Source organism: Pinus tabuliformis, chromosome 4_2 (assembly GCF_031772625.1).
Source record: "Pinus tabuliformis cultivar Carrire ecotype Pingquan chromosome 4_2, CPIR1, whole genome shotgun sequence".
Lineage (NCBI taxonomy): Eukaryota > Viridiplantae > Streptophyta > Pinopsida > Pinales > Pinaceae > Pinus > Pinus tabuliformis.
The window spans coordinates 378,823,632-378,967,810 of NC_142304.1; the positions used below are offsets into that span (position 1 = coordinate 378,823,632).

General features: G+C 38.6%; 1 protein-coding gene across 1 annotated transcript; it reads left to right on the plus strand.

Annotated features, from left to right (window-relative positions):
• Window positions 1-45,377: 45,377 nt before the first annotated feature.
• LSM2 (Small nuclear ribonucleoprotein family protein) lies at window positions 45,378-120,718 on the plus strand. Its single transcript, XM_089428720.1, has 3 exons — window positions 45,378-45,559; window positions 45,752-45,910; window positions 120,323-120,718. Exons 1-3 carry the CDS (start codon window positions 45,557-45,559, stop codon window positions 120,440-120,442), a joined length of 282 nt encoding a protein of 93 aa, XP_089284846.1. The 5' UTR covers window positions 45,378-45,556; the 3' UTR covers window positions 120,443-120,718.
• Window positions 120,719-144,179: the final 23,461 nt, after the last annotated feature.

Here is a 144,179-nt window from a genome sequence, read left to right on the forward strand (position 1 = left end):
AATGTGATCCCCTGCAGTAATAAACACAATGCTGCCTATCTGTAACACTGGCACAAACTTGCTGAGCACGCGCTTCGGTAATGGTGGGGGGGTAATTTGAAAGTTCCACATCAACTCCAGGAAATGCGCTCTCTAACATTTTCTTTGACTGGAATCAATAGGCTGGCCCTTCCATAAAGGAAAGCTGAAACTTTTTCAAGATTGAGAAGTTCAAATGACAAATATAATGACTGTATAAAAATCAATCTTTCAACATGAAGTCTTGCTCCTGTGAAGTAGTTATCAACAATTTTGCAAATGTCTTGATCTAGCTTTGCTATATCTACCGGAATTGCAAGGTCAATCTCCTTGAGACCGAAGTAAAGAGCATTCACCGAAGTATTGGGTAAAACATCACCAGGATTTACCATAATGCCCTCAGCCACAAAAGAAGTAATTATTAAACATGTTTCCTCTTGAAGATTAATCTTAATAAGCTGCAACTGAACAACTGTTTGTGATGGACCAAGAAGGCTCTGGTGTGGCTCTAAACACTGCAGTGTCAATAGTAGTAAGCACCATTCGGGCAGGAACCTTATCATCAAAATTTAATATATGAACCTTCTGCTGAAAGCTCGAGCCAATCCCCAATTTCGTAGCGCGCTACGAAACCGCCTAAACATGTAGCGCTGCGAAACTGCTAAAAAGGATTCATGCGCTGCGAAAACGCCTTGTCCTTTAAGCTAGGCTAAAAAAATTTGGCAACAGAATTTTCAGTGATAACAGTGGCTCCACTTGGGATAGTGCGCCCTTGTGGTACACTAAGAACATGCAGCTCCAGTGCCTTATCCATTTGTGACAAACAGAAATTTGCTTGACAAGCATGACTGTAGGAGAAAGAAAACTACATCTACTAAAAAAAATTGCTCAGTTGACCTTGAGCTTATTTGCATTTACCTCTACCTACCTACCCTAACCATTTCAACTTCTTTTCTGCTCAATCAATATGAAATTTGCAATGTAGCCAATCCTCTATCTTATCTGACATTTGAGTCCTTTGGCTGTGCTTGAAACAAAAATAAATCAGATACTGAAGTAACCGAGGCAGCATGAGGTGTAACTGTTCTTCAACATGAAAATATAACTGGAAGCCGCCTGAACAGTAAATCTTTTCCATGTATTCAGCTATAGGGTCAAAAAACACATGGTTAGTTTGCTGATTCTCAAGACTTTCTGTATCTTTAGACAACTTACCTTCAGCCACACCAAATTTATTTGATATGCTATCCAACTGCCTTTCTGAATGATGCTCACAAACAATGTAATTTTCCTCACTACTATGATCATTATTTGAAGTAAGCTGCTGCAAGGAATTACAAAATTGAGCAAGCTTTTCCTCTGCCTGAGGGTCATAGAAAATTTCCTCCAATATTTCTTCTTGCTGGGTGCAATCAATTTCATCTTCATCGTGATCTGAAGCCGGACCGATCTGCTGCGTCTCTACATCAATATCAAAGGATGAAACATGGGTTTCATAACTAAACCCCTGCTGCTCCTCATGTTGCGTTTCATAAGATGTTATACCCTCTCCTTGGTGCTGGAATGCATTGTTATGGAGAGCCTCTAAAATTTCTTCATCCATAAATTCATCGTCACCATAACAATCCTCCAAGTACTGAATAAGATTTAAAGAATGCCCACAGCAATCTTTGAGCAACAACAAAGAAGGATAACATTCTTTATACATTTCACAGAACACATCATGAAAACTAGCAAGCGAATAGATTGAACCATTTTCCAGACTTTTATACCAAGACCATGCTTTTCCTTCTAAAGTGGCCATAAACATCCTCATGAGACAATCTTCAGGGAAACGAACCTTAAGACTGCGTACATGCATGTGAAACCTAACCAAATGAAGAGCAGCATTGTCCTTCTTTTCATCTTTGAATATTGGAAGATCATCTAACCAATCAACCTTTGGCATAGGATTTGGAAAACCAGGGATATGAGACCGATCCATAGGAGCATACCTGGCATTCATTCTTGCAGTAGAATCCATCTTGAGACTTCATCAAGCTATTGATCTTCTAGCAATGGAGTCACCTTCTAATTTGTTATTTGCTGTGTGGAGTCGCCAAGGTAGTTTGCAGCCTCAAAAAGTTGTCTGAGCTCCTACTACCTTCAGAAGTTCAACCATTGATTTCGGGAATGAATAATCTTCAGGCTCCCGACAGACGCACCAAAATGTTATCACAAAATCGTGTACTAAGGGCTGCTACTTAGCAAGATCTCATGTAACTATTTCAATCCAGGCTTTAGACTAAGGCTTAGCCTCCTTAGTCAGAGAGGGCTCTCTCACAGATTTTTGATATGAATTAAGAACAAGGAAAGATGGCTAACTCTTCAAACAGTACATGAAAATAAGCTGGTTGGAAATACAAAACAACACTTCTTCCATTGGGCTCATGGAGTCATACACTTCTGCAGTAAACTATTGATCACTTAATCATAGAAGCCAAGGCATATAACGTTTAACACTCAAAACATCTCTCCAAAAACTCAACTCATAAATAAGCACAGGAAGTCTAAGCACTAGGTGAATTCAGAGTGATTGCATATTTAGTGAGCTGTAAAATACATAAAAGATAATGACAAAACCACACATGTTCTGAGCCATAAACATATAATGAATCTTGGGAAGAAAAAGTAACTCTTGTATTACTGTCAAAGTCTTCTTACACAAGCTGATAAAAACTCTGTTTTTTTATAAAATCTCCAACCCTACATACATCAGAGTTTTCACTATATATAGGAAAAACCAAAACTAAAACTATCTTGAGTCTCCTCAACAAGCATGAGGGGAGAGCTCGATGATCTACCATTAATTAACCTTATCTATTTCTAAACAAACTTATTAAATACACAAGGTATTGTGCTGTAAATACATAGAGTCCTAATTACATTGAAAATCCAACTCTATCTCCTCGTATGCCTGATTCTTCTTGGATCCTTGACAGCTGTACATTTTCTGTTGTGGCTGAGATATGTTTGAGGAACATTCACTGAACGAGCTGGTCTCGAGTGCTAGCTGTGCAGATGGCTCATTAATTAGTAAAGATGAGCACCCTATTTTCACGGTCCCTGTCTTCCATTCTCCGAAAATGTAGCAGGCATGTTCCCAAATCTTTAATAACTCAAAGTATGGAACGCTGCTACCAAACACCATGTCTCCAGATGAGCTGTAGGCTGTATTGATGTACAGGTGTCTCTCTTCTAACATTCCCGGTCAAACTGTTTATTCTGCATTGAAAACATCACCTACAGCAGTTTCGTAGCGCGCTACGAAACTGCTGTGTGATTTAAAAAACACAGTCTTGTAATATGCATAATAAATTCTACTGTATCTTTAATGATCCCTGGTCCTCATCTACTTCTCTTATTTGATAAGAGATGTGCATGATCTGGAAATGAAAGCAATCAACATCAAGAACTTGTCAGCTCAATATCACTAGGGGCATAATCAGCTATCTGAAATATCTTTGAAGAACCTGAGAGTTGAGATAACTACAGTATTGGAATGAGTGTTGTGTTTTGATATAAATATAAATCCAAAACTTAGGTACCATCTGTAACATCTAAATTTATGTTCCTCTCAGAATGGCTCTGCTCACATATCTCTGCAATTCAAGTCCATGTCAACAAACATTGAATTATTGTTGCTAATCCAATCTTGCTGTCACAGAGCACTATGAATCTCTTTGTGAAAGAAGAAGCTTTTTCAACAAGAAGTGTACTCCCATCTAGTCTTCTGATTGGATCAGATATTTGACCCCCGAGAGATGAGGAAAAACGAATGTTTGTGCTCAAAACACTAAAAGTAGTCCCAACAGATTCTCATACCTTTTAGCCATCATGCGAATTGGAACTGTACTAGGTAATGGTTCAGCAAGGCAATGCATAATTTTTTGCTGCAACAATGGTACAGTTTTCCCATCCCTTCCTTTTCCAGTAATCCTTCTAAAGGGCTCTGCAAGGATTGGAGTACTGTTTCTCCACACTCTTTATCAAGACATTTAAATAACTTGGCAAAACCAGGTACAAATGCTTCTCCTTTTAAGAGGTCAATCCAGTTTCTTGAGCGCGGCCATGGAGCATAACAAAAAACTTCCAACCATCCATTCACTGATTTATCTCGAAAACTTTGGGACATATCCATTGCCTGGCTGTTTGCGTATCAGAAAAAACATGATCATAAGATAAACCATTCAGCATGCATTGACAAAACCTTCTACCTGAATGACTGGATTCAAAACACCCTTAAAAGGAGAACTAGCAATTGCATTTGAGGTTGGTAAGCACTGCTGAACTTTCTGAAAGCAACTCGGGACGATCTGTGCCAGTCAATTCGATGGCTGTGTGTTCTCCTATAGACTGAACTCTTACAGTGCGTCCTAAGCAGGTCTTCACTTCGGTTGTGGAACCACCCTGTTTCGCTCCCAAAGCCTGGTGTATGTAATCAATGATTCTCCAGTTGATCCGTTACATGGAACACATCCATAAACCATCGGCCATCTGAAGAAATATAGGCTTTTGAAATGATTAAATCAAGATCCGTCAAAACTTGGACTACTTTTAGTAAGATACCGTGCCTGTTAGCACTATCAACCTTCACCAAAAAACAGTCCTCGCAGGTATCATTGTCTATACAGACCATGGAAGGATGGATTCTTTGACTTAGACTCTCATATCCCAGATCAAAATAGGGCCAACATACACTCTCCATGATTAGCCAGTTGCTAATCGGTGCTCGCTTACAAAAGTTAATGGTCCAAGCCCCTGTAGGTTTCAAAAAGTACTCGCGAGGCAGCGTGCTCGAGGCTTCTCTGCCACCCGTTTGCGTGGAAAAAGAGCTCTTGTGAAGCTAGGCCACGAAGATAATGCACTACATCTCTCTCTGGCACTTCGTCAAACACTTGCGCACAAGACATAAATGCTATTCCATGAATTTGCCACCTGCCAATAATTGGTTTCACCTACAGCGGAAAGAAATATCTATCGGCCCATTTGATAGACCTCAGCCATGATTTGAAAGCGGTGCTCCCACATAAACCTGTGTGTTGACACATATTGCTTTATAGTGTTTTGACACCTGAACGAAAAACTAAATTATCCACATTTGCCTTACGTTTACATTTCTAGATCTCATACCGTTACTAGCTCATTTTCCCGCAATCACTGAGAATGATAACTGCGCCAGGCCACAGATATCGAACCAGATAACACTAGTACACAGGTTTTGCAATGATAGATCATCACATACCACTCTGACATCTACTCTCTGGTTCCAAAATCCATGTTACTAACTAACACCAATTAAAATTCCCTTCATACTAGTGCAGATATTCCCTTACAATTCACTTTCATGTCTTCAATATGTGCATTAATAATGAACCAACGTGCTTGATAAGATTCACGACATTTTCATCTATATCAGTCATCTGTAAAGCAAATGCAGAGTTAGAGCAGGCTAATATTTTGCTCCCAACGAGCTGCCAACACTTGGAAACCTATTCTCTCTTAGCTTAGAAAACACAAGATCACCATTACACATTACTTCAAAAGCCCCTGTGCCTTGAAAAAACGACTGCAATGCATTTCCAAGAAGCCAGGTAGTTGCGATAACTCCAAAGCGTTTCTGTTTTAGAGAGTAGTACCAAGGAGGAGGTGCTGTGTATCCCAGTCTAGGAAAAATGTGATCCCCTGCAGTAATAAACACAATGCTGCCTATCTGTAACACTGGCACAAACTTGCTGAGCACGCGCTTCGGTAATGGTGGGGGGGTAATTTGAAAGTTCCACATCAACTCCAGGAAATGCGCTCTCTAACATTTTCTTTGACTGGAATCAATAGGCTGGCCCTTCCATAAAGGAAAGCTGAAACTTTTTCAAGATTGAGAAGTTCAAATGACAAATATAATGATTGTATAAAAATCAATCTTTCAACATGAAGTCTTGCTCCTGTGAAGTAGTTATCAACAATTTTGCAAATGTCTTGATCTAGCTTTGCTATATCTACCGGAATTGCAAGGTCAATCTCCTTGAGACCGAAGTAAAGAGCATTCACCGAAGTATTGGGTAAAACATCACCAGGATTTACCATAATGCCCTCAACCACAAAAGAAGTAATTATTAAACATGTTTCCTCTTGAAGATTAATCTTAATAAGCTGCAACTGAACAACTGTTTGTGATGGACCAAGAAGGCTCTGGTGTGGCTCTAAACACTGCAGTGTCAATAGTAGTAAGCACCATTTGGGCAGGAACCTTATCATCAAAATTTAATATATGAACCTTCTGCTGAAAGCTCGAGCCAATCCCCAATTTCGTAGCGCGCTACGAAACCGCCTAAACATGTAGCGCTGCGAAACTGCTAAAAAGGATTCATGCGCTGCGAAAACGCCTTGTCCTTTAAGCTAGGCTAAAAAATTTTGGCAACAGAATTTTCAGTGATAACAGACAGTCTCAAACTAAAGAGATCTCATAAGAAGAGTCGGATTGGTAAGCCATCTCTTTGCATCGAATCAACCAACATTGTCACATAGCATGGCCTTTACTAACATCTTATCTCTCCACAAGATCAGAGCACAATGTTGGCAAGACTAATGACTGATAGACACCATCATCATTGTCTCTCAAGGCACATACCCCACCTGGGTGTTCACAGGGTATGTCCTTCCAGGACAATTCCTATCTTGGAATACCACATCCTCAAGGAATTTCCTCTATGACTACTCTTATCTTGGATGCCCTACCTCATCCTCAAAGAGTATCAGATGTTAGATGCTTACCCAATCCTCCATTCTTTCTTCACGAAGTGAAGACAAGAATGATGTGTCTATCTCTCCCTCTCAACCAGGGAGGATATATCAACTAGTCCAAGATTGTATCTTAAATACACAAACTCATTATTAGGAAGATATTTTTTCAAGATGTCGGCTACCTGTTCATCAGTGGAGATATACCGTAGCTGCAACACTCCATCCTACACCATCTTTCAAATATAATGATACTTGTTATTTATGTGCTTTGTCTTTCCATGAAACATTGGGTCTTCAAACAACCTTATACAACTGGTGTTGTCACAATGTATCACCATAGGGTCCACTGGTCCTTCAAAAAAGTTGGACAGTAGCTTCCTCAACCATACAACTTCACTACTTACTTCACCGGTTGCAATGTATCCAGCCTCAACATTACTCAAAGAAATTAATTCTTGCTTTCTACTCATCCAGGATATCATGGAGGATGCCAAACTAAAACATCCTCCAGTAGTGCTTCTCCCATACATCTCACTGCCTCCCTAGTCAGAATATGTATATCCAATCAATTGGACATCACTCCTCTTCTCATACTTCATGGAGTAATGTATTATTCCTTACAAATAACTCAATATATGCTTGGTTGTTGTCCAATGAACATGCTTGGGATCTACCTAGAACTAACTGAGAACATTCACTGCAAAACAAATGTTTGGTCAAGTATTTACCAAATAAATCAACGAGTCAATCAATTGTCTATACCTGATCGGATCCACGGGGCTTGATTCGAAACTTCTTGGCCTTTTCAAGTTTGTGATCATAGGGGTTTTCATAGGTTTGAAATCCGTCATGTCAAACCTCTTCAAGATGATCACATACTTTCCTTAACCTACATAAATCTCATCAGGTCCTTTCCAAAATCCCAGCCCCAAATGATAATGCATTAGCCCTAGGTCCTTCATATCGAATTATGTTGCTAGTTACTTCTTGCACTCTTGAATACAACCTTCCACACCTATCATGAGAAGATCATCCACATATAGAAGAATGATTACGGGCTCATCCTTCACAACCTTGATATAAATATTTAGATCAACATAACTCTTCAAGAAGCCCAATATTTGTAGGTATGCATCCATCCTTGCATACCATGCCCTTGGTGCTTGCTTGAGGCCATACAATGCCTTCTTCAACCTGCAGACATAAGTCTCTCTATCTTTTACTTCGAATCCCAAGGGTTGTTCTATGTAGACTTCTTCATCAATAGTTCCATTTAGGAATGTTGTCTTGACATCCATTTGATGGATGTTCCATCCCATCGATGTTGCCAAAGAGACCAATAAACATATAGTTGTATACCTTTATGTAGGTGCAAATGCCTCTTCATAATCGATGCCTTCTTATTGAGAGAAGCCCCTAGCCACAAATATTGCCTTATATTTATCAATACTTTCGTCTGCTACATGTTTAATCTTGTAGAGCCACTTGGAAGTTACCACATATTTGTCTTCAGGCTTAGGTACGATCTCCCAAACTCCATTTTTAATTATAGATTGATACTCTTCATTCACAGCATCTTTCCATTCTTGATGTTTGATAATATTTTCAAAGGTGGATGGTTATGCTTCTATTAACTTCGTCATATAGGCTGCATAACTTGAATATATTTTGGGCTTCTTACTTTCCATAAACATGCCTTTAGCTGCTCCATGTCCTTCTGCATCTAGAAGAGTAGACTTCAAGCAAGTAGGTCTTTTTCTACTTTCAAGAATGATCACACGTTGCACAGGTTCACTAGGACCTTCATCTTCATGATTTGAGTTATCTTCCTCCCTAGTGCATTGTTCCTCAAATATTGGAATTTATTCACGATCAAAGTCCATCGGGAGGTTGTTTGATTTCTTGACTGCAATACTTTCGTCAAATATTACATCTCGACTTACTTCTATTCGGTGTCCTTCCTTTATGTAGATCATATATGCATTTGAAGTATTACTGTAGCCAAAAAATATTCCCTTCATGCTTGTAGGATCCAACTTCTTTCTCTTATCCTTTAGAATGTGAATATAGACAAGATAACCAAATATTCAGAGATGGTCCACACTTGGTTTCTTTCGAGTGAATGCTTCTTCAAGATTCATGTTGTCTAATGATCTATGAAGACTTTGATTTTGAGTATATACAATAGTCTTTGTCGCTTCACCCCACTATTTTTTTGGCAAATCTTGATCCTGTAACATGGTTCTTACACTTTCTTCAATAGATTGATTATTTCGTTCAACAACTCCATTTTGTCCAGGATTGTATGTGACTATCAACTCCCTCTTAATCCCAGCCTCCTTGTAGAAAGCTATGAGTTCCTTTAAAGTGTATTCTCCTCCACTGTCGGATCTTAAATTATTTATCCTTCTTTCTGTAAGGTTCTCCATTTCAACTTTGAATTCTTGAAATTTGTTGAATTCTTCATCCTTGGTCTCCAACAAATAAATCCAAGTTTTCCTTGATGGTCATCAATTAATGTTACATAATATAGATGACCTCCAAGAGACTTTGTAGACATAGGACCACAAACATCAGAATGAATGAGATCCAAAATTTATTTTGACCTTGAAGCACTGCTTCTAAATGGTCTCTTGACATTTTTACCTAATGCACATCCCTTGTATACTCTTGGTCAAAAAATCCATGTAATAAAGTTAATAGAAGAAAATAATAACCAAGGTCATGGGACACGTATTCCAAATTGAATATTGGCAAAAAACATAGTGATGGGGATCATTTGTGATTAATTAATGGCTATGGAATTTGGCAAAGGCAATGGCAAAGGCTTTGGAAAAGCATGAGGCATTAATTGACATTTTATTTATGAAAATAAAGAAAAATAGGAGAAAAGGAAGGTGAAAGGTCACATATTTTCATGAGGAGGAAATTGAATGAAAAATGAAGAAAACAGAGGCCTCAATGATAAAAAGGCTTCTAAGGATCAGTTTACAGGATTTTGTCAGTTTTAGCTTGGAGCTCTATAATCTATTATCTCTCTCATACTCCTGCAAACTTAGAGTTTTCTTGGAGCACTCTTGGAGGAGTGTGGCATACTTGGAATTTCGAGCAATAAGGCAAAGGAAAAGAGGGAAAGCACGAGGGGACAATAGGATCAACAACTACAACTGGATTGATTTGTAGGTATCGAATTGCATGTATGATTTCCTGACTGGTTTTGACATGCATGGCACGTGCATGTGGTTTCTTGGTTATAATATATCATTGACATGGAGGATTGCCATGATTGATAATGGTTATACCTAGCCTTGCCATTTCCTGGATAACCATGGTGTTGTGGGTTTATGTTCTTCTTCTTCTTTTTTTTCTTTTTTTCTTTTTTCTTTTTTACTCATGTTCCTTATAGTTGTGGTTTGATTTACTAGTTCTTGGAGCCTTGGTTGAACAAATGCTCTCAAAGCCCTATAACAGCTTGGGTTGAGTTACTATTCCTGGAAGCCTTGGTTGGAAAAATGCTTTGAAGCCCTTGGTGGGTTGAGTTACTAGTCCTAAAATTCTTAGTTGGACAAACACTCTGGAGCTCGATGACCATTGTGGGTTGAGTTACTAGTCTTGGAAGTCGGGTTGGAACAAATGCTCTGGAGCCCTGGACAACTTGGATGGAGACCGATCTGGTGATGGTTAGTGATGTCCAACCGTGAGGTGGAATCACTGGTTGAGGGTTGAGGCAGTTTGGCCTCTGGAAGCCCTAGTTTTGTTTGGTTTTAGTTATTCCAAAGAGCCCAAATTCATGCTTGGAATATGGCACAGGGGTGACTGGCTAAAAGAAAGATTTGGTTCAGCCCAGTCTATGGTCGGGTGGTATGTGGAAGTCCCTGACTTGGTTGGAATTTTCATATGTTAATAAGAGGTATTTTCTATTGTGATCTATGAGCATATGTATTGATTATGATGGTGACATTATGGCTAAGTTTCCATGGGTTATATGTTGGTTATTGTTGGGTTATATGTTGGTTATATGATGTATATTATCTATGGCTCTTGACATGTTTGATGAATATAAGAATGGTTGATGAATCCATGGACTAACAAATGTTATTGCAGTTAATATGAGATGGCATTAGACTTCCTTGGCGATTCTCAGATAGTATGAGACCCGTATGTTTAGATGTGTATTTAGGACCTGTAGATTTCATGTTCATCATGTGTTTGATGGAATGTCTGTCATGGTTAGGCTTGGTTAGGCTACGTCATTGATCAATTTTTGTGTTAGAGGCTTTGTCTTGGTGTCATGTATTGTCATGTAAAGTCTCATCAAGTTCTAGGTAGTGGTCTAAAGACTAGCCCTAAAAAGGTGGCACAAATTTCGTGGTCTCAAGCATAGAACTTGCTGAAAAAGACTGCAGTCACAGCCTTGAAGTGATTATGCATGCCACTAGAGGCCTACATTTGCATGGATGCAGGATTGTGCATGCGAATGGGAGTCCAAATCAGTGAAAAGGCAAGTTAACTCATGTTTTGGACATCTGGAAGGGTGGTTTGTCCCTTGGGGGTCCTATAGCACATGAGGAAGGCTAGTAAGGTTTTGTTTTGTCGATTCCACTTCCTAAGGTGATCTATGAGGTTGAATCATATCATAGTAACTCTTCGTCACATATTTACCCCGGTGGACCTGTAAACTTGGATAAGTGTGGGAGGAGGGTGTTACAGAGTGGTATCACAACATGGTTCAACACTTGGATTGGATGGGCAGAATTTGTTTGTCTTGCATGCATGTAGGTTGTATATTTTCTTGTTATGTATGCATGGTAGTGGTCATTGTTGCAATTGTATTGACATGTAGAAGTTGAAGATGTTGTTGTTGGGATGCATTTGTCATGAATGCATGTTGGTTGTATATGCATTTGTTATCCATGTCAATGTCTATATGTTGTTATGCATGCATTGTCATGGTTATAGTTATGCATGTATGGTAGGTCAGACTTGCATTGTGAAGTCATTGTATGTAGTTTGTGTCATCATGATTATGTTGGTTGTTATTACGCTAATGTGTTGGTTGAGATAAAGCAGGATATGGAGATCATCAAAGCGAGGTTGTAGCACTCAACCTCGGGGTAAGAGCAGATCGTCATACAGGTTTGTATGGTGGGTATGCAGGTATGTTGGTTAATGGTTGTTATAAGCATTAGGATTATGTGCATGTTTGTATGTCTATGGTTGTTGTGGTTATATGTATGATAAATGTTAGTTAATCAATGTGATCATGTGTACATGCATCAGTTAGTCATGAAGGATAGTAACTTGTTGTTATATGCATTGTGATCATATGCATGATGGTTACGGTCATTGTACTTAAGATATTGATGTTATATGTATTGTGTTAATCTGGATTGGTTTGTGCAGATGGTTATGGTTATGATATTCAAGTATGAGTTGATATATTTGTGATATTGTGTTGTGTTAATCTGGACTAACTTGTGCAAATGTGATAGCCTCCCTTGAGATACATTGAGGTATGAGTTGGATTATGTCGTCTATTTGGTTTGGCTAACATGGTATGTTTATATGTTGTTTGATTAAGTGCATTATATGAATATGTGTCTATAAGATTGCATGAAGAAATGATATTGTTCTAAGATGGTTGTACTAACACATTATGTGCAGAGACAGTTGATATGTACTTGAGGGCAAATAGGTGCTAGTTGTAGTATTATGACTAATAACTGTGAGTTGACTATTGGTTATGACATGATTGTTAGCCTTGGTAAAGATTGATTTCAAATTAATAGACATGATGTCTTAATCATTGGAACGTGTGAATGACATGTGTGAGCAATTGTAGGCAAACATGCTTGGTATTAGCATGACAAGGTAACAATTAATTTGTTTATATAACCAAGAGTGAGGTGGAAGTTAAAAGAAAGAAAGGAATTGGGTGAGAATTACTTTGGCTATATTTGGTGATCTGTTTTTGTATGATTAGTTTTGTTGTGCTAATAACAATTACATATTTCTAAACATATGCTTGCTTATTGCTTCTTGTGCTGAGGTTTCCTTAGTTGTTTGTGCATACAATCAGGTAAATTTCCTTAAGTTTTAAAATGACATTCATGAGAAAAATAGCTTCAAAACAAATATTGAACAATAGACATTCAAAGTACAACAAACCATCAAAGAGACACTTTAACACAGTGTTTTGATGAAGGAGTTCACCCCTCCTAGGCTACATCTCCTTGGTCCAACTTCCATGGCTTGGGCCTCTATATTAGCTCAATGTGGAAAAATGTTGTTTTACAAAGCTCTATGGCTCCTGATACCTACACCAATGTGTTCAGAATGTCCAAATTAGCCAAGAACACCTCTTTCTGAGCTCAATTTGGTAAAAAATTGACTTCTCTATGGCTCAGTTAGTTTTTTCCTACATTTTCTCCTCTAATTCTGGAACATCTCCAGTTAGCCCCGCTAAATTTGGAGGTAGGCTTGAATTTGGGGGCACCACCAAATTAACTCATAGTTAATTAAGGTTTAAACTATGCTTAATTAGTTTTAAAACAGGATTAGCGCTAATATAAATCGTAACATCTGGCGGTTTAATAGATTGTTCACATGCGATGTTTATGTCACATTAACTGTTGTGGTTATGGTCCATCGGAACCGTCGGAGCTGACTGTTAGAGTTATGGTGAACGTTCACATGGTAACCATTACAGTGCTGGTTTGGATAGCCGTTGGGGTTAACAAAAAATGTTGCGGATTATATGTTTGCGTTCACATGGGGGGAGGGATGGCCTACGGGCTGGCCCTCCCCTAACCGCCATCCTCCAAACCATTAACTTTAAAATAGCACGGAGAACTATTATGGTAAGAACTGCCCGGTGGCGAAGGTGGTTAAGGCGTTTGGTTGGTGTGCGGTAGGTCATGGGTTCGACCCCGACTTCCGCCAATATATTTTGTTCCACTGTGTAGACCTCCAACCCAACCTTTGGGAGGTGCCACGTGGCGACCTTAGGCCTTGCCATGTGGCATTCTTCCATTGGTTCAAAATAAACCAATAATAATGCGTGAGCACACCACTGTACAACCCAACCAGATAATGCCACTTGTCCATCCCTGATTCGTCGTTGACCTGTGCTGACCATGCCTAGTCACCTGCCATGTCAGCAGTACAGACTACTGACTATGCAGTGACTGGGCATTTTTTCGCAAATTTTGCTTATTTAGAAAAGCGATTAGAACATAATAAATTTCTCATATGAACTCAGTTTTCGACGAAACGAGTTGCATTAGGATCATTTTTCCGATATGGACGCGGTCGTTCAGGTTTCAAGCCATTTTGAGAACTTTTATTTTTGAGATAAATAATAAGCACCTAATCATTCCTTCCCACTATAAGCCTTTTGGACCCCAAAAGATACTACCAATTGTTCAGCAAGTGAGGGTACAACTCCCTCACCTTCTCGGTCTACAACCATTTGGCTTGAGAAGGATTTTGTCCCTTGAGTTCCACTCTAAGGTATTCGACATCCCCTCTCTTCGAAGTCCTGGTTCTTTTGTCAGGAATGAGATCTTGTTGAAGATATTCTAGTGAGAAATCATCTATTGATGGCAGTTGAACATGCTCTCCTTGATCATCAATCAAAGGAGGCTCAAACAATCTCAAATTCTCAACATTAACAACATAGTATATTTGCATATAAGGAGGCAAATCAAGCTTAAATGCAATTACCAATCTTTTCCAAAATTTGAAAAGGACCATAACGGATTGGTTTAAGATTTTTACCTTCCCCTTGAAGTCTCCCATTGATAATATATAACCAAACTTCGTCGCCAACTTGAAATTTATGATCAACCCGATGTTTTTCATGCCTTGCCTTGTAGCTGATTTGACTTTTCTCAAGTTGTTCCTGCACTGTATGATGTATCAACTAAATTTGCTCTATGAACTTCCTTGCCTTATCGATGTCACTATGACCTTCGATGGCGACAACTTTCTCAAAGATGAAGTCGAATGGTGATCTTGGCAAGTACCCATAACATGCCTCAAATAGCAATGTGTTTGTGGAAGAATGCTTTGCCGTATTGTATGCATGTTGTATGTAATGCAATTGTTCATCCCACAACTTGGGATGTTTGCTGCAATATCCTCTAAGAAGATGAATAATTGTTTGATTGACCACCTCGATTTGTCCATCTGTTTGTGGATGAAAGGTTTTACTCTTCTTCAACTTTGTGTCCATCATGTCCCACAAATTTGACCAAAAATTCCCAACAAATCGAGAATCTCAATCACTTACAATAGAAGTAGGAAGACCAAAATGAACCCAAATGTTTTGGAAGAAAAGATGAGTTGTTTGTTCAGCTGTAATTTGTTTTTACATGGTGTTAATATGCACATCTTGCTGAACCTGTCTACAACTACATACAAGTAATCATGACCTTTCCTTGACGATGGCAAACCTCCTACAAAATCCATTGAGATACTCTCCCATGGATGTGAAGGTACCAAAAGTAGAGTGTATAAACCAAGTTTCCTATTGCTAGGCTTACTTATAGTACATAAAGAACATCCTCTTATGAAACGAGAAACATTATCCAACATGCATGGCCAATAACAATACCTTTGAAGATTCACTATTGTCTTGCCTACACCAAAGTGTCCAACAATCAATGAAGTGTGCACCTCCTTATGATACTGTTTCTTTCTCCCTGTGGAATACACAACTTGCCCAAGTGATACAACAAACTGTTATGTACATGATAATCCAACTCTTCAATTTGGTTTCCTTGACTCAAGCTTGCATATACTTCTTGAAAGTCACTATCATTTGCATATTGTTCTATGTAACTTTCATGCAAAACAGAATTATGCTTGAGTATAATAGATGAATTTACAATAGGCCTTGAAAGCATATCAACTACCTTATTGTAGATTCCCTTTTTATACCTGATAACCAAATGAAATTGTTGTAGAAAACCCATCCATCTGAAATGTCGTGACTGCTGCAACTTTGACTGTGATTGTAAATATTGTAATGGTTGATGGTTGGTATGGATGATGGTCTCCTTCCCCATCAAATAGTGCTTCCATTTCTTAACACTTTGTACCAATGCATAAAGTTCTTTGTCATATGTGGGATAGTTAGTTACAACTCCATTAAATATTTCAGAATGAAATGAAATGGGCTTACCATGCTGCAATAGAACTGCTCCCATGGCATAATCACTTGCATCCATTTGAATATTGAATGACTGTCTAAGATCCGGAAGTGCCAATACCGGTGCTAAACTTATCTTTTGCTTCAAAGCATCAAATGCTTTCTGTTGTACATCTCCCCAATGGAAGACTTTCTTGACACTTGTCAATGCATGTAATGGAGCTGCAATGGAAGAAAAATTAGCAATAAACTTTCTCCAATATTGTGTTGCCCCTAAAAAGCTTCTTACCTCTGTAACTGTATTGGGCTTGGGCCAATTCAGAATGACCTCAACCTTAGAGGGGTCTATCTTCAGCTCACCTCCTCCAACAATGTGTCCCAAATACACTAAATAAGTCTTGCCAAATTCACACTTCGACATCTTTAAAAACAATTGTTATTTTCTCAAGACATCAAGTACTTTGTTTACATGCATGACATGTTCATCTCTTGACTTGTTGAATATGAGAATATCATCTAAGTAAACAATGACAAAATCATCTAGGAATGGTCTCAACACATAATTCATTATCCTCATGAAAGTAGCTGGAGCATTTGTAAGACCGAAAAGCATAACAAGCCACTCAAACAATCCTTGTTTAGTTTTAAATGCAGTTTTCCAAATGTCTTCTTCAGCTATCCTAACTTGATGATAACCACTTCGTAAATCTAACTTAGTGAAATACTTTTCATACCTCAACTAATCAAGCAAATAATCAATTCTTGGGAGTGGATAATGATTCTTTACCGTGATTTTATTCAGTGCACGGAAATCCACACACATGCGCCAAGTTCCATCCTTCTTTGGAACTAAGACAATGGGCGAACCACATGGCGAAGTAGATGGGCGTATGATACCTTTGTTCAACAATTCTTGAATTTGCTTTTTGATTTCCAAGCTTTCCATAATCGACATGCGATACATGCCTATGTTTGGAAGTGGAACATCTTGTTGCACTGAATCTCATTCTGAATTCCCCTCTTGGAAGGTAATCCCTTTGGTTACTGAAACATCTCGCCATGCTTGCTTACCACATCAAACAAATCATATTTCAATTTATCATCACAACCTTCAAAAGAGTCATAATCAATATCATTCTTTTTCTTGATCATGAGAAGCACAAAATTTTTAATTGCATTTGCTAGTCTCTTCATCTGCCCTGCATTAACCAAATAAATGTTCAGCTTTTTGCGATGGGCTCTCACTATGTACTCCACCCCATTCTTGAGCAATATGTATTTGTTGTCATGGCAATAAAATACTGCTTTTATATCATACAAATAAGGACTACCCAAAATTATTCCTGAGATGTCAAGTGGAACTACATTTAACTCAACTTCATCAATGAACTTTTCAATAATGGCGAACTTGAATAAACACTTCCTTGTAACCTATAAGTTTGCATTGTTAACTATACAACCCAATGCATATGGCTTATGATGAGGTGCAGTTTCAAGGTTTAGTTTTTTAACCAAGTCTTCTGAAATCAAGTTTGATTGTGACCCACTATCAAATAATGCATCAATCTTTGTATGATTTGAAACCACTCTAACATGAAACAACTCTATTATTTACTCTTCATTTGGAGCGTTTTTTAAACTATGTGATGAACTAGTGCTTGCAACAGTCTCTTTTCCTTTTGTAACCATGGCTGAAATCTTGGTCTCATCACTAGAGTCTGAACCAAGGTCATGTTGTGTGGTAGCGATCATCTTTTGTTTTCCCTTATTGTTTTGTTTCTTAGGCCTTAATTCGAGATGCAGTTTCCACCAGTGGGCTTCATCATGCCCCTCTTTGGAATAGTGTTTGCATGTGATTTTCTCCCCTTCTTTCTTCACACTTGCATTTTTTTTTCCCTTCCATTTTCCACCCTTCTCTTTCTCCTCTCTGCAACTTTAACCTTGTAAGCATCACAATTTTGCAACCATTAAAACCCTAATTACACAAACTCAAGCAATTCAACCTTTCCTCTGATACCAACTTGATCTGTTTTTGTATGATTAGTTTTTCCGTGCTAATAAAAATTACATATTTCTAAACATATGCTTTCTTATTGCTTCTTGTGCTGAGGTTTCCTTAGTTGTTTATGCATACAATTAGATAAATTTCCTTAAGTTTTAAAATGATATTCATGAGAAAAATAGCTTCAAAACAAATACTGAACAACAGACATTCAAAGTACAGTGAACCATCAAAGAGACACTTTAACACAGTGTTTTGATGAAGGAGTTCACCCCTCCTGGACTACATCTCCTTGGTCTAGCTTCTATGGCTTGGGCCTCTATATTATCTCAATGTGGCAAAATGTTGTTTTACAAAGCTCTATGGCTCTTGATACCTGCACCAATTTGTTCATAATGTCCAAATTAGCCATGAACACCTCTTTCTGAGCTCAATTTGGTCGAAAATTGACTTCTCTATGTCTCAGTGAGTGTTTTCCTACATTTTCTCCTCTAATTCTAGAACATCTCCAGTTAGCCCCGCTAAATCTGGAGGCAGGCTTGAATTTGGGGGCATCGCCAAACTTACCACCAGATTAACTCGTAGTTAATTAAGGCTTAAATTGCGCTTAATTAATTTTAAAATAGGATTAGCGCTAATATAAACCGTAACATTCGGCGCTTTAATAGACTGTTCACATGCGATGTTTATGTTGCATTAACTGTCATGGTTATGGTTCGTCGGTATCGTCGAAGCTAACTGCTAGAGTTATGGTGAACGTTCACATGGTAACCGTTGCAGTGCTTGTTTGGATCGCCACTGAGGTTAACAAAAAATGTTGTGGTTTATATATTTGCGTTCACATGGGGGAAGGGCTAGCCTGCAGGCTGGCCCTCCCCTAACTGCCATTCTCCAAACCATTAAACTTTAAAATAGTGCGAAGAACTATTATGGTAAGAACTACCCGGTGGCAAAGGCAGTTAAGGCATTTTGTTGGTGTGCAGTAGGTCGTGGGTTTGACCTCGACTTCTGCCAATATATTTTGTTCCATTGTGTAAACCTCCATCCCGACCTTTGGGAGGTGCCACGTGGCAGCCTCCGGGCTTGCCATGTGGCATTCTTCCATTGGTTCAAAATAAACCAATAAGAATGCGCCAACACACCACTGTACAACCCAACTAGATAATGCCACTTGTCCATCCTTGATTCACCGTTGACCTGCGTTGACCATGCCTAGTCACCTACCATGTCAACAGTACGAACTGCTGACTGTGCAGTGACTGGGCATTTTTTTGTTGCAAATTTCGCCTGTTTAGCAAAGTGATCAGAACACAATAACTTTCTCATACGAACTTGGTTTTCAACGAAACGAGTTGCGTTAGGATCATTTTTCTGAGACGGACGTGGTCGTTTAGGTTTTGAGCCATTCTGAGAACTTTGATTTTTGAGCTAAATACTGAGCACCTGATCATTTGGAAACCATAATTCCAAATGAATGGGTGCTTTGCATGAATACAAGAAGTTTTCTTAACCTTGATTTTATCTTACACTATGTGGATATGTATTATATTCATGAACATGTATTTGACAGGTATATTAGCTAGTTTCTAGTTATAGCTGGATCCGTCAAGGAACTTGGAGTCCCTTCAGAGATGGCATGGATGTGTTCAGTTACAAGGAAACATGTTTGGCGCAACGAGGTAAGGTAACTGGTATATTTTTATATTTATTTATCCACTAACAGTTATGTGTTTATGGCAATATGATGTAGGGGGTTGCATGGCAAAGAAACTGCTATGAAATCTTGAAGAAGGTTCGGGTTGAGTTTTCCCTTGGAAGCATTGGGAACCCATGGGGATTGAGTCGTGGTGTTTCTTGCTAGTTTTGTGTTTTTGGTGCTTTGTGATTTGTTTATGCTTGATTTTCAATTTTTTTTATGTCTACTGTATGTCCATACCACTTTGTTTGTGGTGTCGTATTTCTATTGGTTTTCCATGGTTTTTTTCTTGTTTGTTTCTTGTTCTTGCCTTTTATGTTTTTAGTCTTGGGATTAGTTTGGGAAATAGGAAAGTTAATGGAGTTTAGGAAGGGATGAATGGAACCTGACAGGTAATGTAAGACCCAGATGAAGCTCGGTGCATGTATAAGGGAAATTGAAGGCAAGAGTATGACAACTAGTTGGATTGGTTGGGTCCATTGAGGTAAATGGACGGTGGTAGGACAATCATGAGAAAGGTAATCATGAAAGGTAAAGTAAATGGATTTGAGGTATCAGATGCCTTGCCTAAGTTGGGAACTGTTGTTCTCAATGTTGTGCATGTTGTGCATGGATAAAGGGGGTTCTCTTAACCTTGACCTTATGATATATGGTAATTATGTTGTGATCATGATTATTCTAAGGCCTCTATATGTATACATGTGTGTATGTATGTTGTTGTCTCATAGGGTCGTCAAAGATCGTGATTTTTTATGTTGATATTTATATGTATGTATGTCATTGTCTGACAAGGTCGTTAGGGATCATGCTTGTGGAGGAATGATTGCTTATGTAGGTGAATGGCATGAAGAGGTTCTTGGTCTTATGAGGAATCAAGTGGGAAGAGTAGCCCTGAAAAATCTATGAGGTCAATATCATGTGGATATGAATTGATATTATGTGATTATACTATGTCTATGTTATGGTAGGTAATGTTGAGGGGTACATCAGCAGAATGAAAGCAGTGTGATATGTGGCATGCTAGGGCAAGCATGGATGGTGGAAAGACACTAGAAGCAAGGTTTCCTGGTAGAGACAATGTAGTCTTTGGATGTGTAGTACTACTATTGTGTATATGTTGTACATATTGTACATGTTGTACCTGTGATGTTGTATACATGCGGTGTTGTGTACATGTCGTTTATGCAGTGCTGTGTACAGATGGTGTTGTGCACATGTTGGATATGTGGTGTTGTGTACAGATGGTGTTGTGCGCATGTTGGATATGTGGTGTTGTGTACATATGGTGCTTTGTGCATGTTGCATATGCGGTGTTGTGTACATATGGCGTTGCGTGCATGTTGTATATGTGGTGCTATGTACATGTGGTGTTGTGTGCATGATTGTACATGTGGTGTTGTGTGCATGTGGTGTTGTGTACATGTTGTACATGGGGTGTTGTGTGCAGGTGGTGTTGTGTACATGTCGTGCATATGGTGTTGTGTACATTTGGTGTTGTGTACATGTCGTGCATGTGGTGTTGTGTACATGTTGTGCAGGTGGTGTTGTGTACATGTGGTGTTGTGCACACGTTGTGCAGGTGGCACTATGTACATGTGGTATTGTGTACACATTGTGTTATGCACATGTGGTATTGTGTTGTTGTGTTATAGGGATTGTGTAGTCGTTTTATTGTGACATGTGTATTGATGAGCACCAGTATTGTAGCAAGAATGGTGCAACTCCTAGGGCTACCAACTTTACTTTATCAACCCGGGGTTCATACAAACTTGGAGGTGACAGTGTTGTATACACTATTAAATGTGATGGGTCCACTCTTTATCACTGCTAAGCTGCCGATAGACCACTAAGTTTTTTCAAACTAGAATTCTATTGATTCAGAAGAATCTTGATTACCAATGAGGAAAAGGGAAATCTACACTAAAAGAAATCTTGTCTACTGTAGTAAGGAAAAGACTGAAAATCAAATGCTTAAACACACCATTCATCTAATCTAATTGCTAAGAGGCTTTGCTTCATGAGAATACTAAGTTATCATATGTGCAATCCTATTGTCCTAGGCATGCAATTTGAAACATCAAACATTCTACTATTGTGCATGTAAATGAACAAAATGACTTCTTTTCCTTTTTGTCTTTTTTTGTGTGCAAGTGTGAAAGTGTGAAAGCTAACTTCTTTTGGTGATGTGGTAGGTGGATTAGGGATGATGGTGGATGGTCAGATGGCTTGGGAGGAAAGTAGGGGTCCTTTTCTAGCTTCCTAGGTGCTTTTTCCATAATTCAGCCTCAAAACAGGCCACTACAGGTCAACCTACAGGATGTCCTAATGCGTCCTACAGGATGTCCCGTATTCCTACAAGATACAGCCGAGAGCAAGAGGAGGGATTTGGAAGGTGATGTAAGGCTTAGGGAAGGTGGATGGTGGGTGAAATGAAGCAAGGGAGTGCCTAGGACTCCTTTAGAACTCAAAAATAGAGTTGTGAGATGGTTGGATTTGCTCAACAAGCTTGGAGAAGTATTCTTGTGGAATGATGAATTCAGTGAGGGATCTAGTGAAAGAAAGTGATAACCATGGATGGATGAGGTTAGGATGGGGTTGTTGATCATGAAATCTCTCTGTACTGGTAAAACTCCTCGACTACATCAATCATTCATATTTATCCACAAATCATGTAAACAAGAAGCTTTTCAATTAACTAAGGAAAACAAAATTTCATGAGCTAGCTGCCTATTTCATGCATGGGAAAACTTGCAGAATAATATGAAACCTTGATGAGATCTAATGTAAGACTGAAGATAGCATAAATGAAAATTAAATCCTATTCTTGAAAACTAGTAAAATGCTGACCTAAGTAATAGAAAACCCTAAATTCCATGAGAAATCATAATTCTGTCTTTTTGGGGCTGCATAGGAGTTCTTTCCTCAAACCATGGTCCCTGAAGGGAGGAGTGAGGCCAAATCCACCTACTAACAACTTTTTGATATTCCTTTATATTCCTAAGCTAATGTTGAAGCAATGCACAAATGGAAGCAAACTAATCAAATCCACAACTACTTGCAATGAAATGATGCTAAAGACAATTCAACCATTAATCTATAAAATCAACTAAACATACAAATACAAGAAGAGGAGCCTTTGCTGCTAGGGTTGGGCCCTAACCCAAGAGATTCATTCCTCTGAGTCAAATCAATGTTGGATCAAGGAAATGCTCATTCTCATTATCAAATCATAAAATTACATAACAATGTCTTCCACAAGTCTTGAACTTGAAAATGCCTAGTATTTTTACATCAAAATTTGAATCCTAATGAGGATCTAGGCCTCCTTATTTATACCACTGAAGTCTCCAATGACTTCCTTAAATCTAGGGAGGCTCAACTCCCAAACTCGAGATGAATTGGCTCTTTAACTGTCACTGGGTCGACTACCTTTTGATCTTCATGACTTTGTTGCTTGTAACTCCGAGCTAGTGTGATTTGCTGGAGGAATATTCGAATGAGTGAGGAGTAACTGAGGAGGACCTATCCCCTACTGTCTCTCCTCCTTGTCTCATTCGAGTTTTAGCCCTTAATTAGCTAAAATTTCCATGAATTGCTCTCAAAAACCTGCAATTAATGCACATTAGTCCACTAGGCATAATATCTCACTTTGACTCATCTCATTAAGCAAAATATAATCAAAACTTGTAAGAAATTATGAGAAGAGTTGATTTCAATAAGTTAGGAGGTGTATTAAGGTCCATATACTTACCCAATGATGAGGCTCATCATCACCCCTTACTGAAAGTGTTGCTCATCCTCTGAGCAACTCAATATATATCCATGTCTTTCATTGCTCTAGTGGCCTCCCTGACATCCCATGCTTTTGTTGTAGTTTCCTCTTCCTATGCATAGAATCCTGCCTTCCTCTCTATCTCCTCCCACTGCTTTCTTTCTTCCTCTTCCTTCCTTCCTTCCAACATTCCTAAGAGCAGTGGTGGACTGAGTCTCAAGCCAATCCAATTGACTTTGAGTCTTTGGAGAGCTTGCTTGTACATGGGTGTTATATTCAGTGCCTCTCTCATTCTCTGAGGAGAATGGTACTCTCTGATTTTCAAGCTGTAGGGAAAAGTGTTCCATCTCCTTTGGCAAGCTTGCATGTTGTCATCCCCTAACAGCTTGAACATGTCCTCAAAGTGTGTGATTGCTTGCTCTTGGGCAGCAAGGTACCTAGGTGCAAGTTTAGGGTCATTTGCAATCAAGTTATGGGTGTTGATGACAGCCATTGGATTTGATTGCTCAGCTCTTATCATGAGGGGTTTTGTTTCTTCTCTTGCCATTAATTTCTTCATTTCTGTAGCCCTTGCTTCCTCATGATTCATCCATGATGCCAAAGCCATCAACTGTAAGTCCCCTAGTTTTGAATTTGGATCCCACACGTTCAGATTAGTCAAGGCCAAGTTGTGGAGGTAAAACTCAGACATTTTAGCTCTATCCTCCAAGGTGCTTTGATCACAGAGATCAATGAATTGTCTATAATCTTGGAAGGGCATAGTGCCTCTCTGTGCTAAAGTTTTGATTTGGAACTGTAGCCATTGTTCCTTAAGATACAATGCATAGGACTTTGCTGGCATCCTACATTGGATTGCCTCTAAGGATAGACTGGCCATGGATGCCAATTGACTCTCTTTTTCTTGTAGTTGTCCCCTTAACCATGCATTCTCTACTTCCAACTAAGCTTTCATCATTGCCTCTCTATCCCTCAGGCTGCTCAGTTCTCTACCCATCTCCTTTACTTTCTCCTCCATGTGACCTATGTCCTCCACTCCTTTAGATTTGGCAATTTGCATCCACCTATGTGTTCTTGCCCTTTCTTTCTCAAGCTCAAAGAATAAGGGGATGGAAAATTTCTGTGGAATGACCCTACCCCCTTCAATGAACCTGTAGTAGGAGTCAAGGTTGGGTTGAGGACTAGGTTCCCTCAGTTCTGGATCCTCCTTCTTTGTTTCTTGCTGCATGATCCCTTCTTTGTCCAATTTCTGAGTTTCTTGTAGGTTTAGCAGAGTTTCTTGTAGGATGGCCTCTGCTTCTTATAGGTCCTTTTGTGTCTCCTATAGGAGACCTTTTCCTTTGGATGAGGTAGATCTAGTGACATGCCTCCTAACATAAGTGATAGGAGACTTGGGAGAGGCTTGTCCTGATGATCCTTCCCCTTGATTTTTCACAAGAGGAGCTATCTTTTCCTATTGTTTTGGTGAGTCTTCAATGACAATAGGAACTTTGGTGGGTGTTTGAGGTTTTCCTTGCCTGATCCTTGTACTTTTTCTTGTCCTAAAGTACAATGGAGTTTGTCTTTGTCTCTTCCCTTTTTGCTTGATAGGGGTACTTAGGGTAGTGAGGGCAGCTGCTGCCTCTTTCTCAATGGGTTCTGGAGATACCCTAGGTGAGTCCTCCCATTCTTTGCCTTGCATTGTAGACCTCTGTTCTTTCTTGTCTTCTATCTCCCCTTTTCCATTCTCCTTCTCACTCTTGTCTTTTTCCTCTTCTTCTACCTCTAGTTCCCCACTTTGTTCATCAGTTTCTCCCTTTGAATCTTCTTTTGTCTCTTCACCACTTTCCTTCTCCTTTTCTTCCTCTTCTTCCTCCTCTATTTCTTCTTCACACCACTCTATTTCTTCTTCATCCCTTTCACTGGTAGTGGGGCTTTTATCATATTCAAGGGTTTTTATGTCTTCCTCTGTCTACATGTCTCTGAAAGTTTCCCATGTGATAGGGAGTCTTAGGTTTTAGAGGGCATCTTCTATGATAAGTCTAATTAACCCATGATGGGCTAGTTGTTGATGGTTTCCTCCTACACCTTAATGCTCATATCTATAACTGATTGAAGAAGAAATTAGGGTATGCTTAGTCTGTTTTGAGGAGGTGTGTCTACTCCAAACCTTGGCTCTTGTAGAAGCCTAAAATGGTACCCATATACCACACTGTACCTAACTTCACATGATATATACTTGAAGAGGTGGTAGCTAATTTCATTCCAAGGATATGGCATGCTTGCTCTTTTGACCCCATTTTTGTCTTCCATTGCCTCCTCTCCTTCCAAAAAGAATTTCTTCTTTGCAATTTTGATGCTACCCTTATCCTCCTTTCTCCAAGGTAGCCCTAAAGGAAGTGTGGTGATTCTGCCTATGATTTCAGGGGTGAGTTCTACAGAGAGGCCTTTCACCACAACAGTGACATGGGTCCTAGTCAGTGGTATGAGGGAGAGAGCAAAGTCTCTAGCCACTTCATCATCATATCCCCTCAATTTTTCAAAGAAACCCATCTAATTGTGCCTTGTGAATATCTCTAGTACAAGAGGGTGTTGATGAATTCTCGTTGAGTTTGTGGGTTCCCTCTTGTTAAATCCCCCTGTCATTTCTAATGGATGTGGAGGGTTGTATATGTCTGATACCAAATTCTTAATGGATGAGGAATTTTAAATGAAAATTATGTGTATAATTCCCCTAGACTGCAATCTTTTCAACAAAATAGAAGGCTTTTCTATATATTTTTTCTTGGAAAAGGTGGGAAGGTATAGCTCCTACCTCCTTGTCACTGCCTGATGAAGCCAACCTTTGGTTTTTCCCTGCCAATCCTGTAGGTGATTGTTTTGTATACTGTAGGATCTCCTGTAGGATCCTGTAGGTGCTCCTGCGCTGGAAAAACCGCTCACTGTCTTTCTTGTAGACTGCTTAAGGGGTTGAGAGCAACTTTGCTTTGGTGTAGCCTCAAGATTGCGAATGCCTCCTATGCATGGGAATCAACGTTTTATTTCCTCATATGGGTGATTTGAGTGGGATGGTGTGCTAGCAATTGAAGTACGAGTATCCATTTTTGGACTGTTGGTCCCACTACCACATCATCATTCTCCTTACCTCGTAATCAACTCCCACTTCGAGCATCCGTAACTTAACCACTTTCGACCTCATCTCTCCTTTCTCCTAACTTGACTGCTGCCACGTGTGTAATGAACTAACTATATTCTCCTCGTTGACTAACCGAAGGTGGCCAAGTTAACTGGCCACCTTTTGCTTATAAAACCAACTCTTTCACAAATCTACATGTTTGATCATATTATGCTAACGAGAGAGTGGAAGCGAGATACATACCTGTGGTAAGATGCCTTGATGCTGCTTGTTGGAGAGTGAAGTCCTTGCTGTGTATTGGCTGCATGTGTTTTTCTCTTCTTTTTTTATTGTCCTCCTTTGATGTTTTTCCTTGATGTGCAGGTACTGGATGGTGATGTTGATGCTACTGTTGCTAAGCTCTGGAGGAGCTTCTTTGATCTCTAGATCTCCATGTTGAAGCTAACTGCAACCTGTGATTTTTTGTTTTGTGGGATAGGCTGCTACATGATTTCCTATGTCGAGATGTCCTGTAGCTGCCTCTCCCTCAAAAAAATTTAATCAATCCTTCACTTCTGGAGCATGAGGATGGTTGGTATGGGTAGAGAAGGGGTCTAGGGATTGGTGAATGAGAGGTATAGCTTTTAGGTGTTGTCTCCTTGTTCTCTAGCTTTATCCTCTTTTATTTGTTTTTTTTTAACTGTATTTTTTTTTTTGAAACTGACTTTATTGGATGAATGCAGGGGTGATCATGGTGGAGAGAGACATGGTGATGAGATGGTGAAGTAGACACTTATTTTTTTGACATAAGCAGGTCATCCCCTTGCTCTAGGGTTACTTTCCTTGGGATTCCCAAGCCACTGTAATTCCTACAGGATCATCCTGTAGGTTTTTAGGGAATCCTGTAGGTTTACAGGGAATCCTGTAGAAAACACAGAACCCTTGCAAACTGAGCTAGATGAGTTCAAAAATGGAGGGAATGATGGAATGATGAAGGATATGGAATGGAGGAATGAAAACATGAACTGTATAGGTCCTTTTGATCCTCTCTTATTGCTATGATCCTCCTCCTGCTGACCTGCAAACAACATTTTGAAAGTTTTTCTTTTTTTCTCTCTTTTTTTTTAAAACAACTAGTCTGCCTCCAAGAGGTTTTCATCCTCGCTGCTTACCCTGGGTGCCTCAAAAGAGGTTTTTTTTTTTGTTTTTTGTTTTTGTTTTTTTTTTTAGTGACTTGATGGGGTAGAAGCTGAGATTTGCTCCACCACCATTACTGTCTTGCTGATGCCATTAATGAATTCTTGGCCTCTGCATCAATGGTTCTTATCTGCACTAAACCATTATCATGACATTTCTCTATGAAATAAGGCCCTAACTATCTAGTCCTTAACTTGCCTTTAAAATCTTTGTATACGGAATCATACAACAAAGCCTAATCACCTTCTTGAATTTGTTTGTCCTTTATGTTCTTGTCATGCTAGATCTTCCTTTGAACTTGAGTCACCTCTGTGTGCAGGAGGGCCTGCATTCTAAACTCACCTAGCCCATTCAGCTGAAGCAACCTCTCTTGTTGTGCACTGGTGAGTTCTAGATCTAGTTGTGTTGCCATTCTCAATGTATTGTACTCAAATTCAATGGATAGCAGGGCCTTTTTACCATAGACCAACTCATAGGGAGTGAATCCAGTGGTGGTCTTCCAGGTGGTATTATAGGCCCAAGTGGCCTCCACTAATCTATCTGCCCAATCTTTTCTGCTGCTGCTAATCACTTTGGTTAGTATGCCCTCCAGTGCTCTATTGGTCACCTCCACTTGCCCATTAGCTTGTGGGTGGTAAGGAGTGGATGTTCTATGCTTGATCTTGTGTTGGCTTAACAAATTTTCAATCATGTGAGATGTAAACTGGCTGCCTTGATCAATGACCAATTCTCTAGGGTACCCAAACTTATAAAATACATTTTCCCTTAAGAACTCAGCCACTTTCTCCTCTGTTGCTGCCTTGATTGCCTTGGTTTCAGCCCACTTGGTCAAATAGTTAGTGCACATAATGATGTACTACTTTTTCCTGGATGGAGGGTCAATAGGTCCAATGAAATCCATGCCCCACTTGTCAAATGGCCCGAAAGACTTGAGGTTGTAGAGGTATTTCATCCATTGAAGTAGGCTTTCCCATCCTCTGGCACCGATCACACTTACTAGTATACCTTCTCACGTCTTGATGAAGAGTGGGCCAATAATACCCAGCTTGTAGCACCTTGAATGATATCCTCTTGGTTGCGAAGTGACCTCCACAAGGCCCATCATGACAGGTCAGAAGGATGTCAAAGACTTCCTCCTCCCTGACACATCTTCTCAGAATTTGATCCAAGCCTAGTTTGAAGAGGTTGCCCCCAATCCAAGTGAATGGGGCGCTCTTCCTCACAATCTTTCTTTTCTCTTTGGAGGACAAATTCGGTGGGAACTGTGTAGACACCAAGTAGTTTTCTATGTCAGCAAACCATGGAGAGAGAACTGAAATGGCAAATAAGTGTTCATCTGGTAACTGATCATCAACCATTTCTTCCTCCCCTGTAGGCAAAGTTAATCTAGATAAAAGCAACAACATTCTCCTTGCCAGGCTTATCAATAATAGTTAGATCAAACTGTTGTAATAAAAGTAACCATCTAATAATCTGGGCATTCACATCAGGTTTATTCATCAAGTATTTAATTGCAACATGGTCAGTATGTACAAATGTTTGGTAACCTGTAATGTAATGCCTAAATTTGTTCAATGAATGCACAACAACTAGGAGCTCCTTTTCAGTCACTGTGTAGTTCAGTTCGACCTTTGACATATTCTTACTGATGAAGTAAATGGAATAAGGTAACTTGTCATCTATTTGGCCTAGAGCTGCTCCTATGGCTTTGTGAGAGGCATCAACATGTATATGGAAAGGAAGGGCCCAATTTGGGCCTCAGAGAATAGGTGCAGTGGTCAACTTGTCCTTCAGGGTGTCGAAGGCCTCTTGATAGCTTTTTGACCATAAAAATTCAGAGTCTTTGGCCAATAACCCAAATAAAGGAGAATCTAACTTGTTGAAGTCTTTTATAAACCTCCGATAGTATCCAGCTAAACCTAGAAAACTTCTGACATCTCTCTATTTTTGCGGAGTTGGGATCCTTTGGATGATGGCTATTTTATTTGCGTCCACCTGCAATCCTTTCTGGGATGTTGAATGACCTAGAACATTTGCTGCAGTCCTCCAAAACTCACATTTTTCGGGACTAAGGGACATGTTCATTTCAATGCATTTTTTCAACACCTTACCTAAGTTGGACAAAGCCTCATGGAAATCACACCCATAGGGTGTAAAATCATCCATATAAATTTCTACTACATCATGGACTAGTTCGACAAAGATATTCAAGACTGCTCTCTAGAAAGTGGCAAGGGCATTGCATAGGCCAAAAGGAAGGACCCTATAGGCAAAAGTACCCCAAGGACAAGTGAAGGTGGTTTTATCCTGGTCTTCCAGGCTGATCTGGATTTGATTGTACCTGCTGAACCCATCTAGGAAAGAGAAAAACTTTTTCCTTACCAGGCCATCTAGCACTTGGTCAATTAAAGGTAGAGGGAAATGGTCATTCTTTGTTGCTTTGTTTAACTCTCTATAATCGACACAAATCCTCCACTTCCCATTTTTCTTTGGAACCAACACCAAAGGAGAGACCCACTCACTATCCGAGATAGGGTAAATGAATCCTGCATCTAGCAGCTTTTGTAGTTCTTCTTTGACTATATCCTTGAGAGTTGGATTCATTCTCCTTTGGGGTTGTCGGACTGGTTTGCAACCTTCTTTGATATAAATGTGGTGAGTACACACCGAGGGGTGCACTCCATTCATTTCCTTGTAACTCCAAGCAAAGGCATCCAGATGTTCCTTTAGCATGTTGCACAACTTTTCTTCTTGGTGTACAGAAAGAGATGGGTTGATTTTCAAAGTTCTCTTAGGGCCGAATTCTATGGTTTTGACACGGGTAGTGTTTGAATCAACTAAGCATAGATCAATCTAATGGTTGTTCTTGGTTTCCCTTACTACTTCCTCTAAGGACAAGGTGCTCGGAGTTGGACTTTGGAGTATGTGTTCAATCAAATCATCTTCATCCAATTGTCCTCCTCCCATGGATGTTTCTAAGGTTAAAAGTTGGGCTGAGTAGACTTCATCTTCTTCCTCCTCTTCCGACCATAAAGGTAAGTCATGTTCTAGAGATGGCTGAGCAAGAGGGTACATGACTAACTGCTGTGACATATGCCCATTTTTTATAGTCATATTTCCAGCCCTACAGCTGATGTAGGCATCGATAATGGCTAACCAAGTTCTCCCAAGGATGAGAGGATAACTAGTAAGCTTGGCCTTAGGTTGGAGAACTAAGAAGCCTGTAGGGTACTCCCAAGAGTCAATGGAGACCATCACATCCTCCATAATCCCTTCAGTGGTCACTGTGGAACGGTCTGCAAGTTGCAAGACTGTTGTGGTCTTTCTCAATGAACCATGGAGATTGAGCTTGAGCATGGTGTCCTTAGTCATTGCATTAATGGCAGCCCCAAGATCAATAAAAGTGTGTGGGACAATGGTGCCATTGATGTGCACATCTACTACAGGGTTTATACGGTCCAAATACTTCGGGCAAATTACCTGCGCCAACATTAAGTCGGACAGTTGTCCAATGACATTAATGGTAGGGGTGTCTCTTTTTCGCCTCCCTAGATGTTTGAAGCACTTCTCCTTAATCAAATTGTTGTAAATAGGTACATCCTTTATGGCTTGGAGAAGAGGAATTTTGACACATAGATTTTTCAATTCACTCAGAAGTTCATTCTCTTCTGGGATAGGCTAGATTGGATGAGTTAATCTCTCAGGAAAGGGTGGTGGATTTACTCTAGCCATGTTTTCCTCTCTTTCCTCCTCACTCTCCCTAGGTGGAGGTGGAGGTTGGTTGTCCAGGAGTACTCTCCCAGATCTCAGGTTGATTTCCTAAATCTCCACAGCATAAGCACGATAGGATGTTTCTCCAATGTACACTTGTTGTGCTTGTCTATTGTTTAGGTTCGGATTTGGCTGGGCAGGCATCTGAGGTTGTTTAGGTGGAGCACGGTGTAAAATTTGTGGTTGAGTAGGTGGTGAAGGAAATAAATCTGGAGCATTGTTGTATGGGGGCTTCCACCCCTGGGGTGGTGCATTCCACTGAGGTTGTGGCAGAGCATATGGCTGAAATGACTGGCTGGTCGGCTGGGAATGGTACTGAGGTGCAAAAGACCAAGGAGGAGGTGTAGACCAGGAGGGATGAGCAGGGGGCCCCAAGAGGGAATGGATGTGGTCTGGTTAGGGTTGTAATATGCATGGGATGACCCTTGCATGCCCTGTTGGTATGGCCAAGGCCCATGAGGTGTCCTTTGATTTATGTAGCAGAGTTGTTCAGTGACCCCTTGAGTTCCCTAATACACAAATTTTAGTCCAGGTAGAAAAGGGCACTTGTCTGTGGAGTGGTTTTCTTCACAGACCGAGTAGACTTCAATCAGATTCAATGGACATTCATTCCTAGGGTGCCTCCTTGTGCATCTAGGGCAGAAAATGGCTAAGGCTCTCTCTGCCTTCTCCTACTTTCTCTTGATGTGCATAGTGTTCATTTGTAGGGAAAGGGTTTGCATCATTTCAATCTTGAAATATTCTAGCATATTTCCAATTTCACCTTTGATGGATGTATTGGAAGAGAATGGACTGGCCATTGGTTGACTACCCCTACCCTTTTTCCTAGCTGCCCTAGAATGGACAGTCTTGATATCTTCATAGGGTAGCTGGTAGATGTCCCCTCCTGCTAGCAGGTTGAGGGTATCCAAAAGATCTTCCCTTACCCCTCTGAGCATGACTAGCTTCAGTGACTCAGGATTAATTGTGCACTTGACCCTTTTGTAGCTAAGTTGGAATCTTTCTTCATAATCCTCTAGGGATTCATCATGCCCTAAGGTCATCCTGAAAAATTCCTCTTTAGTATCTTTGGCCCTACAGTAGTCTCGATACTTTTTGTTGAAGGCTTGCTGCATCTGAGCCCAGGTTGTGATGTTATCCCCAGGTAAACCCATGAACTAACGCAAAACTGCATCCTTGAGAGTGGATGGGAATAGTTTCAACTTCTTCTCATCATTGGTGTAATCATAAGTTCTGCATATGACAACAAACTCAAACAAGAAAGTGTCTGGATCTTCTGAGGTCAGGCCATGGAAATGAGGAAGAGAAGAGGGGCTTATGTTTTTCATCTTGGTATCCCCATTAGTTTCTCTGATGGGAAAGGCACCCTCAATTCTTTCTCTATCTCCTCTGTCATTTCTATTTTCAGCCATTAGGTCAGTTGGAATGGGTTCTCCTTCTTCTCCCCATGTAGGATCTTCAAATATCTTTGGTTTTTCACCTAAGAGGTCCTCCAATTCATAGCCACCGAAGAAGAGGGAAGGTTGGTTGTTTAAAGCGGTGGGGGTATTTGGTAGAAATCTTCCTAAGTTATCCCTATTCCTATGAGGCATGAAAGAATTGTTTTTGTTTTGTCTCGTTTTCTTTCAAGCTTTGAGAATAATTGCAAAATTGAAATCATAAACTGAATGAAAACTAACTACTTGAATGAAATATCACTTGCAGAATGAAAAGAAATCAAACTAAATTACTTTTACAGAAATGAAGCTAATAGCAGAATGTCAGAGATAAGAAATGGAACAAAGAAAGAATAAATCACATATTACTTAGACACCTCCCTGGCATCGACGCCAAAAATTGATGAGCACCAGTATTGCAACAAGAACGCTGCAACTACCGAGGCTACCAACTTTACTTTATCAACCCGGGGTTCGTACAAACTTGGAGGTGACAATGTTGTATACACAAGTAAATGTGATGGGTCTGCTCTTTGTCACTACTAAGCTGGCAATAGACCACTAAGGTTTTTCAAACCAGACTTCTATTGATTCAAAAGAAGCTTGATTACCAATGAGGAAAAGGGAAATCTACACTAAAAGAAATCTTGTCTACTGCAATAAGGAAAAGACTAAAAATCAAATGCTTAAACACACCATTCATCTAATCTAACTGCTAAGAGGCTTTGCTTCATGAGAATACTAAGTTATCATATGTGCAATCCTACTGTCCTAGGCATGCAATTTGAAACATCAAACATTCTACTGTTGTGCATGTAAATGAACAAAATGACTTCTTTTCCTTTTTGTCTTTTTTGTGTGAAAGTGTGAAAGCTAACTTCTTTTGGTGATGTGGCAGGTGGATTAGGGATGATGGTGGATGGTCAAATGGCTTGGGAGGCGAGTAGGGGTCCTTTTCTAGCTTTTTAGGTGCTTTTTCCACAATTAGGTCTCAAAACAAGCCACTACAGGTCAACCTACAGGATGTCCTAATGCGCCCTACAAGATGTCCTGTATTCCTATAGGAACAACCAAGAGAAAGAGGAGGGATCTAGTGAAAGAAAGTGATAACCATGGATGGATGAGGTTAGGATGGGGTTGTTGATCATGAAATCTCTCTGTACTGCTGAAACTCCTGCACTGCATCAATCATTCATATTTATCCATAAATCATGTAAACAAGAAGCTTTTCAATTAACTAAGGAAAACATAATTTCATGAGCTAGCTGCCTATTTCATGCATGGGAAAACTTGCAGAATAATATGAAACCTTGATGAGATCTAATGTAAGACTGAAGATATCAGAAATGACAATTAAATCCTATTCTTGAAAACTAGTAAAATGTTGACCTAAGTAACACAAAACCCCAAATTCCATGAGAAATCAGAATTTTGTATTTTTTGGGCTGCATAGGAGTTCTTTCCTCAAACCATGGTCCTTGAAGGGAGGAGTGAGGCCAAATCCACCTACTATCAACTTTTTGATATTCCTTTATATTCCTAATCTAATGCTGAAGCAATGCACAAATGGAAGCAAACTAATCAAATCCACAACTACTTGCAATGAAATGATGCTAAAGACAATTCAACGATCAATCTATAAAATCAACTAAACATAAAAATACAAGAAGAGGAGCCTTTGCTACTAGGGTTGGGCCCTAACCCAAGAGCTTCAGCCCTCTTAGTCAACTCAATGTTGGATCAAGGAAATGCTCATTCTCATTATCAAATCAGAAAATTACATAACAATGTCTTCCACAAGTCTTGAACTCGAAAATTCCTAGTGTTTTTACATCAAAAATTCGAATCCTAATGAGGCTCTAGGCCTCCTTATTTATACCACTGAAGTCTCCAACAACTTCCTTAAATCTAGGGAGGCTCGGCTTCCAAACTCAAGATGAACTGGCTCTTTAACTGTCACTCGCTCGGCTGCCTTTTGATCTTCATGACTTGGCTGCTTGTAACTCTGAGCTAGTGTGATTTGATGGAGGAATATTTGAATGAGTAAGGAGTAAATGAGGAGGATCTATCCCCTACAATCTCTCCTCCTTGTCTCATTCGAGTTTTAGCCCTTAATTAGCCAAAATTTCCATGAATTGCTCTCAAAAACCTGCAATCAATGCACATTAGTCCACTAGGCATAATATCTCACTTTGACTCATCTCATTAAGCAAAATATAATTAAAACATGTAAGAAATTATGAGAAGAGTTGATTTGAATAAGCTAGGAGGTGTATTAAGGTCCATATAGTTACCCAATGATGAGGCTTATCATGCATTTGTTGTGTTGTAAATTGTGTACATATATGTATTGTGTTGTACACCAGGTGTAGGTGTATGTATTATATTGTGTTGTACACCAGGTGTAAGTATATGTGTTGTGATGTATACTGTGTGTATGTGATTGAAGAGAATAGAAAGCACTAGGTGCTTGCGGGATGTGGCAACCAATCTAGTGTTTGTACAGAAAGAACAAAGGACAAAGGACAAAGGTAGAAGTAAAGGACCAATTAAAGGATAAGTATCAATATTTTATTTTAGTTTACTTATGCACGTGGCCTGTGATTTTGACTTATGACGGTTACATGTGATCTATAATTTTGGTTTATAATGATTGCATGCAGTTCATGATTCTTGATTTATGATGGTTGGGTTTTGAGCTAACGAGTTGTGATATGTTTATATACGATGATTTGGTCAAAGATGCTAGTTTGACTTGTTGTGACAGGAAGTAAACATAATGGAAAGTGTACTTTGTTGACGGGCCACCAATGAGGTATGATTTGAATTTATTTTAAATCTAATGGAAGCTATGTGCTTGGTACAGGAAAACATGAAAATTCCCGGTCGGATGGTTGAAACTGACTGCAAGCATTAGTAACAACGACAAAAAGAATTGGAACAGGCGACAATATGTTGGTAAAGAACTTCAAGAACAGGGCCATTGTGGAATACTGGTACCGAATAATGTCCATTGATTGGCATGAGCATGCTTTGACCAGTATGATCGTTTTGAGGCAGGGATATGTTTTGGTTTTTGGAACTTTTGATGTGAGGAAACCTACCCGAGGGAATGTGTAGCAGAGAAGGGGATGCCCGCAGAACTTGGAGGTTGTGTGACTGCACAGAAGGGGGTGACCGGATTGCCCGAGGGATTATGTAGTAGAGAAGGGAGGGTCGAGGGTGGATTTGTTTTGGTCATTAGCATTGCCAAATGGAATCAAATGCACATTGGGAGTGTTTCTTGGAACAATGAGTCGGTAAATATTCACTGAGAGGACAAGTGGTGCAGGATTGTAGCGATGGACATTAGATGCAGCTTTGACTTTGGCAGTGGATTCTGGACTTCTTGGGAAGAAGGTGAATCCTGATATTACTTTGAGGGTGGAGGTGTGAGCCTCTAGATTCCCTTGTTGCTGATACAGACATTATATCCTTTATTTTTTGGTTGAGCAAATGTGCATATGTGTATATTATTGTAAATATTGTATCGAGTTGTGTTTATAAAGATCCATAGACAATATGTTTATTTTATGGCTGAAGCAAATGTGCATGAGAGTATATGTCGTTGTTATTGTAAATACTGTAATGAGTTGTGTTATAAAACTCTAGTAAACAATATGTTTGTCACGTTTTCAACAGTGGTCATTGTAAATACTGCAACGAGGTATGTTATAAAGCTCTATAGGAAGTATGTTTTGCTTTTTAGCAGTTTTCTAGTTATAAGTGTCATTGAACACCGATGATGGTGTTCCCCCAAGGGGGAGGGTTCTATAACAACCCTGGTCAAAAATCCATGTAATAAAGTTAATAAAGGAAAATAATAACCAAGGTCATGGGACACGTATTCCAAGCTGAATGTTGGGGAAAAAACATAGTGATGGGGATCATTTGTGATTAATTAATGGCTATGGAAATTGACAAAGGAAATGGCAAAGGCTTTAGAAAAGCATGAGGCATAAATTGACATATTATTTATGAAAATAATGGAAAATAGGAGAAAAGGAAGGTGAATGGTCACAGATTTGCATGAGGAGGAAATTTAAGGAAAAATGAAGGAAAATGAAGAAAATAGAGGCCTCAATGATAAAGGGGCTTTTGAGAATCGGTTCACAGGCTTTGGTTAATTTTAGCTTGGAGCTCTCTATTCTATTCTCTCTCTCATGCTCTTGCAAACTTAGAGTTTTCTTGGAGCACTCTCAGAGGAGTGTGGTGTACTTGGGATTTGGAGCAAGAAGGAAAAGGAAAAGTAGGAAAGCGCAAGGGGCCAACGGGACCAACAAATACATCCGGGTTACTTTGAGATACCAAATTGCATGTATGATTTCCTTGCTAGTTTTGGCACGCATGGCACATGCATGTGGTTTCTTAGTTATGATCTATCATTAGCATGGAGGATTGCCTGGATTAATAGTGGTTTTACCTAGCCTTTCCATTTCTTGGATATCCATGGTGTTGCGAGTTTATCTTTGTTTTTTGGTTGGTACTCTTGTTCCTTATGGCTGTGGGTTGAGTTACTATTTCCTGGAGCCTTGGTTGGACAAACTCTCTGGAATCCCTATAACAACTTGGGTTGAGTTACTAGTCTGAGAAGCCTTGGTTGGAAAAATGCTCAAGAGCCCTTGGTGGGTTGAGTTACTAGTCTTGGAAGCCTTGGTTGGACAAATGTTGTGGAGCCTGATGACAACTATGGGTTGAGTTACTAGTCCTAGAAGTTGGGTTGGAACAAACGCTCTGGAGCCCTAAACAACTTGGATGGAGATCGATTAGGTGATGGTTAGTGATGTCCGACCGTGAGGTGGAATCACTGGTTGAGGTGGTTTAGCCTCTGGAAGTCCTAGTTTGGTTTTGTTTTGGTTATTCCATGATATCCCACATTCATGCTTGGAATATGGCATGAGGGTGACTGGCTGAAAGAAAGATTTGGTTCAGCCCAGTGTATGGTTGGGTGGTACGTGGAAGTCCCTGACTTGGTTGGTATTTTCATATGTCCTTACCGAATATGGATGGGTTGGTATCAACAATCTAGATACATGTATATATAAGAGGTATTTTATATTGTGATCTATGAACATATGTATTGATTATGATGGTGACATTATGGCCGAGTTTCCATGGGTTATATGTTGGTTATTGTTGGATTATATGTTGGTTACTAGATGGTTATATGCTCGTTATATGATCTATATTGTCTATGACTCTTGACATGTATGATGAATATATGAATTGTTGATGAATGCATGGACTAACAAATGTTATTGCAACTAATATGAGAGGGAATTATACCTCCTTGAAAATTCTTAGATAAGTATGAGGCCCCTATGTTCAAATGTGTATTTATGACATGTAGATTTCATGTTCATCACATGTTTGATGAAATGCTTGTCATGGTTAGGCTTGGTTAGTCCAAGTCCTTAATTAAGTTTTGTGTTACAAGCTTTGTCTTGGTGTAATTTATTGTCTTGGAAAGTCTCATCAAGTTCTGGGCAGTGGTATGAAGACTAGCCCTGAAAAGGTGGCCCAAATTTCGCTATCTCAGGCACATAATTGGCTGAAAATATTGCAGTCACACCCTTGTAGTGGTTATGCATGTGATTGGAGGCCTACAGTTGCATGGATGCAGTCATATGCATGCGTCCAGTAGTCCAGATCAGTGAAAAGGCAAGTTAACTCAGGGTTTGGACACCTAGAAGGGTGGTTTAGCCCTTGGGGGTCCTATAGCACCTGAGGAAGGTCAGTAAGGTTTTGTTTTTTCGATTCCACTTCCTTAAGGTGATCTAGGAGGTTGAAGCATATCATAGTAACTCTTCGTCACATATTTACCCTAGTGGATTCGTGAACTTGGGTAAGTGTGGGAGGAGGGGGTGTTACAATGATCCTCCTTGAGTTCAGGGATGCCATTCACCATTGAATTTAGAGTTGGTAAGATTTTGTAGTGAAGGTGACTAAAATTTCTATGCCAAAGTTCACATGGACTTACTTCAATGTGAACCAAAGCTTGAGAGAGAGGAGTCAACAATTTGTAGAGTCTTCCTTCACGAATCCCAATCATTTTGGCATTTTTGATGCTAGAGTTTTTATCCCATACTATAACCTTTCCATATATAGAAGAAACTCTATTTCCTTTATCTTCTAGACATGAAATAGAAAGTATATTATTTTTCAAACCTGAAACAAATAGGATGTTGTTGAGATGAATACCTCCATTCTCTAGCTCCAATGAGGTTGATCTAATTCCTCTTATAAGATAACTCTTCTTGTCACCAAGTTTGACGGAGCAAGAGGATTTTCCTCTTGATAAGGTCTTTAGTTGTTTGTGCTCACCTGTCATATGTCTTGATGCTCCACTGTCGATGACCCAAATATTCTCATCTTCAAATGTGCCAGTAAGTGTTGAGAATAGTCCTTTGTCCTTTATAGAAGTCTTGGTCATTCTATTCTTGATGGATAATAGGAGATTCCATAATGCCTTGATACCTTTCTTGAGATGACTTGCTACCATAGAACACTTCTTCAAAGACTTCTTCAAGGATGTATTGATCTTCATCATGCCCTTAGCCAACCTTAGCTCTGATACCATGTTGAGAAATCTAGAGGGCTATAGTTAGGATGATTTCTCTTAAACTTGATAACTGCTTGTGATGCCTTTTTACTTTTTCTTACTTATTAGCTTCTTCTCTTATTATTATGTTATTCTTATCATCAAACAACTACCAAAAACAAGATCAATAGTATACAAGAACACAAGGTATAAGCTACAAGCTAGGGCCAAAACCTCTCCACTTGAGAGGAAAACCCAAAAATCTCTTCTCTTCTTAAATATTTTTCGATTGACAAGTCCCATGACCTCTAGACCAAGACCAATACCCTTCCAAGGCCAAGTATAACCTTCTTGATGATGTGATTCCTTTGTTAAAGTCAAAACTAGTTAAATCTCTTCCAACAACACAACTTTGACCCTGAGATACAAAACTTTGGCCTCTACTGCAGGTCTGAAATTTTTGGCCCCTACAACAACTGCTGCCTCCACACGTGTGAGAAAATTTAGGGCTTCCAAGGCTTCCCTTGACCTTCACTTGAGTTTCTCCTTCTTCTAGGGATTGAGGATGACCTAATGGACCTTCCTTCGACCTTCTTTCTGCAATTTCTCCAAGTTCGATCTTGTAGCAACAAAACCCTAGCCTCTTTTCCTTCGCACATGTGAAAAGAGAGAGAGAAATAACCCAAACACTTGTCTTGGACCTTCTTCCTTCTTTTCTATCCTTCTTCTTCTTCTCCTTCGCTTGAATGATGAAAGGATGAATGATCTCTATAGGAGGTCGATTCCCTCCTATATATAGGCTTCCAAGGTGGACGAAATGCCCTAGTTTAGGCCGACTTCTTAGCTGTCAGACCGACTTGGTCTTGGAGGGTATCTTGACACTTTAAAATACAAAAATAATTCTTTTTACAAGTTACAATGTGCCTAATGGGTTCTTCCTCATATGACAATGACTCTTTTGACTTCTTGTCCCTAGGACAAACCTTGAAGCACTCAATGGGTGCTTGACCTATAAAATAAAAGACCTTGAGCATGAAACCCATGATACAAAAATAACAATAATAAATTTCTTTCATTTTACATTATACAAGAATCAAAAGTACGTTTCATATTTATGAAGACCAAACCTAGTTACACATTTTCAATAACGTAGTCCCATGGATTGACACTCTTTGAGGATTGGATAGGGTATCCAAGACAAGAGTGGTCGAAGAGGACTGATATTCTTTGAGGATTGGGAATCCAAGATAATAAGAGTCCTAAAAGGACATACCTTATGAACATCCAGATGGGGTATGTGCCTTGAGAGGCTATGGTGGTGTCCATATGTGTGCTTCTCAGCATTGTGATATAATTTTGTGGAGAATTAGAGCTTGTCAAGTCAAGGCCTTGCTATGCTGCTAATTGACAATGCTGGTTAAGTTGTTGATGCTTAAATATGGATTATCAATCCGACTCTTCTTATGGGAATATTTCAACATGAGAAGTATCCTTGTACTGGTTGTGGAATTATGAATACCTCCCTAGTTAATAGGGAGTGTTAGAAAATGTAATTAGGTTCGGTCTTCATAATGATCTTTGTACTTATATCAATGTATATTTTTATGTAAAAGAAAAAGAAGAATTTTTTTTTTTATTATTATTTTATTAGATAAGCATGTTCTTCATGATTATAGGTTTTCTTGAGTCAAAGTCCTATTTAGACTTCTTGTAAGAAAAAGAGAAAATATTTTTTAATACGTAATTTGGATCAAAATCCCCTCTAGATGCCAAGTCGGCCCTGCCCCAAAGGTCATGTCTATTTGAACCCCTCTAGACAGTATAAATAGAGGGTGAGTTGAGCTAATTTGAATACACACAATTTTGCTGGATTAGTTCTGAAATTTCACAGAAGTACGAGGGTTGAAGTCTGAAATTGAAGAAGGGTTTGTGGAAGTTATGCCTTATCATATTTCTTGTTGAAGATTTGTTGTTGGTCTCTTGCTGCTAATGTATTTTCTGTGTAAAAGGAGGGTTTGACCTGGCATCTAGAAGGTTAGAGTCTTGGGTCTTGGATATCTTACTTTGATTTGATTCTATTAGAAGATAATTTTTCTGGGTTTTCCCATTGGAGGGGTTTTCCCATGGCTTGGAGTCTATATCTTGTGTTCATTATTCTTTTGTGATCTTCATGATGCATGGATTTGATAATTTTTTAATGAAGAAACATAATATACAATAAAAGAAGCTAATAACATTCACAAGCAATTATCAATGAAGAGAAATCACTTTAATACTAAGGCTCCATATTTCTTAACAGATTCAACATTGAATATATTATTTAGGAATATCATAGTATTTTCTAACTAATATGTGTTTGGTCTCTAGACAAGTAAAAGATTTGGTTTGTGATTCTAACATATTATTTTTGGAAGAACATTACAAAAAGCCTCTTTTTTGTACAAGAGATGGAGACTTTAGAAACAAATACAAAGTTCTTTTATATCAACCTATGAAAAGAATGGTTCATTTTTTCTTCTTCCTAATTTAAAGACTTTTCTTCCCTTTAACTAAATCTCACTTCTATTTTTTAAAGTTTTTTGAATAAATAACATTTATTTCACATCATCAAGCTTTTAAAAAAATTAACAAACACATGTTTACAATATTAATAACACTCCTATTGCAAAATGAGGTATATGCAATTTTAGTTATTTATTAATTTTTTACTTTAATTATATTTAAAGTAAGCAACAAGTACTAGCTACTATGTAGCCCTTGTCTAATATACATATCTAATACATATAGATTTAAAAGCGGGGACCCTGCTGAAGAAGCATTATATTACAATATATACAATCTGTACAACTGATATCCGTACAATACGTTGCGTCACACTTGACAGCAACCCAGCAATAGACTTTCATATGTTGCGCGCAGGCAACTCAACATGTTCGGCGTGAATCGAACCCGGTGGGGAGGGCAATAGTGCTCCATCCCAACCACCTGGGACAACACATGATATATCTAACATATAGATTAAATATAAATATAAATATTAATTTAATGTACTAATTCATATTATTATTATATTAATTTAATATATTAATTAACATTATTTTTAATATTAATGTGTAGTAAAATTTTATATATTCTAAAATTAGAGTTTTTTTTTTTTACTTTTTCTTAGTTCTCATCAATTGAAATTTATTACTATTTGGCATAATTAGATTTTTTTTACATTCTTATCTTCTTGATGATGAACCTCATAAGCAGGTTCGAAACATTGATAGGTCCAAACTCTCATGTGATGGATCCAAAAACAATTTCGCAACAAAATTCAGATCACATAAGCCTCAAATTTGAAATACTCGAACACTTTTTTTAATTCACTCAAAAAGTTGAAGTAACTTGGGACTAGGTAATGGAATAATATGGTCCTATGTCTACATGCCGCTAAATTGGAACACTACTAGTTCATGTAATGAACAATCTTGCATGGTCATTTTTGATGCAACATCACAAGTACTCACAATATATTATTTTTAAATATCATAGTTACAATCTATTAAGAAATGTGAATTATTTTTGAAGCCTTTCTTGGTATGATAAAATGACAATCATGAATAAACTTTCCTTATAAAACACACTAAAGTAGACAAAGTTGATATTGACCTCAAGCCCATGCACAGATTGTTTGATTCTTGGGGTGTTGTTCCATGCATATTGAGATAAATCGCATGAGATCGCTCCTCAATTAGGTCCTTTAAGAAATTTTAGTAATCACACTATTGGTTTGGCCAACGTTGTCTAGATCACTAAACAAAAAATTACACAAGAGAACTATGTGAGTGGTGTTGAAGTTGGCTAAAATATCACCATAATTATACCAAATGCAAACCTATGGATAGCAAAGTTTTACACATTCCATTAGGGATCTATGATGTGTGAAGGCCTTGGGAAGATGCTCATGACAAATGAAGATCTATAGTAGTAGCTGAACTTTTGAATATTTTATAGTGACATTGACAGTTGAATGGTGATGATCCTTTATATTTATTTTATAATGACATTTCATAAAACACAATTCTTGATTAAATATAGATTTATTTTAACCCCAAATTTATTAAGAATTTCAAGAAAAAATAAACATACATATTTTAAATTGTTTGATTAAGATATTATATTTTTTATGTTATAATATTTTTTTTTCTTTTACATTTTTTATTTATTGAAGTAGACACTTATCATAATTCAGTTATCAAATCAATAGTGGGGACAATTATTACTAACTTCTATCAGCACATGCCATCACTATTATTCAAGGAAAACCACGCCACTTGGAATTACAGGTTGGTGATCCATAAAGGGGCAAGCTTTCACTTGTGCCTCATACCTTTGGATCTTGCGCTGTTAACCTCTTTACTTAAAGTCTAGAGAAGACAAGCTTCTAGCCAAACAAAAATAATTTTAGACTTTTTATTAACTCTTATGTTATTAATTAATTAAATTAAATTAAATTTATTAGATTTTGGTGATCCATAAAGGGGCAAGCTTTCACTTGTGCCTCATACTTTTGGATCTTGGGCTGTTAACCTCTTTACTTAAAGTCTAGAGAAAACAAGATTCTAGCCAAACAAAAATAATTTTAGACTTTTTTTTTTTTTTTTTACAGGAACGGTTATGATGCTTTATATTAATCTTAGGCAAAGTGCCAAATTCTGATTACACTTTGAGCTTCTTTGTCCTGCTGCATTTCTTTGCTAAGGATGTAGCTGAAGCTTACAGTTTTCTTCCTAAGGTAGACCCCCACTGAGTTGATTTCAGAGATTTTCCCCCACTTGTAAATACAAACAAATTGATTTAGGAGCAGACAGTAGAACATGACAGCAGATTATTTACGGTATGGGCTCCCATGATTCTTCATCCTCTTTCTTTTTAGTCCCAGCAGAAAGAAGGACAACTTTATTGGCTTCGATGTCCGCCATTTTGTTATGGATTCTTAACACGTGATAGTATTCCAAATTCTGGAAGCTTTTTTCCATATCTTTGATCCTGATAATCAGCCTTGCAAGATTGAGGTCCTGTACTGGGGTGTTGGTAATCATTGCATTTATAATGACTTGAGAGTCACCTATGACGATTACTTCCTTTATGTCCAGTTCTTTGAGGGTCTTGAGACCTTGGAATAGGGCCAAGGCTTCAGCTTGGATGCTGGTATTGTAATCTAGTCCCCAGGCGTAGGAGTGAATTTTTTCCCCGGATTGATTTAGGACAACACCTCCTGCACCTGCTTTGCCCGGATTTCCCTTAGCTGCTCCATCAAAGAAAAGGAAGTGCCTTGCTTGCGATTTTAGCCACTCTTGAAAGTCATTCTTAGGTTTTATTATTTGCCATTCTTTGAAGGTGAGGGCTTTTTGACTGCTGGCTGAAATTGGAGTTCAAGTTAGACTTTTTATTAACTCTTATGTTAGTAATTAATTAAATTAAATTAAATTTATTAGATTTTGGTGATCCATAAAGGGGCAAGCTTTTACTTGTGCCTCATACTTTTAGATCTTGCATTGTTAACCTCTTCACTTAAAGTCTAGAGAAGATAAGCTTCTAGCCAAACAAAAATAATTTTAGACTTTTTATTAACTCTTATGTTATTAATTAATTAAATTAAATTAAATTTAATTTATTAGATTTATGAATCATTGAAGTCAATTACATGTGTTATTAATTAAATAAATTTATTAGATTTATGAATCATTGAAGTCAATTACATGTGTATGATATATGATATCGTGGCTCCATACAAGATGGACAAATTGCAAACTTTAATATGTATGAAAAAGTGTGTGGCACAAGTTATAGTTAGACCATTGATGTACAGGTTTTTTAGTTTATATTCAGACCCTGGCACCCCTGACATTATTTACGCCATAAAGCTTGTCAGTTTGTGCAAAGTTAAAGGAGGTTAAGTCGTGGATTTTGAGTAAAGTCGTGGACGGAAGAAGAAGAGTTTGCTATTTTGCCTTGAGTATTTCTTTTGGGTTTTGCGTATTTTCGTTTGGGTTGCCGCAGGTCAAGCCAGCATGGTATCGCTGCTCCTCCTTTTTCGTTTTGCATTGTTTCCCTCCCTCTTACGCTAAGCTTATTTGCTGTGAAAGCTTTCCAAACAATGGGTTTTTTTTTTTTCATTGATTTTCCCCCAATAATTATTATTTTCTCAGACGGGCTTCCTGATATTCTTTTTCATTTACTGAGTTTCGGTTTGGTTTGTTTTGCAGTTGTTCTTTTCGTACTTCAAGGAGTTGGTTGGGAAGGAAGTAACTGTGGAGCTGAAGAATGATTTAGCCATCAGAGGAACTCTGCACTCAGTGGATCAGTATCTTAACATCAAATTGGAGAACACAAGAGTGGTCGAGCAAGACAAATATCCACATATGGTATCTTCTTCCTCGTCACCGTTGCATTCTCTTAGATACCAGTCACAAGCCTATATACTATGATTGCATTGTATGTGTGCATGTATACTTTGGTATACACGCTTGCAAACTTAAAATTTGCATCCAAGAAACAAATTATACTAGTACATGAATTTGAATCTGCAAAGCTTTTCAATGTAACCTAATTGCACTGTTGTAGTTTGTCATTGAGTTAACTTTTTCACATTCATTACATATAACCTTACTAATTTTATTTTCTGGTCAATTTTATTCTGTTATTTTTTGTGACACCATGCTTCTGATTACCACTGCATGGCAAACCTCCCTTCCCCATCATGGGAAAATATTACAATGGAATGTAAGAAACTTACAACACCCTAAAAAATATCCTTTGGTGGAGAAGCCATAATGGGGTATCTATTCCACCAAATTTGCCCAGGACATACATCTGGCTCAATAAAACAATCTGCTTGCATGGGTGAGACGCCCACACATGGCAAAACATGTCTCTGGGGATTCGAATCTTAGTTGGGTTATAAAACACTCCCACTTTACCAAATGACTAATGCCCTGTTGGCATCTCCATAATTTATCATCGAGATAACCTTTCCAGTTTGTTTCTCCATAAGGTTGCAGGTCAGTTCATGTTGTGTTGCATAGAGATTACTATCGACCTTGCAAAGTTTTACCCTCATCATATCTCATGTATGGAACTAAGGTTAGAATGAAACTTCAGTTTAACTGACTATAGTCAGGGTAGAAGTGTATGCAAATCATACTGTATTCTCTGTCAAAGTTAGGACCTTAATCATCTCAACACAATCCCCTAATCACAAAAAAATAAAAGTTGTTGCACCTCTGAGAAAGATCAGGAATTAAGACTATCGACTGTTAAATAACTGGTTTGCTTGCATATTGTATTCCTTTTGTTTGCTGTACTGCCATGTAAAGTGTCTTGTTCACATATTATTCAATAATGCTCCTCTCGAAGTGCAGATAAGTAATCTTGAGTCTTTCATTTGGAGAGGTAGTCATTTGCAGCCATACTGCATATAATGTCTTATGAGAAGCACTGAAGTCCATAAATGTTGTTTCCGTGTAAGAACCTCCAGCAGTATACTCTTAGCTAACGAATAACACAGCCAGATACACGTGTCTCATATAAACCCTATTAACAATCATTTGTTACCCTTCCTTTGGTAAGTCATTGGTATCAGCCTTACTAGTTGTTAAAAGGGTCTGGATAGCCCTTTTTAATAGTTTATTAAAACTGCTATAGAAAAAGTATTTTGTGAAAACTTAAAAGCAGTACTGCATGAGTTTGTATAACTTTTAGGTGGTTAGCTGGCCTTGTAAAGATTCATTTGTTTGACATAAAAGCCTGAAAGTGAACAGTGTACAAAAAAGTGGCTGTAAAAATTCAGAGCATGTCTCTGGGTTGCAGTTAATTTTTATTAGATTAAGTGATACCCATTTTTGATAGGTACCTTATTGGATGAAAATTGTTAATATCCCACTCTAACTCCCCTAGTTTGTGGAATAGAGTATTACCTCATGTATTGAGGGTCATTTTTATGATATAAGGCCCCACGAGGTATTAGAGTGTCAAATCAATAAATGTAAGTGGCCTCATTAAAGGTCCACTAGCTAGTGGTTGAGGCTTCATTAATAGATGTCCACTAGGTGGCTTGGGTTTTGGTCAATTAGAAACATCTATAGTAGTAGAAGTTGTTGTCACAAAGGGGCCAAATGCCAAAACATGGTGTGTAGGATGCACTTTCCTATGCCATTCTTGGCCTTCAAGCTAGTTTTTGGGCTAGGAATGCTATCCTCAATATTTCCTAAAGCAAGAGTCCTTATTTGTCACCCATTGACAACCTATTTAATAGATGGAGTTTAATTGGATTTATAATAGAGAAAAATGGTTCATGGAGTCAATCTCTGTTGTTGATTTTGAACAAGGATATGATATTGAAACTTAATTTCGAGAAAATTCAAAAGGTGGCCAACTAGTAGGGGGGTTTAATGAGATTTAACAATTGGACTTATCTTTTGAACCGTGGACAATATAATCTAATTCGGCGATGCAAATAATGTAGAAAAGAGCAAGTATGGTTGGAGGAGGAGGCAAAAATATCTTCCTAGCACATATTCATCTGACAATTTTGAACAGTGATATGATATTGAAACTTAATTTCAAGAAAATTCAAAAGGTGGCCAACTAGTAGGGGGGTTTTAATGAGATTCAACAATTGGACTTATCTTCTGAACCGTGGACAATATAATCTAATTCAGTGAAGCAAATAATGTAGAAAAGAGCAAGTATAGGTAGAGGAGGCAAAACTATCTTCCTAGCACATATTCATCTAACAAAAATCCAACAGGCAAATCAAGCATAAATCCATTAGCTTATTCAACATTATGTAAGATAGAAATTGAAGAAAAAAACTAGCATAATTTGCTTGAATTTATTATTGACTAGTGGTAACAATCTCGGTCTTGATTTGACGATAAATCCTATAGTTCATTAATCTTATACATCATTGAAGAAAAAGACACAGTTGGCATTCATTGCAAAAAGAATTTTTGGGGCCATTGCCCCTTTAGGGTAACTACCTTAAAGACACACTCTGTTGAGTGCGTTGTTGTTGCATGTATGAGATTCTTGTTCCAACTTCTCAGATATAGGCCGACTTCTCTCTTACACTTCATAACACACCTATGCTTTAGATTCATCTTGCAATGGTATATTAGTTCCTGTTCCTTAGACACTTCATATTATATGTGCTAGTAGACTTCAGTCCATGATGATTCATTCCAGTTATTATTATTCCATGTGTTGTTTCCTAGCTTAGAATGGTGTTGATGATTCTGAATTGTTTGTAAGTGTGCTATGACAGATATTGGTTTTTATTATCTATAATTGAATAAAATCTTACTTTCTTGCCCCGTCTAACCATGGGGGACATAATTCTCCTCAGATAGATGTGTCATGGCCTAGGCCACTAGGTACTAGCAGGAATCAAGGTGGGTAGCGTAATTATATCACATCCGTACTTAACACTTTCCTCAATTCCTTTACATTTCCATCTCATCCATATAAATTTTACATTTCCTAACCTGTGAATAGCTTGTTAAATGTCACCATAGAGGTTTGAATGAAGAAAGAAAAAATCTTGCAAAACTTGGTCAAATCAAGCTAGAACAATAGGCTGAGAGGGAAAGAGAAAGGAAACTGAAGAAAGAAATGTGTACTACAATAAAGGCGCACACTTGAAGTCCCAGAGTTGAATGCTTATCAAAGGAAAAAAGGACTTAAAAAATTAATGAAAAAATAGTAGAAAGGGGATTTCGAAATGGGGTCATAATAGAAAATCGAATAAAAATTTACCAAGTTACATTGTTGCAGGAATTGTTGCGTGAAAATTACTGCTTGTTTTGACCACTTGACATCCACCCATGTAGGTTTTAACCACAAGGTTTGAACGTTCCAGTAGTTTGATCAAATTAAAGAGGAAGTTAGGAGTTTGTTAAAATACCACTTGTAACAAGCACATGGTATTGTAAAGCACACTGTATTAAATGGTGGTTTTGAAGTACCTCTTCTTTTATAAAAGAGGTTAACTTCAACTCATTTTCACTTGCTGGAGAAATAAATAACACTTTTATATTATTTGTCTAGTGTATTCATTTTCATTCTATTTGCAAATGCTTAATGGGTTTTGAGGGAAATTGACTTTAGTCCTAGACTTCTCAAGTGATCAAGGTCACAACAAAGGGAAAAGCGCCAAGGAGGTGTTGAGAAATCTAGGGCATATAGTTAGGGTGTTTATAAAATTGATTTTTCTGCAATTCTTGACATTTTCTTGTGAGCTATGTTAGAGCATTAACATCATTATTTAGTTCTGTTTACCATCAAGACAAATGCCAATAAGAATATCACAATGCAAACATAAGAACGCCATATGTAGGCTGCTAGACAGGGCCAAAACCACTCCTAGAGAGGAAAACCCACGAAAATCTTTTCTTATAGAATTTCAATGAAGACTTCCAGGACCTTGACCTGACCAAACCCCAAGTGATGAGCCAGCCAAAACCTTAAAGAATATCTTTGCACAACAAAACTGAGGAAACACTAGTTCCTCCTTCAAAACTTGCACATGTGAGCAGGCAAATCCTGAAATTGCTTCCTTTCTTCTTTCGTTGGCTTCCACAGAAATTCACTCCTCCTTCCCTTCTTCGCTGGATCATATATCCTCTAATTCTCTCACTGGATCAGAGATATGTTACTTGTTGGATGTGTGTCCAAATGAGGAGAGCGAGTTCCTTTATATAGGCTTTGCTTGAGGATGAATTGGGCCACCTTGGGCCGACTTGAAGAAGGTTGGCCAACTCATCACTTGGAGGCTTCTAGACAATACAATTTACATTTATTATTTTCTTTCTTGATACATGAGCCCTCCAAGGGCTAGTACGTCATGACCTTGACCTTTTGACTTGTCAACAAGACCCCTAGAGCACTCAATGGGTGCTTTGACCTAGGACCACAATATGATGGGCAAGAAACCCATTTCAATAGTAATAATTTTCTTTTACAAATAATTTTTCGTTTCTTTTTCTTTTTCTTTTGACAAGTACATCAATGATTATATCAAGTCATGACTCAAGTTCAAATTATGAAGACCGACATTAATTACATTTCAACAGGAGGTATAACTTGTTTATTTCTTTGCATTTTCTCATGTCTGTTAAGTAAATTTATGAAATAATTGAGGTAAATTTCATAGCATTGTCTTATTATTTCATTATTTGTTTAAATAAACTCTTTAGTTTGACTGATTATCTTCTAGTTTAGATCTAATCTCCTTTTGGAGTTAGGTTTTTGTTATTCTAGAGTATTTGTCTTCTTCCAGCCTTAGGTGGAAGAAGACTTCATCACACTCTCTATAGAAAGCATTTCAAGCGAAAGAAAGGGAACTCCAAAGCCCAATGGAAGATTGGTCTCATTCCACTTCTCCAATAGAGTAAACTTTCCATTTTTCGTTTAATTTTTTGTATCAAGACCCAATTTCAAATTAAAGTCTTTTTTTAGCTTGCTCTTTACTCAGGTTAGGGTTTTAAAAATTTCTAATCTATAATTTGACTTGGGTAAATTAAAATTCAATCTAGGGTGTTAGATCTCAAATTCTGAAGAAGATCGATCCAAGTTGAGGTGCTTTAATTTTCTTTATGGTTCAGAATTTTTTACCTGTTGGCACTCAAACAAATTTGATATTAACTTACAAAACCTAAAGGGAATCCAATAATTCTATGGTGGTACTCAATGCATGGTAATAAATTTGAATATGAATGATGATGGTATCTCATTTGAATGATTATCTTAACCACAAGAATTGAATTCATATTTCCAATGAGACACGCTTAAGTGAGCTTGATGATCTATTTGGTGGGACAATTTATTTAATTTCTTCTCTCAAATTATGTGTTTGGTTTTCTCAATTCTGTTTTAGCTTTTTGAAATTTACAGCTAGTATGAAAAATTCTCCCATTGCTATTCAAGTTATTGAATGATTCTATTGGCCTAATTTTTGATGACATATTCTGAATGTTGTCCACATATGATGACTTCTTTAGCACATGTTACAACATCAATGCAACAAATATATCATGAGATTCAAGCAAGGATCTATGTACAACATTGATATGTCTGATCTAAAAATTTAAATGCTAAAATATCTCTCATGGTTTCTATATTAAGGCTTGGTCTTGTGACAACACATTGGGTTATTATTTCTGCAAATATCAGACAAGGTTATGGTATATTAAATCATTAAATGAATCGTGACAATTATTGGACCAAAGAAGGACAACAAGCACTCCTAGGGAGTGACTCAAGCAAGTTAAGCAAGTTCAAGGAGGTTGTTCAAGATTCCAAGCATTCCTAAAATTATTTCAAGCCAAATCAAGAGAGAATCCAAGGGAATGTTGCATCCTCAAGGCAAATTTATTTCTTCTATGTTTGATGTCACTTTATTTATTGAGGGTTTTATGACCAATTTTTGAGCTTGAAAAGTCATTCCCATGCCTCATGGAAGTGCCTTGACTTATAGTATAGGAATGGACCTTCATTTAAGGCATATTTTGAAGGATAATAAGCATTATTTGAGCCTTTATTGGAGCTATTTTTTGAGGAGCTGTCCACCTTTTTCCTAGCCATTGGAAGGTCAAATCAAGTTGTTGGACCACCAATGAAGAGCTGATTTTACAAGCAAGCCAGCCATGCAATTACAAGTGGAATGTTTGGTCATTTAGAGTCAAAACGACCCCTCTTGGCCTCATCCATGTAGCATTTTGCCTCCTTTTGGGGTTTACTATGTAAATTTGAAAAATTAAATTTTTTAACTTAGCCTCCAAGCATTTTGTGGATGGAAAGCTACTTATTTTGTGGGAGACCAAGGAGGAATTTTTGAAGAGCCTCATATATTTCTCTTGATTTGCGATTTCAAATTCAAGGAATCGATTCTCCAAATGACACTTGGGAAAAGTTACAAAAGATATTTGGTGAACCTAACATAATTAAATCTCGTCAACTTGAAAATCAAATCATGACTTTAAGTCCTAATGATTTCTCTTGCATTAAAGATTACTTATCTAAGTTTAAAACACTTAGACATTTGCTTAAAGACTGTCAAGTTACTTTAGACGAAGAACGTTGCATATATACTATTCATTCAAATCTTGGTTCTAACTTCTAATATTATGCTTATGTATCTACATTTTATGCCACTAGAGAAGCTTTGGGAGCTGCCTATCAAAAACTTTCTCTTGAATCTTTTTGTGACTCTTTGATTAGAGAACAAGACAAGCTCTTGCATATTGAAGTGATTATCACTACAAATACATCTAATAAGGCCTCAGTGGCCTAATAGAAATATAAAACCAAGCATCCAAAGAAGTAACATCCTCTCAACAAAAAGAAAAATAAGGGTCCTGTTGACTTCTTTTTGTCAACAGTCCGAGGAAGCAGAATGCAAAGATTTGAAGTAATTTTTTCAAAGTACAAAGTCATCATCCAGCACATGTTATCATTGTAAACCCAATCCCTGCAAGTTGTATTGTAAATGATGCTAGTATGACCGTTTAATTATGTAACAACACCTAGGTAAGCCTCTGATTTTGGTGACAAATTTCATCCTAGGAGGTTTTTTAACCTCCCCGATTTATGTGTGTTTCTAAACACGGTTAATCTGCGTCTAGAGCTATTTAAGACCTGCTCTTTCCAGCGTATATGAATCCTTTTCTTGCAGCATAGAACCCTCAATGACGGCGTATTATGTCTCCTAGGAGGACTGCGGTTAGGGCAATATAGAGCCCTTCTTTTGCTGCAGAATAAGGCCAACATTTAGAGTGCATCTGGACTGTGACTAGGGCATACACAAAATTGCAGCTAGGTCTCTTTTAGACCAGCGTGTAGACCTCTCCTCAAGACAACGGATAGGGGATTGCTTCTAGGGCCAGGATAGCGGCCAGATTGTGGCTAAGACACTTCCTTAAGTGCTGCGGCTAGGAGATTGCGTTAAGGTCATCTCCATAGGGTCATCCATGACAACATTAGGCTGCAACTATGATTCCTCAAGGATAGAGTTTAGGTCTCTTTGCGTTTAGGGCACGACAGCGTTAGAACCCTTGTTCCATGACTGTGTTAGTAGGCTTCTTCATTAAGCAACATTAGGGCTTTATTTCCATGCCAACGTTAGGAGCTAGGGCATCTTCTTTTAGGGCAGCGTATACTCTTAGGATCTCTCCTCTCACCAAAACCCAAAGACAAGTGGAGAGGAAGAGATCACAAGAGGTGTGTGTATATGTCTCAAATGACTTGCAAACCTCTTCTATTTATAGTAAAACATTGAGGATAAGTGGGGGCAATTTGGTCGCTGGCCGACCTTGACGAATTGACGCATAACACAAATAAATTCATATCTCCATGAATACATGTCGAAATCAGATGATCTTTAGATCAATCTTACACCTCTCGACGAGAGGAATCCAAGAAAAATATCAGCTGCCATAAATAAGAAGACCCACTTGGAGTTTGGCCCTAGTTGGCAATTTTAACAGAAAGGGATCAATGACATGATGGGAGTTTGATATAGAGGAGGTTGCACATGTGGATAAGGAGTGTGCAAAGTTGCAACAAGTAATGGTTTGGTTGCCATTCAACACCTTTGAGGATACAAAACAAACAATGGTGGTGACGATGCTATGCTTGATGATGCAGACAAATTGTTTTTGTGCATGGTAGGAGAAGAACACACACGAGCAATTTACTAGTTAAGCATGGCTAGTGACTGGCTTCCTTTTTGTTTTGAATTCTATTTTCTATACTTTGATAAAGGCCCAAGTCCTCATCTGTCCTTGGAAACTAGCTCCAGTACAATCGGGCCTTAATATCCTTTCTTGTGGAGAAAGTCAGGGAAATGCACGGGGAAACTTTTCCCTAGTGTAGGGGATGCATTTCTTCGAACCAACAGCAAAGGCAGGAGTAGTAGTAGACTCCTAAGTTTTTTTAGTAGATTAAGCAAATGACCCAGGACCAGCAGCATATAAGCCAGAAGCTAAGGTAGCACTAGAAAAGGGGAGCATTTGGGTGCCTCCCCTCTGTTTTTTGTCGAACAACCCTTTAACATAGAACAAAAATAGGGGATGAGTTAATTAATGGTAATGTTAAATTCTTAAAGTAAAAGTTGACATTCTCCTTTATCTTATCTTTTCTATCCTTTGGTTCTTTGTTCTCTTATCTGTCGACATTCTCCTATATGTTACCTTTCTATCCTTTTGACATTCTCTTTTATCTTACATTTTCTATTCTTTTACTTAAATTTTTAACATTACCATTAACTGTTTTGGGATGTTTGAGAGTGGTTCCAACCTCATTGGACTTCACATGTAGAAAGTAGAATTTCATTCCCATTCAAATTCAGCATACTTAATAGCTTTCGGGATTTTAGGATTTGCGGAATTATAGTGTTTCCACGGGATTGCACAATGATGAATTTGCATGGTATGAATTTTTATTGTTGCAATTTTAATTATTATTATTAATATTTCTATAATTTAGAGACCAGGACTCCAACGCACCCCTCGTGGTCCATAAATTTCCCTAAAATTTGGGGGTGGTCCCACATGTGCCCCATGTGCATCTCCCCGATTCTGTGCTACTGCTCCCCCATCCTGGAAACTTGGTGCAACATCGGTTAATTTAAAAGAAAAAGAAAGATATTATAGGGTGCCATCCCCTATGTTATCACCTCTCTATGGAAACACATCCTTCTTCACACCTGTGGTGGATGAATACTGTTTAGTCCTGCTTTTTTCTGTTTTACTATCTGAACAAGCACAATCACCTACTTCTTCTGAATTTTTTTAGCATCCACAATCTCCTGTGTGATCTTAACATCAACACATGATGTTTTCCCATCACTGTGCACCTATTCTTCCTGCAAATTAACTGGTTTTTCAGTTTTGAATTAGTAACCATCATCCATTTTCAAGCCTAAATTAACCTGTGTCAGATTGTCCGTTCATCTATCATCACATCCCTATTGACACTGATGGAAATTTTGCTAGGGTCTAGAAGCCTATATGCCTTTGGTTGATTAGAATAATGAACAAACAATATTTTACACCTCCCATCTAGTTTATTCCTCTTTTCTTTCAGAATTAACAAATAAGAAATATAACCAAGGATTGTGAAGTGGCTTACCTTGGTTTCCCTCTGGACCTTGCCTTTGTAGCTATGTTGCAGGAAACATGGTACAGAGGTCCGTTTCCGTACGGAAGCTGGTACGAAACGCAGAAACGCGTTTGGTACGGCTGTGAAACGCGTTTTCGGCCGTATTGCCACGTTTCCCGAAACGGAAACGTGGCCAGTACGGCTGGAAACGCGTTTCACGGTTGTACGACCCACGTTTCCTCATTAACTTGTGTTTTTTTTAATTTGTTTTTTAATTTATTTTTAGGGTATGTTAGTGACTTCTAGTTGCTTCTAGATGCATGTCTAAAGTTATAAAAGTGAATTTTTGCCCTAGTGTTGATATGCAGTTCATAAGGAAGTTTGAGGCATATGCAGTTCATGGTAATGTTTAAGAATAGTGATATTCTCCTTTACTTTTCATTTTCATCCTTTTACTTAAATTTTTAACATTAACATGAAATGACTTAGGATGTTTGAGAGTGGTTTCGCCCTCATTGGATTTCATATGGAGAAAGTAGAATTTTAGATCTCAGTCAAAATCCAGCAGACTTATCTGTTTTTCAGGATTCAGGATTGGGGGAATTGCAATGTTTCCATTGGATTTTATCATGTACTAGGGTATGGAACTTGTATTTAATCAAGAGAACCAAGCCCTCTATGCAGGGGAAACTCCCAATAATCAAGATCATGTAGGGTACTAGGGTATGAAACTTGTATTTAATCAAGAGCACTAAGGTTGTTCAACTATGTAGGAGGAGACTCCCAATACAACAGTGGTCCTTCTAAAGAATGGGATGTGGATGCAGAAAATCCTGATTTGGATCTCTCTCTTGCAGCCTTATAGTCTTTATTGTACTTGCAGCCTCATATATTAATATAAATAAAGGCTGATTTTGAGATTTGGATATATAATAAAGGTTGCTTTTGGATATTCCTATATTTTTATTTTCATTATGTGATCATTCATGAGTAAATGTGATGTAAATTAAATCTTAATGTTTAAGTGTAATAAATTATAATGTATCATTTATGCTTTATGATTGCACACACACACACACACACACACACACACACACATATATATATATATTCGCGTTTCCCCGTTTCCAAAATTTGGGGAGGTCGCGTTTTGTATCGCTTCCCGTTTTGGAAACTTGTACAAGTTTCCCCGTTTCGTGCAACCTAGCTTTGCAGGTATGACTCCTTCAGTTCTCCGGTGGGACTCCTGTTTAGCAAATAAACTGCTCTATGCACTGCTTCTGCTCAATATTCATATGTAAGCGAGTTTCCTTGCAACATACTCTTTGCCATCTTCACTATTGACCTGTTACTTCTTTCAACAATTGTTGTTAACCTCTAGGTTTTTTCTTTCTTGCAAAACTCAGAGATCATTAACCTTAAATTCATGTCTGTTATCTATCCAGAGAACTGGCAGATTTATTTTCTACTGCAGCACTATACATCTTGAATATATCAAATGCATATAAGTCTCAAACATTTCTTCAAACTTCCCTATATCATGCATCAGTAGCATCCTGCACCCGTGGGAGAAGACTGTCAAGGACCAATAATTTTACTGACATTAAGGCCCCACTGATTCTTAGAATTGTACTTCTGTGCCTCTAATTGGGATCACATGCCTCTTACCTGTGACCACTTTCACCAATTCCTTGTACTTAAAAATCACTATCATTTGATGTTTCCACACATTGTAGTTCTGCGGCTTCTGCCCATTTATTTTTTGAGAATCTGGCAACATAATATTTTAAATTTTGCAGGTGCATCATTTTTTAAGAAAATCAAATTCTGAAAGATCTTTTTTTTTCTTCAACCAAAGCTGGAAACATAACTTTTTTCCCTTGTACAAGACCTTACATCTCTTCTCTGCCTTTGCAACCTTTGACTTTGAATTTCCTAGCAACCTTGTCATACAGATATGTTTCTGCTAGCAACTCTGCCACCTAGTGTATTTTCTATTGTCAGTAACTAACAAACTTCCTGCTACAAGTCTGCAAAATTTTCAATGATCAATCCCATCACTTATGCTTCCAATTCAGGCTGATATCCTTGATCATGTGCATCCCATCATTTATATGTAGGTTGTCAAATTGCCAAACACACCAATGTTATGCTCACACATGCTGTCTTTACCTGCTCAGGACTACCAACCTCAACCACATGTTAACATTTTCCTCACATTAGTGTCTACCATAATTTTTTCTCTTTTTAGTGATAGTGATGCCATCGTGATGGTCTGTTTGAATGCCTGGTCTTATTCTGTCTGCTTAATGTCATTTACAAACACACAAAATTTCACTCCTCTTAGCAATCCTATTTTCACATCAAAGTCTGTTTGTTGACTATGCTTTTCATTGCCCACATCACACTGCGATTTTCCTAACCCATTGTATTCTTTTAGACTCTCACATCAATGTTCCTCATGTTTTATCTCCTGTTACAGAACACTCTTGTGCTCTATGCACTGTGACATACACTCTTGAAGCCACTGCTTGAACCCTCAAAACTCTGCCATACATGCCTGAGTCTTCGCTGTTTGACTTCCTTGATATATGTTTTACCGACCTGTGTGACACATTGCCGATGTTAACAAACTTTATTTATTAGAGTTCTATCTTATGAAATGAAAAATTAAACTCAGATTTTCAAACTATATTACACTGTCAACTATCAACACACCTGCAAATGCGCACAGAATTTAATCTACCTGTAATCCTTCTTGCTTGCAAATTCTGTCTCTTTTGAACCTACAAATTCCCTTGTCTTGATTTTTAACCCAGTAACACATCAACCAATTCGCTTGAATTTCCACGAGTCCGTTCTGGCATTCTCTATATTTCGGGTGATTTTGATGTTCTGCCTTGTCCTAGGCATCTTTCAGTGTGCCCTCTTATATGCCTATACCCAGGTTATGGTACAAAGAGAGAGAGAGAGAGATGTATTAATTGAAAATTCAGTTATGAAAAATGAAAGATATACATCACATAGCCTCTTAGAGGAGATGACCAACCCAAAATAACTGACTAGATTAGGATAAGACATCGTTAATGGATATAATGTCTTGATCCCTTTTATGAATGTGATGTGACACTACTTAATAATTAGTAATGATACTTGAAGTCTATGATAATTTATTCCTTAATCCTAACATCTAGGGTTAATGTTGATATCCCCATTATGTTAACACTATCAATGGTTTCTAACTGTTAAATTTTGGTATGTTCTATGCTTAGAGCAATTTACTTCAATTTTTCATTTTAGCCCAATGACAATATTCAGATTAGCAATCACATCAGCATGATAGTAAAGTGCAGATAGAACATAAACATAAACATCAGAAGACAAGCCAAGACAAGAGGACACAAGATGTGGCACCAGCCAGGGACAAACCCCAATGTGGGGAAACCCTTGATCAATTCTTCTTATATTCTTCAATAGTTCAGCAGAGAGAGATAGTACAAATACATTTGAAGTCAACACTTTGACTTGCCAAAATAAGAGATCAGACATTAGAGATCTTCACCATGAAGACGACACAATGAGGTTGTAGATTTGATGACAAGGACTGCAGTTCTGAACTCAGGCAAAGGCACATTTATCAGTCCTCATTCTCAACTGATTCTCCAAGGTGATTCCATCACCATGCTGCACCTTGCTGGTTGAATCAACCTCAACACAGTCCTTCTAATATCCTCATGTTGCTGGCTATGGCCTGCGGCCTAGCTCAGCAAAATTGAGCCTGAATAAGGTCCAAAGTACTGTCTCCTAACAGTCCCAAAATCTGCCCAGATTTGACTTGCAATTGTTCTCCAAGGGAAGGCTGTCCCCTTTATTCAGAGCAGCCTATTTCTTTGCCTTCCACAAGACCGTCCCTCGCTTGTCATCACAGGTTATGGTATCATGGTAAGATGCAGCCTGTACCAGCCCTCTAGTATGCACCCAAACATTCTACTAACACTGCGGCTAGGTCCCTCTTCTTTGCTGCTGTTCTACGTAGGAGTATAAGGCTAACACCAGCCCCTATACTCACCCAACAACCCACAGATTAGGGCTCTGGCTCCTTGCACACCTTCCTGTGCAATCTGCTGTCCCAAAACAGTGCTGAACCTTGCCTTAACTTGGTCACAACAGACATGCGGATTTCCTCTTCTAACTCGGCTTTCCTACACGCGGTCACAACAATCCTTTTCTTCCTTGCAGGTCTGCTTCTAAACAATGGTAATTCTCCACTCTTCCATGCTGAAAGTTGCACTAACCTTGGCCCTAGAACAAAGACCCTTTTCCTTGCCTAAAGGTTCCTTCTGCTGTGGATGCGTGACTCTCCTTTAACAGAGTTTCCCTTGACAGCTAATAGGTCTTCCTTTTAGCCTGCGGCCAGATCTCCTTGCTGCGGCTAGGGCTTCATGACTAGGCTTCCTCTATACAGTGTATAGGAGCCTCCTTTAACTGCGGATGTAGGGCAGTATCTAGTCCTCCTTTTGTTGCGGAATAAGGCCTGCAGTTAGGGCACATCTGAACTGTGGCTAGGGCACCAACTCCTTACCTGCGTTAAAGCCTCTCCTAGGACTGCGTAGGAGAGCCTCCTTTAGGACAGCGTAGGAACCTCCTTTAGAACAGCATAGGTGCCTCTCTTCAATGTGATAATAATCCTCCACGATTGCGTTTAGAGGGCCTGCGTCTAGATGTCTCATGACTGTAATTTAGGGCAGCGTATAGGTTTCTTTAGACAGCGTCTAGGGCTAGGGCATCTCCTCTAGGGCAGCGTATTCTCTTAGGGACTTCTCCTTCCACCAAAACCCAAACAAGTGGAGAGGAAGAGATCACAAGAGATGTGTGTAAAATGACTTGAAGGCCACCTCTATTTATGGTGCAACGTTGAGGTTGAGTAGGGGTAATTTGGTTGCTGGCCGACCTTGACAAATTGTCACATAACACAAATAAATTCATATCTCCATGAATACATGACGGAATCGGATGATCTTTAGATCAAATCCTACACCTCTCGACGAGAGGAATCAATAAAAATATCATCTGCCATAAATAAGTAGACCCACATGGAGTTTGGCCCTAGTTGCCAATTTAACACTAACAAACCTGTTAATTGATCTCTACAGGCTATACACAAGTCAATGCTCATGGTCTTAATGGAACACACAACTTCGTAATACTGCATCTTGCGAATACCTTCGTTTTCAGTAGCCCATACATCTTTGTGAATTTTGATTTTTAAGCTATGCACAAACCGAACCTTTCCCTTTTAAGTTGATGGACCCTATCAACTTTCAATTGAGGGAATTTTCCCTAGGCTTGCTATGGTGTGTATTGTTTACTCGACTCTTTTGGGGGGTCTCTTTTCTTCTTGATTCGAAATAACTCTTATCTTATCCTACCGGGTGGATCTGGTCCTTTTGCACTTGATCTTGCTACAACCGTGGGTTGTTGATAGTATCACTTCTTCTGTCGTGGGATTCAACCTTGCCTTGTCAGATTCCTCATCTAATAAGGATGCCTAGAACAACATCAATTGATCCATGTTGACAAAGGAATATATCCCCATATATGGTGATAACTCCAAGTGGATGCCATTTTTATGAATCTTTTCAAAATCTTCAATGGTACATATTTGATGGATTTCATTTAATAGTGTGGTCCTTGGAACTATTTTCTTGACAATTGGCACCAGTCTTTATCTTTAACCTGGAAGGTATGTGTTGTCCAGTGCTTATTCCTCACTTGTATCTTTCCTGAGTCTCCTGCATGCTTGCTTATATTTGCACATGGATTAGGTGTATCTTCTTATCGAACATAATGGCTTTGACCAATTCATCATTTTCTTGGCTGCTACCTTTTGATGCCTGAAAAATCAAGTAAATGCAGTTTGTTGAAGAAAACCCTAGCAAGTCCCAAATGGAGACATTTAAGATGAGCGATGATTTACCAGTTTAAAACAATGTTAAATATATGGAAAACTTTCATCCCAAGTTTTGGCATGTTCAAACTTACAGCCTTGTAACAAGTGTATGAATGTCCTGTTCACAACTTTGGATAGTCCACTTATTTGCAGGTTAAAGATAAAGAGTGGTTGTAATTGTCAAGAAAAAAAAGTGGAGGTGGTTTTCTGCTTGTTTCCTAATTTTTTTTTTGTTTTCTTTATTATTTTGTGTCTGGTAAGCCATAAAAGTCATGTTCTTGTTGAATCAATCTACACCTAGCACATAGTCACTCCCTCATTCACACTTAGGCAAACCACAGAGAGTTAATAGAATACCTTCCTAGGGCCTTGAGGTTATTGGAAACAATGTGTTTAATCCCAATTTTCAGTTCATTTGCTTGGCAATATTCCACGACAACCAGCTGTGTATAAGCCTCTCCACACTGTCCTGCATCCAAAGCTAATACACATACCTTTACGGGTTTGCACATGTCTTGCGTACTCCAAGGCTTAAGGTGTCCAGTGAATTTGGAGTTATTACTTTCTTGCACAAGCTTTAGTTTCAGCTCTCCCTTTGGATCACAGACATTACTAAATCCACACAACTATACTTCTTCAAGTCTATAGTTTTTGAATGACTTGGGCCATGGATACGTTTGCTTTTGCAGGGTTTCTCCTGTTGACATGAAGTCTGTTCATCTTCATACAATTCTTAGATTCATCATTTGATTTGACTCAATTAAAATTGTTGAAAAGCACATGGGAGATCTTTAGAGACAGTCAACTTATGTGGTTTTGTGTAGCTTTCATGTACTTGATTACCAAGCTGATTTGCTGCAGGAAAGCCATCCATTGGAAATGTTAAAACCTTGCTCCAACTTAGACTGATTCCACGAAAATGGAAGAGGATGAATAATCATTTCTTTTCTCGTTAAATAGTGCCTCTAGTGCTTACCTGCTTGGATTTTGGTATATAACTGCTTGTTGAATGTGGGGTTGTCTGCGACACTGTCCCAGCAAAATTTCTCAAGTGGTATGCTATCAACCCTCCTTGCTGCATCAACATTGTTCCCATGGACTATCCTGATGCATTAACATTGAAATGGCAACCAAATGCTTGAGAGACCTAAAACTACAGATGCATTACAAATATTTCACTTCAAGGCCTCAAATGCTTTTTCTTGAACCATGGTCCAGACTCCACTTAAACGCTACTTCCTTTTCCTAATGCATTAAGAGGCATTGCAACGCTTGAGAAGTGCTGTATAGACTTTATCAGATAATTTTGCTAATTCTATAAATACTTCTTTGGATTCGTCTAATTCATAAGAGCCTTAGCTTTCCCAGGTCTATGTAGAGTTCACCTCTGCCAGCCTGAAAGAAGAAATATTCTATGAATTGTCTTTTAAGTTTATATTCCTTCCTGTTAGATTGCAATTGTTGCTCACAGAGAGTTTGAATTTTATCATCCTCAAATATTGCACATGCCACTCCCAAGTCTTGCTAAACACCCATATATCTTCATGATAGTCAATAGCAGAGGAGTATAGGAATAGATCTAGCACATCCTTTATCAATCTCATAAAATATGGGGGAGTTTGGGTAAGCTAAATATTGTAATTAGCCACTCATCCAACACTTGCCTTATTTCGAAAGTAGCCTACTCTCTTTGCATTCCCAGACTTCAAGATTATCATATTAAAATATTGGGCTTCTTGCAATTGATTGATTAGATCATTTATCCATGGTAGGGTGTTTTGGAGAATGTAACTAGTTTTGATCTTCATAATTTGTACCTTTATATATTTGATGTGAAAAGAAAAGAAAAGAAAATTAGTATTTTCTAGACAAGCATGCTCTTCATGCTTCTAGGTTTCTTTTGAGTCAAAGTCCCATTTGGGCTCCCTAAAAGAAAGAAGAAAAATGTTTTTATTTGTATTAAAAGAAATAAATTTATCCCCAAGACCTGGTCGGCCCTCCAAGATGATAAGGTCGGCCTGCCCAAAGGACGCGACCTTGGACACACGAATCACTATAAATAGCCCCACGTGTTCCTCCATTTGACGAACAAGTTTTTCGTGGATCATCTGTGGTAGATATGCGAAATTGCAGGGCATATATGAAAAGTTGCAGAGCAGAGGATGCAAAGTCTCCAAGGAAAGATATGTGAACCTACCTGAAGCTACTATTCTGTAGTATGATGCGAATTTCTGGAAAAGAGGAGATTGTGGTTCTGTGATAAGAATCATGACAGCTAGTGGACAGATTGGAGGGCAGATCTGGTGCTTGTGATGGATAATGGTTTTGGTCTTAGGGTCTTGGATTTCTCATTTGATCTGATTCTATAAGAAGAGATTTTCTGGGTTTTCCCTTGGAGGGGTTTTGCCTTGGCTTGGAGCCTATATCTTGTGTTCTTTTGTTTTCTGTGATCTTCATTTGTGGTAATTACTTGATGAAAGAAGAAAAACACAATAATAATAATGCCAACAACTATCACAAGTGATTATCAAAAAGGAAATCTAAATTAATGTACAAAACCTCCCTATTTGCAACAGGCTGTAAATGCTTTTGACTTTAATCTTGCTTAGTTGCCGAGAATGCACACATCTGCCAAAATTTATCCCTCTTCAACATCATTGGTGCACCACACATTGATGCAGTAGGCTTAAGTGCTCCCCATCCTAGGAGTTCTTGTATTTACTTTCTAATTTTGTTAAATTCAAGTGGTGAGTTTTTATCCATGCTAATATTTGGCAAAGCTAACTCAAACACGAGTTCAATGTCATGTTGGATAGAGCATTTTAGGGGCACACGGTACACCTTCTGGTTCAAGGAAAACATCCTTGTATTGAAGACCAAATTATGTACTTGTTGCTTTTGTTATCAACGTTGGTGGAATCTTTCTATGATTTAGGCACTGATTATCTATTGGGCCTAACATTGACTTAATCAAACCCCTTGGTAACAATTTTCAAATACTTAGGCCATATTGATAAAGTCAAGAAGACTCTCCTTATCTTTGTACAAGTTGATCAAGTAAGGTTTTCCATTCTTCTTAGCTGATTTGTTAGCATGTCTTATGAAAATTGCATTATTGGCTCACATGCATGGTTTGCCAACTGTTATTGCCCAATCATCAAGAGGCACTGTTACACACCATTTCAAGGGGATATTGATTAGAGTTGAGTCTGCATTTCTCTCAAATTCTGAGTAATCACAAATGCCATATCCTCTTGGGATCATGTTACTTTTGAGGATGCACCAGAATTTCTTGCTGGAGATACTGGCAACTTTGTATATTCAATCATGTGCACTGTTATCTGAAGGATGTGTATTTCCTCTTAACTGAGAGTCTTCTTACTGCTCTAGGAAACAGTGAGCATACTGGAGAAATTTTGAAATAATGTCTGGAACATTTAACGTCCCAGGGCTTTATATAGCTGTATAGGCTGCCATTGCTAATTGCTGGTTGTTACACAATTTCTAAGTGTAATGATTGCAGTAGTTGTGGATGCTTGAGATTGGTTGAGAAGATAAGCTTAGCTTTGGAATCTTTGAGGGCGGAAAATATTTGTTTTTCTGAATATCTGAGCGTCATGGAAAACTAGGTACCTCTTGAAATGATGAATTTCCATCTTTCCCCAGCGAAGGCACAGGGATATTGTATGAATTTTGAAAGACTTTAATGAAGGACCTCTTGATGATATATATGCCACTGGAGTCAGTTATTGTGACCATGCGGGAACCCTGAAGCAGATTAGCAAGGTGGTATGAAATCTACAACAGATACACGGTTCTTAGAGAGGTCTAATAGGTCATGAACAACTTGTACCTGTGCTACAACGCTTGCAGATTTATTAGAAGGGTACAAATGGAAGACTTTTCTGTTTGCAAATCCTGTCAAATATTAGTGTGTTCAGACATATAAGCCTGAATGCCCATCATTTGTGCAGCCTAACCAGTTCATTGATGGCAAGTTCTGGAAGAATAGAAATACTTAGCAAGACTGGCAGCTCAGCACATCTGTGGCAGGTCTAAAAGGAGGCACAGAACAGCCATCGAGGCCATCAGTTATATATATATATATGTTGTCTAAAGCTGATTGCCTCTAAAGTTGATTGCCTCAATGGCTGTTCTTATATATATTATATATGTGTGTGTGTGTGTGAGATGTTGGAACATATTGGAGCTGATCTAAACTGCCCATTGCAAACCGGGCCAACATGAATAAGGGTCTGTGGGGCTGACCTGACCTTCAGACTTTACTAAAACTGTTATATGAGCTGATATAAGACAGACTCCTGGGCAGGGCCAACATTTTGTTAAAGATTGCTTAGAGAAGGTACATGGTTGAAGGGCCTTTGGAGGCTGGGCGCTGCACTTTGGAGTCCTGGTTGCACTTTCTTGTGGAGATATGCCCTTACTGAAGTTTTCTCCCTCTTATTTATTGTACATGTTGCTCTGAAAAGCCCCTATGTTGTATTTTTTTTGATATTCTCACTTAGCGACATTGCTAAGGGAAATATCAATTTTTGGCCAGTTTTGAATTAATTCACATTAGCACTTAGGAAGTGTGGGTTTAGAGGCCCCACATGTATTTTTGATCAAATGTGAGCCAAACATTAGAGGATGGAGGAGAAAATTGAGCCACTAGTGGTACGTGGGGGCCACTCATAGAAAATTGCGGCCCACATGGGCAACACACTCTCATTGGAGCGAAGTTGGTGGGGGAAAGTCGAGCTGGGCCCACATGGGCATCTTGGAGGCTCTTTGATAAATAGAGCAAGAGGCACTCATTTTGGTCATTCATTCATCTATTTAGAAACTTGTCTTTGACATAGCACGCTTGAGCGGAAACCAACTCTACAAGTGTTGTTTAGCACACGAGTGTCTCCGAGCGGAGATCTCAACCCTTGCTTCGGTGGACTTCGAGTGTTAGCGCAAGGAGGGAGTTCCATCCTTTTCTGATTGTTCCCTCTGTTGGAGTGCGAGTTTGTGTGGAGGAGACATTAGCAGCAATGCAGGGACTGCGCAGTGCTTGGAGGAGACACACTTGGGAGTTTAGGAGTGAAGGGAGTTTGGGCCTCAAACTTGAGGTGGAGTCCGGGGAAGTGTTGTGGGGGATTTTCAAGCATTTTGGCGGAGCAACAAATGCAGCATTTGCTACAAGTTACATCTTTTGCTTGTGGAGGAGGGCCAAGCATTTGAGGTCAATTTTGGAGCGTCAAAACTAGGACAGACCTTTTCTGGTTTTTGACAAGGACCTCATAAATAATTTGGCAGAATTTTCTGAGCAGATTTGAGGGGTCAAACAGGGGTCCCAATCCAGGCAATAGCTAGAGGAGCTAGGGGAAATTTGCGCCGAAATTTTGAGGTCAACATTTGGCCAATTCCTTCGTGGGTTTTTGTGGGTTACTGGTGGAGAGGCCAGGGTTAATTTCGTAGAATTTTCTGGCCCTAGTAGCAGATCTTCACACCCAACAACATATTTCTAGGCAGTTCAACGCAAAGCCAGGAGAAAGAGCAACAACATATTTGAGGGGGACTTCTTATTATTCATTTGGGCTTAGCTAGCTTGCCTTGAGCAAGCCCAGGTGCACTCTTTCTAGCAACTCATTGTATTCTCTTCATATTATAATAAAATGGCTTAGCAACACAGTTTTTGGCTTTAAAATGGTGTTAATGCTTGAGTATTCTTCTGTGTTTTTTTGACGATGTTTGCTTTGTTTATCATTGTATATTTCCATTAGGAATATTACATTTTTGATATTATTTAATTAACCAAGAGGGAGTTTACCCCCTCCATACGCTAGATTAGGAGATTTTAACTGTGGAAATATTATTTTAATGTATAAGGATGTTGAATCTCTCTACCTATAAATAGAGACACTTCCTCTCATTTTCTCATGGTTGGACTGGGGGAAAAATCCCTTAGCAAGTCTGAAATTCCTTAAATTGGCCATGGATGGATGAATAGAGCGATTTCTTGGAGATGATTTGTTGATGTGGGTTGCATTTTTTCTTGGATGGATATCGGTCAAGCTTGGATGAATGCATAATAATCTAAGTAAGTGAACTTTCTTTATCTTGGTTATGTTTATCGATGATCGAAGTTGAGTATTAAGCAAGTGGGCATGGTATTTTTTTTCATTATCCCTCTTAAACAAAGTATTTGAGGAAGGGGCAAGTGGGTTCCTTCCTTTTTCATCCTTGAATATTGAGTAGCTTTGGACCAAATCTCTAGGGATAGTGAGTGGCTTACTCTAGTCTTTTGAATCAAGATCCTACTCCAATCCCCTTCAAGTATGTTGATCTTGTTGACTTTTTGTAGTATCAGGAGGTATTCGTGCATGCCTAAGTCAACCTAGAAGGATTATGAAGAATTAAATATAAATTTTGATTTCTGAGTGACAAGTCGGCCTAGAAAAGTCAAGTTGGCCTAGGAGGGTGAAGTCTTTTGAATCAAGATCCTACTCCAATCCCCTTCAAGTATGTTGATCCTGTTGACTTTTTGTAGTATCAGGAGGTATTCGTGCATGCCTAAGTCAACCTAGAAGGATTATGAAGAATTAAATATAAATTTTGATTTCTGAGTGACAAGTCGGCCTAGAAAAGTCAAGTTGGCCTAGGAGGGTGAAGGGATGTGTCCCTTGGGTTATTTTACCTCATTTGACAAGTATAAATAGATGATGTGATGCCTCATTTGTTCACCATCAAAGATTGAGTCTGATCTGATTTCCAAAGGTCCATTTTCTCTCTCTTGGACAATTGTACATGTGAAGTAGAAAGCCAAGTTTGATTGAGCTTAACCGGGATGTGTTTGGTTGAGATCACTGAGTTGACCAAATTGTTTTGACTGTATTTAGGGGCCGCATGTGCGGGTTTGATTGTAGGCTAACCACAAGCCACACATGCGGATTTGATTGCAGGGTTGATTGCAGGCTAAATGCAGGTTGAGTTGACCGCAGGGCCGAAGTTTGACTGTTTGACCAACATTGACTTTTGGTTATTTTGGTTGGTTTGATCAATGTTGACTTGTTGGTATTCGACCGTGTTTGACTGGTATTTGGACTTGGATTATTGGCACAAATTTCTAGACAAATTGTTGATTTGTAAACCTTGCCAAAGAATAATTTCTCCTAAAGAAAAGTTGTTGGGTTTTCTCCCAAGGTTAGGTTTCCCATGGTAAAATTTGTTCTCTATTATGCATCGTTGTATTTCTACGATCTTGTTGTTTCCACTGCGTTTACTGTTAAGATTTTTTGAAGTGTAATTATAAAATGATAGTAGTGGAATACATACTAGTTGGAAATCATTAGGAATTTATTTGGTAGAAAATCATATTCTACTCTACATGTAGAAAAATTGAACATGGTTTTAGAGCTTTGTTGAAAGAGAAGCCATTGAAGTCAGTCTAAGAGACAAGTTTTTAGTAGCTTGATTGGCTTCTAGATCTCTTGACAAAATGACACCAAGTCTTGGAGTTGAAGATAGGTTAGATGGTGCTATCAACTTCAGGAGATCAAGACACTCCTTATCTTGGAAGAAAATGAGCTTTCTTATTTTTGTAAGTTCGACATTGGTGAGGCTGCATCATGGTCATGTCCAAGAATAACATCTGAATAGGGCGGGAAGTTAAATCGATGACTTAACATCTAGGAGTGTTGTAACAACGCACCCAATCATTGTTTATCCAAGACCCCATGGACAGAAGAAAATGAGCTTCAGAATCATGTAGAGGAAGCTATTTAAGAGCTAGAGGGAGTTGAGGAGAAAGCTAAGAAGAATGAAGCCAAGGCTAGGAGAATCTCGGTAGATCCTATAAAGGACCGCTTGATTCCTCATCTTGTTGCATTGAAGACTATCAAGGAAGTATATGATGCTTTGGTAGGGTTGTATGAGAGCAACAACACTAATAGGAAGTTAACCTTGAGAAATCGTCTTTGTAATTTCATGATGACTAGATCAGATTCTGCTGTCTCATATTTTATGAGATTCTCCCAGATCATAGATGAGCTTTTCGTGAATGGAGATACTGTTGATGATACAAAGCTTGTTACAGTGACTCTTAATGGATCTCCCTCCTAATGGGAGCCATTTATTCAGGGAATTTGTGCACGAGAAAAACAACCCAAGTTTGATAAGCTATGGATTGATTGTGTCCAAGAGGAGACCATATTGTTGTCCAGGAATAGCTTGCAAAATCCACAAGATGAAGAAACTCAAGCTCTTGTAGCTCACACAAGGAAAAGAAATGGAAGAAGGAACTTTGGAAAGTTTGATAAGAAGAATACAGGGAAAAGACCCGCTCCTATTTAGGATAAGAAGAAGAAGGATATGTCAAAGGTAAAGTGCTTCATTTGTCATGATTTTGGACACTATGTCTCCCAGTGTCCTGAGAAGAAAAGGAAGGGAAATCAACATGCATCAACAACCAATGTTGATGATGATGATGATGAGCATCCACCTTAGAAGAAGTCAAAGGAATTTTTCCTTTAGAAACTATTACCAATAGTAGTGATGTTTGGTTTGTGGACAAGGCATATGACAAGTTTCTAAGACTCTCTTACAGATTTGTTAGAGAAAAAGTTCACAGTTCCCTACAATCCTTAGTTCAAGAGATAAATACCTTATATTTTTTCTTCGTTGATTATTATTATTACTTTTATTTTTTAGTTAGCCTCTTGTCCTTGTATTTTGCTTGTTCATGATTTTTTCCTTTCTTTTCCATGGTCTCCTTATTGGGGAAAGGAAGAATAGTTCCATTGTGGAGGTTACCAAGGCGGTGATTCACACATTAGATGGCATAATACAAGCGAGTTTTGTGGCATGTTGGTTCTCCCAGAAAAATGGAGTGGATTGTGAGGTGATTTTTGCTCTAGTTGCCAGATGGTCAGGGTCTTGTATAGCCTAAGGGCTCGAGCATAGACTTAGCAGTAAGTGATTATTGCTCGAGAAGGAGGACATCCAAGATTGTGCCGAATGACTGGAAGAGTTTCCAGTTCTAAGGAAGTAGGCAACTAGGCAGAATGGAAGGAGCAACCTTCCAGGAGGATGTCATGGGTTGAGATTGTTAAACAAGATGCTCAGAGATGAGAGGTCTCTAGGAGCTGTATGCCTTCTATGAGGGGACTAAGTTAGACAATAGAGTATGCTTCAGTGACAAAGGAAGCAACAATGGCAGAAGGACTTGCTTACGTGACAAAGGGAGTAGCGTGGATTACCATAGAAGGATTTGCTTCAGTGTTAGGGGGAGTTGGCCTCAGAGTTCAAGATGAAGCATCTTGTCCTGATGCACTATTTCTTGGGATTAGAGGTGTGGCAAAGACTTGATGAGATCTTCCTTGGACAAGGGAAGTACATTATTCAGATTTTGAGGAGATACGGTATGATGGATTACAAGTCCATGGCTACACATATGTTTACCAATCTGAAGAAGTTGAGTGATTTTGCTTCAGATTCAGATTTGGTGGATCCCACGATGTACAAGTAGTTGATTGGATTCTTGATGTACTTGGTTAACACCAGCCCTAATATTTGCTTTGCAGTGAACACCCTGAGCCAATATATGGTCGAGCTGAGGTACATACATTGAGTTGTAACAAAGCATGTGTTGAGGTACTTGTGTGGTACAATTGGATATTGTTTAATATATATCTCAGGTGTTTGGTTTGTGGACAAGGCATATGACAGGTTTCCAAGACACTCTTACAGACTTGTTGGAGAAAAAGTTGACAATTCCCTACAATCCTTCGATCAAGAGGTAAGTACCTTATATTTTTTTCGTTGATGATTATTATTGCTTTTATTTTTTAGTCAACCTCTTGTCCTTTTATTTTGCTTGTTATGATTTTTTTCATTTCTTTTCCATGGTCTCCTAAATGGGGAAAGGAAGAATAGGTCCATTGAGGAGGCTACCAAGGCGATGATTCACACATCAAATGGCAAAATACAAGCGAGTTTTGTGGCAAGAGGGTTCTCCCAAAAAGAGGGAGTGGACTATGAGGAGATTTTCGCTCCAGTCGCCAGATGGTCAGGTTCTTGTATGGCCTAAGGGCTCGAGCATAGACTCAGCAATAAGTGATTGATATTTGAGAGGGAGGACATCGAAGATCGTGCCAAATGACTGGAAAAGCTTCCATTTCCGAGGAAGTAGACAACCAGACAGAATGGAAGGAACAACCTTCCAAGAGGATGTCATGGGTTGAGATTGTTAGATAGGATGCTCAGAGATGAGTGGTGGCTAGGAGTTGTATGCCTTCTATGTTGGGACGATGTTAGACAACAGAGTATGCTTCAGTGACAAAGGAAGCAACAATGGCAGAAGGACATGCTTACGTGACAAAGGGAGTAGCTTGGATTACCATAGAAGGATTTACTTCAGTGTTAGAGGGAGTTGGCCTCAGAGTTTGAGATGAAGGATCTTGGCCTGATGCACTATTTCTTGGGATTAGAGGTGTGGTAGAGACCTGATGAGATCTTCCTTGGATAAGGGAAGTACATTGTTCAGATTTTGAGGAGATTCGGTATGATGGACTACAAGTCCATGGCTACACCTATGGTGACCAATCTGAAGAAGTTAGTGATTCTGCTTTAGATTCAGATTTGGTGGATCCCACGATGTATAGGTAGTTGATTGGATTCTTGATGTGCGTGGTTAACACCAGGCCTGATATTTGCTTTGCAGTGAACACCTTGAGCTAATATATGGTCGAGCTGAGGCAAAGACATTGGGTTGCAACAAAGCATGTGTTGAGGTGCCTGCATGGTACAATTGGATATGGTTTATTATATATCTTAGGTGGTGAAATGAGGTTGCAGGGATATAGAGATTTAGATTGAGTAGGGAGTGCAGAGGACAAAAAAGGCACCTAGGGAGTGCTGCTTTAGCTTGGGACCAACTATGATATCCTAGTTTAGAAGGAAGCAGACTTCTGTTGCACTCAGTACAACAGAGGTAGAATATATTGCAACTAGTGCCGCAAGTCAGGAAGCAGTGTGGCTTCAGAATCTACTTGTAGGTCTATTTGATCAGGCAGAGATCAAATATCACTTCATTCTAGACATAGTGTAGAGAGGAGCAATGAAGCTCCAATACATATCCACAGATGAGTAGATTACAGACATTCTCACGAAGCCTCTATCTATAACGAAGTTTGTATACTTTAGGGACAAGCTTGGCATGATGCAAAATGTCTCCCTCGTTGAGAGAAAGTGTTGATGTCTTTGCAAGATTGGACAAATCTTCTCCTGGGAAGCCAGAAGGACTTGGTTGGGTCATGCTGGTTTGACTAGAGGAGATTGATGTAATTCACCCGAGAAGCCATTTGGCTGGGTCATTCTGATTTGGAGGCTGCATGTACTACTTTGACCTTAGATTGATTGCAGGCCGCACGTGCGGATTTGATCGTAGGGTTGACTGCAGACTTTGACCAGTTGTAGGCCGAGTCGACCACAGGGATGAACGCTGATCACAGATTTGAATTTTGACCAGTGTTGACTTTTGGTTATTTTGGATGGTTTGACCAACATTGACTTGTTGATATTTGACCAAGTTTTTTTGGTATTTGGACTTGGATTATTGGCATAGTTTTTTAGACAAATTGCTGATTTGTAAACCTTGTTGAAGAATATTTTCTCATAAAGAAAGGTTGCTAGGTTTTCTCCCAAGGTTGGGTTTCTTGGGATAAAATTTGTTGTCTCTATTGTGCATGGATGACTTTCTATGATCTTAACTGTTTCCACTGCATTTAATGTTGAGATTTTCTGAAGTGTAATTATTCAATGATAGTAGTGGAATAAATTCTGGTTGGAAATCATTAGGAAGTAATTATCTGGTAGAAAATCATATTCTATTGTACATCTTGTAGAAAAATTCAATAGAGCCTTGACTCAATATGCCCCAAAAATATATTTTCAAGCTAAGGCATTGATCTTCTACCTTCCATCTCTTATTTTCTTTTTAAATCCTTTAAATCATTTTGTTAGGGCTCACTCTTAGAAATTACCTTGTAATTTCTTGATTGTGTGTGTTTGAGGACCTCTCTTGAGCTTATATTGGTTGAGCTAACCCTTCCAGTAAGCTAGTGGACGTTTTGAACTCAAGTCTTGAAATTACCTTCAAAATCCCAACAATCCTGTTTTGGGAAGAACCCCCCTTGAGCCAAAGGAGAGTTGGCTGGAAGTGAGAAGAGGTTTAGTTAGGTGACATTTGGCCCCTGCCCTTCTTAATAGGGTCTCACACTTGGGCTTTAGGACCTTATCTCAAAAAATGCGAGGTTTCGTTGTAATAGGCACCATGTCACATTTAAACTCCATCAATTAACTTGATGGGGAGAGAGAGAGAGAGAGAGAGAGAGAGAGAGAGATGTTTTGAATAGATGTATTAATTTCTTAAACATAGGCCTCTTTTGTGACTAGTGGAATTGAAAACTGGGGCGATCTCATGCTCAAGTGACACGAGGTTGATTCTGTCCGTTACCACTATAACCATCAGGTGCACCAAATATTGGTGCTTTCTATTTACAACTATGCAACCCTTTGATATGCATCAACACTAGCTCTGTTTTTCCTTTTAGGGAAATGCAATAGTGGTGCGTACTTGTGAAATTCAATTGTATAGTCCTTTTGATTGGGATTTTCCCTAAGTTACTCTCACTGGAATTGATCCGCAATTGCAATTCATCATCATATCTAGTAGAATAGAACCTTTTTCTCCTTGGTTGCCTAATTCTTCCCAATTGAGTGTCAAAAGACTTCCTTCTTGCCACCTTGTTTGAAAAAGATTTCCATACAACATCCATTATTCATCAACTTCAGTTGAGGCATTGTGACCTTATTAAGTTTGAGAATCCTTGGCATGCAAACTATGCTTCCAATTTCTTACGCCTATTATCTAACTTTTTGACATTTGTGCTTCAATTAAATGAATTAGTCTCTAAGATGGTTTCAACTTCAAACCTTTGTTACCTGAAAACCTTTGGTGAGTTGGGAATGCATTTTTAGGTTACAAAATGTTTTAGGTTGTGACAAATGTTTTGTAAACCACCAAAACTGCGTGGGTCATGGACATCCTTGTTGGCATGGAGGCATCCTTGGGGACATCAAGGACATGCCCACCATTTTCGAGCCATCCTTGTCCAAAATCATGGATGCACTAGTGATGTTCTAGAGCTTTGTTGATAATTTTTGGATGTTTGGGTGTCCCAAAGCATGATAGACAAAAAAGGTGCCAAAACAAGGCAAGTGTAGCCCCATTGAGGCCCAACTTGGCCAATAATAAGTTTCTATAAAAACAATCCTTAACCCCAACATACATTGTTATTCATTATTTTTATGTCTGAAGCTTAGAGACCGATGGTTGGAGGTGTGATATTGTTGTTTGGAGCTAACACAATTTTTTTAATTTTATGTTTTTAGGTTTTGTTGTGTGGTAAATGTTTAGAATTGTTTTTTAGTTTCACTACATGGTAAATTGTTAGAATTGTTTTTTGGTTTCATTGAGTGGAGATTATTGAGATCAATGTTTTGGATTTGTGAATTGTGATCCATCATCAAAATATGTGTATGTGTGTGTGTGAGAGAGAGAGAGATTAATATTTGTTGTTGGAAGCATATCCATACATTCTCATTCACATAAATGCTAAAAACTAGAAATGAAACACTAAAATTGTTGAGAATTAACAAGAAACATGATTGCTACGAAAATAAAAAAGGAGGCAGGACAAACCAATAAGTAGGTAAAAGTTTTCACAAATTAAGAGAAATGGAAAGCAAAAACCAAAGAAAAACACTAATGCTAAAAAAATCAAGAATAATATCTGAAGACAAAATCTAGAAAATAATAAATAGACAAGGAATAAGGAATAAGGAATAAGGTTAAAGAATAAGGAATAGTGTTGAGTGTGGTGGTAGATTGTTGTCATTGATGTCAGGTTCATGGGGAGCTTTTAAAGTGTCCATTGTCATTGATGTCATTGTTGTATACCTGAAGTTGTCTTTGATTCCTGGGTGTTGGAAGTCTAGCTTGTTTGTTGGGTGTTGGATGTGTATGTTGAGTAGTTTATCTTTTTAGGGAGACTACCTTCAGTTTCCTTGTTCGAGAGCATGAAAAGTGTCTGGATAGATACCCGTTTTAGAGAGCTTTCCAATGGTATATAACACTTTGCATAACTCCTCAGGAATGAAGAGAAACTATAGTTGGAAGTGATGGAGTCCAACCTTCAGTAGGAAATCTAGGCTTCACATACTCATCTAGACTATTCGAGATGCACCTAGGCATCTGGGAGTGCAACAAGGAAACACTTAAGAAATGTGTCAGATTTGGATTTCCTAGCTTCAAGCAACAAGTGGGCCCCTAGTATGATGTGGCAACACATGTGGCACAAGATAGCAAGGACAAGTGGTAGTAATGTGGCTTAGACGATGATGTGGCAGTGTCAGGATGATGACACATGGCATTTGTTTTTTGGTGTTTTTGAGTGGCCAAGTGATGTTTGGTGTGTGACATGTGGCACATGACAAGACGTGGTATGTGGTATAACGACAGGTGTCCAATCCTGATCGGTCCGTGAAGCATCAATGTGGCAAACTTTGATGCCTTGAGATTCATGGCAAGTGGTTGTTTTGTACAACTTCAGTGTTAAATATTTCAATGTTTTTCCATGTTTTGGAGTTCGAAGGAAATAGGCATCCAGGTATTTGGGGATCCGGAGGTGCACGCAACATGCACCATTACCAAGCGTCTGGATCTGGATTCTATCGAAGGCAAGACTAGTCATAGTTCCGCGGGGTCAAAGTTTCATTGCGCTAGACATTTGAGCATTTGGGGGTCTACCTATGCAAGTTTTTGGTCATTTAAGAAATACCCGAATGCTAGATCTATTGGATACCACTTTTGGCACATTTTTCGAGAGGTATGGTTGATCCCTCGTCAAAGCCCTAAAGGCTTATTCGAGCCTTGGAGCAGTTTGGTTGTGCGGTAAAGTGAAGTTTGGAGAAGGGGATCGAATACCAGATCCTTAAACTTATCCAAATGCGAGGACATCTGAACTAAGATTGCATTTGGGAGTGCATTGTTGAGTGTAGGGCTAGATGTCAGATTTCTGGTATTTTATTATAAAGTAAAATGAATGAATTGGGCAGACTGTGAGGCTAAGCGCTTTCTGGGCTTAAGCCGTTAGCGTTGGCCCTCGGTCATATGCTTCAAGGAGCGTAGAACTCAAGGGTTGAGATTAGGAAATTTGGTGGTTTCGAGCACCAAATTTGTTAAAAGGGTGAAATAAACAAAGTTTGAATTTGACAAGTCTGTGTTCTACGTCTATACATAGAAGAAAAACAATGTGAGATGTGTGCATTCTCATGCAAAATTGCCTCGTAAGACTGCTGTAGATGTGCATAACAGTGGGAGTTAACGCTGAATGAAAAGAGGAAGCTGCATTGCTGTTAATAAGCTGATATGAGTGCAAAATCTAGTAGACTGGAGTTAGAGCAGGTAGAGGTGTGCAATGAAAAGTGGTGTGTAAATGTACTTTTGATGTGTTCTTGAGATGTTGCACAAATGAAGAAAATGCAGATCTGAAGAATGTATGAGTGAAGTGCTAAGGATCTGAGACAAAGGATGAACAAAGGCTGAGAACGCGGATTGTCAATGAACTGAAGTTGCTATGCAAAACAAAGGAACCAAATCTTAATAGATGAGAAATTAAAAGGAGAAAAGATCAAAGAAAAGAAGCATATTTGAGAGTTAACATTGGTGTCAGTGTGATATTTTAATTAAAGAGCCTCAGATCTGAGGTTGAAAATGTATGAAAAAGGGAATCAATAGGCAGAGCAAGTAGGTGCTTGCAGAATAGGGGATTAGAGTTTCCCTTAGGCTGGTGCCTATAAAGATTAGGGGGTTGGTGCCTGCAAACTGTGGGAGTTGGTGCTTCCTGCAAGTGAGTGCTTGCAAAGAAAAGGGGGTTGGTGCCTCTTGTAGGTTGATGCCTACTTAATCTGATGTACATTCAAGTTGGTGCTTGAATTTACATTATAATTAAAAGAAGATTTGTGGTTTTCTCCCATATGGGTTTCAATGTAAATATCTTGTGTTCAAGCATTATGTGATTGATGCATTGTTATATTGTTGAATGTGTTTAATTGGATGAATAATTGTTAAGGTTATAAAATACTGATTCACCCCCATTCCCAGTATTTTCCTGGTTTCCAATAGGTTTCATTATGCGGAGATTATTGAGATCAATGTTTTGGATTTGTGAATTGTGATCCATCATCAAAATGTGTGTGTGTGTGTGAGAGAGAGAGAGTGAGAGAGAGAGAGAGATTAATAAGCATCGAAGCAAATCCATACATGCTCATTCCCATAAATACTAAAAACTAAAAATATCACACTAAAACTGTTGAGAATTAACAAGAGACATGATTGCTACCAAAAAAAGGGAGGTGGAAGAATCCAATAATTAGGTAGAAGTTCTCACAAATTAAGGGAAATGGAAAGTAAAAGCCAAAGAAAAACACTAATGCTAAAAGAAATCCAGAATAATAATTGAAGACGAAATCTAGAAAATAATAAAAGGACAAGGAACAAGGAATAAGGGCAAAGAAACCTTATCAATCCAAAAACCTACTAAGATACAAAATGGAAGAAATCAGAAACCGAGAGGAAAACACCATAATAAGATATAATCTAAAGTAGAAAGGAAGCCAAAATTAGCAAAGGCAAAAGGATAGGTGACCAAGACCTTGAAGTAATGAAACAATCAAGTGAAGGAGGAATTACAGGTAACCTACCAAAATGATGACAATCTACTTGGAGGATACATTAGTTCATTACCACCAAATGGACATGTCCTACTAATTTGAGCCCATTGTCTTGATTGAGACAATTTGTAGCCTTTTCAATTTTGATAGCCTCATAGAAATGTTGTTTCAAAAGGTCTTAAAACCTAGTTATGACCTTGGTTCACAAATGCTAATATGATGCTTAGTTTTACAAGCATACTAGACTAAGGATGATGAATTCACATGACTGTTGAGAATTTTTGCACTATCCTCTTGAACTCTAACTTAAATAAATGTCTTTGTTTCACCAATGTAGGTTTGACCACAGGACCAAGAATTTGATAAATAGCTTTGTGAAAGCACAGATCAACATGATCCTTCATCGACTTGAGGAGATCCCTAATTGTGTTGGGAGGGGTAAAAATTGTGATAATTTTTGTTTGTCTTAAATTTTGAGTGATCTTTTTAGTTGTTCCATAGATGTAGGGAAGGATCACCTTGTGCCTAACTTCATTATTATATTCTTGAATTCTAGGTCAAAATCTAGCATTCTAGAAGGCCTTTTTTAACTTGCCAATCCCCATACCCTCTATTGCTGGAAACCTTTATCAAGTGTTCTTTCTCTTGCTCCAAGTGCTCATTATTGGAAATTCTATGGTGTGTGTAGCAAGTGTATTTAGGACACCAAGATTCCATAATTGGTGATGATGGAGTACACATGGAACAAGGACAAGGAACCAGTAGTCTTTCTAGTAACAAGGGAATCATAAAATGGGATGCCCTCCCGCCATTCCTACTTGTTCTTACCTTTGTTGGAGTTGAGACAATGTTGTTCAGAGTTGAGTTGTTAAGTGGAAGATAGATAGACATAATTTTATTAAAGCACACAGGAGGCCAATTGGCCTATGGGACATGGATGCCTACATCCAATTCGACTTTCTCATCAAAGTAAAGGAGTGAAAATAGCAAGCCAAGGGATAGATCCATGGTATGGTACAAAGTAGTTTTGGACTATTCATTTGGATATGATCTTGCTCCCTTTGTATAAAAAATATCCTATCTACCTGTAGCAACTCTCAGTTGCTTGTCCCTTGCATTCATCATCCTTGCAGTGTGCTTGGTTGTGTCTTATATTTGGTCCTTTGGTTTTACATCTTTTGGATGCAAAGATAGTGCTATTTGGGCTAACCAATGTGTTTAGTTTTGGCCCTTGGGCATATTGCCATTTGGAAATAGGACTATGAATTTGATCATTTCTAAGAAGTGTAACATTTTATAGAATCAAGAATGTTAATGGTATGTTGTTTATGATTTGAATCTATGTTTAATTTTCATCATAAACGTTTGCTTTCTAAAATTCCCATGGTTTTATTTTTTATTTATTTTCTTGCAAATTGTGAATAATTTCTTTTTAGAATTTTTGTTTTCTTATTACATTTGTTGTCCCTTACCCATTGTCTATTGCAAATTTGATGGTTGCACTCTACCCATCTTTGATATTTGCCCCTAATGTTTTGTGAACTTGTGTGACACCATCTTGTATACTTATTATTGATAATGCCATGCCACTATTTGGATTGGATCCATTTCACCTTGTCACTGCTCTATTTGGCATTAGAGCAATATATTCAAGGCCAAAGAAGTCTACAAATAGGTTGTGAGTGAGAAAATAACAAAGAATTTTAGTTTGTATCAAGAAGAATGAAAGAATTGGAGAATAACAAGAAGATAGAGAAGTCGAAACAAGCACCTTTGAACCAAAAGAGTTAGAAGAAAAGGAGGTTGATGATAATGTCACAAAACTTATGAATGAAATTTTTAAAGAACAAGAAGGGGGACCTAAGATGGAGGTTGCTTATGATGGAATCTTGAAGGCAAAATACATTGATTAATTTCTTAAGTGAGATGGAGCACTAATCGGAGTTCAAGCGAATGAAGGACCCTTCAGGAATGGATTCGCAAGTATGGAATTGAAGGGAAACTCTGTAATATACCAATAATTTATGCAATAGGAGCAAATTGCAAAGGGTGAAGAGACGATTCATAGCTAGAATGTTGAAATTCTATAGCATGTGCAGTGGAATACAATTTTTTGATCTAATAATTACTCCCTAATGATTTTGAAATAGTATTTCTCATGCCAATGATATCATTGAATAATTGCATAATTGCACACAGGTATCTCAACTGTAAATGTAGCGGAAATAGTAAATATCATAGAAAGACAACCATGCACAATAGACACAATAATTTTTACCTTGGGAGAAAGCCCAACAATCTTTTCTTGGGGAGAAATTGCCTTTTCAACAAGGTTTACAAATCAGAAATGTGTGCCAATATTACAAGTCAAAACACTAGTTAAACCTGGTCAAACTATTGCAAGTCAACATTGGTCAAATCAGTGAAAAAGTCAACTTTGGTCAAACTCAACTTGCGGTCAAACTCTACGGATCACACGTGTGGTTGTACTAATGCTGGTCAAACTTGGTCAACCCTTCACACATGCGGCCTTCACGTGAGAGATAAAATGATGAAGAAAAGATAAAAGATGATATCTAGCAACATATTTCTCCTTGGCCAAATTTCTTCTCCACTAGAAAAGATTCAATAAGCTTGCTATGTTGATGATTTGTCTCTTCACATGCTTTTCTATTTATATAGAGCTCTAATGTTGAGTATACCCCATTAGGCAACCCCTCATCACAAGGAGACCCTTCACTTAATGAGCCTACATGACAACTCAACAATAGACAATAATTGTTTATTCCACAAGTGGGTGAAAAACCCCACTAAATAAACAAATCAGCCGCGCTCTATAAAAAATAGATCACTCCATCCCAGAGCAAACAATGTGAGCATCATGGGCCAATCTCCCCTAGCCAAATCAGCATGGCCCCATGGGAGTAAGATTTCCCATGGGCCATTCACCCCTACCCAAATCAACATTGCCCCATTGGTGAATGTATCATTCCCTCACTAGTCAAATCAGCATAACCCCATGGGAGAATGTCTGCCTGATGCTACAAACATCAACATAGAATAACATAGTTGTGAAGCTTTGAGAAAAATTTCATCCCATAGACTACACACATGCATTGTTCAAGTAGTTGTTAGACATAAATCCCAGTGTATAGGAGTACACAGAGGAATTCTAAAAAATTTAGATATGTTGAACACAGAATGCAACATTGATGAGTTTCAATGTAAGTAAATGGTTTGAAGTTTGCCACTCAAGATGAAATTAGTTTGCGTAAGATGCACTTTGTTGAAGAGGCATGTTAGTTAGCATTGCTGGTAGAAGAAATGTTAGTGTGCAAGGACAACATAAAGAGTTTTGGCCAAAGGAGGGGTGGTCATGGTGGTAGCTTTCATAATTCCACACAAAATGTGGAAGGTGCATGTGACAAGAACCTAGATAAGATAATAAGATATTCTTATTAATGTCCATAATTAAATAAGAAATAGATCATTTGGTAAAGAAATTACAACTAATCAACAATGATTAGACTATGGTAGCGTCAAGTCACACCTAAAAGCTAAAATGCTGTTAGTGCAGAAAATGTAAGTGATAGAGAAAAGAGAAGACATGATAAATGTTGAATTGAAATGAAAATCCCTAGGAAGAGAGGAACCACTACTTAACATTAGTGTTGGAAATAAGAATAGATGCAAAAGAGGGAGTAGATGTATCCTTGTCATCATCTATCATTGTGAAGGAGTCAATTCAATTCTTGATAATGTACTTTGGAGAGTGCTTGAAGTTGTGGGGCTTGGTTGGGTGAACCTAGGAGTGGTCCAATGGAACTTTCTTAACATTAGAGGTTGAGGAGAAGAATCTTGTGCTGGAAGTTTCATTGGTAGTTTTGTCTTTGGGAGCAACACCACCAAAATAATCTTGAGTTGGAAGTTTGGTTGGCAAATTTGGCCTTGAAAGGACACAACAAATGGCATGGGAGTGGCTTTATGACCTTGTAAATGTGCAATATCTCCAACTAGACTAGAGGAAGGGTGTTCTTTCAAAGAGACTTAAGACTATTGGCCTTTCTGATTGGAAAGTTTGCATGGCACTTAGTACCTTCAATCTTTGTGATAGGCCAAATAAATGATGTAAAGAGTCTAGTGGTGCTAGGATTAGAGAGGCCTCACAATGTCTCTTGTATGTGTGTGATCACCTTGCAAATGTATAAAGCTAGACATCTCTAATTGGGGTAGTGAAGGAAAGAAAAGATAACCTTTTGAATTCTAGAAGCAGTGGAACCTCCCTTGGATCTCATAGTATGTGGGACATCCAAAGACATAGTGTCCTTGTTGACTTGATCACCTAGAGTTGGCACAAGTGACATTCTCTCAAATTATGGGATGCGATGGTCAATGTCAATTTATAGGTGTTGAAAATAAACCCATAACTAGTCAAGCGAGATGTTGAGGCCATGGAACCAATGGTGATAAATGTGGTCAAGGAAGACAATGAGATGGTCTTGTAGCTGCATAGAATGTTTAATAGAAAGCTATCTTTTGGCCAAGAGTCTAAGCCTTAAGGCGTGAAGATCCAAGAGATTTGAATTACATTTGGTAAGTGCCATCACCATTTCATGTCCCTTCTCAAACACATTTGTAACAAGGTGCTGCTACACAATTTTGCACAATTTTGGCTAAGGAAGAGAACCCATAATTTTCGACCTAAGGACTTAGGAGGCAATTCAACTTTATTTGGTTGCTAGTGGAATGTGGGGGCCACCCACATGGGAGTTCGAATTGGCCCATTTGAATAACTTGGAGGGAAAGTCAAATAGGTGGATGGAGGGGCCCACATGAGGCTAGGGAGGCCCAAGGAGTTATAAGGAGGGAGCAACTCTCATTTTGGATTCATTCTTACACTTTGCAATCAAAATTACTTGACTGTTCGCTCTACTGTTTAGCTGAGTCAACCGACTGTTTAGCCACGAATCTCTCAAGCGGGAGATTCAACTTCTAGTTCGAGGGACCATCTGTGCCTGCCCTAGAGAGGTAGCTCCGTAAGTATTTTAGGAGTTCCGAGAGTGTGTGACAACACTACCATTCAACCACAACAGGGAGTGCGTATTTTCAGCGAGCTGGAGAATACGCAGGGGGAGTTTGGAGCTATCAGTGATCAAGCATTTGCCGAGAGAGTTAGAGGATATGGAGCAAAGGGCCAACCTTTCTTGTGAGTTTTTGGAGCCAACAGAGCCAACATCCCAGTAGTTCGATTTATAGTTACCTGGGCCTGCGCAGAGAGCCATCACTAGGCTCACGTGGGAGTTGGAGGAAGGAATTGTAGAGCTGGAGCTGGACGAGAGAAGTAGGAGATCACTTGGAGGGCCATTTGAGGAGGATTTCCGGAGTTGGGAGAGCAGAGATTGACAGGATCAGTCACAACAACAGAATTCGAAATTGGAGGAGGGCCAAGCTGTGAAGGGTCAATTTTTGAAGGTTGGAACCAAGGGAAACCCTTTCTGGGTTTTTGGCAAGGATCACACTCCTAATTTTATAGAATTTTTTGGGCAGATCTAAGGGGTCAAACAGGGGTCCCAACTCAGCTAGCAGCTAGAGGAGCTAAGGGGAATTTGGGCCAAAATTTCGAGGTCAACATTTGGCCAATTCCTTCGTGGGTTTTTTTGGGTTTAGGCCAAGGAGCAAGGAGCTGAAATCTCATAATTTTCTGAGCACGGGAAGTAGTGATTCCAGCCCTTCGAAGTCAGCAGACAAAGTAATTTTCTGGGGCAGCGTAGTTCAGTTTGGTGCAACAGTTGTAGCAACCTTCAGTTCAGCATTTTCTCACTTGGTTTTTGTCATGCTTGTCCATTGAGACAAGCCCAGGTGCACCATTCTATTTTACTATTGTATTTGCTCCTGAAGAAGTAATAAAATGGCTCAACAGTTCTTTATTTCTAGTGTTTCCATGGGTGCTTAATGTATATTTCGTTTTTCTGATTGCTGGATTGTTTGCATGCTTTGTATATCACTTACATTCCTGTTTAGGAACATTACAGTGGTATCAGAGCCATAATCTTGGCTCAACCTGTGGGAAAGATTAGAATCAAACAACATGGCGGTCACCTTGAATGAGGTGGTGAAGATACAAAAAATGATGAGTGATGTGGGGGAAGAAGTTGATTCATTCCTTAGTTGGGAATTCAGACATGATTACAACTGATGTGGAGTTATTGGGGGAAAACTGGAAGGCATACCAATCATTGTGTCATGGCATTCAGGCGTCCCTTTCTTTTTGGGAATTCTGTGAACTAAGGGGTATGCACAAACCAATGGAGATTCAATGGAATTTTGCAGGGATGATGAGAAGCATTAAGAAAAAAGATGAAAGAGTAGTTGAAAAAGATGAAAAAGTAGTTGAAAGGGCCATGGTTGGCAAAGAGATAGTTGAGCAAACACCCATTGATGAGGTATTCGGGGTTGTGATCGAGTTCTCAGGTGATAATGCACCACAGGTTGGTGAGGTGTCGGAAGACAACTCCACTGTTGTTGAGGAGCTGATAGGTACAGAGGCCTCCAAATCTATGACGGAGTTGCCAGACGACAGTCGCCTACAACTGACTGGTGAGCATATCGTGCATATTGGGTTGTCTATGGAGGAGCAGTCGAAGGCTCATGTCGAGCCCGTGATGGAGGAGGATGTGCAACCATCCCTTGGGCTAGCCATTGATGAGGGGCAACATAGAGGTCACGCGTTGGGTTTTCAGCACAGTTCACTTCAGAGGCCCACTGGCGGGGTCTATAGCGTTATCAACCCACCCTTATGCGTTGGATTGAGGGAGGCCGAGTTGTCTAGACGTACCCGAGGGGGTGGAAAGGTTAGCAGGACTGAGCTGAGCATGATACCACATCAGCTTGGAGGGCTTGTTCCTTCCACAAAGGATTACACATTCGATCTCTCCTTTGGGATTGGATGGCGAGAGGTACTGAGCTGGTACTCGATGGAGCAGGTTAGGTGGTTGGATACATCCATGGCCACATGTCAACAAAGGCCATGGATTACTAGAGGGACTCGAGGGCAGGACTATTTTTGGGATCCAGGTGGGATTTTCCATCACATCATAGAGCTGGTAGGTGATGGTAGTAGCTACGGGATGGGTTTGACGCTTGAGCGCACCCACATTTTCAGATCTCCATCAGAGCCCCAGTCAACACTAGTGACAAGATGGTTTGACAGGCGAGCAGACATATTTCATGAGTTGTCTTGGCATATTGACGGTGCGTGGAGTCACAGGGTGACTAGCTTACTCTGGCAGGAGCTGGTAGGAGGAGGTGGCATTGACAGGCTATTAAACAGGGCATTGTATGGAGACAGTGCTCTCTTACTAGCATATGGGACACATGGACTATTGAGGATAGGCACAGTAGTGTCATTTCCGTTAGCATGTGGGGAGTCGGGCCACTTAGGTCTTTCAGAGCTGATGAGAGGATGTAGCCCACATCATGGAGGGCGTACTAGCAGAGAGGTCAATATTTTGGCCCATGCAAGATACTATATGTTACAGGGTGGTACGACAGTGGGCAATGGTACACAGGACTACACAGAGTTATGTCATAGCATCCAGTGTTATGTAGAGGGATGCAGTCTGATGCATACAGACCCAACGTTAGGCCATAGCATCCAATGGTGTGCGGGGCTATGGAGCGAGGAGCAGGGGCCTGCAGAGGAGCATGGAGATGCAGGGTGGTGTGTCATAGTATGTTGGACTGCGCTGTGGAGTGGGAGTGCCTCACATCGCATTGAGTACATGTGGGGAGTGACAGGTACAATGACACATGCAGGACCCAGGCTAGTACAGGATGGCATAGCCATAGCCGAGGGTATCCAACGATGTACAAGGGTAGGCCATGGTGTACAGTGGCATGTCTAGGAGTACTGGAATGATCGATGGCATGCAGGGGTGTATATTGCTGCACAACGAGGTCGTGGAGTGTTTCCTCCAGGGAGACCCTTGGACGGAAACACCGGGCATACCTTTGGGCATGGTTCACCCAGGATCGACGGGGACACAGATGAGCGATACTTGATGGTATCCGCGGGTACTCACATGCTTGACCTTCTTCTACATCCCTCGCGGGCGTAGTCGATTTTGCTCTCGACTTTCTGTACTTTGGGCATGAGCCAACAGGGACAAGGAGCTCACCCGAGATATTTGGGTGAGACTCAGCGCACTAGGGGGGAGACTTTTAAGTTTTCAGCAGTGGCGTTGGGTTGGTGCGTTAGTTGATAGCGTCAAGTTGATCATCTACAGGGGTGGCATATCGTTCATCACCGAGCCTACATCTAGGGATCTAGTCCTGAGGGACACATGTGTCACTCTTTTCTCAGGGAATGTCGGGACTGAGCATGAGCAAAGGTTAATGGTTATGACTAAGGTAGTTTCTCGATATGTGTCTGGGCTCCAGACCTTATATTGGCACATTATCAAGAGGGCGGATGGCAGACCCAGGGGAGATGGTTGGTAGGGACAGGAGGGATCCACATACCTTGAGTTGATTACGAGTATCGGATACCCATCTTTTGGTTGCATTCAGGGGGTAGCTCTTTGGCACACGTGGCTTCCAACGATCATCGGTACTACACAGTGGCAGGCACAGGGCAGATTAGCATGCATCATATTAGCCCACGATATATGGAGCCTATATAGTGATCACATGCAAGGACTAGAGATGAGGGCTAGAGGGATTCCATCGGTTGACAGGGCTATGCCGCAGCAGGTCTGGCTATGGGATGTAGGGATTCAGTTGATTGATAGATCACTCGTGATGAGCGAAGTCGTGGCAGAGAGTGATATAGTTCGCTCTTGGGATGACACATGGGGGTTCACAGAGGGTTTCATCATATGGGGAGGCAAACATTCTCTGTTGCTGCACAGGTTCAGAGTTAGATTTGGATGGGTAGGCCTGGGTGCCATGGAGATGCCCAGGCATGATGTGTCTCACCTCTTTCAGTATTCCACCATCGAGTTCCAGGAGAGGAGGATATTGACTGCGCACGATGGGGAGTATGACATAGTCAGAGTAGCGCAACGTCAGCATGGTGGCACCACTCTAGGACTAGCAGGGAATTGGGGCATCACAACTCTTCACAACTCAATAACCTTTAGGGATGCGCCGACTACTGTAGGGGGAGATCATACAGATCTTCCATTGGGCTTTAGTGAGTCACTGATGGAGCAGGGGACTTATGGTACTTTCATCGGGCAGGATAGTGAGTGGAGCGAGGGGAGCTTCATGTTGGACAGGATTGCCTAGGATCCTGGTATTGAAGGATTCTTCCATATCAGGACAGTACAAAGGTCAGGCACGATCCAGTGGCACATCTGGGACCCTGGCACATTTTGCAGTGACAGTGGGAGCAACAGTTAGAGAGGTTGCTTGCTCAAGCATTGCTTGAGGGCAAGCGATTTTTGGTGCATTGAAAGAGCTTGCCGGATGAGGATACTACCTGAGAGGGTGAGCACATTCTGGAGACCCAATTGTGAGGTTGCTTGAGGGCAAGCAACATTTGGGAGGGGAGGACTGTCATGTCCCTTCTCAAACACATTTGTAACAAGGTGCTGCTACACAATTTTGCACAATTTTGGCTAAGGAAGAGAACCCATAATTTTCGACTTAGGGACTTAGGAGGCAATTCAACTTTATTTGGTTGCTAGTGGAATGTGGGGGCCATCCACATGGGAGTTCGAATTGGCCCATTTGAATAGCTTGGAGGGAAAGTCGAATAGGTGGATGGAGGGGCCCACATGAGGCTAGGGAGGCCCAAGGAGTTATAAGGAGGGAGTAACTCTCATTTTGGATTCATTCTTACACCTTGCAATCAAAATTACTTTATTGTTCGCTCTGCTATTTAGCAGAGTCAACCGGCTGTTTAGCCATGAATCTCTCAAGCGAGAGATTCAACCTCTACTTCAGGGGACCATCTGTGTCTGCCCTAGAGAGGTAGTTCCATAAGTATTTCAGGAGTTTTGGGAGTGTGTGACAACACTACCATTCAGCGACAATAGGGAGTGCGTATTTTTGGCTAGTTGGAGAATACGCAGGGGGAGTTTGGAGCTATCAGTGATCAAGCATTTGCCGGGAGATTTAGAGGATTGGGAGAGCAGCAAAGGACCATCCTTTCTTGTGAGTTTTGGAGCCAACAGAGCCAACATCCCAACAGTTCGATTTACAGTTCCCTGGTCCTGCACAAAGAGCCATCACTAGGCTCACGTGGGAGTTGGAGGAAGGAATTGTAGAGATGGAGCTGGACGGGAGAAGTAGGAGATCCCTTGGAGGACCATTTGAGGAGGATTGCCAGAGTTGGGAGAGTAGAGATTGACAGGATCAGTCACAGCAACCGAATTCGAAATTGGAGGAGGGTTAAGCTGTGAAGGGTCAATTTTTGAAGGTTGGAACCAAGGGAAACCCTTTCTGGGTTTTTCTGGGTTTTGGGCAAGGATCATACTCTTGATTTTATAGAATTTTTTGGGCAGATCTAAGGGGTCAAATAGGGGTCCCAACTCAACTAACAACTAGAGGAGCTAAGGGGAATTTGGGCCAAAATTTCGAGGTCAACATTTGGCCAATTTCTTCGTTGGTTTTTCTGGGTTTAGGCCAAGGAGTAAGGAGCTGAAATCTCATAATTTTCTGAGCACGGGAAGTAGTGATTCCAACCCTTCGAAGTCAGCAGAGAGAGCAGTTCTGGGGTAGCGCAGTTCAGTTTGGTGCAATAGTTGTAGCAGCCTTCAGTTCAGCATTTTCTCACCTGGTTTTTGTCATGCTTGTCCATTGAGACAAGCCTAGGTGCAACATTCTATTTTACTATTGTATTTGTTCCTGAAGAAGGAATAAAATGGCTCAACAGTTCTCTATTTCCAGTGTTTCCATGGGTGCTTAATGTATATTTCCTTTTTCTGATTGCTGGATTGTTTGCATGCTTTGTATATCACTTACATTCTTGTTTAGGGACATTACACACCATCTAGCTAGTTGTTCTCATCTTTTGATGGGAGGATGTGATTAAGGGTATCTAAAGAGTACTTGAAAAGGTTGAGACACTCAATAGAAATGTTGATGGTTTGAAGGAGTGAAGCATCATCTGAGAACTAGTGTCATTTTCTTATTAAAGGGCCTATAAAGGCAATTCTCCTTGAAGAGTTAAGGGTATACTTCTCCTCTGATAGCAAAATTGCTTAGGGTGAGACTATTGTGAAGGGAGAAGACAATTGTGAAAATGTTCTCTTGGCACAAGGATGGGTTTTAAACTCTACTTAGACAATGGCTCATGGGATAGTCCATTTGCAATGGATCATATGTTGGAGCATGATAAATTGGGCTCTCTCATCACATGCCCAAATGATTGAACTTAGAATAGGCCCCAAACATTGACACCATAAAGAACTGTGGATTTGATGACAAAGTCAAAGAGATATATCTTCATTAGGATGTCCTAAAAATATTGGTGTTCAAACATATAGTGTTATGGGTAATCTGGGGCTTGTGAATTCAATCCCCAAATAACTATATGTTGTAGTGATCTCTATCTTGCCCCCTCAAAAAATGAATAAGAAGTTTTCTAGAGTATGCTTGGAGTTATTGAAGATCATGATTTTAGTCTTTCTAAGGTTTATTGCAATCTACTTAAGATCACAAAAAATAGTGTGGGCATTGGGTTGTCTTTGGAGGAACACATCATTAGCAAACAAGAGTATTGTAATTAGGACATGGCAGAGAATGCAACCATTGTCCACATGGATATTCTCTTGGAGGTGCATTCCCAACTCATTCATGTAAATCCCAAACAATACCAATGATAAGGGGCAATCTTCTTGACACCAACAATGCCCCTATTGAAGTTAGAAAGTCCTTGTGTACGAAGCCATTCCATGACTATCTTATAGAGCGCCTCATCGCATTGATGATGAGGGACTACGAGATACCATTGTCCCTTAATCTATGGAATATGGATGCCCTTGGAACTGGGTCAAAATCCTTCCAAAAGTATACAAAACAACACAACTTTTTGGAAGATTGCAACCTAGCTTCCAATAGTAATAGCTCGAAGTGCAAAAATTATGGTTAATAGTATATTAGTGATTCTTGAAACTTTGTTGTCGTAGAGCTCTATGTTTGTTTCTTATGGTATAATTTGACAATTATGTGTTCAAAAACCATAGCATAGAGTTCTGCAAAGGTATGTCAAATTATCATCATCCTATAATTGTTTGATTTGAAGCTGATGCTCGGTTTAAAAATTGAGTGGAAGAGGTGTTGTAACCATGAAGGGAGAACCTAATCAATTATCTTATTGAAGAGTTGAGCAATGTGGAATGCAAAAGAATCATTATTATGCTTGAGATACTTAGTCTGAGTGGCTTCCCCATTAGTTTCTCTACTCATACTCATGTCTTAGATAACTAAGTCAGGGAAGATAAAAGATTCAAGAAAGCAATGTAGTAGGAAGAGGTCGAGATAAAAGTGACAAAAATTTCATAGAACGAGGAGATAACTTAGGTGGTTAAAGAAGGTAGATAGATTGTTATACTTTTTGAATTCAGGGTTCTATGATTCATATTGTTTCAAGAAATTTATTCGGTAAAATCACATTAACAAATGATGGGTCAACGCGTTTCGAACCACCCAATGTGGTTCATCATCAAGGTTAGGATGGAGACTCTGATCTAAGCATGCAAAAAAATAGTGTAGAGATGTAGAGAAAAAGAATTCCAACTGTTGAATCATAACGGTAAAAATATGAGTTGATAATTATTCCAAATTTTTATCAAAGGTTTTTTTTGTTTTTTGTTTTTTGTTTTACTTTAATTATAACATTTAATAAAAATTAAAGGAAAGGACCAAAAACTTAACTTATAAATAAGAAAAAAATGTTAAATAAAGAATAGTAAAAAAAGTCAAAAATAACAAAACTACTTGGTAGGGAGGCTATCAAGATTGAGAGAAGGCCAAGGACTTTGAACAAAGACGATCGCTGGAAAATTAGTAGTTGTTGGATCCATGCCCTTTCTTCTTAAGGGTCTTCATTTTTATTTTTTTCCCCTCCTTTCCTGTCTTTGTTTGTTCCCTTCCTTTTTGTTTATTTTCTTTCCTGCTTGCTGAGTATATTTTTGTTACCTCTTCTTATTAATTTCTAATTTGATTGGCTTATTAATATTCCCCATACTATATAAGGAGAATATTTCTTTTCCAATTTTTTCCTGTTCTTATTTACTTTTCGTATATATATATATGCTTATTTATTTATTTATATTATTAATATTCATATATAAATAGTACTTAGTATTTTATTTTTATATTATTATTTAATTTATTTTTTATTGATTTTAATTTTTTCTCACTTCTAATATTAAATTTCTTTAAATACAAAATTTAAATATAGTTTTCCATATATATATATGTGTTCTTTAATTTTTTATTATTAATATACATAAATATAATTCTTAGTACTTATTATTCTTGATTCTTTAATTTATTGTTGATCCTTTCATTTATCCTTTATTTATTTTTATTTTTTTTGTTCTCATTTTTAATGTTATATTTCTTTAGATTTAGATTTTCATTTGTATACATTTATTGATTTATTTATAAATATACATTTATATAATACTTCTTAATACTATAGTTTATTATTCTTGACTAAGTGGTTTTGTTTTTTTTGAATTTTCGTTTTTATTATTATTTATTTTATTTTTTCACATATATAATTTTGGTCCTTTCTTTTTTCTTTGTTTTTATTCTTTACATCGTTTCTTATTTTATGCATTTTATATTGACTAAGTGGTTTTGTTATTTTTTGTCTTTTCATTTTTATTATTCTTTATTTTATATTTTTTCTTATACATATATTAAATTTTATCCTTTCTTTTTTCTTTATTAATTTTTTTTTTTTTTATTCTTTATATTGTTTCTTATTTTATGCGTTTTATATTGACTAAGTGGTTTTGTTCTTTATTGACTTTTCATTTTTATTATTCTTTATTACTATTTTTTTCCTTATTTATAAATTAAGTTTTTGGGCCTTTCATTATTTTTTATTTTATTTTTTTATATGGTTAAAAAGAGCTTTCTCAAGTAAGCATGCACCCCAAAGCTTCGGTGACTAAAAAAAAAAACCTTCATCTTTTCCAAAAATTACTAACCTTTTAAACTAGCTCACTTGGTCCAAAGTTACTTTATGAGAATAGAGGTCTTGAGTTCAAGTCTTTCTCTTTGTTGAGCTAATTAGATTAAGTTTGGAAAGGGGGCGGATTTTTTTTAAAATATAACATTATCATTCATTTTCGCACATTCCCACACTTCGTCAGCATCTTCAACAACTTTTCTTCAAAAAGCCATAACTTCTTCATTCGGAAGCCGTTTTTAGAGCCGTTTTTTTGAATCAGCCTAATTTTTCGAGATCTTTCCATTGGAACACTTAGTTTCAGCATCTATAGCTTCAGTTTCTGTTACAATGGAAAGTCCATGCTAAGTTATTCTTGACAACACCAACTACTTCCAATGGTGGTCTTACATTGTGGATTTACTTAGAAGTAAAGGTCTTTACAGAATAGCCTCAGGTCAAGAAACCAAACCGAAAGATGAAGATAAGGCAGCCAAATGGGAAAATAGGCAAGATCAAGCACGTGGGTTGATAGGGATGTCTATTTCTCCAGACCTTAGATTCCATATTGCAGAACTTGATACTTCTAATGAAGCAATGAAACAGATCACTAAAGTTTTTGGAATTAAAAATCAACTCGAAAATGAGTTGCTTACATTGGACCCCAATAATTTTTCTTCCTTTGAAGATTTTTTGTCCAAGTTCAAGACCCTTAGACTTCTCTTGGAAGGTGTTAAGGTTAAGAAAGAAGATGGTAGCCGTGTCTATTCCATTCTTACTAAGTGAGGACCAGCTTACTCTGTGTTTGTTTCCACCTTCCATTCTACATGAGAAGCCTTCATTTCTTAAGGACAAGACTACAAGTCCCCTTCCTTTGATACCTTTTGTGATTCTTTAATAAGAGAACAAGAAAAAATCTTACATCTTGGTCTTCTTAATATTGGAAACTCTTCTAAGAAAGCCTTAGCCGCTCAACAGCAACCAAATTCAAAGAATCCTAAGAATCCGTATCCTAAAAAGAATGGTCTTGAACCAAACAAGGGTCCTAAGCAATTTCAGTGTCAAAATGAAAAATCATTTCAACAAAATGATAAGGCAAATAAAAACAAAGGGAAGAAGACTGATAGACATTGCCACTTTTGTAATCGAGATGGCCACTTAGAATCCAAATGCTTTAAGAAGATGGAAGCCTTGGAAGCAGCAATGAAGAAGCATAACATCCATTTGGAGCACTCTTCAACTTCAACTTCAACTTCATCTTCAGGAATAACACTTTTTGCATGTGGTTGTCAAACATCTCGGTCTGGATATGCACTAAATGTATCTTCTTCTTCTAATTCTCATGAGTGGTTCATTGATTCTGGAGCTTCTTATCACATCGCCAAAAACAAAGCCATGTTTTCTTCTTTAAATGATTGTAACACCAAAAATATATATGTTGGTGATGATAGATCTCTTAGTGTTGTAGGGACTGGAACTGTTCATATAGACAATGGTCAATTTAATGATGTATTATGTGTTCCAACCTTATCCTGGAACCTTCTATCTGTATATCAAATAACTCATTCAGGTGAAGGTAAAATCGTTGAATTTTCACCTCACGATGTTGTAATTAAGGATCTAAGAGATCCTAGACAGATTTTAGCTACTGGCATTGCTGATGATTCTACAAGGTTGTATAAGTTTAACAACTTTGGGTCATCAAATCTTCCCTCGGTATTTGTTGCTCATAATGATGAAGTGAGAAAACTTTGTCATGAGCGATTTGGTCACTTAAACTATCGCTCCTTTCAGAATCTATGTAAAGAAAATATGGTGACAGGTCTTCCAATGGTATCTTGCAGAGATGGTGTTTGTTCCGGATGTGTACTCGGAAAACATCATCGGGATAGTTTTGAAAAATGTGCCTCTTGGCACGCCTCAGCCCCTTTACAGCTTGTGCATAGTGATTTATGTGGTCAACTTCCGGTTGTTTCATTCTCTGGCTACAAGTATTTCTTAACTTTCATTGATGATTTCTCCAGATGCACTTGGGTATACTTCTTAAAACTCAAGAGTGAAGTATTTAACATGTTCTTGGCCTTTAAGGCCTTTGTTGAAAAACAATCCGGACATCAAATTCTTAAGCTAAGATCTGATAATGGCGGAGAATATGTTAACAACAAATTCATCAACTTTTGCACTCAGAATGGAATTCAAATGCAACATACTGTTCCATATACTCCACAACAAAATGGAGTAGCTGAAAGGAAGAATCGCATGTTAAAGGAAATGGCTAATTGTATGCTTCAATCTAAAGGACTTAGTCTTAGTTTTTGGGCAGAAGCAATTAACTGTGCAAATTACATAGTAAATCACACTCCTACTAAAGTTTTAAAGAATATCACTCCAGAAGAAGCATGGAGCTCAATTAAACCAGATGTAAGTCACTTTCGTGTTTTTGGAAGTGAAGCATGGGCCCATATTCCAGATGAGAAACATAAAGCTTTAGAACCTAAGAGTGAAAAATGTATTTTTGTTGGATATTCTGAAGATGTCAAAGGATATAGACTTATTCCACGTAAGTCCAAAAATATTATCATTAGAAGAGATGTAAAGTTTGCTAAAAATATATCGGCCTACGAGCCTAGTTCGGCGGATGCGCCACCTCTCTCTATCCCATCTACTTCTCAAAATATTTCTTCTTCAGATGATGACAATGAGGATGACAATCCTCCCCCACCTTCTCAGGATCCTCCTTCAGCTCCTTAGCTTCCAAAATGGGTCCGTGCTACTTGGGATGCAGCAGGTGCTCTTGCCGGTGATCCCATAGATCAGCGTCGTACATGTTCTCAGTTCGATAGAGCCTCTTCTTTATTGGCTCAAACTTCAACGAATTATGATCTTGACACCTTTGCAGAAGCTTCAGGTCATCCAGATTGGGATGCAACTATGAATGAAGAATATCGTTCATTATTAGCAAATGATACATGAGATCTTGTTCCTCTTCCAAAGGGACTAAAACTTGTTAGATGCAAATGGGTTTACAGAACCAAGTATGGCCCAGATGGAAAAGTTGATAAACATAAAGCTCGTCTTGTTGCTAAGGGTTTTTCACAAGTTGAAGGGATTGACTATACTGAAACCTTCTCCCCTGTTGCCAAAATGAACTCTATCCGCCTTGTTCTTTCCCTTGTTGCCTCTTTCAAATGGGAAGTCATCAGATGGATGTTAAATCTGCCTTCTTGCATGGAGACTTGCATGAAGAAATCTATATGGAACAACTTACTGGCTTTATACAAACAGACTCCAACCTTGTATGTCGGCTTGAGAAATCCCTTAATGGTCTCAAGCAAGCCCCTCGAGCTTGGTATGCCAAAATGGATAGCTTTCTTTTAGAAACTGGCTTTTCTAGGTGTCATTCTAACAATACTGTCTACACCAAGAAAGTGGGCAAGTCTCTTATCATTCTTGTTCTTTATGTTGATGATCTTATCCTTACTAGTAGTGACCCCAACCTTATAAATCATGTGAAGTCCAGCGTTAAAAAGAAGTTTGAAATGATAGACTTCAGACACTTGCATTATTTTCTTGGTCCTCAAGTCTTGCAATCCAAGGAAGGTATTTCCCTTTCCTAGTCCAAGTATGCCTGTGATCTTCTACGCCATTTTCACATGGAGGAAAAATTATTGGGGTGAGTATACCTCCAATGAATTCTGAGATTTTTGCAGGGAAGTAGGGATTAAAAGGGAGCTCATAGTACCTTACAACCCTCACCACAATGGGGTTGTCGAGAGGAAAAATAGGACCATCATGGAGACAATGAGGGCAACAATCTATGATCAGGAGTTGCCTATGTTTCTATGGGCGGAGGCCTGCAACACACTTGTGTACGTGCATAATAGGAGTCTTCACAGGGTTTTGGAGGACGTGATTCCTGAGGATTTGCTTACATGAGTGAAACTGAACGTGAGTCATTTGTGCATATTCGGTAGTCTAGTTTATGCCCATGTTCCTACAGAGAAAAGGACTAAAGTAGAGGCCTTGTCTGAGAGGGGCGTATTTGTGGGCTATAGTGAGGTCTCAAAGGCCTACTGAGTCTACATTCTAGGACAAAGGAAGGTGATCTTGAGTCGGGATGTCAGATTTGATGAGGGCAGGACCCTTAGGAGATCTCATGAGAAGGAGCCAGCAGTGGTAGAGGACGGGAACGAGAGGCTCCTAAGTCTAAGCAGGGACCAGCAGCAGGGACAATCAACAGATTTGGAGGAGTTAGATATTCCTTCAAGCTCTACCAGGAGGAGGTTGAGATGGGCAATCAAACCTTAAGAGATGCTGAGGAACATTTGGAGGCTCCTAGTAGCACTTTTAGGCATAGGAGGCCATCGATCATATTTTCCAGTTTTTTGGCATTGTCGAGTAGTGTCGGCGAATTTGAGTCTTCCACTTTTGAGGAGGCTATAGATGAGCAGGCCTGGAGGGATGCCATGATAGAGGAGTACAACTCCATCATGAGCAATGCGTTGAAAAGTGTAACTAGGTTCGGTCTTCATAATGACACATGAAATCGTGATTTTATGTAATTGATGTAAAGAAGAAAACAAAATTATTTTTGTAATGCTTGAGTCATGGGTTTCATGCTCAAGGAATTTTATTTTAGTTGAAGCTCCCATTGTGAGTTATTAGGTTTGGTCATCAAGTCATAAAGTCTAGTGGGTCAATGTCAAGGATTGAAGACCCATTTGGGCATGTTACACATGTATTCGAGTCTAGAAGATCCTCCAAGACCAGGTCAAAGCATCTCCAACAAGTTGGTCTTCATCAAAGCAATCAACCATCAAGTCGACCTAGAAGCAATTGCAAGTCAGCCTCAAGTCATGGTCAAGAAGCCTATATAAAGAGGCACTCAGCCTCTCTCATGGACACACTTCACACTCATCATTCGAGCTCAAGGAAGAAGAAAAAGGTGCGAGATAAAGAAGGACGAAAGAAGACAAAGAGATCAAAGTTTTTGGATCAGTCTTTGGGTTACTTCTCTCCACACGTGCAAAGAGATTTAGGGTTTCGATCTGCTGCAAAAAGGACGAATTACAGTCACACCAAAAGTATCAAAGGTTGGTGTCAAGAAGGTCTACTTTGAAGGCCAAGTTCACTAAGAAAGCAAGGAAGGCATAGCAAAGGCATAGAAGGATAAATCTCTCCATGATCTCCTCTCTCATGTGACCTAGGGTTTCTGAAGGGAAGGCTGAAAAATTGCAGAAATTGCAGGTGAGCCGAATTGTAGTAAGGAAGGACGAAATTGTAGTAAGAGGGTTGTTGAGGTCGAAATTGAAGTCTAGGAAGAAGCTGCCCTAACTTAAGGATAAAGGTGACTTGGTCTTGGAGGAATCTTGGTCAAGGGTCTTGGTCTTGGTATTCATCAATTGAAGTCTCTATAAGAAGAAGAATTTGTTTGGGTTTTCCTCTTAAGTTGGAGAGGTTTTGGCCCTGGCTGATCGCCTACATTTTGTGTCTTTCGTCTCTTTATTGTTTATCCATTGGTAGCTGTTTGATGAAGAAGAACACTATAATAATCTAAGTAAAGAAAAGATCCTAATCTAAAGATGTAAAAAGCATTCAAAAGTAGTTATCATTATAAGAGAAATCTCGTAATTGCTATGCCCTAGATTTCTCAACACATTGATGTATGGGATATAGTGCTGAGATTAGAGGGAAACTCTGTGGTGACTGGTCACTTCTTGGTGGATCTATAAGATCAAACATGCAACTGTGGCAGTACGGAGAAGCATAAAACGAGATTCGTGGCGAGAGAGTTCTCCTAGAAGGAGGAGTGGATTAAGAAGAGACATTCGCAACTGTCACTAGGTATCCATTAGAGTAGTTTTGTCCATTGCTTCAGAGATTAGGTGGAGGATGTATGTGAACACTGCTTTCCTCAATGGGGTAATTGAGGAGGAGGTGTATATTGAGCAACCTTAGGGCTTTGAGGTGTATGGGAGAGATTCCCATATATGTAGGTTGCAGAAGGCCCTTTATGGGCTAAAGCAGGCTTCTCATGGTATGCCAGGGTCGATGGATATGTTCTTGGTTTGGGCTTTACCAAGAGTGAATCAGATCCCAACTTTCACGTTGTGCTTGTTCAGGATGAATTGCTCATCTTGGTATTGTATGTGGACAATCTATTTTTGACAGGATTGGAGAAGCTCATAGAGATGTGGAAGGAGGATCTTGCTTCAGAGTTCAACATGAAGAACATCAGCTTAATGCACTACTTTTTGTGATTGGAGGTGTGGCAACAATTAGGAGAAATTTTTCTTGGGAAGGGCAAGTATGCAGTTGAGACCTTGAGGAGGTTTAGGATGCAGGATTACAGGCCTATGTCTACACTGATGATCACTAACCTGAAGAAGTTGAGTGCTTTTGAAGGTGAATTAGTGGATCCCACACTGTATAGGAAATTGATAGGTTCCTTGATGTATCTGGCCAACACTAGGTTGAATATATGTTTTGATGTGAAGACACATAGCCAGTTGATGGTGGAGCCGAGATAGGTTCATCGGGTGGTAGCAAAGCATGTGTTGAGATACCTATGTGGCATAGTAGACTTTGGATGGAGATATGTCAGAGCTGGTGGAGTGGAGATGCAGGGGTACACAAATTTTGATTGGGCAGGAAGTGTAGTGGAACGTTGCTTTAGCTTGGGATCAACCATGATCTCATGGTTCAGTAGGAAGCAATAGTCAGGGGCACTTAGTTCAACAGAGGCAAAGTATATGGCGACAAGTATGGCGAGTTGTGAGGTAGTGTCGCTTCGCATGATGCTTGCAGAAGTATTTGATCTGCAGATGGGACCAACGATGATTCAATGCGATAATCAAAGATGCATTAAACTCTCTCAGAATCCCGTGTTTCGTGATCGGTCCAAGCACATCGAGATCAGATATCAATTTTTCAGTGACAGGGTCTAGAGAGGTGCTGTGAGATTACAATACATTTCTACAAAGGAGTAGGTGGTAGATGTTCTCATTAAGCTTCTTCTAGTGAAAGGGAAGTTTGTGAAGTACCAGGATAAGTTGGGGGTGGTGGAGAATCCCTTCCTTGCTAGGAGGGAGTTTTGAAACTAGTGGTAGCTTTGGAAGGTCTTCTACATAGGCTTGGCGTCTTAGCTCATGGAAGATGATGTATTGCCTCTTCTAGGTACTTGAATAGTGAAGTGATTTATATCTTCTTTCTTAAGTCTAGCTTAGGAAAAGTACGATAATTAAAGTAAATTAATTATTGTGGACTATTAAGTCATTTTCTAAGGATAAACAATTTAATTATTTAAGTGACTTAGAAATAATCTCAACCATTGATCTGCAACATGATTCTAGCAAGGAGATTAAGATTAGGGATTTGGGCTTAAGAAGATTGTAAAGAAAGCCTAGCGAAGGGGTGAAGACACATAGAACTCAAGTTAGTGAGTCATCATAGAGAGCGATTTACTCTAGTGCGAGTGGCTCAATGGATTGGAGCGTAGATAAGGAGAGTGCAAGTGGATTGAGGGCGAATCCAGGAGGTTGAGTGGAGGATATTGTAGGGTCGAGTTGCTTGAGGGAGATAGATTTGATCTGGAGGAAGCCGAATTGCTAGAGGGCCGAGTTTTCCTTAGTTTGCAGTAGCGGCACATGAAGAGGGCGCATGTTGATTTTGCTATCTAAGTATTTTGGCCGATTTCTTTCGGAGGTTGATTTCCTAGAGGCTGAATTCCTTGTGCTAAATTCATTTTGCGGAAGCTGAGTTACAGGTTCTGGGATTTTGTATTTTTCCTTGTATCTCTGTGGGTTGAAAAACCTAAATTTTCTAGATAATTAAATGATGAAGAATTGTTGTGGGTGATTTTATTTTGCAATATGTGATTGATCTCTCTGGTTTATTTCCACTGCATATATTTAATTCTAGAAGTTAAAAATACTAGTGATTTTATTTTTCGGTGAATCAATAATTATTTGGGTAAATAAATAAATTGCCGTGAGAAAATAAATTTGGTTGGTATTCAAAATTTAACAATATATACACCATTTGGACATAACTCCTATAACTTATAGGAGTATGTCCTAACCATTCAAGATAATGTCACCTTTTCACTTCTATTATTAAAATTATTTGATATAATGTTTTTGGATAACATGAGCAAGTAATGATTGTTCTATATGAGAAATTAAATGGGTAGAAATGTCTTATCACGTTGTGAAAGTCACCTTTTGGCTAAGAAGCCACAAGTGGGGGGCTGTATTTTGCCAAAGTTTCCCAAGACTTGCAATTGACCTTAACCATTTTTCGGAAGCATCAATGCAAACATGAGCACCGACAGGAGCATGTCATTAGAGATACTTGAAGCTTATTGTGGGCAATAACATTCCATTTTTAAGCTTCAATGACCCAACAAGCCATCATTAATATCTTTATTAATTTCTCTTAGTCTAAGTTGCTCTTGTTAGCTTTTGTGGTTACTCCGAAAATGTTTTCACCATGCTAGGAGAGCGCCATGTCTCCTAGCCCCTTGACGATGTGTAATTGTTGGATGACTTAGTTCAGGTGGATGCTTGACCTTTGGTTCGAGTGTTCATACTTCATATCACACCTTTGCCTAGGATGTTGATACCCTAGTTGACTAATCAATTGGGTGCACATAGTGGGGGAGTTGATTGCTTGACTATGAGAGGTATTTACATAGGAGGAGCTCTTGGCACTTGGAGCAGGGTACTTAAACCTTAGAGTTTGGGGCCATGTGATATCGGGTATGTGGTGTATCCATGATGGACATGCACATGTGGAAGTGGCTTGCTCTTGATTTGCTAGACCTTGATTGGATTTGTATGCGGCTTTCTTCCTTGGCGCATTGGAGATCTTTATATAACTTGGGACATTCTTCATATTGGTCACATGTAGATTAGTCGCTTGCTTGAGTGGACACCCTATTTTGGAGGAGTGTTTGGCATTTTGCAAAAGGGAATTGAGCCCTAAATGGCATTGGGCTGCTTGGATGCTTGCATAAAGGTTTGGACTTGACTTGGGGATGCTTGGATTGTGATAGTGATAATGTGGGCGAAGTGGACCTGGAGGAGCACATGGCTTAGGTGGAGCAATAGAGTTTGTTTGGACTTGTGGCAGGGGAGTGGACATGTTGTATGTAGCGATATCTCCTTGGAACGTTGATTGTGTATTGCATCGCCTTGGACTTAACATGCATACCGTTGGAGTGTAGCACTTCATACGTGTGGAGTTAATTGTTCATGGTAGGTTTTGTTACAGGGGTTTAGGTCTGCTTGTGTTTTGTTAATCTCCGTTATCTCTCATATATATAGAGGAAGGAGAGAATCTTTTCTATCATTTACTATTGATCATCTTGTGTTTAGAAATGGAGCACTAGGGTTTCATGAGGAAACCTTAGGAAGTATGTGGTGAGAAGAGTGTTTTGGTCTCTCTCTTGGGATTTCCTCTTTGTATATTGTCTTTCTTGTCTTGGAGGCACTAGGGCTTCTTGGAGCACTTGGAGCATCTTGGATACTAGGGGTAGGGTTATATTGCTTGGAGACTTGGAGATTAGGGTCTTGTGACTAAACCCTAGGTGGTTCTTGTTGAAGAGGAGAGAGAAGGGACATCTTTCTTGGAGTTGAGTCTTGCTAGTTGAATACTAGTTTGTGGAGGATCTTTGGTGGAGTTGGGGTTTTTCATGCTTTTATTTGGCTAAGGTTTTGGAGAGCTAGATATTGTACTAGCCTTAGTATGAGGCTATGGTATGTACATGTATTCCATATTTATGCATATGTATGAAGTTTCAAGCTGTCCAAAATTGTCTCAATTGTAGATTTGATATTTAGCATTAATTATTTTCTTGGTTTAGTAATTTCTGGCATTAGTTTGTCATGCTGATTTGAGATAAGTGAAGGTTGTAACTATTGAGTGATTTAACATTACTATAGAAAATGATAGGGCAGATTTGCATTAATTGCAACGATTCCAGATTTGATTTTATGCTTGGAAAGTGTGCCCCAAGGGATGAAACATGTTGGCATATGTTTGATATCCATACTCTTGAATTGTCTACTGGATTGGGGTTGAAGTGAATTGAAATATTGCCTTCTGTTTGCTATTGTAATTTATATTTCAAATCAGTCCTAAGGCTGAATATTCATAGGTTTTGGATTTGGGAAACCTTTGGTGTGAGGTGAAATTTTAGAATTGCATCAAAAGTCAGAATTCCAAAATTTTACATTTTTTACATGGGGTTTAGAGCTTTTGTGGCTGAAATCACTCTTTTGGCAAAAGAGGAAGTTGGAATTTTGGTTGTTGGACATGGAAGTGAAACCCCTGTGTGCTTGAGATGAACACTTTGCACATGTGGAGGTTTTGGTGAGTTGAAACCCTAGTTTCTTTTGTGATGAGAGATGATGGATTTACTACATTGATGGCTGTTATGGATATATTTTCAGTGATTGTGATGCTTGGGACCTTATGATAGGTGGTTGATTTGTTCCAAGTGTTGCCAATATGTTTTTACTTGTGATAGGTGATAGATCTATGTGATTATTGGCCTGTATAGTTTTATTTTTGGTAGGTGAGATGCCTTGGAGGACTCCTGATAGGTGACTAATTTGTTCTAGGGAGTGATAATATATTTTCACGTGTGAGGTGGTACCATGGTGGATCTACTTGATTGATAGCTGATATCGATTTATTTTCAGTGGGTGAAATGCCCAAGAGGACTTGTAATAGGTGGCTGATTTGTTTTAGTGAATACTAGTGTGCTTTACTTCATTTATGAATGGTATGTATATTAGTTGGTGAGATGCCCAAAAAGGCCTACAATAGGTGGCTGATTTGTTTCAGTAAATGCCAATGTGTCTTCCCTTGTGATAGGTGGAGGATCCTCTTCCTTGATGGGTGGTATGTGGTCTATATATCATGGGGTGTGGTACCTAGGAGTATCAGTGATAGGTTGCTAATTAGTTGCAATGTATACTAATGTTTGGAGTGGGTTGATGCAGGGGATAGGTATGATTGACTATGTGATTGCTTGTTGATTTTTGGAGTTTGGGATGAGCTGATTCATTCTATGATAGATTCATGATTATTGGCTAATCTATTTTGGTTGAGTTGTAATGATGACCTTGCTTAGCTTCAATGCTTATTGCATATGGAGGGAGCTTCCAACGTTATTCCTTATAGATAACATTGGTTTTACACTATGTACTTTTGTGGAGAGATTGATTTTCTTAGATTAAGGGAATTAGTGATTGATTTTGAGCTTGTAGTTGTTGAGTAGTGATAAGTATTAGGCGCAGGGTTGTTGGATTCTTTCAAACAAAGGGAGTTGACCATGATGAGGTTGTTGTTTTAGTTGCTAACCAATTCAAATCAGTTTGTAATGGTTTGATACCAAATTGGTACAAACTAGTCTACCGGTCCAATTTGTTGATTGAGTGTAATTGGTGGCCTATTTGCTCGATGAGTTTGACTAGATCCATGTCAGATTGGGTGTTATGAATATAATTTATAGAAAACTAATAAAAAATAATGTAAACAATAATAATCATAATTAAGGATTAATTAGCTAGTGATTAGTTAATGAAAAGGCTTAATCAATTGAAGTGAAGACGTACTCAGAAGTTGCAGTCCAAACAACAAAAAATTCAAGTGAAGATCTTGCAAATAATCAAGCAATTTCTGAACCGGAAAGAAATAAGATACCCCCAATAAAACAAGAAATCACCACAAACAAATTAGGGTGAGATAAAATCGCAAGAACTCCTTATCGACATACAAATCACAAGAGCAGACAACTAAGTCAGTCCACATATTTGAACCATTCAGAACGAAAGCAACAAATTTATGCTTCAAGGAATATCGAAGTTTGCAGAATCTAGTCCTATGATAACAATCCATTACAAAATTCTAGTAATCGGAAGATTCCACAGAAGATTAATCTAGGATGGTCAGATCCATTCTCAGTCCGACAATTTTTTTTATCATTCAGAGGATCATATCGTCTTGTATCTACGAAGATGAAAATTTTGACACGAGAAGATATTCGAAACGAGAAAAGAGATCAAGCCCTTTCATCAGTAAGCTTTGAGGACAAAGCTTTTTGAAGAGGAAGGCAATGTTATGAATATAATTTATAGAAAAATAATAAAAAATAATGTAAACAATAATAATCATAATTTTCACTAAGGATTAATTAGCTAGAGATTAGTTAATGAAAAGGCATGTCTCTAAAGACATGGCCATTTGTGAAAGGGTACCTGGCTAGGTATATATACAAGACCCTCAGTCGTAATCAAATCATCACATCAATTCTTTTATACAATATTCAATATACAATTACTTGTCATACAATGGATGTCTTTGTCTTTGAAGTATTATGAAGATTATTGTTGCGTATACGAGTTTTGTTCGTTACATTGGGTCAAGTTTTAAAACATTGGAGGAGTGCACTAAACCCTTGGTGTTTGGGACCATGTGATGTGAGGTGTGTGGTGTATGTGTGATGGACATGCAGATGCGGAGGTGGCTTGCTCTTCATTTGCTAGACTTTGATTGGATGTGTATGCGGCTTTCTTATTTGGAGCATTGGGAGATCTTCAAACAACTTAGACAATTCTTCATGTTGGCCACATGTAGATTGGTTGTTTGGTTGATAGGACACCCTACATTATAGGAGTGTTTGTCATTTCAGAGTAGGGCATTATGTCCTAGATGGCATTGGGTTGTTTGGCTGCTTACACATAGGCTTGGAGTTGACTTGGGGACACTTGGTTTGTGACAGTGGTCATGTAGGAATGGATCCGGAGGAGCACATGGCTTAAGAGTGATGGAGTCCATGTGGGCTTGTGGTGGAGTGGAACGTCTTGTGTTGTGGCATCATCTTGGAGTGTAGTGCTTGTGTTGGTCTACATGTTAGTATTAGGTTGTTTGTAAGGGTTTAGACCCACTTGTGTGTTGTTACCTTCCCTTACCTCTCATATATATATATGAGAGAGTCCTCTCTATCACTTATTATTTTTTGTTTTTTGTTTAGAGATGGAGTGCTATGTTTTCATTAGGAAACCCTAGGAAGGATGTTGTGAGAAAAGTGTTTTGATTTCTCTTAGGATTAACATTTTGTACATTGTCTCTCTTGTCTTGGAGGTACTAAGGTCTTTTGGAACATCTTGAATACTAGGGTTTTGCAAAGTCACATGTTTGTGTTGAAGCACATGTTCTAGAAGGAAAATAATGTCATGGATGCGTTAAGCAAGAGAGTGTTGACGTTTGTGACAATGAAGAATGATACAATTGATGTCAAGTAGATGAAGGACTTGTATGAGCATGATAGAGATTTTCAACAAGTTGTAAAGATGTGCATGAACCCAATGATGCAAGACAAAGGTCCATAATTGTATTGTTCCATCTAGGACAGATATTTGTTCAAGGGGAAACAAATATGCCTATTAGAGATTTTGATGTGTGAGAATCTGATAAGGGATTTGCATAACAATGGTTTAAGATATTTTGGGTGAAAAAAGAGAGTTGGCTTTGAGGAGAGATTATTGGTTGAGTACGAAGAAAGAAGTCCACAAGTTTGAAGTTGGGTGCTGGATTTGTTAGATGTAGAAGGGTGTTATTTAGAATATAGGATTATACCAAAGTGAAGTCACATGGTTTGGGTTTGACAAGGATGAAATTTTATTTAAGTTCAAATTCTCAATGAGATAATACTTTATCACATATATATTTTATATACAATATACATAATACTTTATCACCTATATATTCTATATATGATATATAACATGTATTTATTACATAATATGTATCTCTTATAAATTTTTCTTTTTACCTATTGGCTATCCTAGGATCCATACCATCTAAATGATCCCAATTAAAAAGTTCAGGCATGGTTGTTGGGAGGGAAAGGAATACTTGACACATAACATGGTTGCATAGTGATGACTCACAAACTGATCACAATTTCCCAGTGCCGTCAAAATGGAAAGGAATATATTGAATGCACAAGCTAGAGTTAACAGAGATTCAAGAGAGAGAATATGGTGGCGTTGTTCGTGAGTGGTCACACTTGAATTTCATGGTATAACTTCAACAAATTTGAATATTTGATTGAAGTTCTCTGAACTTTGAACTTGAAGGTTAAGGTTTGGCGAACCTTGACTTAGTACCAAAGATGCCTTGGGAGAATATATTGATGGGCTTCATTCTTGGATTGTTGAGAACAAAACATGGATTTGATGCAGTGTTTGATGTGGTTAATATGTTCACCAAGATGACGCACTTTATGCCTTATATGAAGACAAGTGAGGTAACAAATTGTGTAGAGCATTTCAGCAAAGAGGTGGTGCAGTTGCATAGATTGTTGAAGATGATCACGTTAGACAAAGATATTAGATTTTTAAGTTACTTTTGCAACACAATGTGGCAAAAGATTGTGATGAAATGACAATACAATTTAGCATATCACCCCAAACAAATGGATAGAGAGAAGTGCTTAGTTGTACTTGTGGAAATCTACTAGGATGCTTAGCTTGAGACAAACCAAAATACTGTGATCATGTTTTAACACACATTGTCTTTGTGTATAACCACTTTGTGAATTGGTTCACATGATTTTCTCCTTTCATGTTTGTGTATGGAGTTGAGAGGAATGGCTGATTCAGTTGATTTGCGAATCAACATGTAGAGGAACAATGATGTGCAGGACTACACGAATGCATGTAGAAGGTTTTTGTAAAGTCCTTTGTAGTTGAAGACTTGGTCATGGTATATCTTAAGAAACGATGTTATCCCAAGGGTGATCATAACATGTTGCAGGTGAAGAAAATTGCACTGTGTAGGCTTGAGTGGAAGTTTGTCAACAATACATACGAAGTGAAGTTTCTAGAGGAGTTCCATATATTGTGTATTTCAAGGTGATACAGTTGTAGCCGAGGACCATGATGTTGAAAATAGGTGCATAGAGGCAAAGCTGGCATCCAAGGAAGAAGTTAGATGAAATAGAGAATATTTTGGATGAGAAGGTGATGAAGACACAGAGTGTGAAATGAAACAATATTTGGCTTATTGGAGACATAAGTTAGATGCATGCAACACTTGGTTATTTGAAGTGGAGTATCAAATGTTTCTCAAAGAGAAAGCAATTATAGTATCAAATGTTTCTCAAAGAGAAAGCAATTATAGAAGAAGCGCTGCAAGGGTGCTCTTTGTTTTAGTTGCAAGGGGTAGTTGAAGCAAGAGCATCTATGTGATTTGCAATTGTTAAGTATGGGTGTAGTTTGGCAATTTAAGGGAAGAGTGTGACATAGATGCATGTTTCAGAAGTTGAAGCATGGGTGTGTAGACAGAAGTGTAGAGTATTGTTCATTCATGGTAATGTCAAGTGTGCGACAAGAACATGAAAAGAGCACATAGGATGTTGAGGTCATCAAGGGTGTAGAGGAATGGAAAAGGATTAAAAGTGTGATAGGGAATGTGTGATGTGTGCATGCAACTAGGAGTGCACTAAAGAGGAAAAAGTGTTGTGGTGGAAGTTGAAGAGATAGAAATGGATTTGATGAGTTTTAAAGGAAGATGAAGAGCCACATGGACATGAGGAGCTGTAGGGAGAAGATGAAGAGATGGAAGAAGCTTGATAGTGGATCGATAAAATAAATAATATTGTTATTGTCATTTTGAGTCGGGTAGCTAACGAGTCTATAACTAATATCAAGAGATTGTACTGCCCCCAATGAATTAATTGCCCACGGGAGGATGAAATAGCCTATCCAACCCCCTAGGTTATAGCCTTGATAAAGCGGGAAAACCCAAATTATCCAATGTTTGGGACAACTTTGGGTAGATTTTGGGTTGGCTGGGGCAAAAAGCCCCAAGTTGGGGATTACACTTGCAGCCCCTCTCATTAGATGAAACCGTTGGAGAAATTTATAAATAAAGGAGAGTTGGAGTCATTTATCATCATTGAATTGGAATTGATTTGTCTATGTTTTCTTGAGCTTGAGGCTCTGAGGGTTTTCAGACCCCTTTTTTATTCTTTGACTAGTTTCGGTGGATGTGATCCCACCCTACCTAGTCATCCACTTTTCTTGTTCTGGCACAACAACTCTATTGAAGCAGCCTGGCTCTGTTCTGAAGCAATTCTTTTGGTTACTAATTGGCTACAGTCCCTATTCAAGGAGCTGCAAAAGGTCATCACTGTTTGGGTCGTTTGAGGGTTTTTTCCCACGAGGCTGAAGACAGAGGGCCATTGTAAAATTCCGCTTTGACAAACTTCTGAATTTCTTTAGAAATTTATGAGATTTTTAGTTGGAATTTCAGGGAGATATTTCTTCAAACAGTTCGGTTACACTTTGCTGTCGGTGATGTTTTCATAAGTTGGCCTCACTGTACATTGTTTTTAATTCCTCCACATGTATCAACAGTCTCCAGACAATTGTATATTTGGCAATAGTTAACTTCAGAAATTTAATGCAATGGATAATAGACAGCAGCCTTTACAAATAGACAGTTTCATTCAAACTTGAATAGACAGAGAGCAGACTGGAAGATGGAACCTGATATTTAGTTGATTGTCAACACCAGAGAGTACATAAGCAATTATTTAGCTCACCAGGATGATGCTGCAGCACTTGCTGTGATACACGCTGCCCAGAATTTTGTTTCAGCACCCAACCCTCCGAATATGACTCTAAAGGTGATACACAGGCCCTCCAGTGAAGCTACAACAGCAAGGAATGAGGGAGAAATAGCTTTTGACCTCCTCAATGTGACCTCCAGAACTCAGAATAAAACCTTGGGAGAACAGTCTCACGCTCAACACCAAAAATACGACCAGCCTGTGGCTATTTGAAGCACCCCACCATCCACACGTTCAGTTTTTTAATGAAAATGCTGCCCAGGAAGAAATACGACCCAACTTTCATCCAACAAGAATGTCAACTCGTTCCTTCTAGAGAAATAGGGTCCAGCAGTTAGAAATGTATCAACCCACCAAGGAAAATTAAGCCAACTCCCTTTTTTTCACCTTCAGGAAGGCTCGACCCAGCTCAATAATTTTCAATGGGAAGTGTGCTGCCTTGATGCGCTCAACCTGGGTCAGGCTATGTTTTACGCTCTCTTTGGAGAAATATTTGGTTTGGCCCCACCATAAATAAAAGTCTGCAGTCATCTCAATAATTCTTGGGTCCCATGAAACTGCATTATTTACTGATATTAATTTGTCTTCGACACTTCATTCTCCGTGAAGCCTTCAGCCTATCATTGGATATAGGAAAATGCAGTATAAGGATATAAAACAATTGATAAGCTTGAAAGTTGAGTACCTCAATATTTCTCAGAAAATTCATGAAGCCTTCAGCCTATCATAGGAAATACGAAAATGCAGTATAAGGATATCAAACAATTGATAAGCTTGAGTACCTCAATGTTTCTTAGAAAATTCGTTCTCCATTGGAAGCTCTACGGTGAAAATTTGAAATATGAGTGATTTCACTCTCAGACTAGGGGGTCTCTGAAATATGAGTGATTTCACTCTCAGACTAGGGGGTCTCGTTGCAACACCGAAGTCTGCTATGGCAACTAGGGCTCCAAAGCCCTCATCTTCCTCTTCCAACTCTCTCCAAGAGCTCCCTCTTCAAACTTACACAATGTATGAATGAATTAGAGTCTCTTCAATTCCTTTCTTTAATGAGTTTAGGATTGTCTTTTCATCTTTGCCTTCCCTTTTGTCTTTTCATCTTCACCTTCCCTTTTCTCTCTTTATTATTTTTTTCTTTTCATTTTTTATTAAATTCACTTTTATAAAGTTACGTTATGATACTCTACTTTATAAAGTTAAAGTGACATCCAACATGCCTAGGAAATATCATCCTTTCTCCTTCTTTAATAAAGTCTCCTTAGGCAAATTTAAGTCCTCTTGTTAATTATTTCCAAAATTGCAAAACTCCTCAGTGATTTTGCATGCACAAAATTTGGGAACATTACAACTACAGGAATGAACTTGTGTTGAACAGTCCTCGTGACAGGAGATTCGTTGAGGGAGCCTGGAAGATCTTTTGGTAACAACACCGTATTCAATTGGTGGAAATAAGGACCGCCACCAGAGGTGTTCTACAGGGCAATGGATATCGCATTCCAAATTCTGTAAACTCACATCACAAATTCGGATCAGAAGAAGGCTAGCCTAAGCCCTAATCAGTAATCTGTTACCAGGGAAACTCCGAGCAAGTGGATACATAACAGATAAGCTGTAGTTAAATAAAGAAAAGTTAGTCTAGTGAAATGTAGTATTGAACAATACTAGCTACAGTTAAGAGTGTTGGACTGTTATTTACAGGTGAACTATTGGTTGAATAAGTTTATGTACATTGGGCAGGCAACCCTAATTGATTGTGGTTTATTGAGGACAAGGTTACTTGGGAGCAGGAGCGAAAACGGGAAGTGGGAGTGACATTTTCAGAAGCCCCCGGTTTGGGAGCGATTCCGGGAATGTTTTTTTATATAATATATATTTTTTATATTTTGATGCATATATGTCAACAAAAGCATGTAGAATCATGAATTAGATATAAAAAACATAGATTGAACCATATAACAACAATCATCTAGAAGTTCTAATCTTCATCAACCACGTCCACAAGTTAGTAACATAATAACATACAACATATTGAGTCTCATGATTCATCAATCTTAAGGTTTCAAGCTTTCAAAATTCAATGTATAACATTTATCATCATTGATCACCAAATTTGTACTTGTAAGCTAAAAGTTTAACCATTACAACAAATAATATCTAACATGAAATGAAATGTTTTAAAATGAAATGAAATGAAACAACTTTCAACTTTCACGAAGCATCATATTCATAATTCATTACTAATGAGTTATAATTTCCAACTTCAAACTTCAAACTTAAATTGTCATATATTGTTTACAAAAAATATCATAATAAATATGAAAGAGTCAATAGTTATAAAAACTACTAGAAACTAGAAAAAACAAGTAAATCTATTATTTATTGCTAATGCTTGGGCCTCTTGCCACCACGAGAAATGTCTAATTTTTTAGTCTTGTTGGAAAATCAGGATCTTTGTCATTAATATCACCCTCTAAGCATTAATATCCAGAGGTATCTTTGTCATTACCTCTGGATCTGTATAGGGATCTTTGTCATTAATATCACCCTCTAAGCATTAACATAAGATAGAAAAAGCATAGCATGTCAAGTCAAGATTTTGTTTGAGTGATGCGTACATTTTTAGGAGGGTCATGATAGAGTTCGACAACCAATGTCACTAACATCAAGGTACATAGAGGGATTAAATACGAGTTCCATACCCTAATACATGACATAATCCAATGGAAACGTTGCAACCCCCCCAATCATGAAATCCTTAATAACTGATAAGTCTGCTGGATTTTGAATGAGATCTAAAATTCTACTTTCTCCATATGAAATCCAACGAGGTCGGAACCACTCTTAAACATCCTGAGTCATTTCATGGTAATGTTAAAAATTTAAGAATTTAACATTACCATGAATCACATATCAATACTAGGGCCATAGGCTTGCTCATTGGGCTGCCCCACTCAAAAATTATTTGTTTCTTTGAAAAAAAACTGCATTTGGAATGTTCCTGCAATTTTTTTTTGTTTGTAAAAAAGACTAAATGCTCCCAAAAAACCAGGGAGCACTTTTTTTGCAGGGAGTGCGCTCCCGACTAGCTCCCGACTGGAGCACGAATTTAGAGGGGGGGCGTGAGGGGGGGATTGAACTTTTCTGATTTATTGAAAAACCCTAATCCTAGAGGAAGAAAAATCACTTTGGAACAATACAGTGGTATCAGAGCTGGTTCTCTTGCCAGCTTGGAGGGGTTATTGGAAAAATGAATCCAATGGAATTGGTTTTTTTGGAAGGAGTACGCAGAGTGTTGCAAGAACCTAGAAAGAAAAACAAAACAATTTGAAGCATGGGTGAAGGCACACCCAAATGACTTGTGATGTGTATAATCTCTTGTAAAAAATAAAAGAGATCAATCTCTTGAACCTGATGGTAACAATGTGCAGCAGAAAGTAGGCATAAGGAATTGGAACGATTCTTGGGCTAGCTGTAGGAAAGAAAGATCAAGTGACATGAATGGTAAGCCCAAGACAGAAAAACAAAGTACAAGAGAAGCTGAAGCAGGGGTAAAGGCATACCCAAGAGATTGGTCATGGCTATATCCTCTGAAAAGGAACAAAATAACTGTTCAAGAATGGGCAACATCTCTAGAGGCACAGGCACTTATGACATCATGACCAGCAAGGTCAATTAATGCCCCATATAAAACTCTTAAGGTGAGGGGTAACATTCATTCACTTAAGCACACCACCAATCAGCCAACATGTAAAGTGCATGATAATAAAGAAAACGAAGAGAAAATGAAAGAGCAAAGGGCAAAGGTTCTTGCAAAATTTAAAGACTGGAGTAGAGAGGCTGCAAGATCTCAGGAGGGAAAACTTAAAGGTGAAACGATACCTAGTGGTAATGGTGCTGAGGGTAACTATATTACCAATGAAGATGAAAGAAGACAACCAATTCTCATGGAACATACTGGTCATCTCGAGGAAGGAGCCACCCTTTCTGATAGCAAAGTCATTCAAATTTCAGATATGCTGAATACTGAAGGAGAGAATAAACAGGATCAAGGAATCAAATTGAGATGCTATCCTGATGGTATCTTGTTCAATCCTGATGAATCAGAGAATGAAAGTATTCTTGGTACATAGAGGAAGGTATAGACAATAGTGTCTGCAAGGGCTCTCCATACACCTCTTGCAGTGGTTTGTCACTGCATAGTTCAATCTCAGGAGTAGCTTCTCAACAGAAAGATGCACTTGGCTGTCCTGCATTAGTTCCTGTTACTATTTCAAGTATTGGTGCCCACTCTGATAGCGTGATGACAAATCCTCCATCTACAATATTTCACATTGAACACAACTCAACAACAAAGGCTGAGATTTCAGGTGAATTGAGACAGCTGGACAATGGATACCACATTTCAATGTCTGTGAACTCACAACACAAATTCGGATCAGAAGAAGGCTATCCTAAGCCCTAATCAGTAATCTGTTACCAGGGAAACTCCGAGCAAGTGGACACATAACAGATAAGCTGTAGTTAAATAAAGAAAAGTTAGTTAGTCTAGTAGATTGTAGTATTGAACAGTACTAGCTACAGTTAGAGTGTTGGATTGTTATTTACAGGTGCAGTGTTACTTGGGAGTGGGAGCGACATTTTCAGAAGCTCCCGGTTTGGGAGCGAATCCCGGAGCGTTTTTTATATAATATATATATATATATATATATATATATATATATTTTATATTTTGATACATATATGTCAACAAAAACATGTAAAATGACGAATTAGATATAAAAAACATAAAAAAACATAGATTGAACCATATAACAACAATCATCTAGAAGTTATAATCTTCATCAACCACGTCCACAAGTTAGTAGTAACATACAACATATTGAGTCTCATGATTCATCAATCTTAAAGTTTCAAGCTTTCAAAATTCAATATATAACATTTATCATCATTGATGGCCAAAGTTGTACTTGTAAGCTAAGTGTAACCATTACAACAAATAATATCTAACATGAAATGAAATGTTATAAAATAAAATGAAATGAAACAACTTTCAACTTTCATGAAGCATCGTATTCATAATTCATTACTAATGAGTTATAATTGCCAACTTCAAACTAAAATTGTCATATATTGTTTAAAAAAATATCATAATAAATATGAAAGAGTCAATAGTTATAAAAACTACTAGAAACTAGAAAAGACAAGTAAATCTATTATCTATTGCTTATGCTTGGGCCTCTTGCCACTGCGAGAAATGTCTATTTTTTTAGTCTTGTTGGAAAATCAGGATCTTTGTCATTAATATCACCATCTAAGCATTAATATCGAGAGGTATCTTTGTCATTACCTCTGTATCTGTATAGGGATCTTTGTCATTAATATCACCTTCTAAGCATTAACATAAGATAGAAAAAGCATAGCATGTCAAGTCAAGATTTTGTTTGAGTGATGCGTACATTTTTAGGAGGGTCATGATAGAGGAGTTTGACAACCAATGTCACTAACATCAAGGTACATAGAGAGGGATTGGTGCTCTTGATTAAATACGAGTTACATGACAAAATTCAATGGAAACATTGCAATCCCCCAATCCTGAAATCCTGAAAAATTCATAAGTCTGCTGGATTTTGAATGAAATCTAAAATTCTACTCTCCATAAGAAATCCAATGAAGTCGGAACCACTCTCAAACATCTTGAGTCATTTCATGGTGATGTTAAAAATTTAAGTAAAAGGATGAAAATGAAGATTAAGGAGAATGCCACTTTTACTTTAAGAATTTAACATTACCATGAATCGCATATCAATACTAGGGCCATAGGCTTGATCATTAAGTTGCCCCACTCAAAACTTATTTGTTTCTTTGAAAAAAATTGCATTTGGAACATTACTGCAAATGTTTTTTTTTTTTTTAACACATGGTGAATCGGTAACTATAAAAAATTACCCATATCTCACTGCACCAGCATGTTTTTTGCAAAAAAGGCTAAATGCTCCCGAAAAGGCAGGGAGTATTTTTTTTTAGGGAGCACGCTCCCGAAACGTTTTCGGGAGCGCGCTCTTGAGGCGTTCTGGAGCCGCTTCCGCTCGGAGCGTGAGCGAGAAGGGGGGAGAGTGAATTATTGGTTGAATAAGTTTATGTACAATGGGCAGGTAGCCCTAATTGATTGTGGTTTATTGAGGATCATACTGCAGTTGAAAGTTTTGTATTTGTCCATATAAACGTGTATTACTGTAATTGAACTTTTCTGATTTATTGAAAAACCCTAACCCTAGAGAGAGAAAAATCACTTTGGAACAATATTGTGGTATCAGAGCTGGTGATCCGCCCAGCCTGGAGGGGTTATTGGAAAAATGGATCCAATGAAATTGGTTTTGGGAAGGAGTACGTAGAGGTTTGGCAGAAATATGAGGAATGTCGCAAGAACCTAGAAAGAAAAACAAAACAATTTGAAGCGTGGGTAAAGACAGACACAAATGATTTGTCATGGCTATACCCTCCTCTAAAAAATAAAAGAGACCAATCTCTTGAACCTGATGGTCACAACGCGCAGCAGAAAGAAGGCATAAGGAATTGGGACAATTTTTGGGCTAGCTGCAGGAAAGACAGATCAAGTGATATGGATGGTAAGCCCAAGACATAAAAACAAAGTACAAGAGAAGTTGAAGCAGGAGTAAAGGCATACCCGAAATATTGGTCATGGTTATATCCTCTGAAAAGGAACAAAAAACCTGTTCGAGGATGGCCAACACCTCTGAAGGCACAGGCACTTGTGACATCCTCACCAACTGGGTCAATTAATGCCCCATATAAAACTCTTAAGGTGAGGGGTAGCATCCATTAACTTAAGCACACCACCAATCAGCCAGCACGTAAAGTGCAGGATACTAAAGAAGAGCAAAGGGTAAACGCTCTTGCAAACTTTAAAGAGTGGAGCACAGGGGCTGCAACATCCTAGGAGGGAAATCTTAAAGGTGAAACCATACCTAGTGGTAATGGTGCCGAGGGTAACTATATTACCAATGAAGTTGAAAGAAGAAATCCAATTCTCAGGGAACAGAATGGTAGTCTCTAGGAAGGAGACACCCTTTCTGATAGCAACGTCATTCAAATTTCAGATATGCTGAATACTGAAGGAGAGAATAAATTGGATCAAGGAATCAAATTGAGATGCTATCCTGATGGTATCTTGTTCTTTTCTGGTAAATCAGAGAATGAAGGTATTCTTGGTATACCTCCAGACACCTCCAGAGAATCAGAGAATGAAGGTCTGCACCTCCAGACACCTCCTGCGGTGGTTTGTCACTGTATAGCTCAATCTCAGGAGTAGCTTCTCAACAGAAAGATGCACTTGGCCATCTTGCATTAGTTCGTGTTACTATTTCAAGCATTGGTGCCCCCTCTGATAGCGTGATGACAAATCCTCCATCTACAGGATTTCACCTTGAACACAACTCAACAACAAAGGCCGAGATTTCAGGTGAATTGAGACAACTGCACAGTGTAAGTAATGAGAAAGCATGGCCAAGGCTTCTTAAGGATACCACTGCCATGGGAGAAGGCAACAAGAGAAGGCAACAAGCAATATATAATCTTAGAAGATGATATGAAGGATGGAGGCACTGCAGATAGAGAAACTATTGCTAAGGAACACGTAGCAAGCCCAAAGACATCAGACAGTGATGCTGACAATTCCACTGAGTGTACTACAGGGTCTGCTGTGAATATTCAGGTTACAACGAGTGTTGATCAAGATATGGAACTATATAATAATCTATCAGATAAAGAAGGCCTGAATGTAAGCATTCTCCATTCACAAGAACATGACCAGCCAGTAGAGGCCAATCTAGCTTATTTTAAACCATGTACTGGAACTGAACTAAAAGATAAAGAGGTGAATGAATGATCTGGTGGCCATCATGTTCTTGATGATATAAAAAATGTGGCTAGGATTGTAGCAGAGGAAGTGGAACAAGGCGTTCTAACTACCTCTAGTAAAGACAATAATAAGAACCCACCTCTAGTAAAGACAATAATAAGAACCCAGCAAGACAATGAGCATTTTTGTTGACTGTCCCCTATCTGTTTGGTTGGGTCTGCTTTTCATCGTTCTAGGGGGTTGGGGATTTGTTATTTCCCCACGAGTCTTTACCCTGGCCGCCCAGGTTGTTGTACCCATTGGTTTTCTTTACTACCACCAATTCCACGTTGTTGTACGTTAGGATTTTGCTGTCACCTTCAACTCCACATACATATACCCTCTGTATTTCTCTGATACGTGGGAATTTACTATTTTTGTAACAATTTTCTGTACCGATTCCTCAAGTTCTGCCAAATTATATATCAAGTTCTTGTTTGCAAAAACTTTGCAAATTATTATTTGTCTACCCATCAACAACTACCGAATGGGTTGCCAATTTGCCACTATCATCTACTCCTAGAAATATTTTTCTGCAACTGTAGAAATTAGTTTCACTGCCCACTGCTCACGCACAATCGTTCTGCTCATGCTACTGTTTGTTGGGGGAGTTCACCTTTCTCATGCTTTGCTGTGTTCGTTTGACCACAACTTTCGAACCAACCTGTCATACCATGATTTTGTATGGTCGTGTGCTCTTCATGCTGATTGTGAAACCAATTTTGTGTCCATTCTGCTCTGTTAATAGGGAGATTGGTTGCCTACACAAGTATCTGTCGATGAGCATTTTTCTTAACTGCCCCGTCTGTTTGGTTGGGTCTGCTTTTCATCGTCCTAGGGGGTTGGGGATTTGTTATTCCCCACATGAGTCTTTACCCTAGCTGCTCACGTTGTTGTACCCGTTGGTTTTCTTTACTACCACGAACTCTACGATGTTGTACCTTAGGATTTTGCTGTCACCTTCAACTGCACATATTTGTAGCCTCTGTATTTCTCTGATACCTGGGAATTTAATATTTTTGTAACAATTTTCTGTACCGATTCCTCAAGTTCTGCCAAATGCTATATCTAAGTTCTTGTTTGCAAAAACTTAGCAAATTAATATATGTCTACCCATCAACAAGTACTGAATGGGTTGCCAACTTGTCACTATTATCTACTCCCAGAAACATTTTTCTGCAACTGTAGAAATTAGTTTCACTGCCCATTGCTCACACACAATCGTTCTGCTCGTTAGGCAGACACTACTGTTTGTTGGGGGAGTTCACCTTTCTCACGCTTTGCTGTGTTGGTTTGACCACAGCTTTCAAACCAACCTGTCATACCATGATTTTGTATGGTCGTGTGCTCTTTGTGCTGATTGCGGAACCAGTCTTGTGTCCATTCTTCTCTGTTACTAGGGAGATTGGTTGCTTACGCAAGTATCTGTCGATGAGCATTTTTCTTAACTGCCCCGTCTGTTTGGTTTGGTCTGCTTTTCATCATCCTAGGGGGTTGGGGATTTGTTATTCCCTACTTGAGTCTTTACCCTAGCTGCCCACTAGTCAAACTGAAACGGAACTGTCAACAACTATTGAATCTTGATACCTGTTCCAGCCAATAATATTGCTTGCACATGAGCACTTGTGCAGTTGCTTTCCTAGTTTCCAGAAACAAAATGTCCTAGAAAAAGGAGACCCAAGAAATGCCTTCCTGTCTCTGGCTCTCAGGAACCATTTCTCAAAAATTGATTGGTTTTTAATGGATCTCAAGAAACTGTTTCTGGAGTGGCTGGGGACTTTTTTTGGCATTTTTTTTTTAAGTTAGTAGCTGGAACCCTTGTTTTAGACACTTATGTGGAAACACCGTCTCTTGCCACCTGATGATATTGTAGTTAGTGGTTACAATAATTTAAAGTAGCTTTAATTTTAATATCTTTTACTGATTTTTGAAGATTCCTTGAACAATATTGGCCTGCGTAGCTCTCGTTAATGATGATGCTGATTATCACCTGTAGAACCCATTATCCTCACTTTAAGAAGACAATACAAAATTATGAATTGAAGGGGTTATAATGGGCTTGGAAAACAACTGAAGGAGGAGAAAAGCATGAAGAGGAGGAAATGGGTTCAATCCGTAGGGTTTAGGTGCTACATTCACGAGCTGTCATGAGCTGGCACTACATTGAATGGAAAGGATATAACCGCAATATCTTTTTTGTGATCACTAATTTTAAATGGAATGTTGGAAGCTGTACCTAGAAGGTCAGAATTCTAAACCGTGAACAAATATTAGACACAACCTGTGAGATATCTTTTGCATGGCATGATATCGAAGGAGAGCATTGGATTATAAATTTTGGTTTGATTGTATGGTTGAGAACATTTAAGCTGTCAAAAAAGGCTTATGAATGTAAAAGTGGTGTTTTCTGATCCGTTAATGTAAAAATCAAATAGCATAAAATCATTGAAGATATTGGGGAGGAATTAGCCTTAGCCTCTGCAATTAGTAATAGAGGGGATTATGCCAAGGAAAATTACAGAATCTTGTATTGTGGATATGGTACTTTTTTCTATATATGCTGTAGCCATTTCTTGTTCGGGAGACCTCCAGAACCCGTTTCTTGTCATCCTTCCCGTCTCTCATCCCCTTGCCTGTTTCTTGTTCCCTTACCCATTTTTTGTTTCTCGTTACCTCCATTTTAGTAACCATTTCTTGTTCGGGAGACCTCCAGACCCCGTTTCTTGTCATCCTTCCCGTCTCTCATCCCCTTGCCTGTTTCTTGTTCCCTTGCCCATTTTTATTTTTTGTTTCTCGTTACCTCCATTTTAGTAACCAGGTTCAACAAAACCATTATAATTTTCCAATTTAAAAAACTTTTTTTCGTGGATTCCTTCTGGATTTTCCAAGAATTCTGTGGATAACATGAGATAAGATAATTTTATTAATGTCCAACAAATTCCTTTCCTAGGAAATTTCCTCTTTTCTTGTGGTTGGGAATATAACGGCTTAAATTTGATATTTTTGGACAAAAATAATCTGCATGATACAGTTTCGTAGGGCGTGTTTCCCTGGTCTCTTTTGGGAATGACAACATTACATCTTTCAATTTAGCATTTCTGGACACCACCAGCATGAGAGTGAATCTTCATGGTGCTTGTTTGGTTCAGAATAGCATGTATGTTAACTGTTCGTTTTAATGTGCCAGCTACAAGTCTGAATTCTATTAGCGCGTGTACACTAATTTCTATCTTTATTGTTTTCTGTGCAGCTATCAGTGAAAAATTGTTTTATCAGGGGATCAGTTGTTCGATATGTACTGCTACCACCTGATGGTGTTGATGTTGATATTTTGCATGATGCTACAAGAAGGGAAGCCCGTGGGGGTTGAGCCGGATGGGATCATTTCATGCCATTCCAGTCTATATTTTTCATCAAGCATCGATGCAATCTATTAAAATATTTATTTACATGCTTCAATTGATCCCTAGGAACATAGCAATGCAGTATATTTTTCTGGAAGCTTTGATTTGAAGCTGTGTTCCGAGTATCTGTTTTATGATGTGTTGTATATGGTTGATGCATGCTTTTGTGAATTACTTCTATTCATCGATAATGTTTGGAAACTGTAAAATTATAACAAGGTAAAAATTATTGGTTAGCTATACTTCCTGGTCATTCTTGACATTGCAAGAGAGCTGATCATGGCTTTTTTTGTTTGAATTTGAGAGAGCAAACTTTATCAACGTTCTCATCTTTCTTTCAAGCTGATCATTAATCAGAACGAATGAGAATTGTTAAACAACATTTAATATCAACGATCTATAAACTACTAAATATAACTTTTCCGGGAAGTTTTTTTTTTTCTTCATTTCCAAATTAGCTGCGCATTAGAGTTTTGAACGATGAAGTCTGTTATATGAACCGTGAAATAAAGGTTTGCACCCCTTTTCAAGATGGATTAAGAAAATCGATGAGTAATGCTACATTATCTTGCACTGCTAGAAAATTTGTAGTTTGCTTGTGTGCATTATGAATCATGATTACTTTATATCGTGTGTCCTTGCTTGGGCATTTGTGTAACTAGTGTCTGGATCATGAGCTAACACACCACTATTCAACTTGGCCACTGGGATTTAGTTTACTATTCAACTTGGCCACTGGGCTTTAGTTTACGTAAGTTGGATGGTTAGAAATTTCCATTTTCATTGTTTTCTGTATCTGCAGCTTGTTTGTAGTAAGTGGAATTAGATATTATTTTGGGATTCAACTGCGTTAAGTAAGTCATTCATTTATGACTAGTTCCATGAAAGGTAGTCATAACTAACTAATTTCCAATGATTTTTGAATAATCCACTTAGCACTCATTGCATTGGGTGATGCTCACAGGGGTGAAGAAGTGGGATTGAAACTAGTGAAATGAATCACATAGCGTCAATCATCACTTCCGGGGCTTGCACACGATAACCAGGACTTCCCGGTAATAGTTAAGCGCGCTTGAGCCAGAGGCGATCTGGGATGGGTGACCTCCCCAGGAAGTCCTGGTTACCGGGTGCAAGCCCGGAAGTGATGATTGACGCTATGTGATTCATTTGACTAGTTTCAATCCCACTTCTTCACCCCTGTGAGCATCACCCGATGCAACGAGTGCTAAGTAGACTATTCAAAAATCATGAGAAATTAGTCAGTTACGACTACCTCTCATGGAAATGGTCATAGATGAATGACTTACTTAATGCAGTTGAATCCCAAAATGATATCTAATATAATGCATTGCGAGAACCCCAATACTTAATTCCAAAAAGTAAGTGGAATTGTCAATTCCTGGAGATTGACAGGAAAATGGCTGATAAAACGTCATACCAAGAATCATACCAAGAACCATATTACTGACACATGAAATGTTAACGGCATGTGTATAAAGAGCGTCAAAGTTGAAGGATCAACATAAAAGTAAAAACAATTCAATTTTCTAAGCTAATTGCATGCAGAATATGGTACAATGTATATGATTATCGGGACAACTCTAGGGAAGATTCATATGCTATACCGCATGGATTTCAGATCCCCGTGGCACTGTTACCTAATGCAGGCTTTTAAAAACAATTCAATTCTCTATTCTATATGGTACAATGTATATGATTATCGGGTCAACTCTAGGGAGGATTCATATGCTATACCGCATGGATTTCAGATCCCCATGGCACTGTTACCTAATGCAGGCTCTTGACACAGGTCCAGTAAGAAGTTCAAAACTCGAAATTTAAGGAGAGGAATAAGAAACAAAGTGTTTAGATGTTAAAATGTTTGAACTATTATGGTATGGTTCCCTAATAGTCCATGGATTTACATCGCTATGACAGCTCAAAATATCAATCAATGTTATATTGAGGCCATTTTTTTAACTGCATATGCTAAAATGCTACATTGATCAGAATGTTATTGTATGTTTGAGTATATTGTGCCAACTTTATCATATTAGCGAGTTTTTTCATGCCAGCTGAAAATATCATTTAGATTAAAAAGATCAAGTCACCGCTCCCATTTTTTCACATCTCAAAACTGGAAGTGCAATATGCCATGAGGATTTAGGTACCTAAATCGATGGAGGAGAACCAAGCCTAACCAGCTTAAAATGAAAGTTATATTAATATGAAGTTTGAGATGGGAAGTTTTATTGGGACTTACAGAACATCACTTTATGCTATAAGGCCCATATATTATATATTTGTGGCATATATAATATTGTTTTTCCTTTTTGTGGAACATTTGGCTTTTGCAAACCACCTTTGATTCAGTCCTATATATCCGCGGGGAAGGATTAACAATACGAAGTGACAGTTTGCGATTCATATACATCAACAACAAAGGTAACGACTCTGCTGAGTCCAGAAGATAGGCTTCGTGAAGTTTCAGATAACTTTCACTGGGAAATTCTCATGGTGTTCTACCTATTATCTTCAATCCAAAATTTTTAATCATGCTTATCAAGTTTTGAGCCATAAGTTCATGTTTTTAAATATAATTGCTATGCAAGTCTTATAGGATGGTTTGTTGGTATTATGGTATTATTTTGAATGGGTTTGTAATAAAGATGCATTAATTTGTAACATCAATTCTGAGGTCAAATTGTCAAAAGTGAATGGAATCTCCTTCCACCATACCAGAATAATGATATGATGCTGTTGCTTTAAGACATTCCATAGGTTGCTTTCAACAAAATAATTCAACATTCTATGTGTATTATGAATAAGAAGAAGCAAATAGCAACTTCCTGATTTCAAAGTCAATGGTAGTGATTTTCTAAGAATATTTGTGCACCATGCAACCTTGAAATTTTGTGTCCTAAAGACAGTTTCCTTTATTTTTGTTGGTCTCAGGAGTTCATTAAACAAGAAAGAAATATAGAGAGAAAGAAATATAGAGACTGAATAGGAAACTGAAATAGGCATACACAAGTAAACACAACGAATTTACGTGGTAAAACCTTGACAATGTGTCAAGGAAACCTCCATGGGGCAAGGGATTGAAATTTTTTATTAATCAAAGATGATTCTCTATGATACAAGCCTTTCTGGCAATCCCAATTGATATGGGCTTACTTCGTTACATAACTCCTCTCCTTCTCATTATACAACTAATTGACTGGTAGTAAACCAAATTTACCCATAATTACAATATTTACATTACTTTGTTGCCACATTTCAATAATCTTCACATTGACAACAATTTTCCTAATCCCTTGCAGATAGTCTACTGTACCGTGGAGATACCTTAGCACATGCTTCACTGCCACTCAATGACCCCTCCTTGGTTCCACCATACACTGGTAGAGTGTATTCACTAGCAAAACATATATCTAGTCGATCATTAACCAGATACATCAACAACTCAATCAACTCCATGTGCATTGTGGGATCCACCAACTCACCCTTAGAAGCATTAAGCTTACTCAAGTTGGGTATAATGGGTGCAGACATTGTCCTGCAATCCTCCATCTTGAATCTCTTAATGATTTCAATTTCATACTTGCCTCGCCCTAGGAAAATCTCTCTTGATTGTTGCCACACTTTCTGTCCCAAAAATTAGTGCATCAATCCAATAAGTAAGGGCCTTCTTGCACATCCCTATGACTCTTTGATTTTGTTAGAAAGAGATCACATCAACATACAGTACCAAGATAAGCAACTCACCATCAACAAGTACATTGTACAAATTGGAGTCTACCCCACTATCTGTGAATCCCAATTCAAGTAGGTACCCCATCAATTCTAGAGTACCATGCGTGAAGTCTCTGCTTAAGTTTGTATAAAGCCTTCTTCAGTGTACATACATGGGACTCTCTCCCATGCACCTCAAATACCCGAGGCTGTTCAATATACACCTCTTCCTCAATTACCTCATTGAGGAAGGCAATGTTCACATCCATTGGATGAATCCTACAACCATCTTTGATGAAATAGATATACATGCACTAATAGATGCGTATCTGGTGATGAGTGAAAATGTATCCTCATAATCCACTCCCTCCTCGAAGAACCCTTTTGCCACGAACCTCGCTTTGTACTTCTCAACAATGCAATCTGCTACATGTTTGATCTTGTACATCCATTGAGAAGTGATTATTGCCTTCCCCTAAGGCCTCAGTGTTATCTTCCACACATCATTACTTATGATGGAATTATACTCTTCTGTCATGGCATCCCTCCAAAGTTATTAGCATGCTGCCTCCTCAAAGGTCTAAGGCTTGGACTTGCTAATGCTTCTCATCTAAGGCCATACAATTGACAAATATGGGTGTTGGTTTTACTCTCCCTGAAGGTCTTGCTAGGAGCATCCACATGCTCCTCTACGTCCCTTGAGGTTTGCGTGGCCCTTCTCAACCTCTTCTTGTTAGAGCTTGAAGGAACATATCACACTTCCTCCTAATTAGAAGGCTATGACCCGACCACTAGTGTTGTTGGTCCCTACTCAACAACTCAACTTGTGGAGCCTCTTGCTCCCAATCTTGTCATTGCTGGACCTGTTTCATGTGACCTCTTAAAGGTCCTACACTCAAATATGAAATCTTGGCTAGCTACTATCTTCCTCTACCCCAATTTATAAACCCTATAGGGCTTTGAGATCTCACTGTATCCAAAAATACCCCTTTTCGATGAGGTCTCTAGCTTAGTTCTTTTTTGTAATGGAATATGGACATGCACTGTGCTATTGAAGATGCGATGATGGCTCACCTCAAACTCATTCCTTTAAATTCCTCCTCAAGAGTCTTGTCCTCTACGACCTTGTGAGGACCCATGTTTTGTAGGTACCCTACTATGTTACAAGCCTCTGCCCACAAGAAGATAGGCAAGTTCTCATCATAGATCATTGCCCTTGCTGCTTCGGCAATAGTCTCGTTCTTCCTCATTGCCACTCCATTCTACTCTAGTTCTTACTCTAGTGTTGCTCCCCCTTTATGACAATAATTCATTGCTCCCCCTATATATGTATTTCATATCATCTCTTCTCCTCAGCTACTTGTGCATTGTTAAAGAAGAATTCAATCTTGAGAGAGAGAGTTGGAGAGATTTGAAGAAGATTGTAAGAGAGAGAGACTTGGAGAGTAAGAGAAAAACTTGGTGAGACAAGGTTGATTCAGTGTTGATTTAGTTGAAGGGAAGCTTGATTCAGCGTTTGCATCTACGGCTGCTACCAATGATCTTCATGCTACAGCTTGTTCAGATTTGGGTGAACTTACTCATTCTCTTGATATCTCATTGTACAATGTATCTCTTTTTAACAATTGATATCTAATAGAAAAAGAATTTGGTTGGGTTTTCCCCTTGTGGGTTTTGCCCTAGTCATTGGACCTAAATTCTTTGTGTCTCATTTTGTTCTTGGTTGTCTTCAATTGTGAATTTGGTTTATGTTCTATCTATAATTGCTTAACTAATATTGTTGCAGAAAGAAGTTTTTGAAATAAGTAATTATTACAACATAGAACATCAAAATTTCAACATAGTATCAGAAGTTTGGTGAAGACAAGCCCAAGAAGATAAGAACTGTCACTTCTTTGCAGAAATTTTACTTCAAAGAAGATCATGCTCACTGCTGAAATATTACTTGCTGCTCCTTTGAAGATCTTACTTACGGCTGAAATTCATTTGACTTGATCAAGATGTCTTCTTTTTACTTCAAGAATGAAGAGACGTTGAATGATGCTTCAAATTTTGGTCCACACAAGGCAAGATTGGATATTACTCTTGAAGAACATGATGTACTGGAATATGTGGAAGGTGATGTAGAAGAGCCACCAGAAATTCAAATGCTGCTATCAAGGACCAAATTAAGAAGGGAGAAGTCAAGGCTAAGAAGATTATCCTTGATTCTCTTGAAGACCATCCCATCACCTATGTATCCAAGTTGAAGAAATCTAAGGAAATGTATGACAAGTTGATTTGAATGTATCAAGTAAACAACTTGAGTCAAATCCTTTCTTTGAAGAATCAACTCAAGGAAATTAAGATGAATAAAGGAGATACCATTCAAGCATAATTCATGAGGATATAAAAAATCTAGGATCAACTGTTAATAGTTGGTGAAATTGTATTTGATAAAGAGTTGGTGCTGATTACGCCTGGAGGTATTTCTCCAACTTGGAAAAGTTTTATTACTACTATCAACAACAATGATAAGTTTCCCACATTTGACGAGTTCCTAGGAAAGCGCAGTCAAGAAGAGGCCATAATGATTTTCAGAGGAAGAATTCCCAAGCATGAAGGGGGAGAACCTACTGCCTTTGCTGTCCAAGGCAAGAAGCATAAAGGAAAAAAGGTAATCATTTTTCAAGAAATCTTGCATAGATGAACACAAATGAGTAGAGAAAGCATAAATCTTTGTTGCAGAAAGAAATTCCTCCCTAGATGAGAGGGAGTGTTGAAATTTGGAAACTCAAGGATGAATTTCCTTAAATAAAATCTCATTTCTTACAATTTTGGAGTGACTTTCTAAAAATAGAAAGTCATATCTAGCATATCAAGTATGACTTTCCAAAAATAGTAAATCACCTTGCATCAATTGGTAATCAAGTATAGTTGATGGATAATCACTTAACTTATCATTAATCAATCTTAATAGTTCAATACTGACTAATCGTCAATATTATTAATGTTATTATTATTATTATCCTTTATGATATTATTATTAAAAATAATTACAAGTCACCTTACCTTCATTACCTCAATCTCTTTGGACCTTTCTCCTTGATGTCTCACATAGCACTACGTAACTCTCTCTCTCTCTCTCTCTCTCTCAATGACACATTAGACTCTCTCTTATGCACTCATTAAAGACATGGCATATTCATATTACACTCATTAAAGGCATGTCATAAAATATTCCTCTTGTGCTCTCTTTAATGCATATGTTACACTCACCTTATCTAAGGCATGCATTCCTATCTTAATGTCATAAGTTACTAAGGCATGCATTCCTCTCTTAATTTCATAAGTTATTAAGGCATGCATTTTTCTCCTTAATGGCACGGGTTACATTCCCCTAAATGGCACATGTTACTCTTCCTCAAGGCATGTGTGTTTCTCCTCCTTTATGACAAGAATTTGTTGCTCCTCCTATATATGTATCTCATATAATATCTTCTCCTCATCGACTTGTGCATTGTGAAAGAAGGATTTGATCTTGAGAGGGGGAAACTTGAAGAAGATTGTGTGAGAGAGAGTGGAGAGTAAGAGCATAACTTGGTGAGCCAAGGTTGATTCATTGTTTCAATGGTTATTTAGTTGAAGGGGAGGTTGATTCAGTGTTTGCATCTGCTTCTCCTACCATTGATCTTCATGATACAACTTGTTCATATTTGGGTGAAATTACTCATTCTTTTGATCTCTCATTGTACTCTATATCGCTGTTGAACAATTGATATCTAATAGAAGAATAATTTGATTGGGTTTTCCCCTTGTGATTTTTACCCTAGTCATTTGACCTAAATTCTCAGTCTCATTTTGTTCTTGGCTATCTTCAATTGTGCATTTGGTTTATGTTCTATCTACAATTGCTTAACTAATATTGTTGGAGAAAGAAGTTTTTGAAATAACTAATTGTTACAACATAGAACATCAAAATTCAATAGGCCAGTTGCACTGTGACTTTCTTATAGTTGACCACCCCTAAGTCAGATCCAAAGTATGATGGGATGATTATTCAGGGAATATTCACAACAAGGCTTTGTAGACACTTAAGAGATGGAGTTCACTATCTAGGCAGTTTCTTAGTTTCCCTTTGGAAGTAAGCACCATAGTGACTCACTTACTCTTTTGAGTTAAATCATAGTGCTTCACCCAAGGTGGAGATGGGATATTTCTAAGTCCACGAAGTTGAATCCACTGTCCAAGTGATCTCTCAACTGCCTTTTCATAGTAAACACCACATGGATTTATAGTCCATTGTCTAGGTGGTTAACGATTGATATAGGTTGTCATTGATGTCAATATGGCACTAGCCGAGATGACAAATATTCTTGAGATGGCTAATTCCAAATGATGATGTCATAACTCTTGTTTGAAGAAGATTTAAAGCCAAAAATATGTCACTGATGTCAATATGGCACTAGCCGAGATGACAAATATTCTTGAGATGGCTAATTCCAAATGATGATGTCATAACTCTTGTTTGAAGAAGATTTAAAGCCAAAAATATGTCAAGCAACTAATGAAGAAGTCTTGCCCGAACAAGTCCTTGAACTAACTATAATGTCGCTGAGTGCCAATCATGTGCCTTGATTGGTGATCTAGACCTTAGGTGCCAATATACAAGCCTTTGAAGTGGAGGACTATAATTGATAAAATCATACATGTGATAATGTCATACTCTTTAAATAATGACCACACTTTGACATAATTGGAAGACTAGTTTGGTGCTTTTGACAAATTAATGAAGGCCACACTATGACATATTACTGCACTATCATTGAATACATGATGATATATGTTAAATTATGGTATGTTCTATGCTTAGAGTAGTTTACTTCTTTTCTTCTTATTAGCCACAAATTAGCAATCACATATACATTAAGTAAAGTGTAGATAGAACATTAAACGATCAACAGAAAACAAGCCAAGACAAGAGACACAAGATGTGGCGGCTAGCTAGGGACAAACCCCAATGCGGGGAAACCCTTTGATCAAATATTCTTTTATCTTCAATAGTATAACAGAGAGAAATAGTACAAAATCAGAATTCTGTAATTTTATATCAGCAGCAGCAAACCCTAGATCTGCAAAGTCAAACTTGGTCAAATGAGTTGAAATTGACCTCTAATATGCTTGGTCAATTTCCGGTCAACTAGGCCTCGAACAGCCTGAAGAAACAACCCTTGAACAACCCCAAAAACACAGTCAAACTACTGTTGACTGAAGTCAACCTGTTGCCCAAAATTAGGGCAGTGAACGTTGGTCAAACCTGTGGACGGATTGCCTCGATTTTTGTGCCAAAATCTGCGCCCTGCCTAGGAGAGGTAGCCACACCAAAAATGCACCCTTGATGAGTCAACGTTTGATCAACGCAGGTCAAAGAGACCTTCAACAATTTCTGCATCCTCCTTTCAGCGTCCTCCTTGCCCTAATGCGTCCTCCTTCTTCCCACGTGTGCACTGCTCCTTGTATAACCCAAAGCTAAGGAGAGAGAGAGAAGAATGAGTGAGATGAGATGATAAGAAAATGAATCAACCTCTCTTGTATTTATATTATGCCCTGGGCATGTGTGCCACACTTTTAATTGCTGGCCGACCTTGACAATTTGTCAAGTAAATACAAATAAATTATATTTCCATAAATACTTGTCAGAATCGGATGATCTTTAGATCAATCCTACACCTCTCGACAAGAGGAATCTAGGAAAAATATCAGCGGCCATAAATGATGTGACCCACATGGAGTTTGGCTCTAGTTTCCAATTTTAACATTATACCTTCAACATGATGCTGGATACTATCATGATGACATTATTGGTGCAAAACAATGGAGAAGCCATGCTGTCCCAAAACATTCCTCATACTATTCCAAATATTTTATGCACACAAATTTAAGGACAGTCACAAAGAAAATTAATTTTCACTAACTTAGAGGTAGCGTCTCAATGTGATTCCTATACCATCTTTTAGAACATAATTTTTTATTTCCAACGTGCTATCACTCAGCCCGAAGCTCTAAGAGGTTTGGAACTTATTGAATTTTTAAATTGTAAATGCAAATATGGACAGTGAGCCGACCTCATCCCTCTAGGACATGTTGGCCTCAGTTAGGGTCACATCCTTTCGGTTTTCCTAATCAAAAGGGTATATATTTATATATGTACATAAGGAGCTCGGCCTTTTGGATAGACAAGGAGTTCAGATTTGGAAAGGACAAGAAGAATATAGAGTTCACAGTTCACACCTTGTGAACTTACATCAAACTTGGAGGAGGATACTATATCTAATTGTGGATGGTCTTGTTAGGATATTCCGACACAAGAAATAATTAAGTACAACTTGGTCTAGTGTATAGTTAGGTAAAGTGTGTTTTTTTAGTATGTACCTTTTGTAACTTACAATCCGATGGTCACGATATGTTCTAGACATGAAGTGATTCGACGGTTCATTTTCTCCTTGGTATTACCGACACTTGATTCGTGGCTTAACACCCGATTAGTCCATGATCTCTATTTAAATAGCATGGAGGGTAATTTGTTAGGTGACCGTTTATGAGAGAAGCTAGTATCGTGCCATTTCTCTTTCTTCAGCAGAAGCCAAGTATCGTGGCGCTGTTGAAGCTAGTAAGGAAGCCCTGTGGCTTCATCAGATCCTGTCAGAGTTTGGTTTTCAGCAGCATCATCCAAGTACACTTTGGTGTGATAATCAAAGTCCCATTCAACTATGCAAAGATCCAATCCAACATAAGCGCAACAAACACATTGAAATACACATGCACTTCATTAGAAAGCTCATTCATGACCATGTTCTTGAAGTGCAATATTGCTCAACCGATGATCAAGTTGCAGACATCTTTACAAAGGCTCTCACAGAGGCAAAGTTTACTAAACTTTGATTTATGGTTGGAGTTCAGGAAGTTGTCATTAAGGGGGGATAGGCTCTAATGCCTCCTTCATTCTCCTATTGTGTCATCTTTGTACATCCTTCAATCCTATCCCAAGTTGTTCTTAAGGGGGTATGTTAGGATATTTCGACACATAAGAAATAATTAAGTACAACTTGGTCGAGTGTATAGTTAGGTAAAGTGTGTTTCTTTAGTATGTACTTTTTGTAACTTACAATCCAACAATCACAATATGTTTTAGACATGAAGTGATATGACAGTTCATTCTCTCCTCGGTATTACCAACACTTGATTCGTAGCTTAACACCCGACTAGTCCATGATCTCTATTTAAAGAGCATGGAGGGTCATTTTCTAGGTGACCATTCATGAGAGAAGCTTATGTAAATTTTCTTTATTTTACATTAATAAATTGCCTGAAGTGGTTGTGTTAGCTCATGTCGTGGATTGTTTCCCTCTTTGAGGGTTTTAACCACGTCAATAATACTGGTGTACTGATATGTGATCTATTTGTGAGCGATGTCCTTTGGTGTTCTATCTAAGGAACTTACCCTATAAATTCCTACAGGTCTAACTACTTTCTAGATCTGTGTGAAGACAATCAAGGGCTGCGGATGGTCTAAAGTATTCACCTCTTATATCCTGACTATGATTACAAATTCAGACTGTGGAAATAAACCATGTTCGGACCAAACAAGCTCGGATTGTGTGCCACTCGGACTATGACTGTGTGATTATTGCAAAATTGTTCTGAATGGGTAAAAGTTTTTGGTCTTGTGATTTGTGCGAACTATGGTAAAGTTTTCAGTTTAGATATATTACTGTTGTCTTGGTGATTTCGTTAAGGTCTGTAGCAACGCTCTCCTCAACCTATGGCAGAGACACTTTTGATGGTATAGAAGCCCTCCTTCAGATACCTCATTTGGTGATATGAAAGCATATTAATTCGGACCTGAGGTATCATATTCAGGCCTGTAGCAACATATTAAAATTCGGATTAGTAAATTGGTGCAACATGGTGCTAGAATATTATTGCTGAAGTTTTGGTGCAGTAAGGACATTGGTGAAGCTGTGGTGTAGAAGTCTTGGTGTAGTACTAAAATATTGAAGCAGTGTGATAATTTGGCACAGGAATATTGATATGGTGAAAAAATCCTTTTATTGGATCAGTGTGATGCAAAAGTATTTGGCGCAGTAATATTGGTGCAGTATGGTGTATAAATCCTTGTGTAGAAGTATTGGAACAGTTTGAACAGTGGTTTGGTGCAGTGTGGTGCAAGGACATTTGTAAAGAAGAATTGTCACAATCTAGTGTTGAAGTCTTGGTGCAACAATGGTCCAATAGTCTTGAGATAATCTGGTGTTGAAATATTGGTGTAGTGCAGAAGTCATGGTGCAAACTTTGGTGCAGACCTTTGGAGGTAACTTGAAGTAATCTTTGGGACTAACCTTGGACCAGATTTGAAGAAGGTGCAAAACTATTATTAGAGCTGGTGTAGAACTTGGTGCAGTTCATTGAAGACACATTGAAGTGTTGTATTGAAGATCATAATGCAGTTTTGATGTCATGATGAGGTAACTTGAAGAGATTGATTAGGTATTATGAAGAATAGTGGTGACACTTTCTGTATGACAAGGTTGTCATTAATGACATGATGTGGAGACTAAGTGAAGGGATAACTGAAGATTGACAGGGGTCGGTGAAGAAGACTTTGGGAGCCGTGAAACCAAACGTATCTTAACAAAGCGAAGCTATATGATTGGTGTTCTTGGAGTCGATGCTCCTAAAATCAAGGTTGGTGCCTTGGATAAGATATGGTCAAAGCCTTAGAGGTCATAGCCTCACTAAAGTCCAAGTAGGTGCTTGGCACATCCCAGGTTAGAGCCTGGGTGTCTTCTTCTAGGGTTGGAACCCTAGCTATATTGTATTTGATTCATTGTAAAGATTATATTAATAAAAACATTTATTTCTATTGTTCATTTTGTGTTATAAATGTAAGTGATCTAACTGGTAAAAATAACAATTGAAAATAAACAATGATTCACCCCCCCCAGTGTTTCCAACAATTGGTATCAGAGCCAGTGCCTTCACTCAAAGCCTAACAGCTTGAAGGTTGATCATTAGAACACAAATGGCGAAGCCAAGGAAGAAAGTCTCCAATCCTCCTAAAGACGTGTCTCCCTCAACCACCGAAATTGAAGTCAATCAATTTGTGAAGGCTCCATTGTTCAATGGAAACTTTGATATATGGGAGGCAAGAATGAGGAATTTATTAAAGACTCAAGGCATTGAAGTTTGGAAATCGGCAATTGCTGATAGCACGATGGATGGAGAATCCAAGGAACATAATACAAGAGCAATGAAAGCAATCTTGAGTGGGCTACCTAATTCTATGAAGGCCAATTTTGAAAAAATTTCATCAGCAAAAGGCATATGGGATAAACTTCATGATCTTCACTCAAAAGGAGCATTGAAAATGATCTTTAGTCAAGAAAATGATGGAAAACAAGAAGGAAATACAAAACCCATCAAGGAAGCTGAAGATAAGAGTGATAACATCAAGGCTAAAGAAGACCTAGAAGATGAAGAGAATGAAGAAGGTTTTGAAGAAGATCTCACTAAACTTATGGCTTCCATAGAAGATATTAACATTTTGAAAAACGAAAATGAGGAACTTGAGAAGAAAGCGCAAGTTGGAGACTAGGACAAGACAAGGAAGGAAGTTGACCTTGTCAAGCTTCAAGTACAAGAAATAGATGAGGAGCTTGCCAAGATTAAGGAAGAATTTCATCAAAACAAAAGAAAGCATCATGAAGAAGTCATATCCATGACAAATAAATCGGATAAGGAAAAGAAAAGGGAAGAAACTATGTCAAGCCACCTTGAACAAAGACTCAAGAACTTGAACAAACTTAAAGCAAAGATTGGTCAATACAAGGAATAGGTCTCCTCCCTTAGATCTCAACTAGAAGAAGCAAGGAAACAAGCACAAGGATCTGAGAAGGTGATGGAAGCTTTGACATTCATAGAAGGAAAAGTTGATGAAGCAGAAAAGGAGAGAAACTCCATGATATTCCAACTAGAAGAAAAGGATGATGACATCACTAAGTTAAGATCAGAAATCACTTCTCTTAAGGCCCAATCATGTGAAGCAACCAAGATGAATGAAGAAATGGAGATCATTCTATCAAAGAAGGATGAAGAATGCAAGGAAATGAAGGAAGAATTTGTCTTTCTTAAAAAGGAAGTTGACTTGCTGAATAATAACTTGAAAAGTTCTCAAACCCTAGATGACATCCTAAGTCATCAAATGTCTCCCCTTGATAAATCAGGTCTTGGCTATCGAGGTGATCCCTCAAGCAAGAATGATGCAAAACCTAATGATTCAAACAACAAGGATGTGGAGTAGCTTGGAATAAATATTGATGCTCCAGGTTCCAACAAAGGCAAGGAGAAGAGTCAAGACAACAATGCAAGAAACCCTATTCCAAGATGAAATGCATATGGTGTCAAGGATGCAAGAAGAAATGGTTATCATCAAAGGATCCCAATGCAAAATAAATTCAGAAGTACATCAAGGAAACCTTCTTCTCCCAGGTACCAAAGTATATTTCTTGGTTATTGCTATCCTTGTACAAACTTTGGGTACATGGCAAAAGATTGTAGGGCATATCGCAAAGACAAATATAATGGTCCCCGTCAATCTCTGAGAAGCAATTTCGCAAGAAGAAGTCACAACTTCTTATTCATGAACAACATAGAGTGCTTCAAGTGTCATAACATTGGACATATGGCACATGATTGTAACTTGAATTGGCCCCCTAAACAAGGAAGAACCACGCGAGAGAATAAAGTTATACAAGTATGGAGAAGGAAGAAAATTGAATCCGGAAGTCCCTTGAACACTCTAGCCAACAATACATGTTGTTGACTTGATGAAGTCATCCTTGATATTCCAAGTATTTGACGGGGAGACTCTGCCAAAAGGAAGACCATGAATATAGTTAGGGGCAGCTTACGATGATTAAGCATTCTTGCAGAAGCTATTCGTGAATGGGCCCTATGAAATCCTTGATGAACCACATGGACAATCATCCTTTGATAGATTGTATCTTGGGAGCATTTCCATTGAAGAACATGATCCCTTATTCATCCATGAACTACTATTGAAGATCTCTTCCACTTGATCACTAAGCAGGTAATCTTTCATGAGCTAGAGGAGGTTGTGCAGACATGGGGAGTTGGTTCATCACATGAAGGAATTTAAGCACATCTATCATGGACCACATTGCCAAAAAGAAGAGCACCATGACAAGGGGAGTAACATACCTATGAAGGACTACTATTCGTAAAGAAAAGAAGCAGCTTGACAGGAGGAGTACTTGGGCACCTTGTTTGCCATTGATGTCAAAGGGGGAGAGAATATTGAAAGGGAAAGAATATTGCCATCAATGAAAAAGGGGGAGATTGTTAATCTAGTTTGTCATTGATGTCAATATGGCACTAGATGAGATGGAAAATATTCTTGAGATGCCTGGTTCCAAATGATGATGTCATAACTCTTGTTTGAAGAAGATCTCATGCCACGAAGATGTCAAACAACTAATGAAGAAGTCTTTTTGGAACAAGTCCTTGAACTAACTATAATGTTGATGAGTGCCAATCATGTGCCTTGATTGGTGATCTAGACCTTAGGTGCCAATATACAAGACTTTGAAGTGGAGGACTATAATTGATAAAATCATACACGTGATAATGTCATACTCATTAAAGAATGACCACACTTTGACATAATTGGAAGACTACTTTGGTGTCTTTGACAAATTAATGAAGGTTGCACTATGACATATTACTGCACTATCATTGAATACATGATGCTATACCTCCATCATGATGTTGGATACTATAATGATGACATTATTGGTGCAAAACAGTGGAGAAGCCACGCTGTCCCAAAACATTCCTCATACTCTTCCAAATATTTTATGCACATAAATTTAAGGACAATCACAAAGAAAATTAATTTTTACTATCTTAGAGGCAGCCTCTCAATGTGATTCCTATACCATCTTTTAGAGCATAATTTTTTCTTTCCAACGAGCTATCACTCGGCCCAAAACTCTGAGCAGTTTGGAAGTTATTGAATTTTAAAATTTTAAATGCAAATATGGATAGTGAGCTGACCTCATCCCTCTAGGACATGTCGGTCTCAGTTAGGGTCACATACTTTCGGTTTTCCTCATCAAAATGGTATATATATATACATAAGGATCTCAGCCTTTTGGACAGACAAGGAGTTTGGATTTGGAAAGGAAAGAAGAATATAGAGTTCACAGTTCACACCTTGTGAACTTACACCAAACTTGGAGGAGGAAACTATATCTAATTGCAGATGGTCTAACTACTTTCTAGATCTGTGTGAAGACAGTCAAGGGCTATGGATGGTCTAAATTATTCACCTCTTATACCCTGACTGTGATTACAAATTCAGATTATGGAAATAAACCGTGCTTGGACCAGACAAGCTCGGACTGTGTGCCACTCAGACTATTGACTGTGTGATTATCGCAAAAGTGTTCTAAATGGGTAAATGTTTTTGGTTTTGTGATTTGTGCGAACTATAATAAAGTTTTCAGTTTAGATATATTACTATTGTCTTGGTGATTTGGTTCAGATCTATAGTAGCCCTCTCCTTGACCTATGGCAGAGACTCTTTTGATGGTATAGCAGCCCTCCTTCAAAGACCTCCTTTGGTGATATGAAAGCATATTAATTCGGACCTGAGGTATCATATTCGAGCCTGTAGCAGCATATCAAAATTCAAATCAGTAAATTGGTGCAACATGGTGCCATAATATTATTGCTGAAGTTTTGGTGCAGTAAGGACATTGGTGAAGCTGTGGTGCAGAAGTCTTGGTTTAGTACTAAAATATTGAAGCAGTGTGATAATTTGGCACAAAAATATTGATATCGTGGAAAAATCCTTTTATTGGATTAGTGTGACGCAAAAGTATTTGGCGCAGTAATATTGGTGTATAAATCCTTGTGTAGAAGTATTGGAACAGTTTGAACTGGTGCAATGTGGTGCAAGGACATTTGTAAAGAAGAATTGTCACAATATAGTGCTGAAGTCTTGGTGCAGTAGTGGTCTAGTAGTCTTGAGATAATTTGGTGTTGAAATATTGGTGCAGTGCAGAAGTCATGGTGCAAACTTTGGTGGAGGCCTTTGGAGGTAAGTTGAAGTAATATTTGGGACTAACCTTGGACCAGATTTGAAGAAGGTGCATAACTATTATTAGAGCTGGTGCAGAACTTGGTGTAGTTCATTGAAGACACATTGAAGTGTTGTATTGAAGATCATAATGCAGTGTTGATGTCATGATGAGGTAAATTGAAGAGATTGATTGGGTATTATGAAGAATAGTGGTGACACTTTCTGTATGACAAGGTTGTCATTGATGACGTGATGTGGAGACTAAGTGAAGGGATAGCTGAAGATTGACAGGGCTCGGTGAAGAAGACTTTAGGAGCCATGAAACCAAAGATATCTTGAAAAAGCGAAGCTATAGGATTGGTGTCCTTGGAGTTGGTGCTCCTAAACTCAAGGTTGGTGCCTTGAATAAGATAAGGTCGAAGCCCTAGAGGCCGAAGCCTCACTAAAGTCCAAGTAGGTGCTTGGCACATCCCAGGTTGGAGCATGGGTGTCTTATTCTAGGGTTGGAGCCCTACCTATATTGTACTTGATTCATTGTAAATATTATATTAATAATTTTTTTTATTTCTATTGTTCATTTTGTGTTCTAAATATAAGTGATCTAACTTGTAAAAGTAACAATTGAAAAGAAATACTAATTCACCCTCCCTCTCAGTATTTCCAACATTAACAACTCTCCAATAAGCACCACAATGAATCAAATTTCCTTGTCTAGGTGGTTAACAATTATAAAACCATCACCATAGTGATTTGGTCATTCATTAAGCCTCCCATTGTTTATTCAATCTTTGACACACATAATCCAGTGGCCTCAAACACATCAATACAAGGAATGACGCCCCAAGCTTGGTAGACACTCAAGAGATGTAGTCCAATGTCTAGGTGGTTTCTCAATTTCCCTTTGGAAGTAAGCACCATAGTGGATCACTTAATTGTCTAAGTTAAATCACAAGGCTTCACTCAAGGTCTAGATGGGTCATTTCTTAGTCAAAGAGGTTGAATCCACTATCCAGGTGATCACTTAGTTGCCATTTCATATCAAGTAGCACAAAGGTCTATATTTCAATGTCTAAGTGGTAAATAGTTCACCAACAAACACCATAGTGACTAAGATCACCCTATATAGGTGGTTAATAGATATGCAACCAACACCATGTTAATTTTTGAAACTAGGGTCAAATTCCACCTTGGACAACTCAGATGACCGAGATGATGATTGCATTAAATTCCTCTTTTGGAGAAGACCAAAATCGACATAAACATCACCCTATTTGGTTAAGAGGAAGTTGATTTTGAATTATTTTATTCATTCATGTATAATGGAATGGGTCAGCCTTAAGCATATGTGAAATTGGTTAGGTTAGCTTCAATCCCAAGTGGACCCTTATGAAATCCTATAAATAGAAGCGACCTCAAGCTCATTTCTACATATTGACCAAACCATCTTCTTTTCTTCTCTTTTGTCTTGGTTCGCACAGGTCTGACAGAAGGACTTCGCAGAAGGGTTTGAAATCATAGGTGTAAAGATCGCATGGATCTAGGGTTTTCTATTTCTCGGACGTTGGCACATAAGTGGGTATTTTTGTCCCCGGACGCTGGCACGTAACTGGGTATTTTTGTCCTGGGACACTGGCAAACAGTGGCTTTGAGAGCATCCAAGAAGTCTTAGATGCTGGCACAAAATCCTAAGGGAGCGTCGAGGGTTTAAGAAGAAAATATGAAGGCGTTGCTCCTTGGACGCAGGCATAGAGTGGTCCAGGGTGCATTGGAATAGTTTTAGACACTCGCACGGAGGCCTGAAGGGAGCTTCCAGGGTTTCATAGGTAGATTAGATAGTAGTAGTCCCTGGACGCTCACACATAGTGGTCAAGGGAGTGTCTAGGCAGTGCCAGACACACGCATAGTATGTAGAAGAGAGCGTCTAAGGGTTTGAAGTGGATCCAAGTAAGTTAGACCCCGGACGCACGCATACAATTTTCCTAAGAGCATCCAGGAAGACATAGACGCCCTCACATAATGGCTGAGGGAGCGTTCAGGGAGTTTCAGATGCATGTATTCAGTATTTATGTAAATCTCTACTGCAAATTTATGTATTGGGCTCATTGTATTCTCTGTTGATTTTTTTTTTTTTTTTTTTTTTTTTTTTTTTTTTTTTTTTTTTATGACGATCTATTAAATAAGAAGATTTGAAAAGGTTTCCCCCTTGTGGGGTTTTTCCCTGGTCTTGGACCAATCTGTTGTCCCTTTGGTTGTGCTGTTGTCTTCTTTGTTATTGCATATATTGTTCTACCTTCAGTTACAGTTTGTGATTGGTTACATTGCTAATAATTTGATGCATTGTTAATGAAGAAGTAAATTGGGCTAAAGTAATTGACAAAACATAGAATGATATGAAAAGTTAACATGGTATCAAAGCTGAGGTGAAGGACAAGCCCAAAAGAAGACAAGCATTGAAGCCCTCATTATCAGAAAGAATATTTCTTAGCCAAGGTCAATACGTCTTCCTCTACCTTCAAGGAGCATGAAAAGTTGGGTGATGCATCAAACCTTGCTGCATGGAAATTCAGGTTGGAAATCATAGATGGCAACAATGATGTGCTGGAATACATTCAAGGAAGGATGCCTGAGCCTCTAGAAAATGCCTCTGCTTCCCTAAAAACCAAGTACAAGAAAGGTGAGTCCAAAGCAAAGCAAATTATAGTTGATGGTTTACAAGATCATTTACTTGCATATGTTGGGAATTCAAGAAAGTCTAAAAACATGTATGACAAGATATCCGACATTTATGAAATCAATAATTTGAATGAGATCATCACCTTGAAAGATATACTCAAGGAAACTAAGATGAACAAAGGAGAAGCTGCTCAATCCTACATTATGAGGATTTCTCGCCTTAGAGATCAATTGCAGAGAGTTGGAGAAAATGTGTTTGACAGGAAACTAGTAGTTGTGACTCTTAGAGGTCTCCCTTCTATCTGGGAAAACTTCATTACTACAATCAACAACATCAATGTCCTTCCATCATTTGATGAATTGTTGGGAATATTACTCAAGAAGAATCGAGGATCACAACAAGAGGAAAGATTCAAAAGCATGAAGAGGGAGAGCCCGTCACATATATCACTCATGACAAAAAGAAGAAGGGAAAAAGAGGTCCATCTAGGAAGCCTCCTTCTCAAAATTCAGAAGGAAGGAATGATAGATCATTATCTCATATTGGATGTTACAATTGCGACAAGAAAGGTCATTATGCACAAGATTGCCCGAGAAGAGAAAAAGGCCACGTTACAACACCATAAGCAACAACAATAATAAAAGAAGAAAAAACAATCAAAGGAATAACCATGATAGAAGATATGAAATAAGAAGAAGATATTCTTCAAGCGGTCATGAAGAAGATCATCCTCCTCAAATAAATTCAAGGGCTCCCAGGTATGAAAGTAATGCTGTAAATAAATCTGAATACATTCTTATTTCTACCCTTACTAGTTCTTCTCCACCGGATTTGTGGGATAATTGGTTGGTTGATAGTGGGGCCACTCATCATTTATATGGATACAAGGAAGTCCTCTCTAATCTAGTAGAGAGGGAGACTAAGTTGAAGATAATTCTTAGAGACAAATCCACTCATCCTGTGAAAGGATTTGGGTCTGTCAAATTTCAGTTGAATTTTGGGGAATCAGTTCTGCTGCATGACGTTATGTATGTGTCAGGATTAATGAAGAACTTAGTATCTATATCCACATTCAAAGATAAAGGGATGAGGGTTGCCTTCATCAAAGGAAAAGTTTTGACTTGGTCTGTTGATTCACCTATGAGAGATGCATTCACATTTGTATCCAGATTTGAAGGACTCTACAGAGTCACTCGAAGGCCATTTATAGCAATGGTTCAGAATACCAATCATCTGAGCAAGTTGTTGCACCGCAGACTGGCTCATCTACACTATGATTCTCTTTTGAAACTGAAGAAATTGGTCTCAGGTATTCCTGATGTTCAAGCCCATCATGATGAAGTTTGTCCAGGTTGTGTGAGTGGAAATGAAACGAGGGGATCGTTCCCCTCTAGTGAGAACAAGAAAATTGACATCCTTCATCTCATTCATTCCGATATATGTGGTCCAATGCATGTGCATTCTATTGGTGGTCATCTCTACTACATCACCTTCATTGAAAAATTCTCAAGAAAGACATGGATATACTACCTTAAGCACAAGGATGAAGCCTTTGAAATGTTCAAGGAATTCAAAGCCTTGATTGAAAATCAAACAGGAAATAGAATTGAAGTATTCATATTTGACAATGGAGGGGAATACATGTCAAACGAATTCATAGCATTTTGCAAGAAAGAAGGGATCAAGAAGGAAACGATTGTTCCATATACTCTTGAACATAATGGTTTAGCTGAAAGGAAGAACAAGTCTATATTAGAAGCTTCCCATGCCATGCTCCATGATCAAAAGGTGCCAAAGTTCCTTTGGGCTGAAGCCACACATGCTGCTGTATATGTTCAAAACAGGGTGCCTCATCAAGCATTAGAAAACAAGACCCTCGAAGAAATATTCACAGGTGTCAAGCCTGATATTAGCCATCTTTGTGTATTTGGATGCCCCATATATTTTCATGTGCTAAAGGAAAAAAGGAACAAGTTGGAAGCTACAGGAAGAAAAGGTACATTTGTGGGTTATTGTGAAAATTCTAAAGCATATAGAATATATATTCTTGGTCAAAGGAAGGTTGAAATTAGTAGGGATGTAACATTCGATGAAGATGCAACTCTTGGAAAAGCGAGAGACCTTCCTCCGCCTCCTCCCCCGAAGAAGGAGAATGATGACTGAGATATTCTAGATGGTCCTTCCGTGCCTGAGTCTGATATTGATGATGATCCCATGGAGCCTATGGATCTGTTAGATCCTCCTCCAAGTGATCCTCCTACTAGGAAGAGACCACTTTGGCTCCATGATACTCTTCATAATGCTGAAAGAAATGTTCTCATTCTTAGATCATTTAGAGAAGGAAAGCAACCATGTAGGTATCATGGCTATGTTGCAGCCATGAGCATCAGGATGAACTATCCTCATTCGAAGAAGCAGTAAAATAACAAGTTTGGAAGGATGCTATGGCTGAGGAATATGAATCGATTATGAAAAATGATGTATGGGATGTTGTGCCGAAACCGAATGGGAATTATGTTGTGACTTCAAAGTGGATATTCAAGATGAAACATGGAATTGATGGTATCATTGATCAATACAAAGCAAGGTTCGAAGCTCGAGGATTCTCTAAGAAAGAGGGAGAAGATTATGATGACATATTTTCTCTTGTGGCTCGATAGACAACCATCCATTCAATAGTTTCCCTTGCTGCTAGTCAAGGTTTGACTCTTCATCAGATGGATGTAAAGACTTATTTCCTTCATGGCATGTTATAGGAAGAAGTGTATGTTGAACAACCATAGGGATTTGAAGTGGAGGATCGAAGAACACATGTTTTCATGTTGAAGAAGGCATTGTATGGTTTGAAGCAAGCTCCCCGAGCTTGGTATGCACGCATTGACAATTACTTAATGAAGTTGGGATTCACAGAAGCAATCTAACCCCAATATTTACTTCAAGGTAGTCCAAGGTATGCCATTGATTTTGGTTTTATATGTTGACGATCTATTATTGATAGGTAAAGAGCCACTGATGATCGAATGTAAGAGGGAGCTAGCCTCTGGATTCGAGATGAAATACCTTGGATTCATGCACTGTTTTCTAGGCCTTGAGGTGTGGCAAAGACCTGGTGTGATTTTCCTTTCATAAGGAAAATATGTTATGAAGTTGCTGGAAAGATTTGGAATGACTGAATGAAAATCCATGGATACACCGAAGGAAATGAACTTCAAGAAATTATGTGGAGAAGTTGCAGGACCTGATTTGGAAAATCGATCTGAGTATAGACAACTAATTGAGGCTTTGATGTTACTAGTAAACTCCCATCCAGATATATGCTATGCAATAAACACACTGAGTTAATTCATGTCCGAGCCCCTCCATGCACATTGGATCACTGCCAAAGACGTATTGATGTATTTACATGGGTCGATCACACTTGGTCTGAGATATTATGCTAGAGATGTTCAACTTCATGGATACACTGATGCTGACTGGGTATGAAATGTTATTGACAGAAAGAGTACATATGGATGTTAGCCTTGGATATTCTATGATATCCTGGATGAGAAGGAAACAAAAGTCTGTAGCATTGAGGATCACCGAAGAAGAATACCATTGCTACTAGCATGACTAGCTGTAAAGAAATTTGGTTGAGGAAGCTCTTTGGAGAGCTATTTGAGTAGGTACTAGACACTACAGTGATATATTACGACAACAAGGGTGGGATCCGTTTGGCAGAGAATCCCATGTTTCATGACAAGTCCAAGCACATTGAGATTCAAGATCACATTAGGGGACTCTTGAGGTCTAAAATGGGCCTCTTAAGAAAAATGTACAACCAAAATAAAATTTATAAGAACCAATAGGATTCAAGACGATGATGTCAACCATGGGGGATGATTCACCATTTTTGGAGTAAAAAAGTAAAAAGATAAAAAATGATAAAATAATAAAACTACTTTTTCAACTCATATTTTCAACTTACTTACCTAATGTTTTACTCAAATTTTGAGCGGGAGTGTACATTGGATGCAAAATTTAATTTCTCATCCAAAGAGTACCCATGTTGCATACTTTTGATGGACCCTGATACACGAAAAATGAGAAATAGATGAAAAAACATGATTGCAATCACATTTTTCATGTATTTCTCAGTTTTCGTGTATCA

What these genes read in the sequence shown, in the direction of transcription:
- LSM2 (XM_089428720.1), top strand. An exon ending in AAGACAAATATCCACATATG is followed by an intron (nt 45,911 to 120,322) that starts GTATCTTCTTCC and finishes TTTTCTGTGCAG; the next exon opens with CTATCAGTGAAAAATTGTTT.